The 144,179-nt window shown below is 40.3% G+C and overlaps 1 protein-coding gene across 1 annotated transcript; it reads left to right on the top strand.

Annotated features, from left to right (window-relative positions):
* Window positions 1-20,178: 20,178 nt before the first annotated feature.
* Window positions 20,179-89,255, top strand: LOC124554899 (molybdenum cofactor biosynthesis protein 1-like). The gene is made up of 7 exons (XM_047128588.1): window positions 20,179-20,307; window positions 21,489-21,709; window positions 25,889-26,144; window positions 41,359-41,583; window positions 50,817-50,962; window positions 63,631-63,716; window positions 89,200-89,255. Exons 1-7 carry the CDS (start codon window positions 20,179-20,181, stop codon window positions 89,253-89,255), a joined length of 1,119 nt encoding a protein of 372 aa, XP_046984544.1.
* Window positions 89,256-144,179: the final 54,924 nt, after the last annotated feature.

Raw genomic sequence — 144,179 nt, forward strand, 5'->3', positions numbered from 1 at the left:
CACCCGACTGACGCACAGTTATTTACTGTGTCGTGAGGATCCTCTTATTATGCATTCAGTTAACTAAGTAGAAATTAGTAATATCTTATCTCAGTGAGGAACTTGAAACTTTCAGGACAGGTCAGGAGCATGTAGAGGTGCTCTTCCTCTACTTGAAAAGAACAGTTGACCACACACTGAGTAGATAGGTTCCTAGTAGAACAGTTCATAATGGGATGGAACCTCCGTGGTATACAGTCACTGTAAAGAAAACGTCTAAAGGAACAGAGATTACTGCATAATAGGTGTAAAACAAAGTGTAGGATTATAGATTGAGAGACGCTGGATGAAACATGTTTGGCTGTCAAGAGAGCAATGCATGAAGCCTTCAATGGCTACTGTAGCAGAATATTGTCAAATGACATTTCACAAAATCCAAATAAATTCTGGTCGTATGTAAGGGCTGTTAGTGGCACAAAAGTTAGTGTCCAGTCCCTAGCAAGTGAGACAGGAACTGAAATTGAGGGTAGCAAAGTAAAAGCTGAAATTCTGAACTCGATTTTCAAATGTTCCTTTGCAAATAAAAACCCAGGAGAACTGCTCCAATTCAATCCTCGTACACTGAAAAAATGAACGAAATAGATATTAGTGTCAGTTGTGTTGAGAAACAGTTGAAATCATTAAACAAAGCTCCAGACCCCGATGGAATCGCAGTCAGATTCTATATTGAATTTGTGGCTGAGCTATCCTCTCTTCTCACTGTAATCTATCCAAAAAACCTTACCCAGTTTTTGGAAAAAGTTACAGATCACACCCGTCTACAAGAAGGGTTGTAGGAGTGACAAAACTACCATCCAGTAGCCTTGACATCGATTTGTTGTAGATTCTTAGAAAATATTTTGAGCTCAAACATAATGAGGTATCTCGAACGGAACTACCTTCTCAATATCAACCAGCATGGTTTTCAAAAACATAGATGATATGAAATCCAACTCTCACTTTTCTCACATAACTTGCTGAAAGCATTGGATCAAGGCAACAGGTAGATAGTGTTTTTTGATTTCCTAACAGTATTTGACTCTGTTCCACACCTACACTGACTGTGAAAAGTACGATCATATGGGGTATCAAGTGAAATTCATAACTGGATTGAGGACTTTTTGATAGGAAGGACACAGCATGTTACCTTGGATGGAGAGTCATCATCAGATGTAGAAGTAACTTCAGGTGTGCCCCAGGGAAGTGTGTTGGGGCCCTTGCAGTTCTTGTCCATTAATGACCTTGCTGTAAATCAGGATTTTTGCAGATGATGCAGTTATCTGTAATGAAGTGCTATTTCAGAGAAGCTGCATAAATATTCAGTCAGATCTTGATGAGATTTCAACATAGTGCAGTGATTGGCAACTTGCTCTGAATGTTTAGAAATGTATAAACTTAGTATCCTGTGACTATAATATTGGTGAGTCACTGTCGGAATCTGCCAACTCGTACAAATACCTGTGTGTAACACTTTGTAGGAATATGAAATGGCATGATCACATAGGTTCAGTTGTGGGTAAAGCAGGTTGTAGACCTTGGTGTATTGGTATAATAATGGGGAAGTGCAATCAGTCTACTAAAGAGATGCTTACAAGTCATTCGTGTGACCCCCCCCCCCCCTCCCACCCCCCCTAGACTATTGCTAAAGTGTGTGGGACTTGTACCAGATAAGACTAGCAGGAGACATTGAATGTATACAAAGAAAGGCAGCATGGTCACAGGTTTGCTTAATCCATGGGAGAGTGTCACAGAGATACTGAAGGAACTGAAATGGTAGACTGTTGAAGACAGGTGTAAACTATCCCAAGAAAGTGTATTAGCAAAGTTTCAAGAACTGTCTTTAAATGATTACTCTAGGGATATACCACAACCCCCCCCCCCCCTACCCCCCCCCCCCCTCCCCCCACATATTGCTCTCACAGGGGTCATGAAGATAAGATTAGGATGATTACTGCTCACACAGAGGCATTCAGACAAATTCAGACAATCATTCTTCCACGCTCCATACATGAATGAAACAGCAAGAAACCCTGATAACTGGTACAATGGGACTTACCCTGTACCATGCACCTCCTGGTGCATTGCAGATTACAAACGTAGATGTGAACTGACAGTCTCTTACATGTGCATGAGGGAAACATCTAATCACCTTTATTTTACCAAGACAAAAATTATGATTTACTAAAGTTTCAAACCTTGACAGGAAATAATGGATTAGGCTGTCCATAAATTATAAACTAACATTATTGTGATGATGGAAAGTCTCATATAAAGACGTGAAACAAATACTCACAAAGAGATAGAGGGGCTGGCCAGTACAGCCAATAGATACACAAAACATAACAGAAAATTTACGTATCGTAGCTTTTGGAACTTTGTTCCTTCATCAGGGAGGAGAGAGGGGAAAGAAGGGGAAGAAGAGAAAGTGGATTCAGTTACTCACAACCCAGGTTATGAAGCAACAGGGTAAAGGTAAACAGGGAGGGTAGCAAAGATGGAGGCATGGGTGTATACTCTACAGTATGTCAACATGTTGCCTTGACCTGTTTGATCACCAGGTCTGGCTCCAATTCAGTGCACACGGGACATCATCGAACAACTCCAGTGTCTCCCAAAAACAGCATTAACCATCCCTGTTTTGATGACAATGTGAAACAGGCATGGAACTTCATCCCACAAACTCATATCCAGCACAATGCATGCATGTTTGCATGCTTACATTTGGGCAGTTACACTGGATTTCAATGTATTAGTGTATCACATTTGCAATGGTGTATCTCGCACTTATATTATCCTGTGATCTTGCAACATTAATCACTTAAATAAGTTACTTAGACATATATGTTCCTGAAATTTCATTACTCTACGTTAATTACTTTTTGGTGTTGCAAATTTTTTTTTTTGCAGTGTACATGATGACTACAATAATACATTATAATGTTTCTCCAGTGGTTTCAACATTAACTTTTTAACAGAAAAGATTTTGCTTACAGTTCATTTTTTAGTTAACATTTCTAAACTTTTTAACAATCCATATTAAAGCTAGCAATAGTAACTATATTAATAATTGCTGCTGTAAACAGTTACACATATGGACATCAGTTTTGAATAATGGGTTTTGAGTGTAAATAATGTTTTATGTAAGTGTTTGTATTGATACTTAAAATTAAATGTCATGTAATGAATGTCCAGATACTCATATAAAAAGTTTTGTTGGATCAAGTTATTTACGAACGCGATGTACTGTGTTCTTCCATTAGAGAATGAGACTGTATTGTTTATCGGTTTCATTACAAAATGCTAATAAGCTTTTAGTTAGAAAACCTTCTATAACTAGAATTATTAATATGAGAAAAATAGGAACAGTGAAAGAACGGAAGATCAGTTGCAGAAACAAGAGTAGCTCTGAGTTGAAAGAGTGGTTGCTTTTCCCACACATGTAATTAACTGGCATTATCGCCACTATTAACTTACCATGGTTTCACATCTCATCTGTTCATTGTTCCCCATGTCCTGCCCTTCTGTTCCCCCTTCCTATTAGATCATATATGCCTCTGTTACTGTAATCGGTATGTAAACAATGATTATCACATGACCTTTTTTTGTTACAGGTTGTAATATTTGACATTGCAGCTTTTGAAAATGGAGCAGGATGTTGTGCCCTCTCTCCTATTGGAGTGTTTCTCTGTGATCAGAATTGGAGGCAGACAATTCACTTGAACGTCTTGACGCGCAGGTCACCGAAGTGGCGTCAAATCGAAAGACCTGCACCAGGCGAACGGTCTACCCGACGGGAGGCCCTAGCCACACGACATTTCCATTTTTACTTGAACGTCCATTGCTGTTGTTGATGTCTTTGAATCGTGTTGGTTCTTTGTGATTAATAAAAAAATTATACAATCCAATGGTTTCTTCGCCTTGTCTTTAAAAATTCCAGACCTATTGTGCAAACACATATTTTGAGAGTTATACATCTGAGCCTTCTTGTGGAAAGTGCGTTTCACACATACTTTCAAGATAAATTGAATAATGACCCCCATTTTGTGTGTTGGGGAAGATAATTTGATACAGCTAAATGCATATACGGGTACACACATTTGCTCGCGCCTGAGACAAAGTGAGAGTGATTCAAAGGAAGAATTCACTACTTTTTACCTACTTTCTGAATAACTCGTACTTTCGTCAGAAATGTCACACTGCAAAGTTGATTAGGTAAAGGGACAAAAATGAGAGTAAAATATAATTTGAATATCAGAAAAAATAACCACATAGTTTCCAGAATGAGATTTTCACTCACCACTTAGTGTTTGTGTAATACTTTACGGCAAGCGTAAAATTAATTTTTAAACATTGGGAACTCTGGGATGGAATAGCAATAATATGGAATAGGATAGCTTTCTGCTCCCCACCTAGAGGAGACACTGAGTGGCAGACTGGCACATTGAAGGAAGATTTTTAGATATTAGAAAGTATGGGACAGCCCTCATCAAGCAGGTGTGGTGGTGTGAGGCTGGGGTGGGAGCAGGTAAAGGCCTAGATATGTGAGACAGAGAGACTAGCAAAGGTTTAGGTAACGGGCTTTACAGGAGTGAAGAATATGCCGCAGCTAAAGTTTCTAGGTTTCGTTCCTGTGGCCCCACACCTCAATGCCCTCCCCTGCTCCCATTCCAATCTCACACACTGTTACTGTCCCCCTAGTACACTTCTCTCTGTCTGTCCACCTCCACACTCCCAACCAGCAGAGACTCCCTATGCTGAGGTGGGCTCTGTCCATTAGATTACACTCGTAAGATAAAAATAAACATTATGCAGCATGAAAGAATTATCTGTGTGGGATGGAAATATGTAGATGTGATGTACGTGCACAGACAAAAAAAAAAAAAAAAAAATTACAATGTCAGAAAAATTGATTGATTAATTCAAGATAAAGAGCTTCACAAATTGAGCAAGTTGGTTCACCTCTGACTCTTGAGCAAGCTTGGCATTGATAGATTTGTTGGATGTCCTACTGAGGGACATCAAGCCAAATTCTATCCAAGTGGCGCATTGTATTGTCTAAATCATGAGCTGGTTGGGTGGCCCTGCCCATAATGCCCCAGACATACTCAGTTGGGGAGAGATCCCGTGACCTTGCTGGCAAAGATAAGGTGTGGCAAGTATGAAGACGAATTGTGTGTGGGCAGGCATTATCTTGCTGAAATGTAAGCAAATGATGGCTTGTCATGAAGAGAAACAAAATGCGGTTTATAATATCGTCAACAGATGTCTGTGTTGTAATGGTGACACAGATGACAACCAAAGGGGTCCTGTTATGAAAAGAAATGGCACAGTAGACCATCAGTCCTCGTTTGGCTGTATGGCAGCCAGCAGCCAGGTTGGTATCGCACTGCTATCTGGTGTGCCCCCAGGCACGTCCCTGGTCTGGAATTGCATTGACTGGAATATAATTGGCTTCAGTGATGAATCCCACTATGAACTGAGCCCCAATGATCAGCACAGATGTGTCTGAGGACGCCCCAGACGGTGGGATGCCACCGTGAATGTCACATCCCATACGGTCCAACTACCAGGACTGATGATCTGGGGTGCGATTTCTTTTCCTAACAGATCCCTTTTGGTCAACAGACGACTATGCTGTAGGGGTGACATGGATGCCCCCCCTACAGCATAGTCGTCTGTTGACAATACTGTACATCCTATTTTGTTTCCCTTCTTGGCAAGCCATACATTGCTTACATTTCAGCAAGATAATGCCTGTCCGCACACAGCTTGTCCTCGTGCTTGCCAAACCCTAGCTTGGCCAGCAAAGTTGCTGGATCTCTCCCCAATTGAGAATGTAAGGAGCATTATGGGCAGGGCCATTAGACCACCTCGGGATTTTGACTATCTACCGTGACATTTGAATAGAATTTGGCATGATGTCCCTCTGTTGGACATCCAACAACTCTATCAGCCAGAGCCAAGCTTGTATAAGGGCCAGAGGTGGACCATCTCATCCAATTTGTGATGCTCTTTCTCTTGAATAAATCATCCAGTTTTTTATGAAACTGTAATTATTTTTCTGTCTTCACATGTATGTCACATTTACTGATTTCAGCCCTATTTGGTATTTGGATAATTCCTTCAGTACCTAAGTGTTTTTTTTTTGAGTATATAGTATCTGACAGGTTTTTTTTTTCAGTATGCTTGTCTGCTGCCCATTGCCTGCTCTAACTGGTGAGTAGCAATCTGTCCTATTTCATATTGTTGGAATTAACTTTTGACACTCAATATTTATGATGCAAGCAAACTGTTATTGCCACTTGACATGATGGTGAATGGTACTCTGTTAGCCATTGGCACAAATGGATTGACATGATAAAACAAGGGTCCACAGCTTTTACAAACTTTTTGGATGTGATAAATACAGCTTACTGCTGTCAATACTTTTGTTAATTACAATATTGATCGTTTGTTATTTTCAAGCATACATGTCAGGTGCCACGACACCTTTGAATTACTGCAAATGGACAAAGATGACCAGACTCATTTCTCTTCAGTAGAAACAACTATTGACAAGAGAAGAAACTTGATGTCATTCAAATCTACTTTTTCATTGGTAGAGATCTTTCACTCATGGGATTAGCAGCAGAGATTAAAAAGAAGCAGCAGCAAACAGATCCAAGGCATCCATTGTTTGGAACTCATGTTCTTCCATCACAACTCCTTATAATAGTATCAGCTCTGGAGAACTAAGTCCCGATTCATTTTCTTGTAACAAAATAGACTGCCATTACCTTGCAGTTAAAAATGGGAAGCTTTACATGAATGTCGTACATGCAGTTTTTTTATACTTGTGCTCTTTGAGTTCCTGTCCTAGAATACATTAAAATATTAAAAAATGTGTAAATTAATCTTTGAAACAATCCAAACCTTTCAATGGAAACCAGGAAAGACTTAGAAACATTATCATTTAAAAAAAAAAAAAAAATCAAGGAAAGGTAATGTAAGGAACAATCAGGGAAAGTCCGCTGTACCCTTCCTGTTGTGTACTGTGTTATTGTTATTCTTAATTTTTTAAAATTTGATAATGGCCGTTAAAGACCACGCAGAATAGCAATTGCACATTACTAGAAGCTGCCTTTGCATTCTTCCTCCAACAGCCCGTTGTATTTGCTCAGCGTAGAAGCCTTCAAAGTTGTAACTCTGGTCGGTCTGAGACGCCGCCTAGATTTAATCCAGCCTGTCAAAGATCCCTTTGTCATTCCCCTGAACTATGTCAGAAACTTTAGGGTTCTTTCCAAGAGTATTAAAAATCTGTTTTGTCAACCTGACCTTCAAACTTTCGTCTTCCTGACTCGACAGGTGCAGGCAGTATTTCTCGATTTCTGAACAGCTTTTGACTTAGTGCCAGATTGATGCTTATTATCAAAATTGCTACCGTGAGGGGTATCGAGTGAAATTTGTCACTGTAATTGAGGATATTTTGGTAGGAATGACTTACATGTTATCTTGGCTGGGGAGTCATCATCTGATGTAGAAGTAACCTCAGATGTGTCATAGAGAGGTATGTTGTGACCATTGCTGTTCATGTTCATGTACATTAATGGCTTTGCAGACAATATTAATAGTAAAGCACTCTTTTCACAGATAGTGCATTTATCTAGAATAAAGTGCAGTCTGAAAGAAATTGTACAAACATTCATCAGATCTTGATAATTTCAAACTTTCTTTTAAATGTTCAGACATGTAAAATCGTGCATTTTGCAAAGTGAAGAAAACGCAGTGTGGTATGACTACAGTATCAGGGTGTCTTGCTTGGATTAAGTCTATTCGTACAATTACCTGGGTGAAGCACTTTGTAGGGATATGAAATGAACAGTCATATGGGCCTACTCAGGAATAAGGCAGGCGAAAGAGTGAGATTTTTTTTTGTAGAATACCATAGAAATGCAGTCATTCTACAAATCGTTTGTATGATGGATCCTAGAATATTGCTCAAATGTGTGGGACCTGTATCAAAATGGATTAATGGGGAATTGAACGCATGCAGAGAAGGGCAGATCAAATGGTCACAGGTTTGTTTGACCCAAGGGAGAGTGTCACAGAGATGCTGAAATAACTGAATTGGCAGACGCTTCAGGATAAGATGTACACTATCCTAAGAAAGTATGCTTACCAAAAGACGACTCTAGGAATATGCTACAACCTTGTAACTATTGCTCCCATAGGAACCATGAGGACAATATTAGATTAATTACAGCATGCAGAGAAAGATTTAAATGGTCTTGAAACATGAACAAGCTTTAATATCTGGTACAGTGAGATGTACCCTCTGTCATACTCTTCATAGTGGTTTGCAGAGTGTGGATGAACATGTGGATAGCATCATCAAGAACGCAATCAATGTGTATCTGAAACTTGAGCTTCTCCTAGTGTGTAGTGTCACAAACGTTTTGACATTATTATACATACGTCTGCCACTGGGGCAATCACAGGTAATGACTAATTTGGCAGTAATATGCAGTGCTAGATTTGTTAAAAGAAAAAAAATAGACTTCTTAACATGTATTTATGGTAAGTAGCACTCTATCATTTCCTATATTTCTAAGTTCCTACCGAGAGTTTCCGTAGTTTGATTTAGACTTCTGAAAAAGTTATAACACTTTTCTGAGCTTTTTAAAAGTGTGAATACAACATTTGCATCTTACCGCTTCAACTAGAGCAAAAGTTCTATTGTACCACATCTCAAAATCTTTGGGTCCAATTTTTTTCGTCATCAGCGGTATACTGTCACAAATCAAGCCTTGGTTATGTGTATTGTTAGATTTTGTTTATTATTATTTATGTGGGGTGCATGAACAATGCAGCTGACTGGGATTCACCTGCTGCAAGTCATAGACTGACCACTGCTGTGTTCACTGCCTGGGTCAAAGGTGCTGAAAGGATGTGCTCATTGATGCTATGGAGACACTGTTCTGTGTTTTATTTTAACGACAATTATTGTCAGTTTTTTCTTGTTTTGTTTATAAGAAAGGAATGAGGACATCATTAGATCTTTTGAAGAGTACACAACATAAATCACAAAATGTTATTTCTGTATTAGCAAAAAATTGGACTACATTGTATGATAGAGATGAAAAAGAAACCGTGATTAAATTCTTTCTGTGTTAGATTCCTGAACCTGCCGATCTTTGAGAGAGAGAGAGAGAGAGAGAGAGAGAGAGAGAGAGAGAGAGGGGGGGGGGGGGATGGGATTTAATTGTATCTCCCCATGCAGCCGTAGCATTTTGGCATGTCGTACATTGGTCAGATCATCAGTAGCTTGGAGGACTCGTATGTAGGACAAAAATCAGCAGCTGTAAAAGGCAGATTTTTTTTCCAACTACAACCAATTCCTCCATTTTACAACAGCATAAATGAATGCAGCTCTTTTTCCCCAAATTTGCTGCTTCAGAGTATTAGTGTCATAATGAAGTCTTTTAAGAATTAGGGGCACAGACAGATTAATAAATACAAACAAAAGCAGGAATATTCAATTTGCTCGAGGCTACCAAATGAAAGAAGAAAGGGGGGTAGGGAGGAGAAAACAAGATCACGTAAGAAAGAAATAAACTGCTGATTGTTTGCATCATTCCTAGACTCAAAACCCTAAGCAAAAGAAACAGTGATGATAGCATTGATTTAAAATGATGTCAGAAAAGACGGCAGCTAATTCTAGGTGATGCTCCATAAAGCCATGGTCTCACGTTGTCAAACCCCTGCAGGATTGTTTGAGGGACAATGATTTGACATTGATTGTTAAGTCAAAAAGGCAATGCATCTTTGACTGAAGAAACAATCAAAAATATATTCTTTTAATGGAATATTTACATTGCAGTGTACTGATCTGAGAAACATACTGAAAAGAAACATGACTATGTTGAGAAATTTTCATTTTGTATTTTCTTATATTTGTAACCACAGTACATGAAAAAAGTGACACTCGACATTTGAGTTAACTGAAAGATGAAAGATTAGGGTTTCATGCCCTGCCGATCCTTGTCCCCAAACGGGGACAGCCCGCAAACAGAATTCTACCAACCAGCTTGGACTGAAAACATAACACACAAGAATCGTGCCCGTGAGTGTAGATGACACTCGGAATATCACGCAACACGGATACCCGAGGATGGTGTCTGTCAGAGCAGATTGCAGATGAAGCACGAAGGCAGAGGGAACAAATTACAGACCTGCTCCATCTGACGGTCAGTCTCAAGTAGCACTTTGTAAAAGCAACAACTAATGTCACCGAAATATGCGAGGAAGACAATGATGTCCGACTGTGCAAAGGACAACTCAGGAATTTCAGCAAACTTCTGGAAAAACCTGAAGAATTAAATTGACAGAAACCTGTTCTGGATTGGTAACTTACAAAATAAAACATTTTCAATCTCTGGACTAGTCACACACAAGAAAGATAATAGGCCTTTAAAAAAGAGGATACCATACAGTGTAAAGCTGAAACATGTAAATTAGTCTGGCCAATATGCTCTACACCTGAGCAAAAGTGTCAATGAAGTGGTGCACCTTTTAGGAACTGTTAAAAAAGTGTCATTTTACGTCAATGAACACAGCAATGACAACCTGATCCTAGGAGAAAAGAGCTGATACACACTATTTATTTAAGAATGAACACTTCACCTCAACTTTTCACAGCACGGGACCATCAAAAATTGAAACAATAGAGCAACACAGAGGACACTACCACACAGCTGGGGGAGGGCACAGAGAGAGAGAGAGAGTTTAATGACCTACTTACTCACTTTTTACTGGCAACAAGATAAGAGTGCAGGTGGTGTCATATCAAAATTGTAGAGAACATGCACGAGAAAAAGTTTTAACAATAGCAAATTAACGTACTTGCTAGTGCTTATTTTTTGTTTTAAATATCTCTCTCAAACTGATCAGGTATTGGAAAAAGAAAGATAAATATTTTGAATTAAGACTTAAAACAGGATGGAAACGGGTACCATACTGGCCTGAATATAAGATACACCATTTCTACAAAAAATCTCCCATAAAAACTGGGACTTTTATGAATCATAGAAACCTCAACTGTAGTGCTTTTTCTTAAGTTTGAAATGAAACAAAAATATCACTATAGTTTGTAAATCAATTGTTGTGTATGAGGTAGCAATGCAAACATTCTCTTTGTTGCTATCCCATTTAGGTAGTGACTACAGAGGGATCCAGAGAAGTGTAGACATTTTCTGATTGTTATTACCTTTGGAACAAAGTGTTATATGGCTTCAATTTTGAGTGGTAGCATAAACCACTGTTTTCCCAACAGATCTTGTCGTGTGGGTTTCCAGCAGATGACAATGCAGCACTGAATGAAATACAACTATTGTTTGAGCAATGCAAGGCTGTACTGAAACAACAATTTATTGTATTTGGTATAAATTTTAAGCAGACAATACTGTTTAAAATGTGCACAAGGAAAGGTCCTCCGAACAAGAACATCAACCTCCAGGTTCCAGCACTGCTGTATTGCAACATTTTTCTAGATCATCTCAAAAATCTATGAAGCAGGATGTATGGGGAAGTGGGGTAAGCTGATCAAGTGCATGATAAATTCTGAAGACTGCAAAGTGGAAAGTGTACATTCCAAGATTATTTCACACTATGAATGAGGACAACCCGAATCGAAGGATGGAGCACTACGAGTGGTCTGAAGGCATGCTTCACGAAGATGATGGTTTGCAGGGAAGGTTATCTGGCCTAATGAGGCACAATTCAACCTGAATGGTAATGTAAACTGTCATAGCTGCATGTATTGGGCTGCTGAAAATCCTCATGTTCACATGGACAAACATGTTACTTCACATGGTGTTAATGTGTGGTGCGGTCCGTCGTAGTATTGTTTCTCTGACCCATTCTTCTTTGAAGGTACATAACTGGTGAGGTGTATCATATGCTGCAAACATTGATTTTATTAGCCATCCAAGAGGTGTTTGGAAACAAAAGATTTTTACCTACAAGACCGTACTCCGCCTCACCACCACAGAGATATCAGATTCTACTTAGATGAAAATCTATGTGGGCGACGGATAAGTCGAAGAGGAGCTGTCAAGTGCCCACCAAGGTCACGGGACCTTACAATTCTCGACTTCTACCAATGGGGGACCTCGACAAACAAAGTTTACCAACAGAACCCAGCTACACTGAATGAGATATGAGAAACCATCAAGACATTCTGTGCAGCTACCACACTGGCAACACTGACAGCTGTACTTCAGTCAACAATTCAGCAACATTGATGTTGCTTGGCTGCTAACAGGTGTCACTTTGAACACACAAAATGATCTTCCTCCCATGCAAGAATTTTGACACTATGCCATTTTGTTCCATCAATATTGACTATCAAAGAGAGTCTACATTTTTCTGGACCCCTCTGTAGAGGAGGAGAGGAGATTAGTGTTTAACGTCCCGTCGACAACGAGGTCATTAGAGACGGAGCACAAGCTCGGATTAGGGAAGGATGGGGAAGGAAATCGGCCGTGCCCTTTCGAAGGAACCATCCCGGCATTTGCCTGAAGTGATCTAGGGAAATCACGGAAAACCTAAATCAGGATGGCCGGACGCGGGATTGAACCGTCGTCCTCCCGAATGCGAGTCCAGTGTGCTAACCACTGCGCCACCTCGCTCGGTGGACCCCCCTCTGTATTACCATTCTCACAGTTTCACTATTTTAGACAATGGGACAGGCACAGTTTTTCTCTAACTAAAGAATATAATTTATTCTTCACCAATGAAGCACAACATTGAGAGAAAATTTTGGAATTCCGTACAGTTACGTTGCAAATTTCAAACTCACAGTTATTCATCTAACAGATGTGCTTTTTAAAGGTACGGTTCAAGAAATGCTGCACATGCAATGCCCGGGATTGTAGCGACGGCACTGTACTTTGGGAGGAGAGTGACAAAAATACTGACAGTGACAAAACAATGAATGTTAGTGAAGTTAAGAGTGTCTTACATGAAAACTGCAACTGAAAGCTTTGTTTTGGTGTGTAATTTATCTACAGTGTACTACAAAAAAAAGTGGTTAAGGGTAAATCACATTTTGAAAAGCTTTTGTAAATGGGCAACTTGACAAATTATTTTTAATTAAGTTTCTCTCTTTTTCGAAATTAAAGGTGCAACTTATATTCAGGCCAATTCGATGTGTATATAATTTATGATAACTACGAACAGACTTTGAAATTTGCCTACGTCACACCAGGTATACTTAACTTATTTCACTGACCCACACAGATGCTCATGTCCGGTGGAAGTCTCCTCTAGTTCCCCCACTTTTGGTCAGAAGCATTATTTCAGATATCACAATGTCATGACTCACAGCTTTGCACATATCGTACACTGTTAAGGCAGACACCGATACAGCAGTGAGAGCTTCCATCTCCACGCCCGTCTGCCCTCTACACTTTGCTGTGCCAGTTATAATCACACAGTTGAGAGCAGAGTCCAGTTCAATGTCCACAGCCACAGAGGAGAAAGATATATTATGACACAGAGGGATAAAACTGGACGTCTGCTTGGACCCCACAATTCCCGCCAGGCGAGCAACGCTAAGTACGTCACCTTTCTTCAGGCCATTTTCTCGTACGAGTTTCATCAGTTCGGGTCCCACAAAAACCTTTGCTCATGCTGTTCTGTCACCAGCTTCGAACCCATGTCACCAGCTTCGAACCCATGTCGACCATTTTCGCCCTGCCGGTCCGGTCAACATGAGTCAGACTTCCAGACTGTGCTCCCAAACTGCAGAAACGGCAAGAGAAGACAGAGGGCTGTGCTCTGTGTGTTTGTCTTGTTAGGAGTCCTGCATTGCACATAATGCTTGGGGCACAGGGAAGCAAAAGAAACTGTTTTCTAGATTCAGTCACTACACTCAAATTATGTGACAACAACTGAGACTTCTGTGTATCCAACACAAACAGGGGCGAAATGTTGGTGTCTGAGAAGAAGTACTTTTGAAAATCTTGTTTCTGAAGGTTTAACAACTTCCAACTCTGTGCCTTCACGACATCACTACAGCCATCAAGTTCAGTGCCACCTGGAACAAAAATACAAGCTGTAACAAAGAACTCTTCATAATCTGAAAATAGGTTAACTACAAAAGAATTTTTAAGCATTTGTGTTGAAACACCCCCGATTAATTCCTTTACTGGATTTTGGGTAATTTACCGAAGCCACCAAACAGTTAATTATTATGATATATGACCGTGTGCTTAATGGATGAAAGGCTATTGGTTGTTCTGCGAATGCGGCTGTTCTGAGACAGAATAGCTAATGATTGAAAGTTTGTCTATTATTAAGTATCACAAAGGTTGCGATGTACAACTGATATATATTTCCTACTAACACACAAATTCTGAGGCAGTTGCTACCTTTGCCTTACACGTCTAATTGCGGTTATCTCTTTTTACTGATTGCTGATTTTCAGTACTTTGTCACACGCAATGCTGATGGTTAACATTCACAACAATCCTCACTGCAATCCATGGTTGTTGCTGGCCGACGCGGTTGACGTGAAACACGTAATTCGGCACTTGTCACTTTCTGTTTCTTATCACTCGCGAATCGGCATTAGTGAGAGTCAACCCCACAACGATCAGGGGGACGTGCTCACTCGTCATACTCCAGTGAATTTTACCGTTTACAACTTACTCGACCACCATTCTTGCCCGTCTTTCCCACTCTACTTCTCACTCGACACTCTACCATACTACTGCGCACTCAGCACTAGTCTCACTGCCTACTGCAGCGCTCGACAATCGACTCCTGTCCGCTATCGACCTGGGCGTCAGATACTAGCATCTTTGTTTGTGGGATCACGGATCCCTTACAGTGTTCAAGACAAGTTCTTTGAACCTTAATGATCTGTGATGATTCTTTTCTTTCCTAAGCTAAGGTCGAAAATCTGTTTTGTCTGCAGAAGTGTGCAATATGAATATTACATAAAGTTGATAGGAACATCTCACATAAATCTCCTCAGTGGCTGTAGATTTCACAATCTTGCAGGAGTGGATACAAGTGGAGGTCATAGCAATGATGATAACTACCAAACACTTCCCAAACAACATATTATACTGGGGTGCCCTTAAGAAGGCAGCAGTGTGGTGCATTCTGTGCAGAAAGAGATGGGGAATGTTTTATGGTGCTGTCTGTGTGTTCTCTCTCTCTCTCTCTCTCTCTCTCTCTCTCTCTCTCTCTCTCTCTCTCTTTCTCTCTGTCCCACAACTCACATTTCAGCCACTTCCAACCCTCGTATCTGGCACAGGCCACTGTGTCTGCTTCTGACTCTGCCTAGTAGAATTTATGCGGTCGGAAAGCTATCGCTGTTGCTTTCTAATGTAATACTTGTCATGTGTCCTTTATGCCAGCCATTGTGAACACTAATGGCTAAGTAACCTCACCGTACCTAAATGCCTTGTATCGTACACGCACTGCAAAATGCACACTACAGACAGATGTGGCAGAATGACACGATGTCTTTATATTTTTTACTTCACCAATTTCCAAATGCACACATAACTTTTGGAGAAGGAGGTAGCGTGGAAACAGAAGTGTGTCAAAAATGCCAAGTTCTTCCAGCAATGACAAGCTACATGTAATAAAGGACACTTTTCAGATGCTCGTGCTAGGGTCTGCCCACAAGGACATGCTTTTGGTCTGATTGACAACATTCCAGCTGGGTAAAGCTGCACACCACTGGGTTGAACATACCAGCTGTCAACAACAGATCCGATACAACAACAACAGAAAGAATGACTTCCCGAACACATTTGGAAATCACTGATAGAAACAGTATTCCCCTCATTCACATGTGTTTGCAGACCTCTGTTCAGTCATAATGTTTATTGAAATAATGATGGTGAGCACACACTTTGACAGAGTTCAACTTGGTTGTTACGTGATTGTTCAGCTTTTTCCTTCTTTCCTCCTCCCTTTTCTCTTCCCAAAATCTTTTCATTCTTTGACTGTGTTCTTGTTTCCTTTGATATGTACATATTTTCTCTGTTTTCTTCCTTTCCTTTACTTCAAGTTTTATGTTCATAATTTTGTTTCTGAATTTGTCTCTTTCATTCATCATTTCCATTCTGATTCCTGCTTGTTTGTAGCCTTCTTCTATTTCTTGAAACCAACTGGTTTTTTTGATTAAGGCATTTACTACATCCTAAATCCCTTTGTGAATCTGTCGCTATTCATTGTGTGTATGTGTCCACAGAATGTTAGTCGGTGTTTTCTGATTGTGACTGAGTCTGCCTCTGTGTTCATATAATTCTCTGGTTGATCTCTTCATTCATATACCATCTCTGTGCACTGCTCCTAAAAATTTTCTGAGGATTTTGCATTGTATTCTTTCTGCTTTGTGGTGCCTGGTCCTCAGATTGTGGTCATTTCTGATGCAAAGAGTGCTTCTGATACTATAACTGTATTGTAGTGCATGTGTTTGCCTTGTACTGAAATGTTTCTTTTATTATAGTGTGTCCATGTCAGTTTGTACACTTTCTGAAGTTCTTTTGTTTGTTCTATGTTTTCTTCCTTCTTTGATCCACCTATTTGTATTGTTACTATTATATTGAATAATTTAATATGTTTTTGTGTGTTTATTATTGTTATTAAAATTGTAGATGTCTGTCGTATGCTAACAGCGAGGTTGCTAGCGAGTTGCATTTTTGAGGGAAGCTGGGCGAGGGAGGGTGGAAACAGTAACAAATCGTCACTCCCCCCGTAGCAAGACTGCAGCACAAGAGGCAGGAGTGCCATCTGTTCCCTTCGACGTTTCTGTCTTGCTTTGCCACCTATCAGTAAGTGATGAACCAGCTAAATCTGGACTTTGCTGCCACAAATCAAGAAGCAATGGCTCGGAGACAGCATGAGCTCATTGCCCAACTGACGGGTGGAAGCAACACAACAGCAACAGCAACACCAACACCAGTCACACCACCAGTGAATATACTAGAGAGGCCCTCAATATCACCGCAGTAGTCCTCGAGCTGGAAGTGTGAGCTCCGTGGAACAAAGATGGACCTTGGAAGCTGGTGGGTCCAAAATGCAATCAGCAGCAACATACACGAACAACTGAGCCTACTGACTCACACGGCAAATGCAGCGTGCTTTTACCAACACCAGTTCCGAGCATCGGTAATATGAGGGACCATACAAACAATTCTGCAGCACCTCAACTACACAACACTACCCCAGCTGCTACGCAGAACACTACACCGACTGGCTTCCCACTGGTCAAAGTACACAATTACACTTGCCTTGGCAAGCTAAACAATACATTTGTAGAATCCCACGAACACTGACTGCAAATTTGTATGTCCGTCTGGTTGTTTGACCTGTTGTGCTGCCATTCGCAAACAGCATTCCTGGAGGTGTTTTCCTACAGGATAACACTTGCTCACATACTGCTGTTGTAAGCCAACATGCTATAGTGTGTCAACATATTGCCTTGGCTTGCTCGATAACCAGCTCTACCTCCAATCGAGCACATATTGGACATCATCTGATGACAGCTTCAACGCATCCACAAACATCATTAACTGTCCTTATATTGGCCAACAAAGTGCAACAGGCATGGAACTCCATTCCACAAACTGACACATGACACGTGTACTACAGCGTACCAGAATTTACATTTACATTTGCTGTGGCTTATCTCACACTTACATTGATCCCTGATCCTGCAACATTAATCACTTTACATATGTTGTCTCAACAAATATATTCCTGGTATTTCATTACTCTACATTAATTATTTTTTAGTGTTGCAAATTTTTCCGTCAGTGTACCTGGCCTTTCTTTAACCATCCCTGGTGCAATGCAGAATTTTCTTCCCAGTAGCGAGAAAATGCTGTTATTCCAATTTTGAAATCAGATAAATTGCCTCTTCAAACGGACAGCTGTCGTCCAGATTGTTTACTCAGTGTCCTGCAAGTTACTTGAACATATGGTTAGTCGAAGGCTGTATTGTGTCCTTGAATCCCCGGGTCTTTTGGCTTCGATCCAGTGTGCTTTTCGCCAAGGGCGCTCTACTGAAGATAATTTAGTCCACTTGAAGTGTGTTATCTGAACAGCTTTTGCTCAGCATCAGTTCCTTGTTGCAGTTTTCATTGATCTGCATATATATCTTATGATACCACATGGTGCCATAACGTCCTTGCCACCTTAAAGGAGTGGGGCCTCCATGGTCCACTCATGATTTTTATCCAGAACTTTCTTCCATGTCACACTTTTTGGGTACAGGTTGGTGACTCCTGTAGCATCCCCCCCTGCAGGAGACGGGGCTTGCACAAGGTTCTGTTTTGAGTGCCGCTCTCCTTTATGTGGCTATCAATGATCTGGCGGCAGCTGCATGACATATGGTGTCCCCATCTTTTTTGTTCATCCGCGACGGCTATTGCTGGAGGCAGAATGCAGGGAGCAATACACTAAGCACAATCCTGCGCTTTCACTCATAGCATCCATTTTTTGGCTGCCATGACCTACGTTATGCATTTCTGCCATTGTGTTTTTTAGGACCGGTCTTTTATGCCTAGTTGACATGGCTTCCCCGTCTTTGTCAACTAAAGCAGACATGTAGGTCGCACCTGAATGCTCTTCTATGCCTCAGCGACACCGACCGCGGTGTGGTCCACTCTAGTTTGGTATGGCTGAATGCAGCATTGGTGCAGTCACACCTAGATTACAGGAATCTCTCATATGACTTTTTATCAGCTACGACATTACGCCTGGATTCGATACACTATTGTGGGGTAAGACTGGTAACAGGTGCCTTTGGACTAGGCAGCAGTTCCACTATTGTGGGTTCTGCACCATCAAAAATTGATGGCAGCTGCTCGCCCATAGTACCCTAACTGTCATCTCCTCTTTCCAGATACGAGATTTACCTCCGAAAACGGCAACACAGGTCTGGGGTTACGATCACCAAGTTTGAGCCTTGGTCCAGCACACAGTTTTAATCTGCCAGGAAGTTTCATATCAGTGCACGCTATGCTGCAGAGTGAAAGTCTCATTCTAGAAAACTCTTTAACTGTAATTCTCTTTACATATTGGCTATTTTCTTCTTTTCTTCTTATATGGGGGACATGGTCTCATCTGAGAAGTGAAAGCAAGCCTGTAAAAGAAAGGGGGGGAGGGGCAGTTCTCAATTCTTGAGCAGTGACACTCTTTTTTTTTTTTTTTTTTTTTTTAAAAAAAAAAAAAAGAAAGATCCTTTGTAATTTGGGTGAGTTTATGTTCAATCCTTGCACCCAATTTACTCTTTCATCTACCTACTTTTTTTCTCGTCTAGCAGAACGATATTTATGACCGTTGCTTAATACCTGTTTGTATCACTTACACTGCTGGTATTTATGAATTCTTTAGCATTTGACTCCGGAAAGACCATTTTTCTTTGTAGTGAGGTCTTGCCAACAGCAAATTTTCTGGATGGAAAGTTGCCAATCTGCTCATATACTTTAAAATTTAAAAGTAAATCTAGCAATGCTAGAATGTATACAAAATACTGATATACCCATTATCAAGTTGTTGTTTAAAGATTCGCGACTTTTAAAACTTACGTAGATTATCTTTTTCATGATAGAACTTTACATAAGAAGTTATTAAGAACATTGTGAATATCACATGATGAACAATTGAATGACTAAAGCAGTGTTATCAACCCTCATTCATTGACACATGTAATAAATTCATCGAGGCAGTGAAGTCCAGAGCTGTTGTAAAAATTTCTGAAATTAAAAGTATATATTACCTAATGAAGGTAGTATTTTGGGGTGAAAGAGCACAATAATTATTATTTTTGGAATGTAATAATTCACTATGGCTTCATTTTAATTCTAATAAGTTTCACACTGTAATGAAACATTGTCTAAATGCCTCTCTCTCTCTCTCTCTCTCTCTCTCTCTCTCTCTCTCATTTGTTATAACTTACCACTGTTATTTTGTATTTGTATTGCAGTCATTACATTAAAATTGGCTATATTGATTCTGCAATTTATACTATTATGTTATTGCTAAGAATTGATTTAAAGAATAAACGTATATATTTATTTGTAAGATTTTGTAAATTTATACCACTGGAACTCTTTCAAAATATTTGATTGCATAATACTGCCAATAAATACAATGACTTTCTTTCTTCTGTTTATGATTGTAATAGATGTTGGACACGTTGATTCCAAGTATGTTATACAGAAACGCAGTGATTTTTTACAAAAGGCAAAACTATGTGTTCGAAGAATTGTGGAGAGGAGGGTACGTGATGTATTTTAAGTAGGTTATAAAGAGTGACTATAACAACAAAAACAATATATTATTGATAAAATTATTTAATTGAATAGATAAAAAATCTACTCACCAAGTGGCAGCAGAACATACACATAAAAGACTGTTATGATTGGCAAGCTTTCGGAGCCAGTGGCTCCTCCAGACAGAAGCATTGAAGGGGAAGCAAGAAGGGTAAAGGAAAAGGCCTGGAGAGTTCCAGGAAAAGGTGTAGATTTTGGGAAAGTCACCCAGAACTGCGGATCAGGCGAAAAATAGAAACGACACATGTCATATACCAGCTATTATGTAAACACTGTTCAGCTTTCTACATCTGCATGACTACCACCAAATTATTAGTTACGATAAATGGGCATAGGCATAGTGTATATACTGGAAACTCACAATATCCTGTTGCAGGGCATGCACTACAACATGGCATACGTGACCTCGACACTTGTTTCACCACACATGCCACCTGGATTCTTCCGCCAGACACCAGTTTCTCAGAACTCCGCAGGTGGGAACTAGCACTACAACGTGTCCTTGGTTCTCACCACCCACCTCGCTTTAATTTACGTTAATTTCTGCTGTCTCAGCCTTTCTTCACTGTAATTACTCTTTGCTTCACTCCGTTTTAGCTTTCTACATCTTTCATTGTCTTTCCCGTCTATTTTCACTACCCCCTCCCGCAGCTGTTGTATACAATACGCTTAGCTTCTCACTCTTATTAACTCATGTACAGTTTTAGTAGTAATCTCTGTCTTGCATATTACCCTGTCTTCCACCTTTAAGCTCTCAGGTTTCCGAATCTTGCCCGATGCAGTCCCCAACAATTAGTCTTTCCTTCTCATCCTGTACGGTAAGTCACCCATGACCCACGGTTCTGGGTAACTTTCCCAAAATCTACCCCTTTTCTTAGACCTCTCCAGTCCTTTTCCTTCACCCTTCTTGCTTCCCCTGCAACCCTTTAGCCTGAAGAAGGAGTCACTGGCTCCAAACGCTTGCCTATCACAACAGTCTTTTATGTGTGTGTTCTGCCACTGCTTGGCGAGTAGATTTTTTATCTATCCAATTAAATAATTTTATAAAGAGTATCTGTGTGTGATGTTTTTATTGGTATACAACTTGTTATAAACAAAACTTATTTTTACCATTTAATATGTTTCCAGATATTTACCAGTGGGAAAGATGAAATTGGGTTGATTGTACTTGGTTCTGACAAGACACAGACTCTACTTGATTACCCAAATGCGAGTGTGGAATTTCCTCTTGCACTGCCTACATGGCAGATGATATCCTTTGTGGAGAAATCTTTACATGAAAGAGAAATAAAAACAGATTGGATAGATGGTGTTGTTGTTGGCATGCAAGTCTTGAAAGATGAGCTAGAGTAAGTATTTAAAGCTGTCTGTTTCATGACATTCCTGGAACATGTTCCAGAATGTGTGTTACACAAATCACAGCGACATAGTTGTGACTTTATAAATTTGAATCAATATGTTTTTGTAATGAAAAGGAAACAGAAGGCACAATACCTGCAGAAATAGGAAATTTTTTTGTGTGATTTTACTGTATGAATGTTTTTTACAGTTTTTCAGCTCATTAATTAAGGAGGTATTGATACAAGGCTTTGCCAAAAATCAATCTGTCACCTACAATTCCAGCCCTGTCACTGGCATTCCCTATCCCCACAACATGACTGGGCCACCATGAAAGCAGCCACATCATTGTCAAATTCACTGAAACTACTGCATAGCAATTTACTTGAGTATGGCTGCTGTTGTGGTCTTCAGTTTGGTTTAAGCACTGCGTCAATACCTTCTCTTCATAGCACTCGGAGGTCGCGATCTGTGACTGTTTTTACAAATGGCAAGAGAACTTTTCCTCTAGTTGCTTGTTTTTCAGTGAAAGATGCAAATATTTTAGAATGTAGTGCCTTATGTATATCTGTTAGAATAGCCACAAGGTCTGAAAGTTATTTTCAAATGATTGAGCTCTTCTACAGAGTATTGAAATTCACAGATTCTTCCAACCTGGTCCACCAATGTCTTACATACTCCTCTTCCTCCATGGATTGTTTCCAGCATTTGGAGATGAAACATTAGGCAGCAAAACGTGCCTTATAACCAAAATCTAATGAACATATAATTAAATTAACCAAAGATGTAATGTTGCACTCTCAGGTAAGACTGATCTTGAATGCAAAGCCTAAGTGGAAATTAAATGTACGCTGCAACATTCATCACACTTTTTGTTATTGAAATTATTCACAGTGCCATAGGGAGAACTGAGTTTATGTGTTTTGTAGAGTCAGATACACGCTGTGGCGCAGGGTGCTGTCCGTTATTCTCCTGACTATGATGTGCAGGAATGGTAGTCTTCCTTCTTCTTTGGTCTCCATAGTGAATTTGATTTTGTGGCGTGTGGAGTTCAGATGTACAAAGAAGTCAAGAAGTTTGTCTCTTCCATGAGGCCAGATGACAAGTGTGTTATCCACATAACAGAAGAAGAAGAAGAAGAAGAAGAAGAAGAAGGATTTCCATTTGGATGACATCAGGGCCTCTTCCTCGAAGTGCACCGTAAATATATTCACAATCTCTGGTCAGAGTGGGCTGCCTATTGTGACTCCATCTGTTTGCGGGAGGGGGGTGTGCCACGAGTCAGTGAAGTGGGAAAGCTGACCAAGTAATATGTGTGACGTGTCATACCTCGACCGATATTGAGAACAGAATAAAAAATTCAGAGGCATTACTTTTCAGCACTCCCATGCATATTCTGTATGCAAGATAAGCTTATGGAGCAGGTTTCTCATTCAGAAATTCTATTTCGGTGTTGATTGTTTACACGAAGAACGTGTTAAGCATAATGGAAGAAGGAGAAATGTTTATCAGCATTCCAGATTTGGCAGTGGCAGGCTCATGGTCTGCTGAGACTCTGGTTTATTGTTTCACTATATTGCTGCTTGCATTGCTCAGAATCTCATTTTGTGCGAACATAGAATTGGTAGGTTCAGGAGGGCCATGCTAAATGCCTTGCAGGGCCTCAGTAGTGCCACCCAACTAGCACCTGAGAGGGCAGACAAGTGTTTGCTCATGCGTACGTGATCCTGCAGTGAAGTTGTGTACATTTAGTCAGGAAGTGGGCTTGTATACAGTGAGACAAGTATCCACACAGACAATGTGATGGCATCTGGAGCAGCACAGACTGTCAAGCCCTTAATGCAGCTCTAGAGAGAGGTGAACTGACAGCGGTGCAACTAACAACAATGCCAGACACAGGAATGGCACTGTGTCATCGTATCAGATGAGTCTCGGTTCTGTAACATCGTCACAATTGATGTACTTGTGTGTGGAGGCTCTGATGCCAACAGACCTGGCCAGATTGTACCTGTCATTCCCATGCGGGTCCAGCATGTGATGTGATGGTATGGGGTGCAACTGGATACATGTCACAACCTCTGGTTCACATAGCCAGTAATTTGGACAGCAGCCATTGCATTTGTGTTTTGTTAAGGCCTATCGCTGTGCCGTATTTTCAAGGGCTCCATGATGTTATCTTTTAACAAGATAATGCAAGACTACACATCACCTGAGCTGTACTGAGCTACCTCGATACAGAGAGTGTTCCACTGTTGCCATATCCAGCATTTTCTTCAAATCTGTCACCTGTGGAGAACATCTGTTCACAGGATGCCAAGAGATGGGTATGCCACCAGTCGCCAGCCACCAGTCGCCAACCACTACAGTTGATGAACTCTGACATATGACATACAGTTGAGTAGCATGAATTAATGTACCCATGGCTGTAATCCAACCTCGATTTGATATCCAGTGTGATGAGAGCTGTTCTGCTGTTCCAGTTTCAATACTGAAATTCATATATTATTTTTATGCTATCCTTACCAGATTGGACTGTGGTGTCATACAGCATAAAATACCTTACAACATGTTGAATCAGTGATGAGAAGTGTAGAACAGCCAGCAGGGGAAAGATGTTGGCAATGAGACAGCTTTTATGTAGAACAGCAGTACAGTGTTTTACAGTGCATAATGCTTCCTCAGATTGAGAACAAAATGTGCGGTTTGCTGTCATCCATTTTCACAAACATAGCCTTGAAAAATAATGTTGACATTACTGTGCATTTCACTCTGAGGCATATTGCACTCTGAGAATGTTCATCGAATTCAGTTACTTTGTATTATATTTCAGTAACAGTGACATAATAGCAAATTGGACTGTATGAGTTTTTATGGATTTTTTTTCCAGAGACACACTACCATTTCTTCAGATTTATTTAATTTGGGTATAAATCCTTTCCAGCATATATGCTGTACACAAAATGTTGAACATAAAATATAGCTATCTGCTGATTTAACATCTTGCTGAGTATACCAGTACAATGTTTTGTTGTAACAAATAGTTCAATGTATTTTACACACTTATAAACTTATTTATACAGTTATAGTAATTTATACCATTACATTAATGTTGTACCTTAATGTTCTGGAAGACGATATTATAAGGAACCTCATACTTTTCCTGGATGATAGAGTTGTCTATAATGAATTATTGCCTGAAAAAGATCTGTAGAAATTTGAGTCAGTTCATAACATTTCAAATTGGTCCAAAGATGGGCAACTGAGTTTAAGTTTTCAGAAATGTAAATTGGAGCACATCACAAAACAAATAAAAGACAGTATTGTATGACTACATTATCAAATAATCACAGTTTTAATTGGTCAACTCATACAAATATCTGGATGAAATGAAATGGTGACATAGACTCACTTGTAGGCAAAGCAGAATGCAGACTTCAATTCGTTGGTAAGATACTGGAAAATGCAATCAGTCAATAGAGGACATTGCTTACAGAATACTTGTGTGGCCCATTCTAGAATATTGCTTAAGTATGACCCATAACAAATAAGGCTAATGGCAGACATTGAATGTATACAAAATAGTGTAGCATGATTGATCATAGATTTATTTGCTGCATGGGAGAGCATCAAGAAGCTACTAAAAATTGGAAATGCCAGACAAGTGAAGATAGACGCCAAATATATGACAAAACCCAACTTATGAAATTTCAGGAACATGTATTAAGCGAGGTATTTAGGGATTATACAATAACCGCATATGTATCACTCCTATAGCGACCATGAAGGCAAGATTAATTACAGCATGCACAGAACCATTTAAAGAATCATTCTTCCCACACTCCACATGAGCACTGAATGGGGAAAAACCATAATGTGTGGTACAACAATGTACTTTGTCGGACAAACCCACAGTGGTTTATACAGTGTGCATGGAGACATGGAATCAGTTGACAGTAGTGGTAATGGTTCATATTGATTCCCATTTCTCTGTTTCAGTAGGTGATCTTATGCCTCTAATTAGTTTTTCATTGCTATCTTAACTTGCATTCTTCAATTCAGTTTATTAACCCTTCTTATCTCTTTGTATTAGGGCAAATGTACAGTTAACTTTTAAGGAATTTGTATTTTCAATTTATCAACTGGAGTTTTGTTTCATATGCAGCAGAAATGTTACAAATTATTTGTTTCAGTTTGTTTAGAATAATTTGCTGTTTCACAGGTGCCCTGAAAAAAATAAAAGATCGCGAAAGTGTCTTAATGACAACCGATGGCCTCATATTGACAAGACAGCTGGTTGCCTTGCAGAGGGCAGGGCTTGACGGTCTGAACATCTGCTTAGACACCCTGCAGTCCCAATGCTACAACCAGATCACGAGGAGGAAAGGCTGGGAGCGTGCCATGGCTGGCATAGATCTAGCCTTGCAACTTGAATACGACCCTGTGAAGGTATTACTAGTGCAGCTGTCATCGCATGCAGACTTTCATAAGCAAGAGATATAAATCTGTTGTTAAGAATATCAATACAAGAATCACCATTTTAAAGCAGTACGCCCTCACCCTCAACTCCATCCCCGCTCCCACCCTCACCCCTGTCTCCACACTGCAGCTGTAAGTGAAGGAAGGTATATTAAGACAGAAGAAGTAAATTTTAGCTGACGATGCTAACAGTTTCGTAGTTTATACAACATAAAAAAGTATGCCTTGCAAGTTTACCAATTAAATATCTTATATTTTCCTCCCAAGAGAGTCTTATGAGACTCAAGATCTTTACAGTTTCTCTTTTTTTCTTTTGTGCCTTTAGTTTAAAATAAGTTTCCTCTATTGTGGTGTTATTTTGAAAAAAATACTCAATTGTTTGGAAAAATTATTCTTAATTCTGTAGTCACACTTTTGTTGTGTCTAAGTACTACTGGTTTCAGTAGCGAGTACCAGCATCAGTTCATCTTATTATCAAAAATTTCTTTGCAAAATAAAAGCTGACCACTGTGGCAGAGTGGTTCTAGGCACTTCAGTCCGGAACCATGCTGCTGCTACGGTCGCAGGTTCGAATCCTGCCTCAGGCAGGGATGTCCTTAGGTTAGTTAGGTTTAAGTACTTCTAAGTCTGGGGGACTGATGACCTCAGATGTTAAGTCCCATAGTGCTTAGAGCCATTTGAACCATTTTGCAAAATAAAAAGCTTCTGTACAACTGCAAACTAGACATACCATTTTCAGGGTGCAGTTCACATCTATTGAAAGCACAACAGTGACCTTTACTTTTAGTAGATAAGACACCTACTGGGGTAAGTGACTTGATGAATGCACACAAGAAGTTGTCATTTATTCCATATGTAGCTGCCATGCAGAATCATATTTTGTATTAGTTTGTCCTTACTCTTCCAAAAGGTTAAACCTTGTCTCTGCAGCCACAGCTTCCTCTCTTCAGCAGTTGTTTTCATCTCCATGTGTGAAGAAAATCCCATTCATTGATCATATTGTTTAAGTAGGATGTTCTCAGCCATCCCCTTGTTTTCTTACCTATGATCTTGCCTTCAGAAATGTTTTTTAAAAGATTATCATCTCCAGTTAAGTGTCCAGTGTATTTTGCTTTGCTCTGGCCTATAACTTTCAGTGGTTCCTTCTTCTCTCCTATTTCCTTTAATTTTTCTGTCAATGCAGCTAGTTCTTATACTTCTCCTCCAGAACCACATTTCAGCAGGTTTGAGGTGAGCTTCCTTTGGCTTTTCTAATGTACAGATTTTGCATCTGTGTGTCAGAACACTCCACACAAAGGTCTTTACAAATATTTTCTTAATGTGGAAGCTGATATGTTTATTCAGTTGCAGCTTCTTCTTATTTTGGAAGGAACTCTTCACCTGTGCTATTCTTTTCTTGAATGCCTTGAAATATTGATTGTTTTCTTGCAAAATGCTACTGAGATAGTGAATTTCAGTTCCTTTCTTGAGTTGCTCATTGCCTGTTCTTGCGTCAGTCCTGCCTCCACCTCCTTTCTTGTCTGTAGCCATAACTTTTGTCTTCTTTGTATTCATTTTTAGCTTTAGTTTTACCATTTCTTGATTTAAGGCCTGAAACATTTTATTTAGTTCCTACTCTGATTTACTATTGTGATGTCGTCAGTCTGCAGTGTATATGCATGCAATTAAGTCTCCATATCGACATCATGCTCCAAAAACCACCTAACTGTGTGTGACAGGGGGTACGTCTCATGCCACCAACTGACCCCCTCTGCCTTGTTCCACTTGTGAACAGTGTTTGGGAAGAATGACTGTCAGTACGCTTCTGTATTATCTCTAACTTCTCAAATTTTCTTCTCGTGATCATTTCGTGAATTGTATATGAGAGAAACTATTATGTTGTCAGACTCTTCTCGGAAACTACTCTCTCGAAACATGGGTAGTAAATCTTTCCGTGATGCACAACTGCTCTCTTATGGCATCTACCACTGGAGTTGCTGAGCATCTCTGTAATGATCTCACAGTGACTAAATGATTCTGTGACAAAACACTCCGCACTTCATTGGATCTTCTTTCTCTCTTCTGTCAGTCGTACAGGGTAAGGACACAGGGGTAATTTACATTCACTTAAGATTCTTCCTGTGGATGTTAGTCTGGCATCTGCTTTTCTATTGCTGTTTTGTGTGATCACTCCACTTTAAGGTTGCTCTGAATAGTTACTTCTAGATATTTTATGGTAGATTCTGTTTCCAGCAATTTGTCATTAATAGTGTAGTTGTACAGTATTGGATTTCTTTTCCTGTGTGTGTGTGTGTGTGTGTGTGTGTGTGTGTGTATGTGTGTGATATGTTACATTTATTTATGTGCAGGGTCAACTGCCAGAGCCTGCATCATTCACCAATCCTTTGCAGGTCATTGTGCAAATTGATACTGTCTTCTGTTGTTGACACTTTCTTATGGACAAGTGTAATACCTGTGAACAATATTAAGGAGCCTCTGACACTTTCTACTGAATCATTTATATACATTGTTAATGTAATGCCCCTATCACATTTCCTTGGAGTATTCCAGAAATTACCTTTTGATTCTTGTCATCTTTTCTTTGTTGTTGTTATTACTTCCTTGATGAACATATTAAGGAAGTAAGGTGATAGAAGGCACCCGTCTCTCACTGCCCTTCTGGTTTTCCTTCTTTCATATCCGGTTCAGTACTCTGACTTTTGTATATACTCAAAATTAATCATCTGTCCTTCCAGTTTGGACATTACTTTAAGGAATGATGATATAATGGTAATCTGTTTATTAAACAATATTTTAATGATACACTATGCTTTCTGATCATATAGTGGCTTGATGATGGAATTTGATACTGAAATTAGTAATCATTAGACAAAATAAAAGTGAAGCTATAATAAAAGAAAGTAATATTTTGGATCATGTCAGTCGTTGTTCCAAACAACTGCACGTCAGGAATAGGTTCAAATGGATCTGAGCACTATGCAACTTAACTTCTGAGGTCATCAGTCGCCTAGAACTTAGAACTAATTAAACCTAACTAACCTAAGGACATCACACACATCCATGCCCGAGGCAGGATTCGAACCTGCGAACGTAGCGGTCACTCGGTTCCAGACTGTAGCGCCTAGAACCGCATGGCCACTCCGGCTGCCTAGGAATAGGTACTAAATTATTTGTCCGCTGATGACCTCACAGCTTAGAACACTAAAAAACAAATGTTAATTGTTTGTTATGTGCCCTGGTAGAGTGTACAACTGTTTACAGTTCACGATTGGTTGTTGGAGCTTGGGCGTTACTCACATAGTGTATTTGGTGCACAGTGCAGAAAAAGGCAGTGTCCAGAAAAGTAAACAAATGTAAAGGCAAAAGTTTCATGACAGGATGTTGTGTCACCATACCTGGAAGACAATTATAGCCAAAGACAGAAATTTAAAAGAAACTGGCTCATTTGAGCTGTGGAGACCTAGTCGAGGATTCTCAGTAGATAATTGTTAGCACAGTAGAATTTATAAAGAGACAATGTCAGTTCGTGTGAGGGAAGGTTGATTGGTAAGTACCTATCAGCTTTCTCATAAAACTCACAATTTGAAGAATACACATCAAGGAAAAGGTAGAAGTCCAACAGTGTCAAATCTAGACAATAATATCGATCATCCAACAGTTTTGCAAAATCCCCAGTTGTACTTACTTTACTTACTTACTTACTAACTTACTCAGATTTGCTGTGTACCATACAAGGAACTGGTTTCCACTAGTTCACTCGATCAGCTGCCAAGTTCTCACCTTCCTCCAAGTTTGTGTCCATGCATTGAAGATTCATTGCAAAAGTTCCAGGTGTTAAAAGGTCTTCCTGTACATCTGTATCTGTCCATTGATTTCCACAACAGTGTTGATTTTGGGATTCTTCCACCTTACATGTGTAGAACATAACCTGCAATCTTCAGTCTTCTTTCAACAATAATTTTGTGCAGGCTGTGTAGACCTCGTATTCTCAGCACTACATCGTTTGTAACTTGGTCGGGTTAACATCTTCAGAATTCATCTCTAGCATTGTTGGTGAAAAATATGGAGACTGTGTGCTGATTTTACTGACATTTTCCAAGTCTCACAAATATAAACAATAAAGGAGTACAGGCAAAGCTTTGTTGACATATTACAGACCTAATTGCCATATTGACTGATTTTCCAGTTCTGCTGGTGATTTCTGCATCTGTGACCTCATTATTACATATAAAGCTACCGAGATATGGCAATCTGTCAACATCTTGTAGTATCTTCTATTGCACTGTAATCGGGGAAGAGACGAGTAATTTCCACTTACTTTGCACATTCTGTTTGCCTTATCTCTATTAATTTTCAGCCGTACACAATAGGGCATTTAATGAGAAAGCAGATAAAAATTAACTTGATGCCTTCCAAGGTGACGGTCTCTACTAAGTCTCTACTCCTTCAAGTCTGACTATGTAAGTGTAGACCAGAGATGGTTTAAATTCAGAGAAATAGTATCGACATCAATTAAGAGATATATACCAAATAAATTGAATGGATACCAAATAAATTAAAAGGGTGGTGCACAAAATATGTCAAAACTCAGCTGCAGAACCAATGAAAAAAAGCATGTCAAAATTTAAAAGAATGCAAAATCTCCAAGATTAGCGATGTTTTACTGAAGCTCGAAACTTAGGGTGGGTTTCAGTGGAAGATGTGTTTAATAATTCCCATAGTGAAACTTCGTTTTGAAATCTGGAAGAAAATCCAAAGAGGTTCTGGTTGAATGTATAGTACACCAATGGCAAGACACAACCAATACCATCACTGCGCAATAGCTGTGGTAATGTTACTGATGACAGTGCTGCTAAAGCAGAGTTACTAAACACGGATTTCTGAAATTTCTTCACCAAAGACAACAAAGTAAATATTGCAGTATTTAAATCAAGAACAACTGCAACTGTGAGTAACTTAGTAGTAGCTCTCCTCAGTGTCATAAACCATTTATGTTTATTTCAGAGAATGTTGATACAATAGCTCCATTAGAAATCATATATAGCCGCTCATTTGATAAAGATCCATACCTAGAGACTGAAAAGTTGCTCAGGTCACACCAATGCTCAGGAAAGAAAAGAGGAGTAATCTACTAAATAACAGACTCATATCACTAATGTTGATTTGCATTAGGATTTTGGAACATATATTGTGTTTGAATATTTTGAATTATCTCAAAGGTAATGATTCATTGATAAATAGCTAAGATAGATTCAGAAATATCGACCTTTTAAAACACAGCTAGCTCTTTAGTCACACAAAGTAATAAGTGCTGTCGACTGGGGATCTCAAATTGATTCCATATTTGTAGATTTCCAGAAGACTTTTTGAAACAGTTCCTCACAAGCATTTTATAATCATATTGTGTGCCTATGGAGTATTGTCTGAGTTGTACAACTGGATGTGTGGTTTCCTGTCAGAAAGGTCACAGTTCATAGCAATTGATGGAAAATCGTCAAGTAAAACAGAAGTGATATCTGACATTCCTCAAGGAAGTGTTATAGACCACCTGCTGTTGCCGATCTACATTAACAATTTAAGAGAGAATCTGAGCAGTCCTCTTAGATGATGCTATCATTTACAGTCTCGCAAATCATTTACTGTCTTGTAAAGTGATCAGATGATCAAAATGAACTGCAAAATGATTTAGGCTACCTATCCATATGATGCAAAAAGTGGTAACTGACCTTAAATAATAAAAATTTTTATGTCATCTGCACGAGTAGTAAAAGGCATCTACTAAATTTTGTTTACATGATAATTCACACAGATCTAAAGGCTGTGAAGTCTACTGAATACTTAGGAATTACATTTACAAATAACTTAAATTGGAATGCTCACATAGATAATGCGGTGGCAAAGCAAACAAAAGACTGTGATTTAATAGTAAAACATTTAGAAGATTAGGATTACTAAAGAGACTATCTACAACTATACTTGTCTGTCCTCTTTTGGAGTATTCTGCATGGTGTGGGATCCTTACCAGATAGGACTGACAGAGGACATCATTTAAAAGTTCAAAGAAAGGCAGCTCATTTTGTATTATTGGGAAACAGGAAAGTGCATGCCACAGATATCACATGTGAATTGGGGTGGCAGTCATTAAAGCAAAAGCATTTTGCTGGAGCAGGTTCTTAAAATTTCAATCATCAACTTTCTCCTCCGAATGTGAAAATACACTCCTGGAAATTGAAATAAGAACACCGTGAATTCATTGTCCCAGGAAGGGGAAACTTTATTGGCACATTCCTGGGGTCAGATACATCACATGATCACACTGACAGAACCACAGGCACATAGACACAGGCAACAGAGCATGCACAATGTCGGCACTAGTACAGTGTATATCCACCTTTCGCAGCAATGCAGGCTGCTATTCGCCCATGGAGACGATCGTAGAGATGCTTGATGTAGTCCTGTGGAACGGCTTGCCATGCCATTTCCACCTGGCGCCTCAGTTGGACCAGCGTTCGTGCTGGACGTGCAGACCGCGTGAGACGACGCTTCATCCAGTCCCAAACATGCTCAATGGGGGACAGATCCGGAGATCTTGCTGGCCAGGGTAGTTGACTTACACCTTCTAGAGCACGTTGGGTGGCACGGGATACATGCGGACGTGCATTGTCCTGTTGGAACAGCAAGTTCCCTTGCCGGTCTAGGAATGGTAGAACGATGGGTTCGATGACGGTTTGGATGTACCGTGCACTATTCAGTGTCCCCTCGACGATCACCAGTGGTGTACGGCCAGTGTAGGAGATCGCTCCCCACACCATGATGCCGGGTGTTGGCCCCGTGTGCCTCGGTCGTATGCAGTCCTGATTCTGGCGCTCACCTGCACGGCGCCAAACACGCATACGACCATCATTGGCACCAAGGCAGAAGCGACTCTCATCGCTGAAGACGACACGTCTCCATTCGTCCCTCCATTCACGCCTGTCGCGACACCACTGGAGGCGGGCTGCACGATGTTGGGGCATGAGCGGAAGACGGCCTAACGGTGTGCGGGACCGTAGCCCAGCTTCATGGAGACGGTTGCGAATGGTCCTCGCCGATACCCCAGGAGCAACAGTGTCCCTAATTTGCTGGGAAGTGGCGGTGCGGTCCCCTACGGCACTGCGTAGGATCCTACGGTCTTGGAGTGCATCCGTGCGTCGCTGCGGTCCGGTCCCAGGTCGACGGGCACGTGCACCTTCCGCCGACCACTGGCGACAACATCGATGTACTGTGGAGACCTCACGCCCCATGTGTTGAGCAATTCGGCGGTACGTCCACCCGGCCTCCCGCATGCCCACTATACGCCCTCGCTCAAAGTCCGTCAACTGCACATACGGTTCACGTCCACGCTGTCGCGGCATGCTACCAGTGTTAAAGACTGCGATGGAGCTCCGTATGCCACGGCAAACTGGCTGACACTGAAGGCGGCAGTGCACAAATGCTGCGCAGCTAGCGCCATTCGACGGCCAACACCGCGGTTCCTGGTGTGTCCGCTGTGCCGTGCGTGTGATCATTGCTTGTACAGCCCTCTCGCAGTGTCCGGAGCAAGTATGGTGGGTCTGACACACCGGTGTCAATGTGTTCTTTTTTCCATTTCCAGGAGTGTATTTTGTTAGAGCCCTCTTACATAGGGAGAAATCATCATTGTAATGAAATAAGAGAAATCAGAGCTTGTACGGAAATATTGAAGTGTTTGTTTTTCCTCAAATTCTGTAGGGGAGTGGAATGGTAGATAAATAGGTTGAGGGTGGTTCTCTGAACCCTCTGCCAGCATTCAATTGTGAATTACAGACTAGTCATGCAGATATAGATAATGTAGATAGGCTTTCAATATTGTGCACCGATTCTCTAATTTTATACATTGCTCAAATACTTTCGTGGCGCTTTGGAGTGACCCCTTTAAAATAAAAATTTACCAGTCTTCTTAATATGTATTTTGGTAATGAGGTTGATAAGAAGTTACAACAATACTTTCTTATTACTCCCCACTTTTGGGTTTTATTAATGAACAAAATCGCCGCAGTGTTCCATAACAATTACGGGTTGAAGTTTCCTGCTGATGGAACCAATATGATTTTCTGTGTTTCTGAGCATACAGGTTGTGTACGCTGTTTGGAGTCTGGTGTATGCTGAATCAAATGTTTTTATTGTTGTGATCTTCCATCTGAAGATTGGTTTCACGGAGTTGCCCATGCTAGCCTATCCTGTGTGACCCTCTTCACCTCTGCGTAACTACTACAGCGTACAATAACTTGAACTTGCTTACTGCAGTCAGTTTTTGGTCTCCTACAGTTGTTACCCCCATTATATTCACAGATGACCACATATTGTGAAAATTGCATATTGTAATGTAGGATGCAATAATAACGTACGGAAAGTTTCTGTTGAAAATTACGAATTATTTAGGGAATAAAGCAGATGGCTCACCAAAAGGCAGAAGCACTGTCTCATTGATAGGCACACGAACAAAAGGTTTGTAGAATGAGATTTTCACTGTGCAGTGGAGTGTGCACTGATATGAAACTTCGTGGCAGATTAAAAGTGTGTGCCGGACTAAGAGTCAAACTTGGGACCTTTGCCTTTTGTGGGCAAGTGCTCTACCATCTGAGCTATCCATGCATGACTCACGACCCGTACTCACAGCTTTACTTCCACCAGTACCTCGTCTTCTACCTTCCAAGCTAAAAGGTACGTTGCTTGGCGAGCTTCCAGAATGCACTTTCTTTTTCTAGCTGTAGGGAAAACATGCGCGCGCATGCACACACACACACACACACACACACACACACACACTCACTCACTCACTCACATGCACATGCATGTCTCCTTATGTTGTGGTCGCTCAACTGCCAGCTCTTTACTGGCCCATGGTGAGTGTTCTGGAGTGAGGTAGGGCTTTAGAGTGGGGTAGGATGGGGTGGGTTGAGGCAATGTGAGGGATGGAGAGAGATGGGAGGGGTTTGGAGGGCAGCATTTAGTGGCTCGTTAGAGAGTGGGGAGCCATCTGTGGGCTAGCTAGGGGTGCAGGTAGAGGGGTCAGGCGACAGACAGCTGGGCACTCATAGACTAGGGTGTGACGTGAGATAACAGCACACAACTAGCTGATTGGGAAGGGGGGGGAGGGGGGGGAGGGGGGGGCAGGGGCGTGTGTGTGTGGGGGGGGGGGGGCAGGGGGGCTGGTAGTTAACTTGGATTTAGGCCAGGAAGCAAAGGATGTGCTGTAAGTATGGCTACGAAAGTTGAGTATTCTTAAATAAGATCAGCTGGTGGCAATGTATTGGAAAGTAACTGGCACACAAAGTGCAATTTTGGCTCCTTTTTCTTTGTGAATTTTAAATAGTCTGCAGAGCAAATTGAATTAGGAGGATCAGGCATTTGTGTGGGTTTAGGAAAGTAAATTGTAGAGCCAGATAAAAGGCGCGCAAGACAGGAGGGGTACTACTGCTCATCACTGCTGTATCGTGCTACTAGTACATGTCAGTGTGAGTGCACCGAGAGTGGTGTTGCCGTACATGCGTCTTTAAATTGGTCACCCACTGATCATTGCAGGCTGGCTGCTGGATTCTGTCTCTGGGAGCCAAGCGTGTGGCGCGGTCGCTGCCATGCCATCTGCTGGTGACTCGCACATATATTAGTGTGGAACAGTGCTGACTGATTCTCTGTGTGATTCTAGTTTGTAATGTGCACATCAGTGTTCTGTGTCTTGTTGAGTCCTTAGAGGCATATTGTTCGGAGGTTATTATTAAAGCCATATTTGTGCGACTTGGATCACACTTCAGTATTACTTGGTTATTACATCACCACAAACATATGGACCGGGAATGTACATGCTTTGACAGTTTCCTACGTCTCTCTCTTCTAGGACTGACATGGTAGCTGCCTTGCATTTCTTAATGACTCTGACCTTGTCAACCACAAACCGAATCTTAGTACAGTCATGATTTCCCTGAAGAGATTACATGACAGCAGAGACTTGTAAAATTGTGTTACCCATTTCTCTAGCCAGTGAAGATTCATTCTGTACCTTCAGATACAGTGTCATGTAGGAGTAGAACAGCAAGAAATACGTAGCTCCTCTAACCGTAATGACAGTTTATCACCTCCCAACACTACATGTGCCAATGTTTCAGTGCATTTTTGAATATGTTTGTTAACAGATTCATCAACACAACAAAAATTTACGATCTCAGTAGCATCTTATTTCTTAACTCATACTTTACTATTCATCAGAATCTTCATCGCTGCTCTTTGATTCGTCAGAGCTCCCTGCCGTACTTTGTTTTATTTCATAGTCAGAATTAGGTGAAATACCACCTACCGTATTTACTCAAATCTAAGCTGCACTCAAACCTGAAAAATGAGACTCGAAATAAAGGAAGGAAAAAAAAAATTCCCGAATCTAAGCCGCACCTGAAATTTGAGACTCAAAGTTCAAGGGGAGAGAAAAGTTTTAGGCTGCACCTCCAAATCGAAACAAAGTCGGTCCATTGTAATATGAGACACAATTTAGGTCGAATGAATGACGATACAGCTACAGTAGTTTGGTTCGAGTCGTAAGCGTAGCACTTAAGCTTTACCAGGTAGCCTTTGCTATGCGTCAGGCCCTCCGTCCGTATTTATACTGGTACCCTTCCTTTTTCACGTGCTTCGTCTGGTTTGAATCAATTGCTTATTTTGCTTTGATCTGATAAGTGCCGGTTTCCTTGTTATAGGCGTTTATGTCACTCTAAGCTGAAAATACATTACTGTACTGTGTCATGCATTGTTTGTCGCATTCTGATAGTGCGTGTTTGTGGCCTGTCGTCGCTCGCGGCATGGCTTGCTTTTATGCACGCTACCACCGCCTACAATTAAAAAAAAAAAAAAAAAAAAAAAAAAAGAGAGAGAAATCATCTCATTAGCGAAACAATGGCAAGAGACTATTTGTTGTTACTTACACTGCTGCTTTCTTTGATAATGATCAACAAGAACCAAATAATAGACTGCGTATGATAGAACATGTTCTGAACGAGAGTTAGGCGAAAATTTATCTCCGTTTGAAAATCTTTGCGGCCGCTTCTTTAGTACATCAAATTCTGCACAGAAATTAGAGTCATCTTAGATTTAAAAATCTAGTCAGTTGCCGTGCTTCAGTTCTGACTGTATCACTATTAGGCATAAGAATAATACGAATATAAACATGACACGATACGTATATTCTTCCACATTTGCTGTTGTCTCACTCTAGTTTCGTAGTTTATTAGGCAGACAGGATTTAAATAAGATAGCAGCAAACACGAAAGAATACGTGGCAACATGTTTATATTCGTATTACTCTTATGATGAAGAGAATACTGCATGTGATTCACATTTCATCAGGTTCCTATAAGCAACCATCTCTTCTCACAGGTAGGAAAAAATTCAGAACGTAGAGTTGGCCATATTGACAAACATCCGAAACAGTCTTGCCAGTCGGATTTTCGTAATACATTGAAGTTCTGCTACATTCGAAGATGAACAATACGGAATTTATATTTACTTCGTTGGATAATGTATGAAAATCGTCTTCCACCTTTTTTTTTAAATTTATTTACTGACGCAGAGGTTTTGGCGCAAGTATTTATCTTTGTGCCTACGAAGCATGCCTGTGTAGCGCTACATATATTCGACGGCAAAAGTTAGTTGTGGCAGCACCTACCGACATTTTTCAGAACTTCCACTTGCTTTGCACTCGATTCTAAGCCGCAGGCAGTTTTTTGGATTACAAAAACCAGAAAAAATGCGGCTTACATTTGAGTAAATACGGTACATCCTCTCCTTTGGATTCAACTTCTTAAGTATTATCTTTCAAGTCAACACCTGCTAATCTGTGAGACGAAATGATGAGCCATACTACTCTATTTCACTGTGCCTGTTTGTTTCATTTGTATAACATTTTATTCCATCATAGATGCTGCACTTACAGTTTCATATATGCATTGCAGCAGCAGACACAATAAAAGTAGCAATCAGCAGTGCTTAGTTTGTGAATGGGTAAAAAATATGCCGTTGTCCCAGTTCCACATATCCCCAAAATTTGATTCTGTCAAATTCTGTACTCTCTGAAATCAAATGTTTAATCCAAAGATGAAAGTGAACAAGTTTGATGCAGTATTGCTAATATTGTTTATTACTCATCTTGCTGGATGAAGTGCATACTGTGTCCTTTCTGAAAGGTTTGCAGAAGTAATGCACATACCAGTTTTCTAAAAACTTACATTGAGATTGTGCTCTCCTTCCTCTTGTACAAATTAGTAGAGCCCTTCGGATTACTCCACAATATGCCTCTTGGCAAGGTGGTAACGACAGTATTATGAAAAGGATAGATTGGCACTCACTGTATAGTGTAGATGTTGTGTTGCAGGCAGGGGGGAAAAAAAAAAAAATACACCACCCATTAAACACGTAAGCTTTTGGTGCAAACCTCCCCCCCCCCCCCCCCCTTCCCACACACACACGCACACACACACACACACACACACACACACACACACACACACACACACACACACACGCGCAAATGCAGATCACACATACATGACCACGGTCTCTGGCTGCTAGGGCCAGACTGGGAGCAACTGCGCATCATGGGAGAAACAACAGTCATATGTGTGTGTGTGTGTGTGTGTGTGTGTGTGTGTGTGTGTGTGTGTGTGTGTGTGTGTGTGTGTGTCTTGTCCACTTACGAAGAAGACTTTCTGATCGAAAGCTTATGTGTTTAGTAGTCTTTTTGTTGTGCTTGTCTGTGACCTAACATTTCCTGTGTACAGTGAATAGCAATGTATTTTTTTTATAATATGGTCATTATTCCAGCCTAGATTTTCTATTGTTTGTTTCCTTTTAAGACCTTATAGAGACAGTTACTGACAATTTCTTTTTTCTTATTGGAGAAAAGTAAAACCATATGGGGGCAGACGTAGATTGTGAATGAATATGGAATAGAGTATTTTTATTCTCCCTGTATGCAGTGTCAATAACTTCACCTCACACACTTCATTTCTGGCAGCACCTCCTCCTCAACACATGACTGTCCCCCACCACCTCACCATAGTCTTCAAGTTACATCCTATAGCACTTCTGGGTGGACAAATAGATGAAGGATGTAGTTTAAAACAGTATAACTAAACTTAAAAGCCGAACTGCCCTTTTATAGAGACTGCCATCATTATTTAAACATACTAAACAACATCAAAACAGTCAAAAGAAATTGTTTTTCAAAAGAGCAGAAAATTGTAGTGAAATTCATGAAAGGATTGTTTTAAATTGTTATATCTTAAATCTGTCAGCATTTCCCAAGATTTTCTGGCTTAATTAAGACTAGGTCATGCCACCACAGTGGTCAAACAGTGGACTTGCCTTTGAGAGGACAACGGACCCGAGTCCCATCGGGCCACCAAAATTTGGGTTTTCCTTGATTTCCCTAAATGATTTAAGACAAATTCTGGGATGGTTCCTTTGAAAAAGATGACATTCAGCTGAGGAAGCAACACAGTGCTGGTGGAAACACGAGTATTTCAGAGCACACCATCCATTGCACATTGTTAAACATAGGGCTCTGCTGCAGACAACCCCTGTATGTTCCCATGTTGACAACACAGTTGAATTACAATTTCTGTGGCTCAGGAGCATTGAGATTGGGCAGTGAATCAATAGAAATGTGTCATCTGGTTTGAATCATTCGAGTTTCGCATTACACCTGCTTGACGGTTTTGTGCACATACACTGTCAACAGAGTGAATTGGTGCTTGAAATGTGCACTTTGCTACAGACTTAGGCCAGTGGGAGCAATATTATGCTATGGAGGACATTCACCTGGTCTTCTATGGGTCCTGTGGTAGTAACTGAAGGCTCCATAACAGCTTTGTTCTGTGTGAACATTATTGTGCACTGTCCGCACCCTGTCCCTAATGAAGGTGACATGTTTCAACAATATGACTTTCAGTGTCACGAGGCCAGAATCAAATTCACCCCTTCTGAATCTGATGGAATACATCTGCGATGCTATCAGATACCAGTTCTGCACCCAGAAACCACTGATCTGCAATTTATGGGAATTACATGACCTGTGCTTAGACATGCGGTGCTGCATAATGCTGGGAACATACCTCACATAATGCTGGGAACATACCTGAAATTTGTTGAACTTGTCCCACACAAAATCACTGCTGTATTGTGTTCCAACAGTGGACAAACACATTATCAAACAGGAGGTCATAGTGTTTTGTCTCATCAGTTTATATATTCAATGCTTGAATGAAAGGTGTGCTCTTTTCCTTTTTTCTGCCATTGCGTGTATGTGTAAAGCAGGATGTTCTACCATTTGGGCTTGTTTATATGATGGCTGTCAGTATTACCACCTGCACAGATACTAAATGCTCCTTTTGTGAAGACCTTTTATCTTGAGAACACTTTTAACTTTGTTTCACAAATGGCAGCACAGTTTCAAGAAAGCTTCTTAATTTCATGTAATAGTTAAAATAATACCTTCAGCGAAAGATGTGTGCGTTGGAGTGGGGAAAAAGATTGGAGATGTATGTAGTTTAATTTTCATAAATTGTTAAGAAGGTTAACAGCTTGGCATGCTAAGATAAATTCAGACATTCTCTAAAAAGAGAGAAAAAGATTAATTTAACAGAATCAGTGAGGTATACAAATATAACAACAGACTTGTAGAACCATTATTTTGTAGGTTAGATTAGATTAGATTCAGCTTTTGTTCCAAGACCCAAAACATGAGACGATTCTCATGGGTGAGTAACATGCCAGAAAGTATAACATAAAAAATATAAAACATTTGAATACCCTGATCATTTGTCAGGAGATTGTCAAACTAGGTGAATACAATACAAACTGGAACAGCTAATATTTTCAGAATTGATACGCTGTCAGACTGAAACACTGTTATGCACTATTAATAAATTTATCAAACAAAAAGTACATAATCTTGACTGTTATGGCAAAGTGCTCTCAGAACTGAAATCTAACAGACATTCTTATTTAAGCTGGCCTAACAGCCACTGTTAAGATATTCATCTATTGAGTAGGATGAGTTATCTATCAAAAAGTCTTTCAAACTCTGTTTAAACCATGCTTTATCTGATACCAAGTTTTTAATGGTGACTTTCTTCCACAGATAAATTGTGTTGTAATGCGAGGTTTTAATGAAGATGAAGTGTGCAGTTTTGTGGAGTTAACAAAAGAGAAAAATGTTGATGTAAGATTTATCGAGTACATGCCTTTCAGCGGCAACAAATGGAATGATGGGAAGATGGTCTCATTTTGTGAAATGCTCCAAATAATTAGAAAGCAGTGGCCTAATTTTGATCCTCTTCCCAATGGGCCCAATGATACCTCAAAGGTACATGCAGTATTACGTATGAACATACATTGAAAATAATTTAATGTTTATGACTTACTACCAATCACAAGAATACTTCACATCTGCTGGTGGTATGAGAGATAGACTGGTTTAGTTACATATTTCTCATCCCATTCAGTAAGTCTGTCCTGGCCTGGGTTTCTCTGCAGCTTTTCTGCAACTCTCCCCATTTCCTAAACCTTGACAATCCTTTTCTTTCTTCCCTTTTCCTTCCCCTTATTGTTTCTGCCAGAAGAAGAAGCCACTGGCTCCGAAAGCTTACACATTTCCATAACTTTAAGGGGAGTTAGAAGGGGAAAACATTCTTTTTCACTTTTTCGGGTTTTTATCTGATTATAAAATTTGCCATTTTCCAAATAAAATGATATGTATATTACTTATAAACTTGTGTGAGAAGTATTTCATTTTATTTTCTAAAATATAATCTACACCAGTTGAAAATGTTAAAATTTTTATATGCATTACCTCAAGACCTAATAAAATCGGTAATTTTTTATATACAGGGTAGTCCATTGATCGTGACCGGGCCAAATATCTCACGAAATAAGTGTCAAACGAAAAAACTACAAAGAACGAAATTTGTCTAGCTCGAAGGGGGAAACCAGCTGGCGCAATGGTTGGCCTGCTATAAGGCGCTGCCATAGCTCAAACTGATATCAACTGTGTTTTTTAAAATAGGAACCCCATTTTTTATTACATATTCGTGTAATACATAAAGAAATATGAATGTTTTAGTTGGACCACTTTTTTCAGTTTGTGATAGATGGCACTGTAATAGTCACAAACATATGTCTCATAATTTTAGACGAACAGTTGGTAACAGGTAGGTTTTTTAAATTAAAATACAGAACCTAGGTACATTTGAACATTTTATTTCGGTTGTTCCAATGTGATACATGTACCTTTGTGAACTTATCATTTCTGAGAACGCATGCTGTTACGGCGTGATTACCTGTGAATACCACATTAATGCAATAAATGCTCAAAATGATGTCTGTCAACCTCAATGCCTTTGGCAATACGTGTAATGACATTCCTCTCAACAGTGAGTAGTTTGCCTTCCGTAATGTTCGCACATGCATTGATAATGTACTGACGCATGTTGTCAGGCGTTGTCGGTGGATCACGATAGCAAATATCCTTCAACTTTCCCCACAGAAAGAAATCCAGGGACGTCAGATCCGGTGAACGTGCGGGCCATGGTATGGTGCTTTGACGACCAATCCACCTGTCATGAAATGTGCTATTCAATACTGCTTCAACCGCACGCAAACTATGTGCCGGACATCCATCATGTTGGAAGTACATCGCCATTCTGTCATGCAGTGAAACATCTTGTAGTAACATTGGTAGAACATTACGCAGGAAATCAGCATACATTGCACCATTTAGATTGCCATGGATAAAATGGGGGCCAATTAACCTTCCTCCCTTAATGCCACACCATACATTAACCTGCCAAGGTCGCTGCTGTTCCACTTGTCGCTGCCATCGTAGATTTTCCGTTGTCCAATAGTGCATATTATGGCGGTTTAGGTTACCGCTGTTGGTGAATGATGCTTCATCGCTAAATAGAACACATGCAAAAAATCTTTCATCGTCTCGTAATTTCTCTTGTGCCCAGTGGCAGAACTGTACATGACATTCAAAGTCATTGGCATGCAATTCCTGGTGCATTGAAATATGGTACGGGTGCAATCAATGTTGATGTAGCATTCTCAACACCGACGTTTTTGAGATTCCCAATTCTCGTGCAATTTGTCTGCTACTGATGTGTGGATTAGCTGCCCCAGCAGCTGAAACACCTACTAGGGCATCATCATTTGTTGCAGGTCATGGTTGATGTTTCACATGTGACTGGACACTTCCTGTTTCCTTAAATAATGTAACTATCCGGCGAATGGTCCCGACACTTCAATGATGTTGTCCAGGATACCGAGCAGCATACATAGCACACGCCCCTTGGGCATTTTGATCACAATAGCCATACATCAACACGATACCGACCTTTTCCGCAATTGGTAAACGGTCCATTTTAACACGGATAATGTATCACGAAGCAAATACCGTCCGCACTGGCGGAAAAATATGTGATACTACATACTTATATGTTTGTGACTATTACAGCAGCTGGCCGAAGTGGCCGAGTGGTGTTAGGCGCTACAGTCTGGAAACGCACGACCGCTACGGTCGCAGGTTCGAATCCTGCCTTGGCCATGGATGTGTGTAATGTCCTTAGGTTAGTTAGGTTTAAGTAGTTCTAAGTTCTAGGGGACTGATGACCTCAGAAGTTAAGTCCCATAGTGCTCAGAGCCATTTGAACCATTTTTGACTATTACAGCCTCAACTATCCCAAAGTGAAAAAGTGTTCCAGCTAAAACATTCACATTTCTTTACGTACTACATGAATATGTAATAAAAAATGGGGGCTCCTATTTTTAAAAAATGCAGTTGATATGAGTTTGACCTATGGCAGTGCCATTTAGCAGGCCAACCGTAGCGCCATCTGGTTTCTCCCTTCAAGCTAGACGAATTTCGTTCTTTGTAGTTTTTTCATTTCATGCTTATTTCGTGAGATATTTGGCCCGGTCACTATCAATGGACTACCCTGTAGAAAGCTGTGGATTGCTGTGTTATAAAGGTTAAATTATGTGTTTGCATTGGTAGCACTGTCAAAAATAGTATCGTATCTTTTCATAGTATAAACATGCTTTGTATATCGAAGTGCTAACGTTTTTCCGAGGAGAAGTGAGGAATAGACTGGTAAATCTCTCAAAAAGTATGACTCGAAAATGAAGTGTTTTTAAGAAATGTGGGTTTCATGGTAATAAATTTTTGAATAAAGAGAAACATTGTGTTCAGCATGTGGTGTGTGAAGTTGCAGACAATGAAATACTGGCAAACTCATGAGTATCTAGCGAAACACCCATTAGTGCTTCGAAGATTAAAATAAAACATAGTGATAACACAGTTATCTCAAAACAAAACTCATGTAAACGGTAGGTTAGGTTATATTCTGATACATTTACACATCCTAACAGGGGTGTTATGTGAATGTGTGTGCTGTATCTATGTGGAGGGCCAGTTAGTTTACATGAAGACATTGAGGTATCAAATGGACTAGCCAGGAAACTTACCATTAATTCTGCCATTTGTAAATACACTCATTCATTTTGGAATTCTGATAAGTGTAAAGATAATTATTTTGACATAAATGTTAGGTGGTTTTATGGATTGAGAGCTATTGGCAAAGGACACACTGCAGCAGAAACAATGTGTGTCGTGATGTATATGCCACGCCCACTTTGTAAAATGGACAAGTATGCAGGATTTATTGGAGCTGCTGTGAAATCCACTGCATGTGAGTCAATTAAGGGTGCTGCAAATGAAGCTGCTGAAATAAACGATGGTATGATTGTCATATCAGTAGCTTTTGGGGCACTTGGTAGAAGCGTAGCTGCAGTTCTAAGAATTCTGTTGCTACAGTGACTAGTGTTGATACTGGAAAGCTAATAGATTTCCAGATTTTAACCAAACATTCTTATAAGTATAAATCAGGGAATGAAGAAGGGCATATCTGTGACAGAAGTTATGAAGGACAACTAGTCGTACGGAGGCCTGTGCAGCTGTTGAAATTTATAATCGATCTGTAAACTAAAGGGGAGTGTGTTACACTAAGTTCTTAGGTTATGCAGACTCAAATGCATATAACAGTGTAGTAGCCACTCAGCCTTATGGTGAGAAGCTTATCACAGAACTGGAATGTGTTGCTCATGTCCAGAAGAGGATGGATACCAGATTGAGGAAGTTGAAACAAAGTTTGAGAGACAAGAAACTTTCAGGTGGTAAGACCATAAGAAGCAGGCTGACAGACAACATGATTGATGAACTACAACAGTATTATGAGATTGCCATTAGAAATAATACTGAGGATTTGTTGAAAATGAAGCAGGCAGTATGGGCTACCTTCTTCCAGAGACTGTCAGCTGATGATAAACCAGTACACCATCTTTGCCCTCCTAGATCTGGTTCATGGTGCAATTACCGCAATGCCCAGTACTCATCCAGGTCATACAGCCATAAACATTCTATCCCAGCAGCAGTTGTGGATATCATAAAACCTGTTTACAGAGACCTGGCAATCCTGAATTATTGAAGAAGTGTCTGCATTGTCAGACTCAAAATCCCAATGAGTCGTTCAATAATCTTATTGTGTCAGTGTCGTTGTAACTGCCATCTGCGTCATGTCTGCTGTGCAGCGAGCTATGCTAATTGAAGTATTAACTCTATTTTGCTTACTTGTCACTTCCTTTTCTGTGTGTTTTTGCTTTTAGGAAGCTTTAATTGTCGGGTGCTAGTAATAGTGTTCCATAGATTTCGTGTTTGTTTTGAATACAGTCAGAGAGAGTCCGTTTAGTCAGCCATAGTGCCAGTAGTGCTAGTGTTTGTTTTCAATACAGTCCAGAGACAGGTAGTGCTATTTTCATTGTTTTCTACAGGAAGTGTCTAGTAACCACAGTTTAGTCAACTATCAGCCGCCTTTAGTGAATTAGCAGTCTAGTTATAAGTTGATTAACTCTCTACAGTAAATTGATTTCTTATGATGGATAGGATGTGTGACTGCTGTGTACGGACACAGGAGGAGCTGGCCACTGTTCGCAAACAGCTGAATGTGTTGAAGCCGCGGTTAGCCATCTTCAGGCTGCTGCCTCAGAGTGTAGCGGCAGTGGGGAGTCTGGTGCGTTGCATGGTACACCCCAGGTGTTACATTACATGCTTCACCCACTGACCCTGCTGTCAAGACATCTTTGCAGCTACCGGGCACGGTTGGGCCACCCTCTTCCCAAGGGGAGTGGCGGGTTCAGCGGCATTCACGGCGCATGAGGCGGAGGGTCAGTGTGGAGGCTGGCCGTGTGGCATCGCCCGTTCTGCCTGTGAGTGGACATGTGGCCACTCCTTCAGCCAGGTCCGAGCAGGCACATGGGGGGAGGGGTATATTAGTTATTGGGAGCTCCAACGTTAGGCGGGTGATGGAGCCCCTTAGGGAAATAGCGGAAAGGTCGGGGAAGAAGGTCAGTGTTCACTCTGTCTGCTTGCCGGGGGTCTCATCTGAGATGTGGAGGAGGCCGTGCTGGCAGTGATAGAGAGCACTGGGTGCACCCGACTGCAAATTGTTGCTCATGTCGGCACCAATGACTCCTGCCGTCTGGGTTCAGAGGTCATCCTCAGTTCGTACAGGCAGCTAGCGGAGTTGGTGTAGGCGGAAAGCCTCGCGGGGTGGAATCTGAGCTAGCTACTTGTTGTATCGTTCCCAGAACCGATAGTGGTCCTCTGGTTTGGAGCCGAGTGGAAGGCTTAAACCAGGGGCTCAGACGATTCTGCGGAGATCTGGGGTGCAAATTTCTCGACCTCCGCTATCGGGTGCAGAAATGTAGGGTCCCCCTGAATAGGTCACGTGTGCACTACATGCAGGAAGCGGCTACAAGGGTAGCGGAGTATGTGTGGAGTGCACATGTGGGTTTTTTAAGTTAGAGAACTCCCTCCCTAGGCCCGACAAGACACCTCCTGAGATGCGGCAAGGTAGGAGTAGACAAAATGCAGCAGGGAATAACAATATTAATGTGCTAATAGTAAACTGCAGGAGCGTCTATAGAAAGGTCCCAGAACTGCTCTCATTAATAAACGGTCACAATGCCCACATAGTACTAGGGACAGAAAGTAGGCTGAAACCAGATGTAAACAGTAATGAAATTCTAAACTCAGATTGGAATGTATACCGCAGAGACAGGCTGGACAGTGAAGGGGGAGGCATGTTTAATGCGATAAGAAGTGCAACAGTATCGAAGGAAATTGATGGAGATCCGAAATGTGAAATAATTTGGGTGAAGGTCACGGTTAAAGCAGGCTCAGACATGGTAATTGGATGTCTCTATAGGCCCCCTGGCTCAGCAGCTGTTGTGGCTGAGCACTTGAAGGATAATTTGGAAAATATTTCGAGTAGATTTGCCCACCATGTTATAGTTCTGGGTGGAGATTTTAATTTGCCGGATATAGACTGGGAGACTCAAACTTTCATAAAGGGTGGCAGGGACAAAGAATCCAGTGAAATTTTTTAAGAGCTTTATCTGAAAACTACCTTGAGCAGTTAAACAGAGAACTGACTCGTGGCGATAACATATTAGACCTTCTAGTGACAAACAGACCCGAACTATTTGAAACAATTAACGCAGAACAGGGAATCAGCGATCATAAAGCGGTTACTGCATCGATGATTTCAGCCGTAAATAGAAATATTAAAAAAAGGTACGAAGATTTTTCTGGTTAGCAAAAGTGACAAAAATCAGATATCAGAGTACCTAACGCCTCAACACAAAAGTTTTGTTTTAAGTACAGATAGTGTTGAGGATCAGTGGACAAAGTTCAAAACCATCGTACAATATGCGTTAGATGAGTATGTGCCAAGCAAGATCGTAAGAGATGGAAAAGAGCCAGCGTGGTACAACAACCGAGTTAGAAAACTGCTGCAGAAGCAAAGGGAACTTCACAGCAAACATAAACGTAGCCAACACCTTGCAGACAAACAAAAATTACGTGAAGTGAAATGTAATGTGAGGAGGGCCATGCGAGAGGCGTTAAATGAATTCGAAAGTAAAGTTCTATGTACTGACTTGGCAGAAAATCCTAAGAAATTTTGCTCTTATGTCAAAGCGGTAGGTGGATCAAAACAAAATGTCCAGACACTCTTTGACCAAAAAGGTACTGAAACAGAGGATGATGGACTGAAGGCCGAAATACTAAATGTCTTTTTCCAAAGCTGTTTCACAGAGGAAGATTGCACTGTAGTTCCTTCTCTAGATTGTCACACAGATGACAAAATGGTAGATACTGAAATAGATGACAGAGGGATAGAGAAACAATTAAAATCACTCAAAAGAGGGAAGGCCGCTGACCTGATGGGATACCAGTTCAATTTTACACAGAGTATGCGAAGGAACTTACCCCCCTTCTTGCAGCAGTGTACCGTAGGCCTCTACAAGAGCGTAGCGTTCCAAAGAATTGGAAAAGGGCACAGGTCATCCCCGTTTTCAAGAAGGGACGTCGAACAGATGTGCAGAACTATAGACCTATATCTCTAATGTCGATCAGTTGTAGAATTTTAGAACATGTATTATGTTCGAGTATTATGATTTTTCTGTAAACTAGAAATCTACTCTGTAGGAATCAGCATGGGTTTTGAAAAAGACGATCGTGTGAAACCCAGCTCGCGCTATTCGTCCACGAGACTCAGAGGGCCATAGACACGGGTTCCCAGGTAGATGCTGTGTTTCTTGACTTCTGCAAGGTGTTCGATACAGTTCCCCGTAATCATTTAATGAACAAAGTAAGAGCATATGGGCTATCAGGCCAATTATGTGATTGGATTGAAGAGTTGCTAGATAACAGGATGCAGCCTGTCATTCTCAATGGAGAGAAGTCTTCCGAAGTAAGAGTGATTTCAGGTGTGCTGCAGGGGAGTGTCGTAGGACCGTTGCTATTCACAATACACATAAATGACCTTGTGAATGACATCAGAAGTTCACTGAGGCTTTTTGCGGATGATGCTGTGGTATATTGAGAGGTTGCCACAATGGAAAATTGCACTGAAATGCAGGATGATCTGCAGCGAATTGATGCATGGTGCAGGGAATGGCAATTGAATCTCAATGTAGACAAGTGTAATGTGCTGCGAATACATAGAAAGAAAGATCCCATATCATTTAGCTACAATATAGCAGGTCAGCAATTGGAAGCAGTTAATTCCATAAATTATCTGGGAGTATGCATTAGGAGTGATTTAAAATGGAATGATCATATAAAGTTGATCATCGGTAAATCAGATGCCAGACTGAGATTCATTGGAAGAATCCTAAGGAAATGCAATCCAAAAACAAAGGAATTAGGTTACAGTACACTTGTTCCCCCACTGTTTGAATACTGCTCAGCAGTGTGGGATCTGTACCAGATAGGGTTGATAGAAGAGATAGAGAAGGTCCAACAGAGAGCAGCATGCTTCGTTATAGGATCATTTAGTAATCATGAAAGCATTACGGAGATGTTAGATAAACTCCAGTGGAAGACTCTGTGGTAGAGACACTCAGTAGCTTGGTATGGGCTTTTGTTGAAGTTTCGAGAACATACCTTCACTGAGGAGTCAAGCAATATATTTCTCCCTCCTACGTATATCTCACGAAGAGACCATGAGGATAAAATGAGAGAGATTAGAGCCCGCACAGAGGCATACCGACAATCCTTCTTTCCACGAACAATACGAGACTGGAATAGAAGGGAGAACCAATAGAGGTACTCAAGGTAGCCTACACCATCAGGTGGCTTGAGGAGTATGGATGTAGATGTAGATGTAGACCAAAAAATGTTTTTCTTGTAATGAAGACACTAAAGTGGGGGTCAGTCATGCTGTTATTGCTTTTAATGATGGCAACATTGGTAGCGTGAAAGTGCTACAACATATGGGAATTAATTCTGGAGCAAACTTCATCAGAGAATTTGAAGGGATGGACAAGGTTTGCACTGGTAAAGCAGAGTATGCTGCACAGTTGGCCACTACGGAGTCCAGAAAGAAGAAAACAAAAAAAACTTAAAAAAGATCAAGAGGATGATATACAGTATGGTGCAGGGTGCTTCTGAGTGACTAAAAATAAAATGTTAAGCATATATTGAGTTACAGTCTATTGAAACTTTAAAAACTCTTCCTGAAAATTTACATTTTCTCTTGCATTTTTCCCTAAATCTCCGAAACTACGGCAAGTAGCGAATTCAAATTTTCAGGGAGTAATGACATATGTATCCTGAGTCTTCTGAACTAAAAGAAAAACATAATGTTATGTATAAGTAAAATTATTTAGAATAGCACACAAAAAGGTACACAAAATTTTAACTGTGTAATTAAAAAATTGTATTTCCAAAAGCAGTGGCTGAAATGCAATTATTGTAAGACTCAGAACATATAGTTTAATGTCCTGTAAAAGTTTCTTGTCAATGGCTACTGTTGTTCCTGAAGTACGGGGAAGTTAAGTCACTAAATGTAACATTGTCAGGATAGGGCGTTCAAACTCCCCTTAATGCACATTTTCTCCTTCCTCCACTTGGTGAGCAACACATTTATAGTATTTTCACAACAGCAGTACCTATTTTCTTACAATTTCTTTTTGCAGGCATACCATGTCCCGGGCTTCAAGGGACGTGTGGGATTTATTACCTCAATGAGTGAACACTTCTGTGGCACGTGCAACCGTTTACCGATAACAGCTGATGGCAATTTGAAGGTGTGTCTCTTTGGGAATTCAGAGATATCTTTCAGGTGAGTGATGAAACATAGAATAATCATGTCCAAGTGAAAATTCATGCAAGGAAACCATAAAATTACTAGAAGACTGACAGACTGATCAGTATTTTACCTTCAGGAGGTGAAATTCCAAAACTTCTTATAGACACATTTGTTCCTCTTGTCCTCACATTAGTTGTGGAGTCCGAGTGACCTTTCAGACCTTCAGAAACTTATCCCTCTTTCCTCTCTCATGAAGGAACTGATAGTTCCAAATGCTGAGTATAGAATAATACTTTCAAACTGTTTGCCATGCACATTAGGTATGTGGTTGGTATATGGAAGAGATAAACTGCAGTTAAATCCAGCAGGTATGAAATGAGTAATCTTTTCTTGAAGTTTTCAGCTTGCACCCTCCTCCCTCCCAGACATACAAACCAGATACCTCTAGCTAAATAATTTGTGAGTATATATAATTTGCCTCTGTCAACATCATGTTACACTAACCTATTTGTTAGATTAAATTAAAGGAAAGTAATCAGAACTGGAAATTATGTAAAGACATTTTTAGCTACGTCCCTATGTTGTATTAAAGTTAACACAGTATTTCTGTCCATGTGATGGTAACTATGATTCGCCAGCCACCGTTGCCGAGCGGTTCTAGGCGCTTCAGTCCAGAACTGCGCGACTGCTACGGTCGCAGGTTTGAATCCTGCCTTGGCTCAAATGTTAAGTCCCATAGTGCCCAGAGCCATTTGAACTGTGATTCATGATTATCAGAGTCTATATGTTCCAAATAAAAATTGGAACTTCATGTGTATAAATGTACAAATTATTAGACAATGGGACCAACAACTGACACTTTTAAATTGATGACTAGACTAAGAGATTAATAATAGGAAAAAAACTGCAAGATACTTGGCGATAAGTTTGTTTCAGGACAAGGTAAGGGGGGTGAGGGGTGGGAAGAATCAGCTCTCTCTTTGTGAGCATACCAGAAATCCTTTATCAACCGAAGGTAAAATAAGATATAAAAATACAGGGTCAAACAATTAATTTAAGTATCTTAAAAACCAAATGACTAATAAAATTGGAAGCTAAGAAAAGTAAGTTCGTAGTAAGTAGGGTGAAACACAGGGCGCTGCAACATATTGCCATTGTTGTTTGACTTGTCTATCAAAGAAAAAAGAAATGGATCAAAAGAAAATAAAAGTGAGAATGGAAATGTATCAGAAGCAAATAGGAATGAGCAAGGAACATATTCTTTAATAATAAAAAAAAAAAAGTGACATGTGAGGCAGATGTTCCTACAATTTTATGTTCAAAGCACAGCAGTCTGTGAAAGCAAAATATTTATGACATTGAAAAAAGAAAATCAATGAGTGAAAAGTGTGTATAGGTGAATTGTGGTGAAAGACTGGATATTGGAACTTCTGTTAGGCTGCCCAGTATTAGTTAACTTGGTAGTAAAGGAGCAAGTTTGCAAGGGCAGATAACTGTTTGGCTACGTAAAATAGAGTGGGAGTATGGAAAAGCTAGTCCAAGATAGGATGAAAAAGATAACAGCAACTTAAAAAATGAATTGATAAGTTACCATGAACCCCATTCCAATCTAGTGAATCCAGTGGTTGACAATATCTTGTGACATTCGCCTATAAGGCTCAAACAATAATTGCTAAATAAAATTACAAAATGTTGACAAGACTGTATCTAAGCTGTCACTCTCTTTTGAAACAAGGGTGTTTAAACCAAGAAACACGCAGGAAAGCAGGGACAACTCGCACACTAGAGGAGGATGGGAAGTATCATTGAAGGAGTGAGCATAAACCGTGTGGAATATGTGTGGTACAAGTAATGATAGTAAAAAAAAAAAAAAAAAAAAAAAAAAAAAAAAAAAAAAAACGAAGAAGAGGAAGAGGAAAAGTCTTGATCTGGAAACAAGGGAATAAAAATTTGCCACGTGAAGAGACAATATGATACTGTGCTGATGAGTGTGTACAAGTGGTGATATACAATATACATAGATAAAGGAACTCTGCATTGGGCCCAGAAGACCACGCAATGCTCTTCGAGAGATGTCCTCTACTATAAATCTATGGAGAGTTAGGGGGTCAGTATACAACTCTCCAGGCTGTTATCAACTTCCAGAAGTTGAAGACACTACTTCTCACTTGAGTATCTCCTCAGCTAGAACTACAAGCAGAGTGTACCCTATTCCAGTCTGTCCACCGAACAGAATTTCCCGGCTCTACAAGGAATTGAACCTGATCGCTTTCTATGGCACGCCTGTGGCATACTGACTGCGTGGCTGTGGCAAGAGTCATAATATACACTTGTGAACAATTGAGTTATAACTATTCTGTTTATTGGGGAGAGAGTATGTATATAGCCACTGTGAATGAAACAGTTTTGTGTATCATAACTGGAATGTATTCAGACCTCGTACTTGTTGTGTGAGAGCGCAGTGTCTTAGACACTTGTAGTGTTTGTCTTAGCATGTACTAACCGGTGTGCCTTACTTTCTAGTATTTTTAATTGTATATCATTACTGGTGCCTCTGGCACTTTTGTGTTGCAATAGCAATAGCTTGCAATAGCAAACATTGAGTCAACCATGGTTTTTGGATTAGAAGTAGAGGTCAGCTGGGTTGACATTGGGAATAGAGTGATGGGAAGTGGACAATAAGCAGTTATATCGAAGGGTGCATTATTTGATTTGTTAAGGTTAATTACAAAATGTGAATTGGAGAATTTTTCACGTTGAGCAGAAGTAACTTTACAGGACCAGGTGTCAAATTACACATGATCAGTGTGAATCCCTATAGTCAGCATGAACACTGGCACACAGAATAATTTATAGGTAGCCTTGCTGTATATAAAAAATCAGATTTGTGCTGAACTGTCATGAACAAACTGTCACTTCTCTGGAATAAATAGACTCTGATTTGTTAATTACATCTGTGTAAATGAAAAATATAGGAAAACATAGATTGCTGCTTACTGTAAAGGAGACATGTTACATTGTAGACAGGCACAATTAAGAAGGCACTTACACAAAGCTTTCGGCCACAGCCTTCATCAGCAAAAGAGATACAGAGAAACACACACATTCATACACACAGGCAAGCACATGTCACACACATATGACTGCCAACTCCAGCAGCTTGCCCCTAGCTGCTGGACTTGGCAGTTTTTTTTCTCTCTGTGTGTGCAGGGAAAGATAGATCACTATTTACCATAAAGAAAACAAAGTTGCACCAGGCACAACACACAAGCAATCATTACGTATCCTGTTTCAGACCTCACGCCCTCCTTTTTTAACTTAGCGCGTGCCTTTCGGCTTCCTCTCATTGTGTCTAGGCTGTCTTGTCTAGACACAACAATTTTTGGCGACAAGTCAACGGAAAGGGTCTTGTTCTTTCAAATTGCTTACACTTACTTGTGTCATGGCTTCGCCAGATGTACTGTCCGAATTTTATCACTTGCAGAATCAGCAGACGCAGGCGTTATTGGATGCCCTTGGACGGCTCGTCCAGGGTCAACGTGAACTGCACAACGATGCGGCAGCCGCCGCTCTACTACTACCGCAGCCACAACTCGCAGTTGCACCGCCTTTTAGGCCGTTTGACCCAGCTAAGGAAACATGGACGGAGTGGTCACGCCAGTTTGGATTTCATCTCGCCGCCTACAGAATTCAAGGTAACGAGCGGCAGCCTCATTTATTGGCATGTGTAGGGGTGCAAACGTACCGTGTGATAGTGAAATTATTTCCCCAATGCGACGTAGCAACTCTGTCCTACGAAGAACTTTTGTCTGCTTTAGATGCCTATTTCAAGGAAACAGTTAATGTAGTTGCAAAAAGGTATACGTTCTTTCGTACAAAACGTACGGCCGGTCAAACTAATAGGGAGTGGGTTGCAACATTGCAAGGCCTTACAAGGGATTGTGCTTTTGAGTGTGAATGTGGACTCCCTTATTCAGATACAATGGTCCGTGATGCAATTGCACAGAACGTTTCTGATGTTCGTATATGGGAACAGATTTTGAAACTAGTTAATCCCTCCCTTCAGCAAGTGATAGACATATTAGATAGACAAGACACACTTGACTTTGCTCAGGAATCATTTGCAACTTCGCCAGCCATGTGTAACATTAACCAGCCCGCCAGGCGCGCTGCACGGCCCGGTAAACTGCCCTCGCGCACGTCCACGCAGCTGCCGTTACGCTCTAAACCAGGTGTGCCGCGACAGCATACAACTGCAGTAAAATCATGCCCGTGGTGTGCTACTAGACATTCGCGTGAAAATTGCCCGTCACGCCAAGCTATTTGCTTTTTCTGTAATAAGAAAGGACATGTTCAAAGTGTTTGCCAGAAAAAGCTCAGATCAGACAATCACAACCATTCCAGGCCTTTTGCTTCGCGCCGGAATCGAACCAAGGACACTCAGCCTCGTGGACCTTCGCCCATGGACATTCATGTAGTGAATTCCACCCCGTCCAGTGCCACTTTCTCAAACAGTGACAGTGTTCGTCCCACACAAAGTGTGCGTCGACGTCGCCAGAAATCACGTCAATTAGCAAGTGATGCTGTACCTGTATCAGTTCAAATTGCACGAGACAGTTGCTCTTGTCGTCAGCAGGACAGTAAACTTTTTGTAGATTTGGATTTTAATGGAATGGTCATACCATTCCAGCTCGATACCGGAGCTGCAGTTTCGTTGCTCAATCACGACACGTACAAACAACTGGGCAAACCTCCGTTGCGTGCCGCAAATGTTATGTTAAATAGTTATTCAAGTCAGAATATCCCCTGTGTTAGGACAGTGCAGCCTTCTTGCAACATACAAGGGACAAACAAAACTTGTCTCATTTTATGTTCTTCGTTCTTCTACTGCAGTGAACTTGTTTGGTTTCGATTTATTTCAGTTGTTTAACATGTCTATAGTAAATCAGGTCCTATCAGTGAATCAGACTGTGCCTTCAGACTGTGTTTCTCGTCTGTGTGAAGAATTTGCAGACATTTTTGCGCCGGGCTTAGGTTGCGCTAAAAACTATGAAGCACATTTGGAACTGAAAGTCAACGGGCAACCGAAATTTTTCAGAGCGTGCAATGTTCCTCATGCATTGCGTGATGAGGTTGCAAGAACATTACACGATTTAGAATCACAAGGTGTAATTGAACGTGTGCAGGCTTCTCTCTGGGCCTCACCATTAGTAATTTTGCCCAAACCTTCCGGAAAACTGAGACTTTGTGTGGACTTCAAGGCCACTGTGAATCCACAACTAGTGTTTGCAACTTTTCCATTACCCTGCCTGGAAGATCTTTTTGACAAACTGTGCCCGGGTAAATATTTTTCAAAGTTGGACGTCACAGATGCATACTTCCAAATACCAGTGGACGAAGAATCCCAGTGCGTCTTGGTGGTTAACACGCATCTTGGTTTGTACCGATTCAAAAGACTGCCATTCGGGTGTGCATCCGCCCCTGCATTGTTTCAGCAATATTTACAAACTGTTTGTGCATCATTCCCTACTGCTGCGAACTATCTGGACGATATTGTGATCTCCGGAAAGACAGCAGACGACCATTTAGCACACCTACGAACATTATTTCAGGTATTGCGACAAAATGGTCTTCGCTTGCGGAAGGACAAATGTGTGTTTTTTGCTCGTGACTTACCATACCTGGGACATGTCATCAATGCCCAAGGCATACATCCGAGTCCAGAGCACCTCCGTGCCATACAAGACTTGCCTTCGCCGCAGAATTTGAAGCAGCTACAGAGTGTGTTGGGTAAAATTAACTATTATCATCGCTTTCTGCGCAATGCCTCTTCCATTTCAGCTACGATTCATAGCTTACGCCGTAAGGGTGTTCCGTTCGTCTGGACGACGGAATGCGAACGCGCCTTTCGCCAGTTGAAATCGGCGTTGCTTTCTAATACTTGCCTTACGCCATTCAATCCCCAGAAACCCCTTTTGTTGATGGTAGATGCATCGGATTTCGGGATCGGTGCTGTGCTTGCGCACAAAGATGGGTCGCATGATCGCCCTATTGCCTTTGCATCCAAATTGCTCTCGTCTGCGCAAAGAAATTATTCACAGATAGAGAAAGAAGCTTTGGCTCTCGTGTTTGGTGTTACTAAGTTCCATGATTTCTTGTATGGTCGTCACTTTACCATCATCACAGACCACAAACCTTTGATGTCGCTTTTTCATCCGAACAAGCCTGTACCTCCGCGTACAGCACAGAAATTCATTCGCTGGTCTATTTTCCTCTCGCAGTACCGCTACGATATCTTGTATCGGTCCACTGCTAAGCACGGAAACGCCGATGCGTTGTCCCGTTTGCCTGTTGCTGAGGATAGAGCATTTGATTCTTCTGAACTTGCTTGCATGTTCATTGATTCGGAAACCGATGACGTGGTCGACTCGTTTCCGATTGATTTTCGTCGTGTAGCTACAGCCACAGCTGCTGACCCGGTCCTTGCTACCGTTTTGCATTTTGTTGCTACGCAATGGCCCTTGTCAAAGTCTCGGATCGAGGATCCGTTGGTTTGCTGATTTTTTGCTCACAAGGAGAGACTTTTTGTTCGACGCGGTGTTTTGTTGTTGCGTTCTGATAATGATCAGTCCAGAATCGTGGTCCCACGTTCGTTACAGTCCTCTGTTTTACGGCTTCTTCACCAAGGACATTGGGGTATAGTGCAAACGAAACAACTTCCTCGTCAGCACTGTACTTGGTTCGGAATCGATGCTGCGATTACGAATATGTGTTCTTCTTGCATGGCGTGTGCCGAAGAACAATCCGCACTGCCGCGGAAAGTCTTTGCATGGCCAAAAGCCACTTCCCCTTGGCAACGCTTGCACATCGATTTTGCTGGTCCATTCTGGTATGCTCGGTGGTTTGTTCTGGTAGATGCCTTCAGTAATTTTCCTTTTGTTGTCCGGATGTCTTCCACGACATCAACTGCCACCATCCAAGCGTTGTCTGCATCTTTTGCATTGAAGGTCTTCCGCAGACTATTGTTTCCGACAATGGCCCACAATTCATGTCCGCAGAATTTCAGTCATTCTGCCAGGCCAATGGTATTCAACATCTGACATCCGCGCCGTTTTCGCCTCAGTCAAACGGTGCCGCTGAACGATTGGTCCGGACTTTCAAGTCACAGATGTTGAAGTTGAAAGAGTCGTATTCTCGGGAGGACGCGTTGTTGCTCTTTTTGTCTTTGTATCGCTCTCAGCCCCGAGATAGTCGCTCGCCAGCTGAGTTGCTCCACAGTCGTCCTCATCGAAACTTGATGTCTTTGCTGCACCCGCCGCATCAGGTTCCTGTGCAGCGGCAGACTTCTGCTTTTGCTCCAGGCGACGTTGTATTTTATCGCAACTATCGAGGTTCACGGCGTTGGCTCGCAGTGCACATTCTTCGCTGCCTCGGCCGCGTGATGTATTTGGTTTTGGGGGCCTCTGGTGAGGTGCGTCGGCATCTCAATCAGCTGGGCCTCTGTCGTCGCACGGGTTCTGCCGCTCCCCGTCTGCTTTCAGCGACGGTGCCATCCGGTCAGCGCCCTGGGGACCCATCTACTGGCTCGCCTCATCCCCAGGTGTTACCAACGATGCCTTCCATTTTGCCCCATGGCGACGCGCCGCTGCCGCCTCCGCCGCCGCCGCCTGTCCAGCTGGTGCCGCCCGCAGTGGACGCTTCGCTGCAGCCACCAAGCGCCTCCCTGGGTCACACGCCGCCGATCGCTTCCCGTGACCAGCTGTCCTCCACCATGGAACTCTTGCCCGCTCCGGACCACATGGCGTCTTCGCGCGTCGGGTACCCCGACGCAATGGAGGTCGACCCTTCGGCCCCTCCTGTCTCTTTACGGGCACATACACCGCATGTTGATGTGCACCCTGGACTAGGTTTTCAGGTGTTTCCTAGCTCCCCTTGGACCGAATGGCCGTGTGCGGGTGGCACAGCCTCGCCTGTTGTTAGGCTCCCCACCTCATCGCATACGTCAACATGGGGTTCTCCCCACGGCGGGCGGAAGCCTTATAACACGACCATTCGCCGATTTGCAGGGGAGGAATGTGGTGTCACCGCCAGACACCACACTTGCTAGGTGGTAGCTTTAAATTGGCCAGGGTCCATTAGTACATGTCGGACCCGCGTGTCGCCACTGTGTGATTGCAGACCAAGCGCCACCACAAGGCAGGTCTCGAGATACGGACTAGCACTCACCCCAGTTGTACGGACGACTTTGCTAGCGACTACATGGACGAAGCATTGCTCATTAGCCGAGCCGATAGTTAGAATAGCCTTCAGCTAAGTCAATGGCTACGACCTAGCAAGGCGCCATTAGTAACATTGCATGTATATAAAGAGTCTCACTTGTATCACCACAATCTCCAGATGTACCAAAAGGATGGATTAAAGTTAAGTATTCCAGAAGCTACGTACTTTTCTTTATAGCATTCATTACGTATCCTGTTTCAGACCTCACGCCCTCCTTTTTTAACTTAGAGCATGCCTTTCGGCTTCCTCTCATTGTGTCTAGGCTGTCTTGTCTAGACACAACATGAAGCATGCAGGAAGGTCGTCTGTCTGATGATTTGCGGTACATATTGCCAATGTGGCAGGGAGCAAAATAAGGAGTGATCAAAAAACTTCCATTTTAAGGCTGCATAGTTCAGATCAGATCAGTATGCCACACACACACACACACACACACACACACACACACACACACATATCCATCCACACATATACCCTGCTTGTGTCTGTATATGTGCGGATGGATATATGTGTGTGTGTGCGTGCGAGTGTATACCTGTCCTTTTTCCCCCCTAAGGTAAGTCTTTCCACTCCCAGGATTGGAATGACTCCTTACCCTCTCCCTTAAAACCCACATCCTTTCGTCTTTCCCTCTCCTTCCCTCTTTGCTGATGAAGCAACTGTGGGTTGCGAAAGCTTGAATTTTGTGTGTGTGTTTGTTTGTGTGTCTATCAACATACCAATGCTTTCGTTTGGTAAGTTACATCATCTTTGTTTTTAGATATATTTATCCCATTTGGAATGTTTCCCTGTATTATATTATATATCAGTGCTTTCCTCTCCCACAACTATCCTGCAGACCTTGTCCACAAACAGATCTCCCAAGCAATACATTCCTCCCCACCCAACAACAATGGTACTACCCCCAGACCACACAGAAGCATCCCCCTTGTCACCCAATATTATCCTGGCCTCGAATACATCAACTAATTACTCCGCCAGGGATATGACTTTCTCAAGTCAAGCCCTGAAATGAGATCATCCCTTGACAATATTCTCCCCACACCACCCAGAGTTGCCTTTTGCCAACCCCCTAACCTCCGTATCATCCTTGTCAAACCCTACAATATTCCCAGACCACCTTCTCTTCCCAGCGGTTCCTACCCCTGTAACCGACCCCGATGCAAAACCTGAATCCACTTTCCCTTCTTCCCCTTTTTTCCCCTCTCTCCTCCCTGATGAAGGAACGAAGTTCCGAAAGCTAGGATACGTCAATTTTCTGTTCTGTTTTGTGTATGTATCGGCTGTACTGAGCTGAGGTAAGTACTGGCCAGGCCCTCTATCTCTTTGTTAGTATTTGTTTCATATATATAAACACACACACACACACACACACACACACACACACACAAACACACACACACAGACAGACAGGGTGATGCGTATTAACATTTAAAAACCTCCAAAGCACTGTAGATGACCCTGAGACAAGTAATTTAATACAAGACACATGGGATCACAAATGTTGGATACGATACAAATGTTGGGAAATGTGTCAAAAGTGAATGATAAATGTCACCAGATGATGTACCTTGTCATGCTTGCAGTGGTAGAGCCTCTCGGTCTGTCACACTTGATCATCCCAACCCAAGTCAAGTATTCATATCATTGTGGCTACGGACACACATGTGCGACTTTAGTGATGGCGTTCAGGATTTGAGTCTTGCATATGGCAGGCAGTATTTTTTCATTGTGTTTAACAATTATGTATTTATATTGAAGTTTATTATTTTATTTACCGATCTTGCAGTTTCCTTGATTTCTTGCAAAGTACAGTACAAATCAAAACCTACCGTATTGCATAAAAAGTAGATGAGTATAAACTTCAGAATAGCATCATTGCCATTAAATGACCTATGTTTTCTTTACTAACTAATGTCTGTAAACAAAAAGAGGACAGAAGCAAAAAACACAAAATCAGAACTGCTTTTGCTTGATTACAGCAGGGACAATAATTTTGTAACATCTACATTTACAACAGATCATATTTACAAAATGTTTTCGAAATTTGCTCTGTTTGCTCAAATGAAAGTATTGCACTGCTCAATCATTCCTTTACACTCAACCCCGACTGCTGCACATGCTGTGGGGTATGTCATCTGGTTATGTCATATATTCAGTGTTTCTCGCCAATTTTTGGGGTATTTTGAAATGTACAAAAAGGCAAATGCAGAAAATTATCACATTTGGCTGCACATTACCTGCGTCACAGAAAAATAATGTATACGAATCTTCTCAGATTTTCCACTGAATAACTTTGTGCAAGCCTCACAATATTTCACCAACACAACTGTTCGTCATCTTCAGGTAGTGGTGGGTCCTGTCATCACTGCTGCAAGATGTGACTGGTGATATCTGCACAGCAGAATTGAAATTTGTCAGGCTAGAAGCAGGAGTACGAAGGCACTCCCAGTTGGATGGAAATGCCATTCATAGTAGCCTTCTGCTTATGTGTTGTGGGCAATGACTGCACTTCTGGACACTCGTGTGGTTAAACGCTGAATTAACTCTCTGCAAGGTGCTGCATCAGGTCATACATCGGAGGATCTGGTTTCTACTGTTTTAATTTCATGGCAGTCAGTGCTGGATTCTGGGCAGTGCTTAGTCAAAATTCCATATTCCTGTTGGTAAGATTGCCCACCGTATGGATACATGCCTCATTCTTAAAAACACAATCCTAGAGTGATGATCCTGAGAATAAAATTTAAGTCCTCTTGGGAAACATGTGGTGCCCTGTATTCAGGCAGTGCTCTGCTACCACTAATTTACTGGGTGGCATTTTTGTCAGCGCTGTTGAACACAGTGTTCTTGCACAATGTGAGGTGTCTGCCCTATATAAGATTTCCCATAATGGCATCAGATCTTATATATGATCTGTGTTTTCTAAGGTCAAGATTGTCTTTAACTGAACACAAACAATTCCTTAGTTTTGCTGGTAGACAAAAAACGCACTTGATTCTGTTTCTCTTAGTGATTCTTTCTATTTTTGAAAACATGCCGCTGAAATATGGTAGGAAAGCCATTTGCAGTGCTTGTCTAAGTAACTTCATTTACATCCCTACACTGAACTTGCTTTGCTCAGAACACATTGCAAATCTGTTTACAAGAATAAACATTCTGCTGGAACACTGTTCTTAGGTGTTACAGTTCACCAGGCAGACTGTCGGTATCTGAGATCACGTGTGCTCTATGTGCCAGGGAGTGTAAGACACTACCACATTGTGGAGGGTGATGGCAACTTTTGGACCGCAAATATAACTCTGCGTGTATCAGTTTGCAGTAGAGACTAAGCCGCAGTGTTCTGTCAGCTTTTCTTCTAACCGTGACATCCAGGAATGGTAAGCTGCTATCTTTTTGTACTTCCACAGTGAACTGAATATTTAGATGGACCGAGTGCAAATGCTGCAGGAACATAGGTAGTGTCTGTATTATGTGGGCCACACCACAAATGTCTCTTCAGCATTCTGCCAGAAGGAGGAATGTTGGATATTTACTAAGGGAAATAGAGGATCTCCCATGGGAACACTGTCCACTTGATTAAAGTAGTTGGTGTTACATAAGAAATAGGATGAGGTATGCACATTTTTAAACAGCACCACAATTTCTTTCTCAAACTTGCTGCTAATAACCTCTAATGAGGGCTGCAGGGCACTTTTGTAAGTAATGATATAACATTTGAGCTAACTAAAAGATCTGAAAGTTCTAGTTTAAGCATCTTCAGGTATTCTATGAAATCCTCTGAATTCTAAATATGATGGTCATAGTCATCCACATGATAAATTTCAAAGCTGTCATGTGGAAATTGCCAGTTCCATCTTGCAGCAGTGATGGTGGAAATCACCATCACCTGAAGATGCCAAAACGTTGTGTCACTGAAATATTGAGGGAGGGACTTGCATAATGTTATCTGGTGGGGAACCCAAAGTGTTTTTGCAACAGATCTATCAGGCAAGCCTGAAAAGTCACATATACTCCAAGCAGTAAGTACCTGTTGTAAAATGGTCACATTAGTGAGCTTGGCAATTAATTAACAGTTTATCAATAAATTTGGCTTCATTTTGCAAGAAATTGTGCTGTGTTCCACTACTCCCTCTTCAACAAAACTAATGTCAGTTTCTGCTCCACCTCTTCAGCCCGAGATCCTATGTATACTCTTGAGCATTTGTGTAAGATACCTGTTTATTTATAAAAATAAAAGTAACTTCTATCATGACTTTCCCATTTTTGTCCAGTGGGTTTGTTATCCTGCTGTTGCCTACTGCAGACTACAAGATTACTGTTGAAGATTTCTGCAAAGTTTTTCTTCCTTTTTAGTGTACCAACATTTCACTATGTGGTGTTGGCCTGGTACTGTTTAACGGGTGTTTTAACTGTTGTTTCAGAGATGCAATACAAAGCAAATGCAGTGAGGATGACTTGCTTGCCATGATTGGGGCAGCAGTGAGAAGAAAGAAGAAACAACATGCAGGTAAGATACATTACAGCAAATGTAACTCTATAGATAGAAAGAAAATTTCTGCTTAACAGGTCATAGCAAACATAAGAGCAAAATAGAACGAAAAACAACAGTGATAGAACCTGAGTTTTTTGTGTAAAATTGGATTTAATTTTTTATTTAGTATTCATTCTGATTAATGCCCATTGGTCAACAGTACATTTCAGCCCTAGAATTTGGTTCTGCAAGGTCCACCAGATAATCATATATGGCTGTTGTAACTCCTTTATTGGACTTCAGAAGTTTTCCAGCAACAAATCTTTTTTTTTTTCTTTCTTTCTTTTTTTTCTTTTTTAAAAAATAGCTAAAATGCAGAAAACATCATAAAGGAAACACTCACAGAAAAGCATCAGTGTCCTTGAAACAATGGAAACTCCAGTAGGAATATCAACAATGTTGGAAAAGACAGATTACTACTTACTGATGAAGGCTGTGGCTGAAAGCTTTGTGTAAGTGTCTTTTAATTCTGCCCATCTGCAGCCTAAGGTATCTTCTTTATGGTAAGTAACAGTCTGTCTTTTCCTTCATTATTCATTAGTGTTCTTTGTTTTTATTGCTGTTTAGCAAGCATCGTGTGGTATATAAGGGATGTGAATAGCGTCAGATGTTGAATCATCACTCTGGAGGATATGAAGGTGCTGCATATTGGTGTGAGACAGCATTATCTGATGAGAGTTTGAAAGAAACCTCATTGTGGATGTCCATTTGGTCGCCTGGTTAAACCTTGCAACATCTGTATTTTTGGAGTATTTGGATCTGACAGTGGCCTGATGTTGGAAAGTAAGGGCATACTCATCATCAATCTTCCAGTTGACTACATCAGACCGCTACAAGGGAGCATCACTGTGTAGTGTACTGAGTACATTGTAATCTGTTCATGTCTGTGACTGCCATCTGAGAACAAGTACAATAAACTCTCGTGCAGCTACACTTTTGGCTAGCTAGATTGACGCTTGACAAGTTTCAATTTGCATGCACCTGGAGCCAAGCATTTGCTAGTGTTTTTTGGCAATCTACTGCTAATCAGTGCACTGGTGCGTGTCAAAAGTCCAAGTATCATCAATTCGTGCATGTGTTGGTTGAAGCTCTAGTGTGTTTCTTATTCGTATGCCACAGCCATCTATTGGAACTCCTTGGAAGTACAGTACATACAGTATTGTTCTATGCAGCGCAACGTAGCCCTGTCGAAACCGACAATTAGAGTGCGCCGCCTAACACTTTCCACTTGTTGTCGGTACATCAAAGCTGAGTGTTTAACAGTGAACGTACAACACCCTGTTGTGTTGCCACGTGGGCTTGGGTAGAACAGAGGAAATGGCATAGATGTATCGAATGCTTTCATTTGATGGCTGCCACAGCCTGGTTTCAAAAATCAAAAGTTTGTCTAGTGCATCTCGAGTGTTGTCAAGTTTTGCATCTGTGTGTTTCTGATTTGAGGTTTTGTGCTCCCACTATGTGCCTTAAAGTGTCCAGAGATAAAAGGGGCCAAAAACCATAAAGGACTCAGTCGAGTGTCTGTAAAAAGAACACTGAACGTGACTACGGGCACAAAACATAAAACGAATGTGATCTTGTTGGAAAAAGAGCTTCACACTTTGCAGAGAATTGATGCTGGTGAGCCACCCACAAAAGTTGCTGCAGAGTAGGAGTACAATTACTGATCGGAAGACAAATTGATCAGGAATTGAAAAATTTTGTTCCATCCAAGCATTGGGCAGCGCAGTGAAATCTTGAAAAACAATGAGAAAAGGTGCACATCCTCAGTTAGAAGAGGCATTATTTTTGTGGCACGAATAAATAAGAGCCAAAGATGTGTCAGTTTCACGTCCTCTACTTTGTCAAAATGAGCTGATGAGCTGATTGAAGGAAAGAAGCAAGAATTCCTCGGAAGTAATGGCCGGCAGGATTGTTTCAAGAAGCGGCATGGCATTCATGAAATTGCCATCAGTGCCAAATCATTATCTGGGGATGAAGCTGCTACGCTGATTTTAAGAAGAAACTGCACACAATCATTGACAAAGGAGGTTATACTGGCAATCAACTTTACAAATGTGATGAGACTGAGTTGAATTACAAAATGCTGCCAACAAAAACCCTTGCCTCTAAAGAAGAAGAAATGGCTTCCGGATACAAAAAAATCAAAGAAAGATTTACTGTCCTCACTTGCAGTAATGCCACTGGCAATCATAAACTGTGTCTTACTTTAATTAGCAAATCCAAAACACCAAGAGCATTTAGACACCAACCAACCAGCTTTGCCACTGAGGTACACGAATCAGTCTTAAGGCATGTATGAACAGTGCCATCTTCAGAGAGTGGTTCCAGGCAGAGTTTGTTCCAGCTGTAGTAAATTACATGGAAGGAAATGGACTTCCTTGAAAAGCGCTACTTCTTGTGGACAGTGCTCCTTATCACCCAGGTGATCTGCAAGATGGGGATATCAAAGTTGTATTTCTCCCACAAAATGTCACATCTCTATGTCAACCGATGGACCAAGGTATTCTTGAGGCGATAGAAAAACATTACAGACGCAAGATGCTGGAATACTGAATAGGTGTGATTGATGCTGCAGATGATTTTGTGGAAGCTCTTAAAAAAATTGATGTTTTAAGTGTTATTCATTGATTGCTGAAGCTTGGAATCTAATTCCTCCAGTTCCTCTTGTTAGGTCTTGGAAAAAACTCTTAGATCGTAAGGCAACCTAAGTGGTGGGAAGGAGGAGGCAATACCGAAACTCAAGCTGACATAATTTTGGTGAATTTACTGGAGAATCTGGTTGTAAAGACACACACTTCGAAGACATTGAAGAGTGGATGGAAAATGGCATTTTTTCATGTGACTGAGGATGAAATCGTCCAAATTGTGACCGATCATAAAGCGTTAGAACACTATGTTTCTGATGATGAATCAGAGAAAAATATTCCTCACACATTCTGTTACGAAGTGATCCAAACTGCCCTGGAGTACATCAGCCAACAGGAGGAGACGATTTATCCTGAAATAGTTTGATTTCAATGGTGGAGATGTATTGTTGCAGCAATAGTTTCTCAAGCAAAAAAACAAAAACAAAAAAAAAGACATTCGTGACTTCGTTACCAAAAAATAAACTCTAATGAAGCATCCTAGAACTTCTATGTCCATAACTTAAAAGGTTTTTTTTTTTTTTAATTTTCTTGAAAGTTCCTCTAGACAGACTTTTCGTTCCCTTGAGTAATCTCTAGATTTGTTTCACAATTTTGTTCAGTAGTTTATTTTTTATTCAAAAGAGCAGGTAATAAAATTAAAACTCCTGTTTTTTCCTGCTGCCAAATAAGGGAGATTTTTTTCTGTAAGAATGCAAAATAAACGAGCTTAGTTATACAGCATTTAAAAACTTTGAGTTTTCAATCATAGTTTGGTGCCTTTTCAACATGTCAACACAATTTTTTCAGTAAAAAAGTACAGGGTTGTTTGCAACTGTATCAGAAACATTTTACATACCCTACGCACGTTTTACGATCGTATTTCGCAATATTGACACAATTTGGAGTGTTCACATGTGAAAACAGGGGGACTTTGATTTATCTGAAATTTTCGTTATCGGAACCGGCCACCGTCCTGATCATTTCGGATAAACAGGAGTTCACTGTAATAGACTCCTTGCAACATGCTGTGTCATACAGCTAGGAGCAGCCAGACTATGGCATTGCCATCCTGCGCATAGGCTGCCATTAACACTCAAGCAAATGACTGCATGCGAAGTGGTGCCATGATCGAGAAGTATGGACTGCTAATGAATGGTGTCACATTATGTTCACTAATGAGTCCCAGTCCTGCACTGCTCCAAATGACTATCGTGGAGAAGTTTGACAGTGACCCGGGGAGATTGGGAGAGGTCCCATTCTTCCACATTTTTGGGGGGGGGGGGGGTCACAAAGGAGTCCCATGGTGTGGGGAGCCATTGGGTATGACTTCAAGTCACGGCTTGTAATGGCCGAGGGAACTCTGATGGTACAGCAGTGTGTAATAGTATTGTGGTGCTATTTTTCAACAGGCCAGTGCTTGTCCACATGTAGTATGTGTCTCTTTAAATTGTCTGTGTGATGTTGATATACTCCGGTGGCCAGCAAAATCCCCATATCTGTCCCCGATAGAACATTATGGGACCAACATGGACGTCAACTCCGTCCCACTGCCTGTATCCATGATTGCAATGTCCAGTTACAACAGTTGTGGATCACCTTTCTCAGGAGGGTATGCAGCAGCTTTACGACATCCTCCCGCACTGTCCAGGCCAGACAGGGTGCATTGCTGTATTGATAAGTGGGCTCAAACTGATAAGTTCTGTGTAAATTTGACTCTGTTTTGTTATCACTGAAATAACATCACATATCCTCTAAATTCGCTATGTTTCAATTTGTTTTCTCCCCACCTTCTGAGTGTCTCACTTTTTTTCAAGCAGTGTAATTTAAGACAGACATAAGAATATGAAAATGGGATGGCATATCACATTGCTATTCAACTATGCCCCTAAGAAAATTGTAAGGTAATGGAGAAGAGCAGGTGCACTATTACACTGACTAGAACGTAAACTTAAAGATAGAATTATATTGTGTAACCTATACCGATGACATAATACTAATTGACAAAAACATTACTGATGTCCTAAAGCAATTTGAAATATTAAGGGAGCAAGCTAGGAAAATTGGACTACTAATTTCACCTGGAGAAAAAATTCTTGGCTGATACCAAAATGGCACTAGTTGAACTTATATAGGCAACAACGTAGTATTTGGTGTTAAAGAGTTTAAATAATTAGGTGAAAAAGACCACTGAACATCATAATGAAAAGAAGGCCATAGAATCCAGACTTCAGAAAATACAAACTGTCTCTCAGTTAACTAAAAGTATTTTTCCTGGAACTTTAAAATCTAACATTGTACAACAGTGATCAAATTAGAATTTCTTTATGCATGAGAGAGACTCTTTGTCCAACACAAGACATGAAAACAGCAAACTGAATTAGAAGAATGTAAAATTGTAGTAAAAATCTTAGGCCCAAGAATAAAAGATGGAACACATCACACAGAACCCAGCGTGAAATCTACAGGCAAATTCCTAAAAACTCTTGTTACAATGTGTCTCCAAAGAATCCAACTTGTGGGACATACAGAAAGAATGTGTCCAAACAGGCAGCTCATTGGATTCCCACATACTTGAAAAATAAGATCCAACTGATGAAAACAAACAGGAAGAGACCTTAAGAAATTGGAATCACTACATTTACAGTATTCTGATGTAGTGATGAGTCACACAGAGTGCAGTTTCACAGTAGCTTGATCGATGCTTGTACTTGTGTATGTAGTATATGCAAGTGTGTACAGCGTCTATTCTGGTGTACTCACAATATGCTAATTTAGTGGCCGAGCAGTAAACCGGATCCCTACTCGGTTCCAGTGTGCTGTGCTAATTATTCTTCTTCACTTGACATTTATGCTTGGAGCTGCAAGAGAGGTCATTTTCCAGATAGTGCCACAAAAACAACAAATTCTCAGATATCAGTTTAACTTACACGCTTCAACATCATAGACAACATTTCACATTAATATGTTGCAGAACACTAGATTAGTGTTAAAATTGCCAGAGTAAACATTGTTCTCCATGTGACAGATTGTCACCCGACGTCCAAAATCGATAAATTTTATATCTCTGCACAGAGAAGCAGCTGGTTGGTCATTGTCATGTGTGGTGCTAATCAATTGGTGGAGCTCGTTGCTGGCACAGTGTCACCACAGAGTAAGTGGCCCCTCATCCCAGCAGGTGGCGATGTTTTAACACCCGTATAGCTCCCCAGACTTACCACGTCTGTGGATAACTCCGTCTCTGCACAGAACTTCCCACATTTCCCACACAGTGGGCCATAGTGTCTTTTACACACAATAAATCTTCAAACTTATTTCATTGGCTAAGTTAAATTTCGAGTGTGACATGCTATTTCGTAAAAAATAGCAAACGGTAGACATGGATGTTATTGTGACTCTTTCCTAAGGCAACATTTGTGTATTACACTTGTAGAAGTGCACTGCAAAATAAAACAGTAGACCATAAGTTCAAACAATGGAAACTCCAGGTTGGAATATCAGCAGTGTAGGAAAAGATAGAGTGCTAATTACCATAAAGATGGCACGTTAAAATGCAGACAGGCACAGTTAAGACACTTACACATAAGCTTTTGGCCACAACCTTCATCAGAAAAAGAAATAGAAATACACACCATTCATTCGCACAAGCAAGCACACCTCACACACACATGACCGCCAACTCCGACAGCTCAGAGCAGAATGCTAGTCTGTAAGTTTGCTACACAATAAAATAATTATTCTGAGCTACAAGAAAAATGGATTCAAAGAACTAAACTGCTTGAAGAAAAAAAAGGGAAGCTCCCTGAAGCAACGTAGTTTCACGAGTGTGCATACCAGTGGTAAATTATGAGAGTCGCAACTCTCTGAAATGGATACAAAGGCCACCAGATTGCATTAGCTTTGTTTGTGTCTCGGATTGTTACCATGAATGGTAGGAGCTATAAGAGATGTGAAGAGTGTAAGATGTTGAGTGATCCCTGTGAAGGACACAGATGCCCTGTACTTCTGTGAGTCAGCATTATCAGCACGTAACAAAATTTGAAGGGGCCTAATTGTGTGTCTCCATTTGCCAGGCTGATTGAATTATGCAATATGCAGATTTGTGAGACATTCAGATGTGGTAGTGGCCCCATGTTGGACTGCTTGGGAACGTAAGGGCGGCGTGCTTGTCAGCAAGCTTCCAGTTGACCGTGTCTGACGAGCCCATGGGAGAATCGCTGTAATGTACACCGAGCACATTGTAACCCTTTCACACCTGCACCTGTCATGTGATCAGCAGTGAGTCACATTCTGCAAGACCCGCGATTGCAGTTGTCAGTCAGTATGACAACGACATAGGGAGAGGGCGTGTGGGGCAGCATCGGATATGACTTCAGGTCACTCTGACAGCACAGCAGTATGTCATGGACATCCTATATCCTCATTTGCTACCTCCATGTCCAACGGAGTTACAAGAGACAGAGCAGTGAAAACATATCCAGTTGTTGACTCACAAAATGATTTTGAGCTGTGACGCATATAGTCTTAAGTGAATCATTCATACAAAAAGAAAAGAAGAAGAAGCTAAAGTCAGAATGTGAAAAAATTGGAGAATGGAATAGATATTTGAAGACTTCACACTTGAAACTCCCAGTTTTCCTATTGTGAAAGTGCCTTTGTGACCATATGCATTTCACTGACGATAAACTTTTTTTTTTCCCCCTGGGTCTTGGCTCCATATTTTTTCATCCAGTTGAGTCAGAATACTTGCATAGTATTTGTGAGGTATTGTTTCAGTCTTGCAAGCTAATCTAAAATACAAATCCCTTTTGCATCCTAGAAAACAATGACCACTCTTTCTCTCCGATGAAGTCACCTTGGCTATTTTTGTGCAACTGCTGTTTCATTTCGGTCATCTCTCATCCACGGGAACAGATTGGTGCATAGAATCAGTTGTGTGTCAGATTGTCCCAAATTGTTTTTCACATTAGGTTGTAGTGAGGCTTCAACAGATATGCCACTCACTTTCTGGTACAGCCACGGCATCAACTGTTTTGCACATCTTTTTAATTACTGATCTTGCAATATCACACTGTGTTCTTTCTCAGCATTTTCATATTTGATTGTAATTCTAGGAAATTGTTCATGAGTCATCTTACAGACATATGCCACATATGAATTCAGCCACCCATTCCTTAACTGTTGACTATGAAGGAACTCCCCTCATGAACCATGGACCTTACCGTTGGTGGGGAGGCTTGCGTGCCTCAGCGATACAGATGGCCGTACCGTAGGTGCAACCACAATGGAGGGGTATCCGTTGAGAGGCCAGACAAACATGTGGTTCCTGAAGAGGGGCAGCAGCCTTTTCAGTAGTTGCAGGGGCAACAGTCTGGATGATTGACTGATCTGGCTTTGTAACATTAACCAAAACGGCCTTGCTGTGCTGGTACTGCGAATGGCTGAAAGCAAGGGGAAACTACAGCCATAATTTTTCCCGAGGACATGCAGCTCTACAACTAGACTAGAGGAAGAGATCGGTTGGTAGGACATGTTTTGAGGCATCAAGGCATCACAAATTTAGCATTGGAAGGCAGCGTGGAGGGTAAAAATCGTAGAGGGAGACCAAGAGATGAATACACTAAGCAGATTCAGAAGGATGTAGGTTGCAGGAGGTACTGGGAGATGAAGAAGCTCGCACAGGATAGAGTAGCATGGAGAGCTGCATCAAACCAGTCTCAGGACTGAAGACCACAACAACAACAACATGAATGAACTGACTCCTAATAAGTAAGATGATGCCTGTAGAAAAGTACAGCAAAACAGTAATCTCAAAAAAGGACAGGATAGACAGCACATTCTGTAGGACATATTAAAAATGATTGGTAAAAGAGACTTGGCGTGTTAAATGCAGCTTTTGATTACATGATAATTGAATTGGATAGATAAACAATCTACTCGCTAAGTGGCGGCAGAACACACACATAAAAGAAGATTATAATTAGGCGAGCTTTCAGAGCCAGTAGCTCATTCTTCAGGCAGAAGGGTTGAAGTGGAAGGAAGAGGGGTGAAGGATAGGTCTAGGAAAAAGGTTAGATTTTGAGAAAGTTACCCAGAACTGCAGATCAGGGGAGACTTTCCAGATGGGATGAGAAGGAAAGACTGATTCCACATCTACATACATACTCCACTAGCCAGCATATGGTGCATGGCTGAAGGTACCCTGTCTCACTACAATAGTCTGAATAAAATTACTTGATAGTTGACATCAATCACTTGCTGCAACAATGTTGCCACATTGGCTACCAGCTACCGTTTGGTTACAGGTGACAACAAACAAGCGGCTCACTTCACAAATTATGTTAAATGTTTAACACAGAGCAATTTTTCTAGTGGCTGGTGCAAGGTATGTCAGAAATGTTGGATACTCTGTTGACTATTGATTTAAAGTGACCAGTGACTGAACTGGGGCAGACAACGCGTTTTGTATCCCTGACTGTAAACTTGTGTCCTAACCCAGCTGAGAAAATTGTGGTCAACAGTCTGCAGCAGTACTAATATCATTATCGCTTTGTTCATGGCGATTAAAGCTAACCCTTAAGGGTAAACTCAAGACAACAAAAACTCAATTTCAGGGCTGAAAGCAAATTGAAATTTCTCCGTGTCATTTGTTACCTATCCTTAAACTAGCTGCACATGCTGCCATGTTTGAAACCAGTGAACAGTCCATGTGGGCCCTTAGTCGTGGATTATAGATGACTGAGACAGATTCCAAATGAAGAAATAATGACAAGATGAAAAATAAGACCAAATAGAACAGGCAAAACAATGATGAAAAATGATGCAGCGAAGTATTAAAAATAAAAAAATACATTTAAACCAATTAATTGAATGAAAATAATAATCACACTCATTTGGTTAGATTTAGAATTAAAAATTTTGCTACATTGATGAGATTCAAACCTACGACATGCTACACATTAGATTAATCTGCCAACCATTGTGCTATGCCACAGCAGTGCATGAAGTATTTATATATGTGAATGTAGTGACCCAGTTCCAACTATGAATTGCAACCTTAAAAATTTCAGTTTCACGCAGTGTAGTGAAAAGCTTATCTAATGAAAGATGATCTCTGTGAATATGATAACTATAAGTATGATACTGAATTACACCTTGTGCTGATTTATTCAGTAGTGTTTGGTTAGTGCTATGAATGAAATATGTGTCTTTCATTAGCATTGTTAATGTGTGTTGTTTTTGGTGTAGTTATCATGTGTCATGAAATACATAATAAAAGTGTCGGGCTCATAATTCGGGATACAAATACATCAAGAAAGAATGCTGTACCAGGAATTGGAAGTGACTGGCCAATTTTGGTGGATTTTGGCAACACCAGACAGTTCAAGTGTGACGCTGACAACTCTTATTGGCGTTTGAAGTGCCATCTATCAAGTAATTTTAATTCGACTGTAGTCAGTTCCTTTCCCGTTCCATCTGCCAATCGAGTGGGGAAAAAGTGAATGTCTATATGCCTCTCTATGAGTCCTAATTTGTCGTCTCTTATCTTCGTGGTCCCTATGCGTAATGTATGTTGGTGCAAGCAGAATTGTTCTGCAGTCAGCACAGTGTTCCTCAAAATCCCTCCAGGGATTCCCATTTGAGTTCCAGAAACATCTCCATAATACTTGTATGTTGTTGTTTCAACCTACTGTTAACAAATCTAGTATCCTGCCTCTGAAATACCTCAATGTCTGCTTTAATTTGACCCCTTGCGCATCCCAGACACTCAAACTGTACTCAAGAAGAGATCACACTAGCACCCTATATGTGATGTCCATCACAGCTGAGCCACACTAGTAAAATCCACCCAACAAACGAAAGATGATTATTCACCTTCCCTACCATGACCCTCACAAGTTTGTTCCATTTCATATCACATTGCAAAGTTATGTCCAGATATTGAAACAATATGACTTCTTCATTCATGACACTACTAATGCAGGATTCTGGCATTATGGATTTGTTTTTCCAACTCATTTGCAGTAACTTATATTTTTCTACATTTAGGGTTAGCTGTCATTTATTGCACCAACTGGGAACTTTGTCCAAGTCATCTTTTATCCTCCTAAATCACTCAACAATGACACCTTCCACACACCACATCATCATCAGCAAACAACCATAGATTACTGTCCACTTTGTCCATCAGATCAGTTATGCACATAGAAAATATGAGTAATAGCGCTCCTAGCACACATCCCTGGAACGATCCTAATGATACCCTAGTCACTGGTGGACACTCACCGTCGGGATAATGTAGTGGGTTCTATTACTTCAGAAGTCTTTGAGCCACTCACATGTCTGGGAACCTATTCCATGTGCTTGTACCTTTGTTAAAAGTCTGCAGTGAGGCACTATGTCAAATGCTTCTCGGAAATCAAGAAATATGGAATCTGGGTTTGTGAATTTTTGATGGCAAAGTTAGAGGAGCAATGCATCTGCATTAAATTTTGCGTGAAACTCAAGAAAACCTTTACAGAGACACACCAAATGATGCAGGGAGCCTATAGCAATGAGTGCTTAAGCCATACTCGGTGTTACGTATTATTCACACGTTTTAAAAATGGCTTTACAAAAGTCAAAAATGATTCTTGTTCAGGACGCTCTTAGATGTCCCCTGATGACGCTTGTGTCAGGAACGTCAACGAAATTGTGTGTGCCAGTCGAAGATTCACTGTCCGAGAGATTGTAGAAGAATGTAACATTTCAATTGGATCATGTTATGAAATGACACAGCATCTTGGAATGCATTGTGTTGCCGCCAAGTTCATTCCACGGCTCATGAGTCAAAACCAAAAAAACTTTTTGGATCTCACAAAAGAGAATGAGATGTTCCATGTGAGAATAGTATGACCCCTGCAGACTTCTTTTTATTTCCAAAGTTGAAAAGGATGAAGTTTTGCAATGGTAGATGAGATAAAAGAAAATTCGCAGACGGCACTTTATGCGACCCAGCAAGAGGTGTGTCAAGACTGCTCCTGGAAGTGGAAATGATATTGGGAGCAGTGTATCAATTGTGGAGGAGAGTATTTCGAAGGAGACAATCCATAGTAACTAAAAGATAAGCATAGAAAATTTTGTGGACAAAGTTCTGGAATTTTTTGAACAGACGTCGTATGACAAAAGAGCATGCTGAGTTGCCCATGAGTGATGCTTTGTACTAATTTGTGGACATAAACTTATTGGTCACCATGAAACTGATTAGATTCAAACCCAGAATATGTACAAGAATTCTGCAGCAAACTGATGTTACGGATTGGTCTGTAATTTCGTAGGTCTGTTCTTTCGCCCTTCGTATTTACAGGAGACGCCTCTGTATTTTTTTCCCCAGTTGCTTAGGTCTTTCTGCTGGGTGAGAGATTCACAATAAATACAAGCTAAGTAAGGGTCCAGTGCCATATAGCACTCTTTGTAAAACCAAATTGAGATTCCATCTGCAACTGGCGACTTATTTGTTTTTAATTATTTCAGGTGTCAGGGATGCTTACGAGGGTGGTTTGAAAAGTTCTTGAAACAGAATAGAAAAAAAGTACTTATGTCACTGAAACTTTTTTGTTTTTCAATGTACCCTGCTTGTAGATTAATTCACTTGGTCCAACAGTGTTCCAATACCTTGATCCCATCTCGATAATGATTTTCCTCCAGGCCTACAAAATAGTTATCAATTCAGGCTACCAATTCTTAATTTAAGTGAATCTTCATCCACAAAGAAAAATTTTCAGTTTAGGGAAGAGGCACGTGTGGCAACAATTCATACCTTAGTTTGTGTAATTTTACCATGGCGATGGCACACGCGTGTGAGCGTGCATTGGCTTGATGCTAGATGACTTTCTTCCGTATTAAACCTGGCCTTTTTCGCATACCTTTTGTTATAATTTGTCCAGAAGGTTAGCATAGTATTCTCCAGTAATTGTTTGCCCAGTGGGGAGACAATGTACAAACAGAATCCCCTTCTCATCCCAGAACACTGATGCCATGATCTTCCCCGCTGAAGGAATTTGGTGGCGCATCCCAGAACACTGACGCCAAGTCCTTCCCCGCTGAAGGAGTTTGGCGGCAGAGATTCAGCATGTTTCCACTGCTTTGATTGTTGCTTTGTCTCTGGGGTATAGTAGTAAAACAAAGTTTCTTCGTGGTCACAAACCAGCACAAAAGATCTTGTTTGTTTCTCCTAAAACAGGCCAAACATTGTTGTGATATGTCCATTCTCATGCGTTTTTGACCCAGCGTCAAGAGTCGCGGCACCCATCTTGTGAATACGTTTCAGATACATCTGGCAAGCGTGAGCAATTTCATGCCCTCTAAATTGGTGATCCTCCTTGATCATTATGCGCACTTTTGCAATGATTTCTAGAGTAGTGACACATCTTGGCTGACCTATTCATGGATGATCATCATCTAAGCTCTCCTGACCAAATTTAAATTCATTTATCCACTTGGCAACAGTTGAAGACAAAGGAGCAGAGTCCCCTGGTGTATTCTGGAAATCGGCATGAATGTCCTTCGCTTTCATACCTTTCTTTATTGAAGTTCTTAATTACTGCTTGAATCTCGACCCCCCCCCCCCCCCCCATCCTGTACCATCCCGTCATTGCAGATCACTACACAGGAACAACAACAGAGCCGTGTCACTGCCACAGCTCTCTTCCAAGAGCACTGACATGGCATGTGTTTACAGGCAACAGTCCAACGAATATCATGTGAACAACTTGTGCTAGCGCTGACCTCTTGTGGTGATTGTTGTTAGGTGTCTTTGTGCTATTGTCAAATGACGGTATGTTTATATGATTCTCTTGCATGAATGATTTCTGGAATGCAAAATTTAAAACATTTATCTCCTACTGCCACACCAGACTGGTCAAGTGACTTGATGGAAAACTTTGACTCACTTAGCGATTTTACATAGGACAATAATTTCCCCTGCTTCTCAGCCAGATCTTTTGCTGAGGTATGACAGTGGTAGTAACCTTTCCTTGTTGGCATTTGGCATTCTCTTTTGAACTAAGAGTGCAGTAGCTTTTCCTTCCTCAGTATTTTCTGAATTTCATTGTTAAACCACAGTGGCTCTTTTGCATCCATAATTCGTTTACTAGGTACAGACTTGTTGAGAGTGCAATTCACGATCTATTTAAACTTTGACCATAATCTCTCTACGTCCATCTTAATGGAACTAAGTGATGTCAGTTCTGTCTAAGTGAGATGCTAACATCTGCTTATCTGCTCTTTCTGGCATGAACATTTTCCTAGCCTTCTTGACTGATTTATTAATTTTTGTAGTCTTAGTTGTTATGATGTTATCATGATTATTAATCCCCATCTCTATGCTGAAGTCATTGATGATATCTGGGCTGTTTGTAACTACAAGGTCTAAGATATTTCCATTGCATGTGGCGTGCCAAACTAGGTGCTCAAGACAATTTTCGAAAACCACATTCAAAAGTGCTTCACAAGATTGACTGCACCCCCTGAAATAAAGCCATAGGTTACTATCTATACTCAGTAGGCTAAATTAACCTCCAACTAGCATTGCATGATCTAGGTATTTACGTGCTACTGTCTGTAGACTTTCTTTGAATGGCTCCAAAACTGTCATAGCAGAACCGGGTGGATGATTAAAACATCCATTAATTAACGTGATTTCACATAGACTTGTTATAGGCAACCAGGTAACTTCACTGTCACAATCAGCTTTGACCTCAGTAGAGACAATGGACACTCCCTCTCCTACAGTGTCTAACCTGCCTTTCCGATATATATTCCATTAATCACTAAATATGTGAGAGCTTTCTACTCTGGGTTTTAGCCAGCTCTCAGTCTCGGAGAATAATTTGAGTGGGAGACTTTCCTGGATGGCAGTAAATTCGGAAACTGTGTTACAAGTACTTTGACAACTGATAAAATTTTTGACAATCTACACTGGAGTGAATTCAAAAGATAAACCTCAACCAACATTGAATGTATCTTGGTGATAAAGAGCCAAAATAAATAAATTGATGATTTTATTCCATTTCATCTGATTGAATGAAACACACACAGCATAACTACTCAGAAAACAACTATAGTGCGGATTACATTTACTATCATACATGTAGCACTCTGAGAACATTTCACCTTGTCATAGTAGTCCTGTGTTTTGGAACTAGGCAGTGCTTCATTTCACAAAGCGAAAGGAATAGCTTGTGTAAAAAAAAAAATAAGAGGAAATAGTGGTTGCTGGTGTTTTTAACACTATCATTCAATTTAGTTCCTACTGTGAACTTTGCAGCTAGGATATGTAAATGCTCTGAGACTGCTATTGATAATATCTTTATGAACAAATCTAGGGGAAAAAAGTCATATCACAAAACCAATAGTAAATGGACTATCTGATCACGACGTGCAGCATCTTGTGTTAAATGTTGAAACTTGTCAGGATAAAAAAATATTAAATCTGAGTACAGGAGGATAATAAATAAGCCAGAAATTGAGGAATTCAGGAAATTGCTCAAAGACATGAACTGGAGAGATGTTTACCTGACTCAAATGGAAAATACAAAGCATTTATTAATAAAGTTACCTCCTCTTTTGAAAATTGTTTTCCCCTAAAGGTAACTCAGATCACACAGAAGTCAAAAGATAAACCATGGATTACACAAGGAATAAAGATATCATGTGGGGCAAAAAGGAGACTGTATCTACTACCTAGGAACATTTCTGATATTAGAATTGTAATGCATTGCAAAGAATACTGCAAAATATTGAATCAAGTAATCCAGAAATCGAAGTAGCTTTATTAAGAGAAAAAGATAATTGTATCGGGCAACAAAATAAGAACTGTATGGGATATAGTGGAGACAGAGAGAAGTGGGGCCAAAAAGGAAGTGGAACAGATAGCTCTAAAAGTAAATGAGACTTTGGTAACAAGTGCATGTAGTGCTGTAAATCTCTTAAGCAAGACTTAATTTTTGTTACTGACGGCTCGGGGTTATCAGGTTCGGTGAATGGTGCAATGGAGTATCTGGGACCAGTCTTTGAAGAACATCGTGTAGAACCTATTCGAGGAACTTTGAATTCCAACCATTGCTTCTCAGTATACTTACTCCTTAATGAAATTTGATGCAAGTTATATATCTATATTTCCAACAAATAGCTCAATACATATTATCAATACTAGGAATAAGAACAATCTACATAAAGACCTAAAATCACTTATGTTGGTCCAAAAGGGGGCCCAATATTCAGGAACACACATTTTCAATAAATTACCAGCAACCATTAAAAACTTGGTTTCAGATAAAGCACAGTTTAAACAGAGTTTGAATGACTTTTTGATAGGCAATGCCTTCTACTCTACAGATGAATATCCTAACAGAGACTGTTAGGCCAGCGTAAGTAAAAATATGTTAGATTTAAGTTTTGACAGTACTTGGTTGCAACAGTCAATATTAGGTATTTTGTGTATGCTAAATTTATTAATAGTGCATAACATAAATTTATTAATAGTGCATAACAATGTTTCCCCCCCCCCCCCCCCCCCCCCCCCCCCCCCATGAACCATGGACCTTGCCATTGGTGGAGAGGGTTGCGTGCCTCAGCGATACAGATAGCCGTACCGTAGGTGCAACCACAATGGAGGGGTATCTGTTGAGAGGCCAGACAAACGTGTGGTTCCTGAAGAGGGGCAGCAGCCTTTTCAGTAGTTGCAAGGGCAACAGTCTGGATGTTTGACTGATCTGGCCTTGTAACAATAACCAAAACAGCCTTGCTGTGCTGGTACTGCGAATGGCTGAAAGCAAGGGGAAACTACAGCCGTAATTTTTCCCGAGGGCATGCAGCTTTACTGTATGATTACATGATGATGGCGTCCTCTTGGGTAAAATATTCCGGAGGTAAAATAGTCCCCCATTCGGATCTCCGGGCGGGGACTACGCAAGAGGATGTCGTTATCAGGAGAAAGAAAACTGGCGTTCTACGGATCGGAGCGTGGAATGTCAGATCCCTTAATCGGGCAGGTAGGTTAGAAAATTTAAAAAGGGAAATGGATAGGTTGAAGTTAGATATAGTGGGAATTAGTGAAGTTCGGTGGCAGGAGGAACAAGACTTCTGGTCAGGTGACTACAGGGTTATAAACACAAAATCAAATAGGGGTAATGCAGGAGTAGGTTTAATAATGAATAGGATAATAGGAATGCGGGTAAGCTACTACAAACAGCATAGTGAACGCATTATTGTGGCCAAGATAGATACGAAGCCCACGCCTACTACAGTAGTACAAGTTTATATGCCAACTAGCTCTGCAGATGACGAAGAAACTGAAGAAATGTATGATGAAATAAAAGAAATTATTCAGATTGTGAAGGGAGACGAAAATTTAATAGTCATGGGTGACTGGAATTCGAGTGTAGGAAAAGGGAGAGAAGGAAACATAGTAGGTGAATATGGATTGGGGGACAGAAATGAAAGAGGAAGCCGCCTGGTCGAATTTTGCACAGAGCACAACATAATCATAACTAACACTTGGTTTAAGAATCATGAAAGAAGGTTGTATACATGGAAGAACCCTGGCGATACCAAAAGGTATCAGATAGATTATATAATGGTAAGACAGAGATTTAGGAACCAGGTTTTAAATTGTAAGACATTTCCAGGGGCAGATGTGGACTCTGACCACAATCTATTGGTTATGGCCTGTAGATTAAAACTGAAGAAACTGCAAAAGGGTGGGAATTTAAGGAGATGGGACCTGGATAAACTAAAAGAACCAGAGGTTGTACAGAGATTCAGGGAGAGCATAAGGGAGCAATTGACAGAAATGGGGGAAATAAATACAGTAGAAGAAGAATGGGTAGCTTTGAGGGATGAAGTAGTGAAGGCAGCAGAGGATCAAGTAGGTAAAAAGACGAGAGCTAGTAGAAATCCTTGGGTAACAGAAGAAATATTGAATTTAATTGATTAAAGGAGAAAATATAAAAATGCAGTAAGTGAAACAGGCAAAAAGGAATACAAACATCTCAAAAATGAGATCGACAGGAAGTGCAAAATGGCTAAGCAGGGATGGCTAGAGGACAAATGTAAGGATGTAGAGGCCTATCTCACTAGGGGTAAGATAGATACCACCTACAGGAAAATTAAAGAGGCCTTTGGAGATAAGAGAACGACTTGTATGAATATCAAGACCTCAGATGGAAACCCAGTTCTAAGCAAAGAAGGGAAAGCAGAAAGGTGGAAGGAGTATATAGAGGGTCTATACAAGGGCGATGTACTTGAGGACAATATTATGGAAATGGAAGAGGATGTAGATGAAGATGAAATGGGAGATATGATACTGCGTGAAGAGTTTGACAGAGCACTGAAAGACCTGAGTCGAAACAAGGCCCCCGGAGTAGACAATATTCCATTGGAACTACTGACGGCCGTGGGAGAGCCAGTCCTGACAAAACTCTACCATCTGGTGAGCAAGATGTATGAAACAGGCGAAATACCCTCAGACTTCAAGAAGAATATAATAATTCCAATCCCAAAGAAAGCAGGTGTTGACAGATGTGAAAATTACCGAACTATCAGCTTAATAAGTCACAGCTGCAAAATACTAACATGAATTCTTTACAGACGAATGGAAAAACTAGTAGAAGCCAACCTCGGGGAAGATCAGTTTGGATTCCGTAGAAACACTGGAACACGTGAGGCAATACTGACCTTACGACTTATCTTAGAAGAAAGATTAAGGAAAGGCAAACCTATGTTTCTAGCATTTGTAGACTTAGAGAAAGCTTTTGACAATGTTGACTGGAATACTCTCTTTCAAATTCTAAAGGTGTCAGGGGTAAAATACAGGGAGCGAAAGGCTATTTACAATTTGTACAGAAACCAGATGGCAGTTATAAGAGTCAAGGGACATGAAAGGGAAGCAGTGGTTGGGAAGGGAGTAAGACAGGGTTGTAGCCTCTCCCCGATGTTGTTCAATCTGTATATTGAGCAAGTAGTAAAGGAAACAAGAGAAAAATTCGGGGTAGGTATTAAAATTCATGGAGAAGAAATAAAAACTTTGAGGTTCGCCGATGACATTGTAATTCTGTCAGAGACAGCAAAGGACTTGGAAGAGCAGTTGAATGGAATGGACAGTGTCTTGAAAGGAGGATATAAGATGAACATCAACAAAAGCAAAACAAGGATAATGGAATGTAGTCTAATTAAGTCGGGTGATGCTGAGGGAATTAGATTAGGAAATGAGGCACTTAAAGTAGTAAAGGAGTTTTGCTATTTGGGGAGCAAAATAACTGATGATGGTCGAAGTAGAGAGGATATAAAATGTAGGCTGGCAATGGCAAGGAAAGCGTTTCTGAAGAAGAGAAATTTGTTAACATCCAGTATAGATTTAAGTGTCAGGAAGTCATTTCTGAAAGTATTCGTATGGAGTGTAGCCATGTATGGAAGTGAAACATGGACGATAAATAGTTTGGACAAGAAGAGAATAGAAGCTTTCGAAATGTGGTGCTACAGAAGAATGCTGAAGATTAGATGGGTAGATCACATAACTAATGAGGAAGTATTGAATAGGATTGGGGAGAAGAGAAGTTTGTGGCACAACTTGACCAGAAGAAGGGATCGGTTGGTAGGACATGTTCTGAGGCATCAAGGGATCACCAATTTAGTATTGGAGGGCAGCGTGGAGGGTAAAAATCGTAGAGGGAGACCAAGAGATGAATACACTAAGCAGATTCAGAAGGATGTAGGTTGCAGTAGGTACTGGGAGATGAAGAAGCTTGCACAGGATAGAGTAGCATGGAGAGCTGCATCAAACCAGTCTCAGGACTGAAGACCACAACAACAACAACAACAACAATATTTCATTCTGAGAGCGTATTAATTCTGTAAATATTAGTTTCTCCAGTTTACTGTATTGTATTCACCTATTTTGGCAATCTCATGACAAATGATCAGGGTAGTATTCATTATATTAAAATGTTTTGTGTTATACATTCTGACATGTTCCACACCCTTGAGAATCATCTCATTTTTTCGGTGTATGTAACGAAAACTGAATCAAATCAAATTCAATCACCATCTCTCATCATGTAATAACTTCACTTCTTCTTCTTCCCTTGTCGTCTCCTGTTTTTCCAGTACTCGTCCATCTCCTCCTCATGTTTTTCCCCCTTTATTCTATTCGTGTTGTTCTCAATCCCCTATTTCTTCTGCATCGAAAGCCTTTTATTTTTATTTTTTTTTTTTTTTTATCGAGGTGAGTCTTTATGGACTGCGTGGTAACAACCGACTTCACTGTAGTGTCCAGGTCTTGTTCTTGCTCCAGCTTTGACTTCCTGCCAGTATCTTCTGAGCCCCTCTAAGAAGTACCTTTTTATGCCCTTCAGATAAGGGTCCTCACTGTCTTTCGGATGTTGATGCCATGTTAAAACCTTGGTAGTTGGTCACCAATCTTCTAAATTTGTTCCTTTCAGGAATTTCTCTCTGAGATACCAATCTGCTTAAGATCTTTTTCACATTCTTTGAACCATCTCGGCGTCGTTTTCTTAGATAGGATGAAACTCTGTATTCTTTTTGATAGTCGATCACCGTCCATTTTCATGAGATGACCATAAAATAACAATCATTTCTTTGTAATGGATGCTGTGATAGGTTCTGTCTTGCTGCACGATTCCTCATTTGCTCTCATTCGCCATTGTCCATCGACCCATCTATTACCTTAGGATTTTCCTTAATATCCTACACTCACGCTTTTCCAGCCGCTCAGCTTGACCTTGTCTATTCGTGGTCAAAGTTTTGGATGCTTATAAGCCCTCAGGTTTTACAACTGTATTATAATGTTGGAACTTGGCCCACATACTCATAGACTTTTTGTTATAAGTATTCTTTGTCAGTTGGTATGCTTGGTCTAACTTCCTCATCCTGGCAATTGCTTCTTCTTTTAATCCATTCTCCTGGTGGATGACTTCACCGAGATACCTGAAATTCTTAACTCATCTGATTTTTTCCCAGGTTGGTTATCATCCATTCAGGTCCGTTACAGATGTTCGTTATATATTTTGTCTTTTGAATAGAGATCTGGAGTCTAACTTTTTTCAGCAATTTCTGACAGCCTATTTATCTTGTTGACTGCTGACTCTTTGTTGTTAGCAAAAATGGCCAGGTCAGCCACAAAATCTAAGCAGTCAATGCACACCCCTTTGTTCTTAGGACCAAGTCTGAACCACTCTTCATTTGTTTCTTCTTGGGCTAATAACTTTCTCCACTCTCGAGTGACCTTTTCCAAGACACAATTGAAAAGGAGAGGGATAGTCCATCTCCTCGTCTTATGTCCGTTCTGATTGTAAAGGGTTCAGATACCTCACCCATAAATTTAATTTTTGACACTGTGTTAGTAAGAGTTTGTTTGATCAGCTTTCTTGAGGTATTATCCATCCCAAACTTTTCCAAAATATTCATTAATGCCTGTCAGTCGATGGAGTCATATACTTTTTGAAAATCAACAAACATGACCACATAGTTATTTCTTCCAGTTTTTAGGACCTGATGATGTTCTTCAGGTTAAAGATCTGTTCTGCGCAAGAATCGCCCTTTCGGAAACCAGCTTGATAGTCCCCAATCAGTTGGTTACAATGACCTTCTATTCTATTCTGTATCACTTTGGAGAGAATCTTATATGGAACAGATACTAATGAGGTACCCCTATAGTTACTGACATTCTATTTATCACCTTTTTTGTGTAGATGATGGATTAAAGCTGACTGCCATTCAGTTGGTATCATCCCAGCTCTCCAGATCTCCTCAAAAAGTTGGACTAGTATATCTAGAGTTTCATTATTTGCCAGCTTCAGTAGTTCCACCACTATTGAATCCTCTCCAGCTGCCTTATTATTCTTAAAGTTGTTGATGATCTCTTTGGTCTCCTCTTTACTAGATGGAGATTAGGGGTAGTTTGTTGATTGGGGCACATGCAGGGAATCTTTCTTTCGGTTCATCACAATTAAGTAGGTTTTCAAAGTAACGAGACATGATCTTGCAGTTTTCTTTGTTGGTCAGGCCGAGTGTGGTGTGCATACTGTAAGACCTTCAGTACACACACCATCAGATTATTTGACTTGTTGCTCTAACGAAGTAAGCGAGTGTCAGCAATATGTCTCGTGGTCTTATCATGGTGTGTTTATCTTCTGCCATTCGGTCAGATGATAGAAATGCCACTTGCACGCTTAGAGTAGCAGATTGACGGTGACCAACTTTAAACAGAATTTGATTAATTTTCACACACATTTACTAAAATAATAACAAATATAAAAATTACTTAACTTGGTTCTGGATGCTATTTACAATTGACAATCTGAAGTTCTTTGGGATTGGTACGTTAATCTTATTCTCACATATATTTCAGATACTTGACAAAAGTGTCTATACATTTATCTTCATGGCTATGTACAGGAATATGGTAATCTTATCAGGCGCAGACTGAATCTTGACTATGGACTGGTACAGACAATTGTAGAACTCGACGGACTGGTACAGACTAATGCAGACTGGTACAGACTAATGCAGACTCATACAGACTGGTGCAGACAAATGCAGACTGACTGATCGAAGGTCTTTACACTCGTTATAATACCTCGCACGTTCATGTATCACTGCGCGAGTGTGATGCGCGAGGAGAAAATGTTCTATGTTAGCAGCAATCTCATTGGCTGCGTTACATATTAATACGCGGATCGGCGGAAGCAGAATTTGGTCCGTCTCTATGGCAGCGCCATCTCATAGTGCGGAGATGGACGAGCGCTGCGCTTGCGCTGTTTTGCTTAGCGGGGCGCACTCTAGTGGGAAATTTGTGTACGCGCTGAATATGCGGAACTATGTGCACAACACTGAGCTTTCCATTTTCGTCTCTAAAACAAAAACTAGGGGCTTGGTATCCTTTCAAATTCGATTTGAACGCCTGATAGAAGTCTCTGACATTGTTTATCTGGAAACACTGATCGATCTATTCTAACTGCTGTTTCTCATGCAATTGCTTAGACCTTCATAGAGTTCTGGCTGCATATTTTCGAACTTCATGGAATACATCAAAATCATCAGGACTCCTGGTAGAATTCCACTTTTTCCATGCACTTGCTGTTTGGGCCACCACCTCACCACAAACCTCATTCCACCATGTATGATTCCTCTTTTTAGCTGTCAGGATTGTAGTATTAGCTGCTTGTTGGATCATGGAGGCAATGTCTGCCCATTTATGGGATTCAACTGTCAGTTACTGGTGGCATTGTTCCAATATGTTTTGATTGATTTTGAGCTTCGCAATATCATATTTATGAATTTTATTTCCGGTTTTCACGGTCTTATTGAGAGGGATGAAATTAATTTTGATCTTGGAGAGGTGATGATCCTTTTAAATTCAGTATTTTATCTGTAAAAAGGTTTCTTTCTATTATTTCTGATTGTTTGATGTTGTTTCTTTCTTATTTCTGTAATCCATGCTATCATTGAGTCCTTCTTCCAGAACTACTCATTCAGTAGAGGTCTCTAAAAAAAAATTAATCTTCTTTTAGCCATTACTTCTGATATTTTCTCAAAATTTTTGTAGATCTCCTCATTACTTCTCATTTTCCAGCCATCTGTAGCTTGTATTGCAACCATTATTTTCTAATAATGCTCCTTTGAGGAACCTCTGTTCTGTCCAGCTTATAGTTCATCATTAGGCATCCTCATCCATATAAACATCCTGGTCATACCACTGTGGGATAGTGTTTTAGTTTTGTTTTTTTAGTTGTACATTTCTTGTTGTAAATATCCTTTATAAAACGATTTGCTCTCTCCAGTTTGCTGACTCTTGCATCTACTGTTAATTCTTCTAGTCCATTTTGTTGTACAGTTTGTCCAATATATTTAAATTTACTTCCTAATGCTATTTTACATTTTTGTTTTTCTAAGAATGTTGATGCATTGTTTGAAATTGTCATCAATGTTGTTTTTTCGGCTGAAATTTTGGGACCAGCTCTCTTTGCTATTTCTTCCAAAAGATTTCTTTCAATAACTGTCTGTCAGATTTTTTGAAAGTATATCAGAATCATCTGCAGAAGCCAGGCAGTTTACCTTAATTCCATTTGTTATTCGTCCTAAAATTATTGGTTCAATTTTGTAATTTTTTTTTCTCCAAATTCCAGATACTTTCTATTTTTTCTAGAATGCAGTGTTACAGTAAAGGTGATAAACTGTCCCCTTGTCTAACACCAGTTTTTATTTCAAATGGTTGAGATACTTCTCCCATAAATTTAGCTTCAGTCATCCTATTTGCTAGTGTTTTGAGGATTATGTTTGCTTTAATACAAAATTCTTTGATGATTTTACCTATAATTTCTCTGCCTACCAAATCAAAAGTTTTCTTGAAACAAATACATGATACTATTATAGGTTTGGTGATTAGCAGTCTGTGGAGGATTATCGATTTTCTAATAAACATCTGCTCTGTGCAGGGTCTTCCCTTTCTAGAGCTCCTCGAGACTCTCCCAGTTATTTGTCTAAAGTTTCTACAACTCTGTCCAGAGAATTTTTGATAATATTTTGTATACCACTGGCAGAAGTGAGGCATCTCTGCCATTGTTGACATTTTGAGTGTCCCCTTTTTTTCATAGCTGTGGATTAATGCTTTCCATAATCTCTTCAGCTTTCCAAATGTTCTCAAACAGCAGTTGTAGATCATTTGTGTGTTCTGACTATTTCAATAATTTTGCTGTAGTGGAGTCATCATTTGTTGCTTTGAAGTTTTGGAAGATTTGATGGCTTCATGAATTTATTGCTCTGTTAGTGGAAAATCTTCCTCCAGATGTTGTGGGACTGCTATTATATATTGCTACAATGTGCTGTTATTATTGTTGTTGTTGTTGTTGTTGTTGTTTGGTTGCCTGTTCTTCAGCACTTCCTTTCTGTTTCCTTTATCTATTTGCCGCCATTTTAGCCCATTTACCGGTATTTTCAGCTTGTTCTTCACTTATTTGACCTTTTGGTGGCTCCTCTTGAAGAGATCTTATTTCTCAGCATTTAAAATTACATCATCTGCTGCTCTTTCGCAACTGAATTTCATCATGTCCATCTTCCTTGACTCAAGATCCTGAATTTTCATCCTTAATTCTTGAACAGTCTCATTTCTCTTTTTGTGTTTTCCAGATGAAGAAACTTTTGGTCCTCAAAGCTAAGATTAGTATCAGTTTTTTTATTTGTTTCTGCCTATGGCTGCTATATCTCTTTAGTTAGAATATTTTCTCTCTCTGTATTTGATTATAGTCTAAGTCTGAATATTTTTATAAGTACATTTATTGCTGTAGCAATGAGTAAAATAAATTGTATTGCACTGCCTGTAGCATGTAGCACCATTTTGACTTTTAGTCCTCTTGCTGTACAAAAAGTAGCTTTGATGATTACTTAATGCAAGTATTTTGTAAGAGCTGTGGAACGGTTAGTATCTGTTTATATTTTTCTGATTAATTCAAGCTCGTCAATGCACATCCTGTGTTAAGGAAATATTTGCACTGAATTTACTGTGTGTTAAATATAAGCAGTGGATCCATTGGGGTAGTCTGTTTGGTAGAAATATGTCAAGGTGAACAAAACAGATGGTGAAGGAAGAGAGGGAAAAGGTCAACATTTGCTTCTCATCAGCATTATAACTGGGTTGCAACATTCAGTGAAAATTATCTGTGACAGGAAGTTGTCATAAATACGTTTTTTGAAGAAACTTTATGTTTGTATAAGCATTTATTAAATTTAAAAAGTTGGATTTCATCTGTTAATACAAAAGATAATGTTTTGCATTGCAGGCATGATGAACCTGTCAAAGATGAAGAATCGGCCAATGATTCTTATTGGAGGATAACAGTATGTATAACTTAAACTTGAGATTCTTGAAAATAAAGCTAGTCAGTATTTCTTAACAGTACTGATTTAAATACATCTAAAAGATCGCTGTTACCTAAATGAAAGTTGACAAGCAAAGTCTTAGTGGACATTTGTATAAAATTGTCATAGGTGTTATTTACAAGAAGAGTAAATAGTTTCAATAGGAATGTGGTGAGACATTTAACAAATGTCATGACCACACATTAATAGGACCTTATAACACTACCATTATGATATTAGTATGCTTTTACGTAAATAACAGAAACCCTGTCTCTATGTTGCCACGTATAACCCTCTTACTAAAATTTAGTTTAGTTTTAAAATAAAATACACTATCGAAGGATAGTCCTGTTTACAGGAAAAGATAATCAATAGAGTTATCCTTCTTACAGGATTTACCGTGTGTTGCGTCTAATGGATAAGTAAATTGGACTATTCACTTCTTTTCCTAAGATCTTACCCAGTGGCTAGATAGGAACACAGTATGAATAATAATATACTGAAGCTAGGAAAACTCATTTCCAAGTTCATTTAGTGGTTTAAAACATGTACTTAATGGTCACCAACCTATCCTGGCAATGAAATAGTGAAGTATTGGAGAAGCAGAAATGTGAATTTTGCCTACTTTCTTGCTACTGTTTAGTTTGGCTCTTCAAATAAATTACCCCACTTAAACAATTTTGGGCTACATCTTTATACATTATGTTTTTAAAAAAGAAAAAGCCCAGTAGATAACTTCAAGGAAGGTAAAAAAAATTAGCCGGGGTGGGGGGGACTACCTTTAGAAAAGCACTTTCCATAATCAAGAAACTTAAATACTTAGACACTAAAGCACACACTTTTTAACTGAACATTTCACTTAAAGAAAACCTCTTTCTTGGTGGAATTTACTTTCAAAACCTGTTATTCTTTGAACTAATTCTGTGTAGCCATCTAACAGGTTCTAGTAACTTGGCTTCACTCTGATTGAATTTTATGTAAGCAAACCATAACACTTTGCAATAGTTAAGAAAACATTTTTATTATTTACACTAAAGCAATTTAAATGGTGCCTCTTTATATTAACTTGGCACTTCATAAGTCTGTAAAACAGGACACTCGGATTAATCAAACACCAGGAAGGAACCCTATACAGATGTATGATTAGGATGAAATAACAGGGTGAGCCAGTTTCCGTAAAGTTCAAGAATGATTATTAAAACACAGTTTAAATTAATGGTTCATGCTGTACAAAGGTAAAAATAGAAAAAAATCTTATCTGGTGGCTGTAGGCTTGGGTGTGGTGAACAGTTATGATGGCTACACTACCCACACTACGGCCTGCAAGTTTCTTGCTGTATGGGCTCAATTTCTCTTCTTGGCTTCATTCAGTTTTACATACAGTAGGTCAACAACTCGCAGCTATACTGTAAGCTGTTTGCAGTCTTCAACCGAGGCATTTTTATGAAAATTTGCAGGCAAAGCTTCTGCTCCACAAAGGAGTTACCTCAATCACTGCTGCCTTCAGACTGTGTGACTTACTTCCCGAACTTGCTCAAGGTAGCACGCCAATTCGCCTTTCGCACCTCTTCCGTGCGCCACAGCCATTTTCGTTTCAAACAAAAGCACACTGGTTTTTACATAACACCTATTTCTTACATTGTTCGTAAGCATGACCATTTCTTAAATTGTCAAATTTACATCAACATGAACAATTTATACACACACATATTTTTAAATACAAAATGTTATCAAAACATTATTTAGACACTTGGTATCCTTTGTAGAGGACTTGGGCAGGTTTGTCCCAACCTAGTACACATTATTTTGTTACTTCCCTTCAGATATTCCATTTAGCTTCATCTACAATAATTCCCAATGTTCTGACTTTTGAGGTGTCCAGTGTGGGTTGCTCTCCACTTCCTGGGTGTATTGTATCGAGTTAGCTTTTTCAAATTTCCATGAGGGTTTATCAATGTATTTTGTAACTGATATTTCAGCACCAATGATAACTTTTGTGAGCCAATGTACACTCCTTGAAAAATGTTTAGGTACTACTATTGAGTGATTCAGTGGTAATTTGTTCTCATCAGTGGAAAAGATGGATGGGTCAGGTTTTGTATCAGTTTCCATCTGCCTGCCCAAAACTTTTTAAATTCCTTGGCATCAAACTTAGATAATTTCTTGTGTGTTGATCCATTCGAACAATGGTTCTCTATTTTTGTCTCTATTTATGTATCTCCAGGTTGTGTTTTGGAATTAAAATCTTAAACATATACGTGCTGTCTAGTTGCTGTGTGTAAGACTAGTGTCAGACACTTTCCGTTAGGTGATTTGTGGACTGATGTAATAACCAGGCCTTTGAGTTTTATCCTAATTACTTCTACATCACTAATTTTCTGACTGCTTAAGCCAACATAATCCAAGAGCTGTTTCTTTTTTCATTTATTGTGGATGCACCTAACAATTGAGAGGAGTATTGATATTGCTTTATATTGCGTAATCTTGCATGTAGCTGCTGAATTATCACCTAAATGCATTTCCTTTAGAGCTATAATACTGATGGTATGCTCATCATTTAATTTGCTTTGGTAACTGCATTTGTCACTTGTTAATCCTACGTTAATTTGCATAATATGGACACCTTGCCTGATAATTTTTGACTGTAAGCTCTGAGACGTGCTGGACCATCTTTTGTGTAGAGTTTTTGCTGTCTGCTCCTGCAGTCACACAGCCTTGGTGAACCATCTCAGGGGTTGTCTACATGCCCCACAACAGTCTTTTTGGTGTCCAGTGTGAATGATTCACTGGTAAATATCCTGTCCCATACACTTTTGTTTGTAGACAATACTACTGTGTTAGCTGAAAATAGAAACCCTGAACCAGGAAGCAGTAGTCTCAGTACCTCAGAGAATTAGTTTCAGGTAAAGTATATGGATATAACATATCTAAAATGAACATGGTTTAGTTTGGAAACCACACAAACACCAAATGTACACACCCGCAGTAGCTGCTGGGGGTGGGGGGGCAGAGTGATTGGAGAAGACAGTACATGGTCTGAATGGGAAAAGATTGGTGGGTACAGAAGAGAGAAGGGAAAAGGTAAAGTGATACAGTGGGAAACAAATTAGCAGAGGTTTAGGTCAAGTGGATGGCACTAGATGTGCTGGAGAGACAATTTCCACCTGTGTAGTTCAGAGAAACTTGCACTGGAAGGGAATATCCAAATGGTATGTATAGTAAAGCAGTTGTTGAAGTGGTGTACAGCCTCTTGGCAACTGCAATGTCAAGTCTGTGGTTTGCCACAGTTTGGTGCTAGACATTACTGCGAGTGAACAGTTGGTTACTTGTCATCCCTACATGGAAAATTGTATGGTAATTGCAGCATAGCTGATTTTTAACAGGTTGCTTTTGCACATGATCGTGCCTTTTATATGGTGGGAGATGCCTGCGACTGGACTGCTGTAGGAGGTGGTGGGTGGATTTGTGGGACAGGTCTCTAGATTGTGCAGGCCGTGGAACACTACTTTGCAGGACATTGACCGTGAAAAACAGAGATTGCATCGGGATTGAATACAAAACACACAATGCCAAGTTAAGTACAAGAAGAGTGAATCTTCTAAGAGTTTGTGCTTCCAGCGGCTCCTGGGAGACCAGTATTAGATTCCGATGCACCAGTGCAGGTTTACTGTATCCTTTATACCTTCACATTGACCATGAAACACAGAAATTCGATCGGGATTGAATACAAAATGCACAATGCCGTCTTAAGTACATTAGGAGTGAATCTTCTAAGAGTTTGTGCTTTGAGTTTCTCCTGGGAGACCAGTATTAGACTCCGATGCACCAATGAAGGTTTACTGTATCCCTTGGTCTTTCACATTGACCACGAAACACAGAAATTGCATCGGGATTGAATACAAATGGCACAATGCAGACTTAAGTACAAGAAGAGTGAATCATCTAAGAGTTTGTGATGTGGGCGTCAACTGGTAGACCAGTATTAGATTCCGATGCACCAGTGCAGGTTTACTGTACCCCTTGGACTTTCATATTGACCGTGAAACACAGAAATTGCATCGTGACTGAATAAAAATGGCACAATGCCGACTTAAGTACAAGAAGAGTGAATCTTCTAAGACTTTGTGATTTGAGCGGCTCCTGGGAGACCAGTGATAGATTCCGATGCACCAGTGCAGATTTACTGTATCCCTTGGACCGTAACATTGACCATGAAACACACAAACTGCGTGGGGATTGAATACAAATAACACAATGCCAACTTAAGTACAAGAAGAGTGAATCTTCTAAGAGTTTGTGCTTTGAGCGGCTCCTGGGAGACCAGGATTAGAATCCGATGCACCAGTGTAGGTTTACTGAATCCGTTGGACCTTCACATTGACCATGATACATAGAAATTGCATCGGGATTGAATACAAAAGGCACAATGCCAACTTAGGTACAGGACGAGTGAATCTTCTAAGAATTTGTGCTTTGAGCGGCTTCTGGGAGACCAGTATTAGATTCCGACGAACCAGTGCAGGTTTACTGTATCCCTTGTACCTTCACATTGACCATGAAAGACAGAAATTGGATCGGGATTGAATAGAATAGCCACTATGACGACTTAAGGACAAGAAGAGTGAAACTTCTAAGAGTTTGTGTTTTGAGCTACTCGTGGCAGACCAGTATTATATTCCAATGCACCAGTGCAGGATCACTGTATCCCTTGGACTTTCACAGTGACCGTGTAACACAGAAATTGCATTGGGATTGAATACTAATGGCACATTTACGACTTAAGTACAGAAACAGTGAAACGTCTATGAGTTTGTAGTTTGAGCGTCTCCTGGGAGACCAGTAATAGACTCCGATTCACCAGTGCAGGTTTACTGAATCCTTTGGACCCTCACATTGATCATGAAACACAGAAATTGCATCGGGATTGAATACAAAAGGCACAATGCCGATTTAAGTACAAGAAGAGTGAATCTTCTGAGAGTTTGTTCTTTGAGCGGCCCCTGGGAGACCAGTATTAGATTCCGATGCACCAGTGCAGGTTTCCTGTATCCCTTGGACCTTCTCATTGACCGTGACACACAGAAATTTGATCGGGATTGAATACAAAAGGCACAATGCCGACTTAGGTACAAGAAGACTGAATCTTCTAACATTTTGAACTTTGAACGGCTCCTGGGAGACCAGTATTAGATTCCGATGCACCAGTGCAGGTTTACTGAATGTCTTGGACCTTCACAATGTGCATGAAACACAGATATTGCATCAGGAATGAATACAAAAGGCACAATGCCGACTTAAGTACAAGAGGAGTGAATCTTCCAAGTGTTTGTGCTTTGAGTGGCTCCTGTAATACGTGTATTAGATTCCCATGCACCAGTGCAGGTTTACTGAATCCTTTGGACCTTCACATGGCCAGGATGCACAGAAATTGCATCGGGATTGAATACAAAACACCCAATGCCGACTTCAGTACAAGAGGAGTGAATCTCCTAAGTGGTTGTGCCTAGAGCGTCTCCTGGGAGACCAGTATTAGATTCCGCTGCACCAATGCAGGTTTACTCTATCCCTTGGACTGTCATATTGACCATGTAACACAGAAATTGGATCGGGATTGAATACAAACGGCTTAATGCCGACCTAAGTACAAGAAGAGTGAATCATCTAAGAATTTGAGTTTTGAGCGGCTCCTGGGAGACCAGTATTAGATTCCAATGCATCAATGCAGGTTTACTGTATCCCTTCGACTTTCACATTGACCATGAAACACAGAAAATGCATCAGGATTGAATTGAAATGGAACAATGCCGACTTAAGTACAAGAAGAGTGTATCTTCCATGAGTTTCTGCTTTGAGCGTATCCTGGGAGACCAGTATTACATTCCGATGCACCAGTTCAGGTTTACTGTATCCCTTTGACCTTCATATTGACCATGAAACCCAGAAATTGCACCGCAATTGAATACAAAGGACACAATGCCGAATTAAGTACAAGAAGAATGAATCTTCTAAGAGTTTGTGATTTTAGCGGATCCTGGGGGACCAGTATTAGATTCCGATGCACCAGCGCAGGTTTACTGTATCCTTTCGACTTTCACATTAACCATGAAACACAGAAATTTCATCTGCATTGAATACGATAGGCTCTACGCCGCCTTATGTACAAGATGAGTGAATCTTCTAAGAGTTTGTGCTTTGAGCGACTCCTAATGGGTAAAGTATTAGATTTCGATGCTCCAGTGCAGGTATACTGTATACCTTGGACCTTCACATTGACCATGAAACACAGAAATTGCATCGGGATTGAATACAAAAGGCCTAATGCCGACATAAGTACAAGAAGAGTGAATCATCTAAGAATTTGAGTTTTGAGCGACTACTGGGAGACCAGTATTGAATCCCGATGCACCAGTGCAGTTTTACTGTGTCCCTTGGACCTTAACATTGACGATGAAACACAGAAATTGCATCAGAATTGAATACAAAACACCGAATGCCGACTTAAGTATAAGAGGAGTGAATCTCCTAAGAGGTTGTGCTTAGAGCGGCTCCTGGGAGACTAGTATTAGATTCCGATGCAGCAGTGCAGGTTTACTGTATCCCTCGGACGTTCATATTGACCATGAGACACAGAAATTGCATCGGGATTGAATACAAAGGGCACAATGCCGACTTAAGTACAATTAGAGTTAATGTTCTAAGAGTTTGTGCTTTGAGCGGCCCCTGGGGGTCAAGTGTTAGATTCCGATCCACCAGTGCAGGTTACAGTATACCTTGGACCTTCACATTGACCATGAAACGCTGAAAATGAATCGGGATTGAATACAAAATACACAATGCCGACTTAAGTACAACAACAGTGAATCTTCAAAGAGTTTGTGTTTTGAGCTGTTCCTGGGAGACCAGAATTAAATTCCGATGCACAAGTGCAGATTTGCAGCATTCCTTGGACCTTCACATTGACCATGAAACACAGAAATTGAATTGGGATTGAATACAATAGGGACAATGCCGACTTAAGTAAAAGAAGAGTGAATCTTCAAAGTGTTTGTGCTTTGATTGGCCCCTGGGAAACCAGTATTAGATTCCGATGCACCAGTGCAGGTTTACTGTATCCCTTGGACCTTCACATTGACCATGAAACACAGAAATTGGATCAGGATTGAATACAAAAGGCACAATGCCGACTTAAATACAAGGATAGTGAATCTTCTAAGAGTTTGTGCTTTGAGCGCCTCCTGGGAGACCAGTATTAGATTCCAATGCACCAGTCCAGATTTACTGTAGCGCTTGGACTTTCACATTGACCATGAAACAGAGAAACTGCATCGAGATTGAATACAAAAGGCACAATGCCGACTTAAGTACAAGACGAGTGAACCTTGTAAAAGTTTCTGCATTGAGCGGCTCCTGGGAGACCAGTATTACATTCCGATGTACCAGTGCTGGTTTACTGTATCCCTTCGACTTTCGCATTGACCATCAAACTCAGAAATTGCATCGTGATTGAATACATAAGGCACAATGCCGACTTAAGTACAAGAAGTGAAAATCTTCCAAGTGTTTGTTCTTTGAGCGGCTCCTGGGAGACCAGTATTAGATTCCGATGCGCCAATGCAGGTTTATTGTATCAGTTGGACATTCACATTGACCATGAAACACAGAAATTGCATCGGGATTGAATTCAAATGGAACAATGACGACATAAGTCCTAGAAGAGTGAATCTTCTAATAGTTTGTGATTTGAGCGGCTCCTGGGGGACCAGTATTAGATTCCGAAGCACCAGTGCAGGTTTACCGATTCCCTTGGACTTTCACATTGATCATGAGACATAGAAATTACATCGGGATTGAATACAAAACACATAATACCGACTTAAGTACAAGAAGAGTGATTCTTCTAAGATTTTGTGCATGAGCGGCTCCTTGGAGACCAGTATTAGATTCCGATGCACCAATGCAGTTTTACTGTATCCCTTGGACCTTCACATTGACCATGAGACACAGAAATTGCATCGGGATTGAATACAAAAGGCACAATGCCGACTTAAGTAATAGAAGAGTGAATCATCGAAGAGTTTGAGCTTTGAGCGTCAACTTGTAGACCAGTATTAGATTCCGATGCACCAGTTCAGGCTAACTGTATCCATTGAACACTCACATTGATCATGAATTTTAGCAAATGGCATCGCGATTGAATACAAAAGGCACAATACCGGCTAAAGTGCAAGAAGAGTGAATCTTCTAAGAGTTTGTGCATGAGCGGCTCCTGGGAGACCAGTATTAGATTCCGATGCACCAATGCAGGTTTACTGTATCCCTTGGACCTTCGCATTGACCATGAGGCACAGGAATTGCATCGGGGTTGAATACAAAATGCAAAATGCCGACTTTAGTACAAGAAGAGTGAAGCTCCTAAGAGTTTCTGCTTCGAGCGGCTCGTGGGAAACCAGTATTAGATTCTGATGCACCAGTGCGGGTTAACTAAATCCATTCGACTTTCAAATTGAGCATGAAACACAGATAGTGCATCGGTATTGAATACAAAAGGCAGAATGCCGACTTAAATACAAGAAGAGTGAATCTTCTACGAGCTTGTGCTTTGAGCGGCTGCTGGGAGAACAGTATTAGATTCCGATGCACCAGTGCAGGTTTATTGAATTCCTTGGACCTTCAAATCGAACATGAAACACAGAAATTGCGTCGGGATTGAAAACAAGAGGCACAATCCCGAATTAAGTACAAGGAGAGTGAATCTTCTAAGAGTTTGTGCTTTGAGAATCTCCTGGAGTCCAGTATTAGATTCCGATGTATCAGTGCAGGTTTAGTGAATCCCTTGGACCCTAACATTGACCATGAAACATAGAAATTGCATCGGGATTGAATACATAAGGCACAATGCCGACTTAAGTACAAGAAGAGTGAATCTTCTAAGAGTTTTTGGTTTGAGCGCTCCCTGGGAGACCAGTATTATATTCCAATGCACCACAGCAGGTTTACTGTATCCCTTCGACTCTCACATTGACCATGAAGCACAGAAATTGCATTGGGATTGAATACTAAAGGCACAATGCCGACTTAAGTAATAGAGGAGTGAATCTTCTAAGAGTTTGTGGTTTGAGTCTCTCCTGGGGGACCAGTATTAGATTCCAATGCACCACTGCAAGTTTACTGTATCCCTTGGACTTTAACATTGACCATGAAATACAGAAATTGCATCGGGATAGAATACTAAAGGCACAATGCCGACTTAAGTAATAGAGGAGTGAATCTTCTAAGAGTTTGTGGTTTGAGTCTCTCCTGGGGGACCAGTATTAGATTCCAATGCACCACTGCAAGTTTACTGTATCCCTTGGACTTTAACATTGACCATGAAATACAGAAATTGCATCGGGATAGAATGCAAAAGGCAGAATGCAGCCTTAAGTACAAGTAGAGTGAATCTTCTACTTCTTTGTGCTTTGCGCGGCTCCCTGGAGACCATTATTAGAATCCGATGCGCTATTCTAGCTTAACTGTATCCCTTGGACCTCCATATTGACCATGAAACACAGAAATTGCACCGTGATTTGATACCAAAGACACAATGCCGTATTAAGTACAAGAAGAGTGAATCTTCTAAGGGTTTGTGATTTGATCGGCTCCTGGGAGACCAGTATTAGATTCCGATGCACCAGTGCAGGTTTAATGAATCCCTTGGACCTTCACATTGACCATGAGAGACAGAAACTACATCGGGATTGAATACAAAAATCACAATGCCTACTTAAGTACAAGAAGAGTGAATCTTCTAAGAGTTTGTGCTTTGAGCATCTCCTTTGGTCCAGTATTAGATTCCGATGCACCAGTGCAGGTTTAGTGAATCCCTTGGACCCTAACAGAAACTGGATCAGGATTGAATACAATAGGCACAATGCCGACTTAACTACAAGAATACTGAAACTTCTAAGAGTTTCTGCTTTGAGCGGCTCGTGGGAGACCAGTATTAGATTCTGATGCACCAGTGTGGGTTAACTAAATCCCTTGGACTTTCACATTGAGCATGAAACACAGATAGTGCATCGGGATTGAATACAAAAGGCAGAATGCCGACTTAAATACAAGAAGATAGAATCTTCTACGAGTTTGTGCTTTGAGCAGCTGCTGGGAGACCAGTATTAGATTCCGATGCACCAGTGCAGGTTTATTGAATTCCTTGGACCTTCAAATTGAACATGAAACACAGAAATTGCGTCGGGATTGAAAACAAAAGGCACAATGCCGACTTAAGTACAAGGAGAGTGAATCTTCCAAGAGTTTGTGCTTTGAGCATCTCCTTTGGTCCAGTATTAGATTCCGATGCACCAGTGCAGGTTTAGTGAATCCCTTGGACCCTAACATTGACCATGAAACACTGAAAATGCATCGGGATTGAATACAAAAGTCACAATGACGACTTAAATACAAGTATAGTGAATCTTCTAAGAGTTTGTGCTTTGAGCGGCTCCTTGGTGACCAGTATTAGATTCCTATGCACCAGTGCTGGTTTACTGTATCCCTCCGACTTTCGCGTTTACCATGAAACACAGAAATTGCATCGGGATTGAATACATAAGGCACATTGCCGACTTAAGTACAAGAAGTGTGAATCTTCCAAGTGTATGTGCTTTGAGTGGCTCCTGGGAGACCAGTTTTGGATTCCCATGTACCAGTGCAGGGCTACTGAATCCCTTGGACCTTCACATTGACCATGATGCACAGAAAATGCATCGGGATTGAATACAAAACCCTCAATGATTTAAGTAGCAGAAGAGTGAATCTTCTAAGAGTTTCTGCCATGTACGGCTGCTGGGAGACCAGTATTAGATTCCGATGCACCAATGCAGGCTTACTGTCTCCCCTGGACCTTCACATTGACCATGAAACACAGAAATTGCACCGCGATTGAATACAAAAGACACAATGCCGCATTAATTACAATAACAGTTAATCTTCTAAGAGAATGTGATTTGAGTGGCTCCTGGGAGACCAGTATTAGATTCCGATGCACCAGTGCAGGTTTACTGAATCCGTTGGACCCTCACATTGACGTTGAGACACATAAATTACATCGGGATTGAATACAAAACGCACAATGCCGACTTAAGTACAAGAAGAGTGAATCTTCTAAGAGTTTGTGCTTTGAGCGGCTCCTGGGAAACCAGTATTAGATTCCAATGCACCAATCGAGGTTTACTGTATCCCTTGGAACTTCACATTGATCATGAAACACAGAAATTGCATCGAGATTGAATTCCAAAGGCAAAATGCCGACTTAAGTGCACGAAGAGTGAATGTTTCAAGAGTTTGTGCTTTGTGCGGCTCCTGGGAGACCAGTATTAGATTTGGATGCAACAGTTCAGGTTTACTGAATACTTTGGACCTTCCTATTGACCATGAAACACAGAAATTGCATCTCGATTAAATACAAAAGGCACAATGCCGACTTAAGTAATAGAGGAGTGAATCTTCTAAGAGTTTGTGGTTTGAGTCTCTCCTGGGGGACCAGTATTAGATTCCAATGCACCACTGCAAGTTTACTGTATCCCTTGGACTTTAACATTGACCATGAAATACAGAAATTGCATCGGGATAGAATGCAAAAGACAGAATGCAGCCTTAAGTACAAGTAGAGTGAATCTTCTACTTCTTTGTGCTTTGCGCGGCTCCCTGGAGACCATTATTAGAATCCGATGCGCTATTCTAGCTTAACTGTATCCCTTGGACCTCCATATTGACCATGAAACACAGAAATTGCACCGTGATTTGATACAAAAGACACAATGCCGTATTAAGTACAAGAAGAGTGAATCTTCTAAGGGTTTGTGATTTGATCGGCTCCTGGGAGACCAGTATTAGATTCCGATGCACCAGTGCAGGTTTAATGAATCCCTTGGACCTTCACATTGACCATGAGAGACAGAAACTACATCGGGATTGAATACAAAAATCACAATGCCTACTTAAGTACAAGAAGAGTGAATCTTCTAAGAGTTTGTGCTTTGAGCATCTCCTTTGGTCCAGTATTAGATTCCGATGCACCAGTGCAGGTTTAGTGAATCCCTTGGACCCTAACAGAAACTGGATCAGGATTGAATACAATAGGCACAATGCCGACTTAACTACAAGAATACTGAAACTTCTAAGAGTTTCTGCTTTGAGCGGCTCGTGGGAGACCAGTATTAGATTCTGATGCACCAGTGTGGGTTAACTAAATCCCTTGGACTTTTACATTGAGCATGAAACACAGATAGTGCATCGGGATTGAATACAAAAGGCAGAATGCCGACTTAAATACAAGAAGATAGAATCTTCTACGAGTTTGTGCTTTGAGCAGCTGCTGGGAGACCAATATTAGAATCCGATGCACCAGTGCAGGTTTATTGAATTCCTTGGACCTTCAAATTGAACATGAAACACAGAAATTGCGTCGGGATTGAAAACAAAAGGCACAATGCCGACTTAAGTACAAGGAGAGTGAATCTTCTAAGAGTTTGTGCTTTGAGCATCTCCTTTGGTCCAGTATTAGATTCCGATGCACCAGTGCAGGTTTAGTGAATCCCTTGGACCCTAACATTGACCATGAAACACTGAAAATGCATCGGGATTGAATACAAAAGTCACAATGACGACTCAAATACAAGTATAGTGAATCTTCTAAGAGTTTGTGCGTTGAGCGGCTCCTTGGTGACCAGTATTAGATTCCTATGCACCAGTGCTGGTTTTTGTATCCCTCCGACTTTCGCGTTTACCATGAAACACAGAAATTGCATCGGGGTTGAATACATAAGGCACAATGCCGACTTAAGTACAAGAAGTGTGAATCTTCCAAGTGTATGTGCTTTGAGTGGCTCCTGGGAGACCAGTTTTGGATTCCCATGTACCAGTGCAGGGCTACTGAATCCCTTGGACCTTCACATTGACCATGATGCACAGAAAATGCATCGGGATTGAATACAAAACCCTCAATGATTTAAGTAGCAGAAGAGTGAATCTTCTAAGAGTTTCTGCCATGTACGGCTGCTGGGAGACCAGTATTAGATTCCGATGCACCAATGCAGGCTTACTGTCTCCCCTGGACCTTCACATTGACCATGAAACACAGAAGTTGCACCGCGATTGAATACAAAAGACACAATGCCGCATTAATTACAATAACAGTTAATCTTCTAAGAGAATGTGATTTGAGTGGCTCCTGGGAGACCAGTATTAGATTCCGATGCACCAGTGCAGGTTTACTGAATCCGTTGGACCCTCACATTGACGTTGAGACACATAAATTACATCGGGATTGAATACAAAACGCACAATGCCGACTTAAGTACAAGAAGAGTGAATGTTTCAAGAGTTTGTGCTTTGTGCGGCTCCTGGGAGACCAGTATTAGTTTCCGATGCATCAGTGCTGGTTTACTTTATCCCTTGGACTTTCACATTGACCATGAAACATAGATTTGCTTCGGGATTGAATGCAAATGGCACAATGCCGACTTAGGTACAAGAAGAGTGAATCTTCTAAGAGTTTGTGCTTTGAGCCGCTCCTTGGTGACCAGTGTTAGATGCCGATGCACCAGTGCTGATTTACTGTATCCCTTCGACTTTCGCGTTTACCATGAAACACAGAAATTGCATCGGGATTGAATACATAAGGCACAATGCCGACTGAAGTAAAAGAAGTGTGAATCTTCCAAGTGTATGTGCTTTGAGTAGCTCCTGGGAGACCAGTATTAGATTCCGATGCACCAATTCAGGTTTACTGTATACTTTGGACCTTCCCATTGACCATGAAACACAGAGATTGCATAGCAATTAAATTCAAATGGCACAATGCCGACGTAAGTACAAGAAGATTGAATCTTCTAAGAGTTTGTGGTTTGAGCATCTCCTGGGAGACCAGTTTTTGATTCCGATGCACCAATGCAGGTTTACTGTATCCCTCGAACCTTCACATTGTGCATGAAACACAGAAATTGCATCGCGATTGAATACCAAAGGCACAATGCCGACTTTTGTACAATTAGAGATAATCTTCTAAGAGTTTGTGCTTTGAGCGGACCCTGGGGATCAGGTATAAGATTCCGCTGCACCAGGTCAGGTTACTGTATCTCTTTGACCTTCACATTGACCATGAGACACAGAAACTACATCGGGATTGAATACAAAATCCACAATGCCGGCTTATGTACAAGAAGAGTGAATCTTGAAAGAGTTTCTGCTTTAAGCGACTCCTGTGAGACCAGTATTAAGTTCCGATGCACCAGTGCAGGTTTACTGTATCCCTTTGACTTTCACATTGACCATGAAACACAGAAATTTCATCGGGATTGAATACAATAGGCTCTATGCCGCCGTATGTACAAGATGAGTGAATCTTCTAAGAATTTAAGCTTTGAGTGATTCCTGATGGGTAAAGTATTAGATTCCGATGCACCTGTGCAGCTATACAGTACACCTTGGACCTTCACATTGACCATGAAACACAGAAAATGCATCAGGATTGAATACAAAAGGCACAATGCTGACTTAAGTACATAAAGAGTGAATTGTCTAAGAGTTTGTGCTTTGAGTTTGTCCTGGTACACCAGTATTAGATTCCGATGCACCAGTGCAGGTTTACTGAATGTCTTGGACCTTCACATTGGGCATGAAACACAGAAATTGCATCGCGATTGAATATCAACGGCACAATGCCGACTTATCTACAATTGTAGTTAATCTTCTAAGTGTTTGTGCTTTGAGCGGCCCCTGGGGGGCAAGTATTAGATTCCAATTCACCAGTGCATGTTACTGTATACCTTGGACCTTCACATTAACCAAGAAGCACTGAAAATGCATCGGGATTGAATACAAAAGGCACAATGCCGACTTAAGTACAAGAAGAGTGAATCTTCTCAGAGTTTGTGGTTTGAGCTGCTACTGGGAGACCAGTATTAGATTCCAATGCACCAGTGCAGATTTACTGTATCCCTTTGGACCTTCACACTGCCCATGAAACACAGAAAATGCATTGGGATTGAAAACAAAAGGCACAAAGCCGATTTAAGTACAAGAAGAGTGAAACTTCTAAAAGTTTCTGCTTTGAGCGGCTCCTGACAGACCAGTATTAGATTTCGATGCACCAGTGCTGGTTTACTGTATCCATTCGACTTTCGCGTTGACCATGAAACACAGAAATTGCATCGGGATTGAATACATAAGGCACAATGCCGACTTAAGTACAAGAAGTGTGAATCTTCCAAGTGTTTGTGCTTTGAGTGGCTCCTGGGACACCTGTATTAGATTCCCATGCACCAGTGCAGGTTTACTGTATTCCTTGGAGTTTCACATTGACCATGAAACATAGAAATTGCATCGGGATTGAATTCAAATGGAACAATACCGACTTATATACAAGAAGAGTGAATGTGCTAAGAGTTTCTGCTTTGAGCCTCTCCTGGGAGACCAGTATTAGATTTCGATGCACCAGTTCGGGTTTACTGTATCTCTCTGACCTTCACATTGACCATGAGACACAGAAACTACATCGGGACTGAATACAAAATGCACAATGCCGACTTATGTACAAGAAAAGTGAATCTTGTAACAGTTTCTGCTTTAAGCGACTCCTGGGAGACCAGTATTAAATTCCGATGCACCAGTGTAGGTTTACTGTATCCCTTCGACTTTCACATTGACCATGAACCACAGAAATTTCATCGGGATTGAATACAATTGGCTGTATGCCGCCTTATGTACAAGAAGAGTGAATCTTCTATGAGCTTGTGTTTTGAGCTGCTCCTGGCAGACCAGTATTAGTTTCCGATGCACCAGTGCAGGTTTACTGTATCCCTCGGACGTTCACATTGTGCACGAAACACAGATATTGCATCGCGATTGAATACCAGAGGCATAATTCCCACTTAAGTACAATTAGAGTTAATCTTCTACGAGTTTGTGCTTTGAGCGGCCCCTGCGGGTCGAGTATTAGATTCCGATGCCCCAGTGCATGTTACTGTATACCTTGGACCGTCACATTGACCATGAGCCACTGAAAATGCATCGGAATTGAATACAAAATGCACAATGCCGACTTAACTACAAGAATAGTGAATCTTCTAAGAGTTTATGCTTTGAGCGGCTCCTGGGAGACCAGTATTAGATTACAATGCACCAGTGCTGATTTACTGCAGCGCTTAAACGTTCACATTGACCATGAAACTCAGAAAATGCATCGGGATTGAATACAAAAAAGCACAATGCCGACTTAAGTACAAGAAGAGTAAAACTTCTAAAAGTCTCTGCTTTGAGCCGCTCCTGGGTGACCAGTATTACATTCCGATGCACAGGTGCTGGTTTACAGTATCCCTTCGACTTTCGCATTGACCATGAAACACAGAAATTGCATCGGGATTGAATACATAAGGCACAATGCCGACTTAAGTACGAGTAGTGTGAATCTTCCAAGAGTTTCTTCTTTGAGACACTTCTGGGAGACCTGTATTTGATTCCCATGCACCAGTGCAGGTTTACTGAATCCCTTGGACCTTCACATTGCCCATGATGCACCGAAATTGCATCAGGATTGAATACAAAAGGCTCAATGCCGACTTAAGTACAAGAAGAGTGAATCTTCTAAGAGTTTGCGCTTTGAGCGGCTCCTGGGAGACCTGTATTACATTCCGATGCACCAGTGCAGGTTAACGGAATCCCTTGGACCTTCGTATTGACCATGAGACACAGAAATTGCATTGGGGTTGAATACAAAATGCACAATGCCGACTTAAGTACAAGAAGAGTGAATCTTCTAAGAGTTTCTCTTTGAGCGGCTCGTGGGAGACCAGTATTAGATTCTGATGCACCAGTGTGGTTAACTGTATCCCTTGGACTTTCACATTGACCATGAAACTCAGATAGTGCATCGGGATTGAATACAAAAGGCTGAATGCCGACCTAAATACAAGAAGAGTGAATCTTCTACGAGTTTGTGCTTTGAGCGACTGCTGGGAGACCAGTATTAGATTCCGATGCACCAGTGCAGGTTTAGTGAATCCCTTGGACCCTAACATTGACCATGAAACACTGAAAATGCATCGGGATCGAATACAAAAGTCACAAAGCCGACTTAAATACAAGAATAGTGAATCTTCTAAGAGTTTGTGCTTTGAGCGCCTGCTTGGTGACCAGTATTAGATTCCGATGCACCAGTGCTGGTTTACTGTATCCCTTCGACTTTCGCGTTTACCATGAAACACAGAAATTGCATTGGGATTGAATAGATAAGGCACAATGCCGACTTAAGTACAAGAAGTGTGAATCTTCCAAGTGTATGTGCTTTGAGTGGCTCCTGGGAGACCAGTTTTAGATTCCCATACACCAGTGCAGGGTTACTGAATCCCTTGGACCCTCACATTGACCATGATGCACAGAAAATGCATCGGGATTGAATACAAGAGGCTCAATGATTTAAGTACAAGACGAGTGAATCTTCAAAGACTTTCTGACATGTACGGCTGCTGGGAGACCAGTATTAGATTCCAATGCACCAATGCAGGCTTACTGTATCCCTTGGACTTTCACATTGACCATGAAATACAGAAATGGCACCGTGATTGAATACAAAAGACGCAATGCCGACTTAAGTACAAGAAGAGCGAATCTTCTAAGATTTTGTGATTTGAGCGTCTCCAAGGGGAAGAGTATTTGATTCCGATTCACTATTCCAGCTTTACTGTATCCGTTGGCCCTTACATAGACCATGGAACACAGAAATTGCATCGGGAATCAAAACAAAACGCACAACGCCGACTTATGTACAAGAAGAGTGAGGCTTCTAAGATTTTGTGCTTTTAGTGACTCCTGATGGGTAAAGTATTAGAGTCCGATGCACCAGTACAGGTATACTGTATACCTTGGACCTTCACATTGTCCATGAAGTGCAGATAATGCATCGGGATTGAATACAAATGGCACAATGCCGACTTAAGTACAAGAAAAGCGAATCTTCTAAGAGTTTGTGCTTTGAGCGTCTCGTAGGGGAAGAGTATTTGATTCCGATTCACTATTCCAGCTTTACTGTATCCCTTGGACCTTCACATTGAGCATGAGACACAGAAATTACATCGGGATTGAATACAATTTGCACAATGCCGACCTAAGTACAAGAAGAGTGAATCTTCTAAGAGTTTCTGCTTTGAGCGACTCCTGGGAGACCATTATTAGATTCCGATGCTTCAGTGCAGGTTTACTGTATACCTTCGACTTTCACATTGACCATGAACTACAGAAATTGTATCGGGATTGAATACAAAAGGCACAATGCCTACTTATGTACAAGAAGAGTGAATCTTCTAAGAGTGCCCGCTTTGTGAAGCTCCTGGGAGACCAGTATTAGATTCTGATGCACTATTCCAGCTTTAATGTATCCCTTGGACCTTCACATTGACCATGAAACACACAAATTGCTTCGCGATTGAAAACAAATTGCACTATGCCGACTTAAGTACAAGAATAGTGAATCATCTAAGAATTTGAGCTTTGAGCGGCTCCTGGGTGACCAGTATTGGATTCCGATGCACCAGTGCAGTTTTACTGTATCCCTTGGACCTTAACATTGACCATGAAACACAGAAATTTCATCGGGATAGAATACAAAAGACAGAATGCCGACTGAAGTACAAGAGGAGTGAATCTCCTAAGAGGTTGTGCTTAGAGCGGCTCCAGGGAGACCAGTATTAGATTCCGATGCACCAGTGCAGGGTTACTGTATCCCTCAGACCTTCACATTGTGCATGAAACACAGAAATTGCATCGCGATTGAATACCAAAGGCACAATGCCTACATAACTGCAATTAGAGTTAATCTTCTAAGAGTTTGTGCTTTGAGCGGCCCCTGTGGGTCACGTATTAGATCCCGATGCACCAGTGCAGGTTACTGTATACCTTGGACCTTCACATTGACCATGAAGCACTGAAAATGCATCGGGATTGAATACAAAATGCACAATGCCGACTTAAGTACAACTAGAGTGAATCTTCTAAGAATTTGTGTTTTGAGCGGCTCCTGGGTGACCAGGATTAGATTCCAATGCACCAGTGCAGATTTACTGTATCGCTTGGACTTTCATATTGACCATGAAACACAGAAAATGCATCGGGATTGAATGTAAATGGCACAATGCCGACTTAAGTACAAGAAGAGTGAAACTTCTAAAAGTTTCTGCTTTGAGCGGCTCCTGGGAGACCAGTATTAGATTCCAATGCACCAGTTCAGGTTTACTGTATCCCTTTGACCTTCATAGTGACCATGAAACACAGAAATTGCACCGCGGTTGAATACAAAAGGCACAATGCCGACTTAAGTACAAGAAGAGTGAATTTTATGAGTATGTAATTTGAGCGGCTCCTGGGACGCCAGTATTAGAGTCCGATGCAGCAGTGCTAGTTTACTGTATCCCATGGACCTTCACATTGACCATGAAACACAGAAATTGCATCGGGATTGGATACAAAAGGCACCAACCAATTAGCATACTGCCTGCTGTTTCCAAAGCACTCGAATATATTGTTCATGACCAAATCACTGAACACTTGCATGAATTCAGCCTATATCACAAATTTCAATCCGGTTTCCGTAAACATCACAGCACAAACACTGCTCTAATTAAAGTATTAGACGACCTGAAATGTGCCATTGACAATCTAAAGGCAGCAATATTGACGCTACTGGACTTCAGCAAAGCTTTTGACACTGGTAACTTTGACATATTGCTCAAAAAAATGCAACAGCTTAATTTCTCTGTTAGTGCAGTGAGATGGTTTGAAAGCTACTTAAAAGACAGACAGCAATGTGTTGTCTGCGTAAATGAAAAATCTTCCTGGAAACATCTTTCCTCGGGACTGCCACAAGGATCAGTCTTAGGACCACTTTTGTTTTCTTTATATGTCAACTATATTTCATCGGTTCTGTCCTGTAAATATCATTTCTATGCCGACGACCTCCAGCTCTACCTAAGCGTCAGACCTGAAGACGTAAACACTGCAAACGCTCAGATGAATGATGATCTGTCTTCGGTAGTGACATGGGCGAAAAGCCTGGGGCTTAAACTAAATGCAAAAAAGACGCAAGTAATCTTAATAGCCCATCAGAAATTAATAAGTTCAGATCTCCGCGAATGGCTACCTTCTATTCTGCTCGATGGTACTCCAATACCATATCAGAAAACAGTGAAAAATTGGGTGTAACTTTGGATGAGCATCTCAACTGGGCAGAGAATACAGTCGCAGTGTGCCGAAAGACGTCTGCTTGTCTCTATGCTCTCAAAAAGTTTCAGAACATATTTCCAATGGACTTGAAACGCCAGCTCGTGCAAGCACTCTTTCTACCGAACCTCCACTATTGTGATGTGATTCAACAAGGCACGGGTAGTGAAAAGAAAATACGGCTAGAGATAACCATGAATGCCTGTGTGCATTACACCTGCAACATTCGCCGATGTGATCATGTTAGTGCTTCATACTCCGAGCTAAAGTGGCTGCGGCCGGACAAATTGCGTGACTACCACACTCTATGTCTACTTCACAAACTCTTCGTCGCGCAAGCACCCCAGTACCTTGCTTCAGAGATTAAAAACCTGTCGTGCCATCATAATCGAAACACGAGGTCACTCTTATTTGGTATCCTAACTGTGCCCACTCACAAAACAAAAACTTTTGCAAACTCCTTCTCAGTTGCCGGTCAGCATCCGGAACAAACTGCCCCTTACCTTGCGCAAAATTCAATCTCCTGCTGCTTTTAAGAAGAAGTTGAAGCATTTCCTACTATCATCCTCATAAAGTTCTCCACAAAATTAATGTACCAGGCCAATCCTCTCATCTGTCAAATAGCAAAGCTAGCGTCTCCCATCTTGCTCCTGAGATGCCTTCCCATTCATCTATCTCTATTAGCCAGGCAATCTTCTTTTCCTTTATATTTCCTTAATTATGTTTCATCATGTGTATTCTTCTCCTCCGTTCACAATGAGTGTCCCTCATACTCCCTGCTGCCAGCACTCCTATCTAAAATTTGTCTCTTCAATAATGTCTAATTATAACAATACTTATGATCTACGAATATAAACTCTATATGTATATATTTTTCCAGGTGTACCTTTCTAATTGTTTATTTCACTTTTTGTAGAAATGTAGTTTAACATGCCTACTTAAACATATGAATGTAATATAAGTAGGATGCCTGGTTAGATGGAAGAGAGGGCCTGATGGCCCTAATCTTGCAAGGTTAAATAAATCAATAAATAAATTAAGTACAAGAAGAGTGAATCTTCTAAGAGTTTCTGATTTCAGCGGCTCCTGGGAGACCAGTATTAGATATCGATGCACCAGTGCAGGTTTACTGTATCCCATGGACTTTCACATTGACCATGAAACACAGAAAATGCATCGGGATTGAATACAACAGGCACAATGCTGACTTAAGTACAAGAAGAGTCAATCATCTCAGAGTTTGTGCTTTGAGCGGCTCCTGGGAGACCAGTATTTATTTCCGATGCACCAGTGATGGTTTACTGTATACCTTGGACCTTCACATTAACCATGAAACACAGAAATTGTATGGCGATTGAATACAAAAGGCACAATGCCGACTTAAGTACAAGAAGAGTGAATCTTCTAAAACTTTGTGATTTGAGCGGCTCCTGAGAGACCAGCATTCGATTCCGATGCACCAGTGCAGGTTCAGTGAATCCCTTGGACCTTCACATTGACCATGAAACACAGAAATTGCATTGTGATTGAATACAAAAGGCACAATGCCGACTTAAGTACAAGAAGAAAGAATCATCTAGGAGTTTCTGCTTTGGGCGGCTCCTGTGAAACCAGTATTAGATTCCGATGCACCAGTACAGGTTTACTGTATCCCTTGGACCTTCACATTGACCATGAAACACAGAAATTCCATCGGGATTGAATACAAAAGGGACAATGCCAACTTAAGTACAATAAGAGTGAATCTTCTAAGAGCTTGTGCTTTGACCGGCTCCTGGGAGACCAGTATTAGATTCCGATGCACCAGTACAGGTTTAGTAAATCCCTTGGACACTCACATTGACCATGAGACACAGAAATTGCATCGGGATTGAATACAAAAGGCACAATTCCGCCTTAAGTACAAGAATTGTGAATCTGCGAAGAATTTGTGCTTACAGCGGCTACTGGGAGTCCAGTATTAGATTCCAATACACCAGTGCAGGTTTCCTGTATCTCTTGGACCTTCACAATTACCATTAAATTCAAAAACTGCATCGGGATTGAATACCAAAGGCACAATGCTGATTTTAGTACTAGAAGAAAGAATCTTCTAAGAATTTGTGCTTTGTGCGGCTCCTGGGAGACCAATATTAGATTCCTATGCACCAGACAGGTTTAATGTATCCCTTGGATCTTCGCATTGACCATGAAACGCAGAAATCGCATTGGGATTGAATGCAAAATGCACAATGCCGACTTAAGGACAAGAAGAGTTAAACTTCTAAGAGTTTGTGCATTGAGCTGCTCCTAGGAGACCAGTATTAGATTCCGATGCACCAGTGAGGGTTTACTGTATTCCTTCGACCTTCACATTGACCATGAAACACAGAAATTGCATGGGGATTGAATACAAAAATCACAATGCCGACTTAATTACAAGAGGACTGACTCTTCTTACATTCCATGAATTAAACCATTCCTGTGAGATCAGTTTTAGATTCCGATGCTTCAATTCAGGCTCACTGTATCCCTTGGACATGCTTATTGACGATGATACACAGAAATTGCATCGGAATTAAATACAAGACGCACAATGCCGACATAGGTACAAGAAGACTGACTCTTCTTACTGTCTATATTTTGAACCTTTCCTGTGAGACCAATTTTAGATTCCTATGCTTCATTTCAGGTTTACTGTATCCCTTGGAACTTCTTATTGACGATGAAACACAGAAATTTTATTGGAAATTAATATAAAAGTCACAATGCCGACCTAAGTACAAGACGACTGACTCGTCTTACTCTCTATGTTTTGAACCTTTCCTGTGAGACCAGTTTTGATTACGATGCTTCACAACAAGTTTACTGTATCTCCTGGACCTTCTTATTGACGATGAGCCACCGAAATTACATCGGAATTAAATGCAAAACGCAAAATGCCGACTTAAAATCAAGAAGACTGACTCTTCTCACTGCCTATGATTTGAACGTTTCCTGTGAGACCAGTTTTACATTCCGATGCTTTACTTCAGGTTTAATGTATCCCTTGGATCTTCTTATTGACGAAGAAACACAGAAATTGCATCGGAATTAAATACAAAAGGCACAATGCCGACTTAAGAACCAGAGGACTGACTCTTCTTACATTCTATGATTTGGACCTTTAATGTGAGACCAGTTTTAGATTCCGATGCATCACATCAGGTTTACTGTATCCCTTGGACCTTCTTATTGACGAAGAAACGCAGAAATTGAATCGGAATTAAATACAAAAGGCACAATGCCGATTTAAGTCAAGAAGACTGACTCTTCTTACTGTCTATGATTTGAACCTTTCCTGTGAGACCTGTTTTAGATTACGGTGCTTCACTTCAGGTTTACTGTATCCCTTGGACCTTCTTATTGACGATGAAACATAGAAATTGCATCGGAACTAAATACAAAAGGCACAATGCCGACTTAAGTACAAGAGGACTGACTCGTCTTACATTCTATGAATTGAACCTTTTCTGTGAGACCAGTTTTAGTTTCCGATGCATCACTTCAGGGTTAATGTATCCCTCTGTACTTCTTATTGACGATGAAACAGAGAAATTGCATTGGAATTAAATATAAAAGTCAAAATGCCGACTTACGTACAAGAAGACTGTCTCTTCTTACTGTCTATGTTTTGAAGATTTCCTGTGAGACCAGTTTTAGATTCCGATGCTTCACTTTGGTATTGCTGTATCCCTTGGACCTTCATATTGACGATGAACACAGTAATTGCATCGGAAATCAATACAAAAGGCACATTGCCGACCTAAGTACGAGAAAACTGTGTCTTCTTACTGTCTATGATTTAAACCTTTCCTGTGAGACCAGTTTTAGATTCCTATGCTTAATTTCAAGTTTACTGTATACCTTGAACCTTCTTATTGACGATGAAACACAGAAATTGCATCGGAATTAAATGCAAAAGGCACAATGCCGACTTAAGTATAAGAAGACTGAGTCTCCCTACTGTTTATGATTTGAACTTTCCTGTGAGACCAGTTTTAGATTCCTATGCTCCACTTCAGGTTTACTGTTTCCCTTGGACCTTCTGACTGACGAGGAACCACAGAAGTTGCATTGGAATTAAAAACAAAAGGCACAATGCCGCCTTAAGTACAAGAAGACCGACTCTTCTTACTGTCTATGTTTTGAATCTTTACTGTGAGACCAGTTTTAGATTCCGATGCTTCACTTCAGGTTTACTGTATCCCTTGGACCTTCTTATTGACGATGAAACACAGATATCGCATCGGAATTAAATACAAAAGGCGCAATGCAGACTTAAGTACAAGAAGACTGACTCCTCTTACTGTCTATGTTTTGCACCTTTCCTGTGAGACCAGTTTTGATTCCGATGCTTCACTTCAGGTTTACTGTATCCCTTGGACCTTGGCCAGCCGAAGTGGCCGTGCAGTTATAGGCGCTGCAGTCTGGAACCGCTAGACCGCTACGGTCTCAGGTTCGAATCCAGCCTTAGGCATGGTTGTTTGTGATATCCTCAGGTTAGTTAGGTTTAACTTGTTCTATGTTCTAGGGGACTAATGACCTCAGCAGTTGAGACCCATAGTGCTCAGAGCAATTTGAACCATTTGAACCATGGACCTTCTTAATGACCATCAAACACAGAAATTGCATCGGAATTAATTACAAAAGGCACAATGCCGAATTAAGTACAAGAAGACTGACTCTTCTTACTGTCTATGTTTTGAACTTTTCCTGCGAGACCTGTTTTAGATTACGATGCTTTACTTCAGGTTTACTGTATCCATTGGACCTTCTGACTGACGATGAACCACAGAAGTTGCATTGGAATTAAATACAAAAGGAACAATGCCGACTTAAGTACAAGAAAACTAACTCCTCTTACTGTCTATGTTTTGAACCATTTCTGTGAGACCAGTTTTGATTCCGATGCTTCACTTCAGGTTTACTGTTTCCCTTGGACTTACTTATTGACGATGAAACACAGAAATTGCGTCGGAATTAAATACAAAAGCCACAATGCCCACTTAAAAACAAGAAGACTGACTCTTCTTACTGTCTATGTTTTGTACCTATCCTGTGAGACCAGTTATAGATGCCGATGCTTTACTTCACGTTTACTGTATCCCTTGGACCATCTTATTGACGATGGAACATAGAAATTGCATCGGAACTAAATTCAAAGGGCACAATGCCGACTTAAGTACAAGAGGACTGACACTTCTTATATTCTATGAATTGAACCTTTCCTGTGAGACCAGTTTAGATTCCGATGCTTCACTTCAGGTTTACTGTATCCCTTGGACCTTCTTATTGACGATGAAACACAGAAATTGCGTCGGTATTAAATGCAAAAGGCACAATGCCGACTTAAAAACCTGAAGACTGACTCTTCTTACTGTCTATGTTTTGTACCTATCCTGTGAGACCAGTTATAGATGCCGATGCTTTACTTCACGTTTACTGTATCCCTTGGACCATCTTATTGCCGATGGAACATAGAAATTGCATCGGAACTAAATACAAAGGGCACAATGCCGACTTAAGTACAAGAGGACTGACTCTTCTTACATTCTATGAATTGAACCTTTCCTGTGAGACTAGTTTAGATTCCGATGCTTCACTTCAGGTTTACTGTATCCCTTGGACCTTCTTATTGACGATGAAACACAGAAATTGCGTCGGTATTAAATGCAAAAGGCACAAGACCGACTTAAAAACCTGAAGACTGACTCTTCTTACGTTCTATGAATTGAACCTTTCCTGTAAGACCAGTTTTAGTTTCCGATGCCTCACTTCAGGTTTAGTGTATCCCTCGGACCTTCTTATTGACGATGAATCACAGAAATTGCATCGGAATTAAATACAAAAGACACAATGCCGACTTAAGTACAAGAAGACAGACTCTTCTTACTGTCTATGTTTTGAACATTTCCTGCGAGACCTGTTTTAGATTACGATGCTTCACTTCAGGTTTACAGTATCCCTTGGACCTTCTGACTGTTGATGAACCACAGAAGTTGCATTGGAATTAAATACAAAAGGAACAATGCCGACTTAAGAACAAGAAAAGTAACTCCTCTTACTGACTATGTTTTGAACCATTCCTGTGAGACCAGTTTTGATTCCGATGCTTCACTTCAGGTTTACTGTTTCCCTTGGACTTTCTTATTGCCGATGAAACACAGATATTGCGTCGGAATTAAATACAAAAGCCACAATGCCCACTTAAAAACAAGAAGACTGACTCTTCTTACTGTCTATGTTTTGAACCTATCCTGTGAGACCAGTTTTTGATGCCGATGCTTTACTTCAGGTTTACTGTATCCCTTGGACCTTCTTATTGACGATGGAACATAGAAATTGCATCGGAACTAAATACAAAACCAACAATGCTGACTTAAGTACAAGAGGACTGACTCTTCTTACATTCTATGAATTGAACCTACTCTGTGAGACCAGTTTTAGTTTCCGATGCTTCACTGCAGGGTTAATGTATCCCTTGGACCTCCTTATTGACGATGAAACACAGAAATTGCATCGGAATTAAATACAAAAGGCACAATGCCGACTTAAGTACAAGAAGACTGACTCTTCTTGCTGTCTATGTTTTGACCTTTACTGTGAGACCAGTTTTAGATTCCGATGCTTCACTTCATGGTTAATGTATCCCTCTGACCTTCTTATTGACGATGAAACAGAGAAATCGCATCGGAATTAAATACAAAAGTCAAAATGCCGACTTACGTACAAGAAGACTGACTCTTGTTACATTCTATGAATTGTACCTTTCCTGTGAGACCAGTTTTAGTTTCCGATGCTTCACCTCAGGGTTAATGTATCCCTTGGACCTTCTTATTGACGATGAAACACAGAAATTGCATCGGAATTAAATACAAAAGTCAAAATGCCGACTTACGTACAAGAACACTGACTCTTCTTACTGTCTATGTTTTGAAAATTTCCTGTGAGACCTGTTTTAGATTCCAATGCTTCACTTTGGTATTACTGTATCCCTTGGACCTTCATATTGACGATGAAACACAGAAATTGCATCGGAAAGAAATACAAAAATCACATTGCCGACCTAAGTACGAGAAGACTGAGTCTTCTTACTGTCTGTGATTTAAACCTTTCCTGTGAGACCAGTTTTAGATTCCTATGCTTAATTTCAGGTTTACTGTATCCCTTGGACCTTCATATTGACGATGAAACACAGAAATTACATCGGAAATAAATATAAAAGGCACAATGCCGACTTAAGTACAAGAGACTCTTCTTACGTTTTACGATTTGAACCTTTCCTGTGAGACCAGTTTTGATTCCGATGTTTCACTTCAGGTTTACTGTATCCCTTGGATCTTCATATTGACGTTGAATCACAGAAATTGCATCGGAATTAAATACAAAAGGCACAATGCCGACTCAAGTACAAGAAGACTGACTCTTCTTGCTGTCTATGTTTTGAACCTTTCCTGCGAGACCTGATTTAGATTACGATGCTTCACTTCAGGTTTACTGTATCCCATGGACCTCCTGACTGACGACAAACCACAGAAGTTGCATTAGAATTAAATACAAAATGTACAATTCCGACTTAAAAACAAGAAGACTGACTCATCTTACTCTCTATGCTTTGAAACTCTCCAGTGTGACCAGTTTCAGATTCCAATGCTTCACTTCAGGTTTACAGTATCCCTCAGACTTTCTTATTGACGGTGAAACACAGAAACTGCATCGGAATTAAATACAAAAGGCACAATGCCGACTTAAGTACAAGTGGACTGACTCTTCATACTTTCTACGATTTGAACCTTTCCTGTGAGACCTGTTTTGATTCCGATGCTTCACTTCAGGATTACTGTATCCCTTGGACCTTTTTATTGACGATGAAGCACAGAAATTGCGTCGGAATTAAATACAAAAGCCACAATGCCCACTTAAAAACAAGAAGACTGACTCTTCTTACTTTCTATGTTTTGAACCTATCCTGTGAGACCAGTTTTTGATGCCGATGCTTTAGTTCAGGTTTACTGTATCCCTTTGACCTTCTTATTGACGATGAAACAAGAAATTGCATCGGATTTAAATACATAAGGCACAATGCCGACTTACGTACAAGAGGACTGCCTCTTCTTACATTCTATGACTTTAACCTTCCTGTGAGACCAGTTTTAGTTTCCGATGTTTCACTTCAGGTTTACTGTATCCCTTGGACCTTCTGACTGACGATGAACCACAGAAGTTGCATTGGAATTAAATACAAAAGGAACAATGCCGACTTGAGTACAAGAAGACTGACTCTTCTTAATGTCTATATTTGAATCTTTACTGTGAGACCAGATTTAGATTCCGATGCTTCACTTCAGGTTTACTGTATTCCTTGGACCTTCTTATTGACGATGAAACACGGAAATTGCAACGGAATTACATACAAAAATCAAAATGCCGACGTAAGTACAAGAAGAGTGACTTATCTTAGTGTCTATATTTTGAACCTTTCCTGTGAGAATAGTTTTAGATTCTGATGCTTCACTTCAGGTTTACTGTATCCCTTGGACCTTCTTATTGTCGATGAAACACAGAAATCGCATCGGAATTAAATACAAAAGGCACAATGCCGACCTAAGTACAAGAAGACTGACTCTTCTTACTGTCTATGTTTTGAACTTTTCCTGCGAGACCTGTTTTATATTACGATGCTTTACTTCAGGTTTACTGTATCCCTTGGCCCTTCTGACTGACGAAGAACCACAGAAGATGCATTGGAATTAAATACAAAACGAACAATGCCGACTTAAGTACAAGAAAACTACCTCCTCTTACTGTCTATGTTTTGAACCATTTATGTGAGACCAGTTTTGACTCCGATGCTTCACTTCAGGTTTATGTTTCCCTTGGACTTACTTATTGACGATGTAACACAGAAATTGCGTCGGAATTAAATACAAAAGCCACAATGCTCACTTAAAAACAAGAAGACTGACTCTTCTTACTGTCTATGTTTTGTACCTATCCTGTGAGAGCAGTTATAGATGCCGATGCTTTACTTCACGTTTACTGTATCCCTTGGACCATCTTATTGACGATGGAACATAGAAGATGCATCGGAACTAAATACAAAGGGCACAATGCCGACTTAAGTACAAGAGGACTGACTCTTCTTCCATTCTATGAATTGAACCTTTCCTGTGAGACCAGTTTAGATTCCGATTCTTCGCGTCAGGTTTACTGTATCCATTGGACCTTCTTATTGACGATGAAACACAGAAATTGCGTCGGTATTAAATGCAAAAGGCACAATGCCGCCTTAAAAACCTGAAGACTGACTCTTCTCACTGTCTATGTTTTGTACCTATCCTGTGAGAGCAGTTATAGATGCCGATGCTTTACTTCACGTTTACTGTATTCCTTGGACCTTCTTATTGACGATGAAACACAGAAATTGCGTCGGTATTAAATGCAAAAGGCACAATGCCGACTTAAAAACCTGAAGACTGACTCTTCTTACATTCTATGAATTGAACCTTTCCTGTGAGACCAGTTTTAGTTTCCGATGCCTCACTTCAGGTTTAGTGTATCCCTCGGACCTTCTTATTGACGATGAAACACAGAAATTGCATCGGAATTAAATACAAAAGGCACAATGCCGACTTAAGTACAAGAAGACTGACTCTTCCTACTGTCTATGTTTTGAACCTTTCCTGCGAGACCTGTTTTAGATTACGATGCTTCACCTCAGGTTTACAGTATCCCTTGGACCTTCTGACTGACGATGAACCACAGAAGTTGCATTGGAATTATATACAAAAGGAACAATGCCGACTTAAGAACAAGAAAACTAACTCCTCTTACTGTCTATGTTTTGAACCATTCCTGTGAGACCAGTTTTGATTCCGATGCTTCACTTCAGGTTTACTGTTTCCCTTGGACTTTCTTATTGCCGATGAAACACAGATATTGCGTCGGAATTAAATACAAAAGCCACAATGATCACTTAAAAGCAAGAAGACTGACTCTTCTTACTGTCTATGTTTTGAACCTATCCTGTGAGACCAGTTTTAGATTCCGATGCTTCACGTCAGGTTTACTGTATCCCTTGGACCTTCTGACCGACGAAGAACCACAGAAGTTGCATTGGAATTAAAAACAAAAGGCACAATGCCGCCTTAAGTACAAGAAGACTGACTCTTCTTACTGTCTATGATGTGAACCTTTCCTGCGAGACCTGTTTTAGATTACGATGCTTCACTTCATGTTTACTGTATCCCTTGGACATTCTGACTGACGATGAACCACAGAAGCTGCATTGGAATTAAATACAAAAGGACCAATGCCGACTTAAGTACAAGAAAGCTAACTCCTCTTACTGTCAATGTTTTGAACCATTCCTGTGAGACCAGTCTTGATTCCGATGCTTCACTTCAGGTTTACTGTTTCCCTTGGACTTTCTTATTGACGATGAAACACAGAAAATGCGTCGGAATTAAATACAAAAGCCATAATGCCCACTTAAAGACAAGAAGACTGAGTCTTCTTACTGTCTATGTTTTGAACCTATCCTGTGAGACCAGTTTTAGATGGCGATGCTTTACTTCACGTTTACTGTATCCCTTGGACCTTCTTATTGACGATGGAACATAGAAATTGCATCGGAACTAAATACAAAAGGCACAATGCCGACTTAAGTACAAGAGGACTGACTCTCCTTACATTCTATGAATTGAACCTTTACTGTGAGACCAGTTTGAGATTCCGATGCTTCACTTCAGCGTTAATGTATCCCTTGGACCTTCTTATTGACGATGAAACAGAGAAATTGCATCGGAATTAAATACAAAAGTCAAAATTCCGACCTACGTACAAGAAGACTGACTCTTCTTACTGACTATGTTTTGAAAATTTCCTGTGAGACCAGTTATACATTCCGATGCTTCACTTTGGTATTACTGTATCCCTTGGACCTTCATATTGACGATGGAACACAGAAATTGTATCGAAATTAATTACAAAAGGCACAATGCCGACTTAAGCACAAGAAGACTGACTCTTCTTACTGTCTACGTTTTGAACCTCTCCTGTGAGACCAGTTTTGATTCCGATGCTTTACTTCAGGGTTACTGTATCCCTTGGACCTTCTTATTGCCGATGAAACACAGTAATTGCATCGGAATGAAATACAAAAGCCACAATGCCGACTTAAGTACAAGAGGACTGACTCTTCTTACATTCTATGAATTGAACCTTTCCTGTGAGTCCAGTTTTAGTTTCCGATGCTTCACTTCAGGTTTAGTGTATCCCTCGGACCTTCTTATTGACGATGAAACACAGAAATTGCATCGGAATTAAATACAAAAGGCACAATGCCGACTTAAGTACAAGAAGACTGACTCTTCATACTGTCTATGTTTTGAACCTTTCCTGCGAGACCTGTTTTAGATTCCGATGCTTCACTTCAGGTTTTCTGTATCCCTTGGACCTTCTGACTGACGATGAACCACCGAAATTGCATCGGAATTAAATACAAAAGTCAAAATGGCGACTTAAGTACAAGAAGACTAACTCATCTTACTGTCTATATTTGGACCTTTCCTGTGAGACCAGTTTTTGATTCCGATGCTTCACTTTGGTTTACTGTATCCCTTGGACCTTCGTATTGTCGATGAAACACAGATATTGCAACGTAATTAAATACAAAAGGCACAACGCCGACTTAAGAACAAGAAGACTGAGTCTTCTTACTGTCTATGTTTTGAACCTTTCCTGTGAGACCAGTATTGATTCCGATCCTTCACTCCAGGTTTACTGTATCCCTTGGACCTTCTTGTTGACGATGAAACACAGAAATTGCGTCGGAATTAAATACAAATTTCATAATGCCCACTTAAAAACAATAAGACTGACTCTTCTCACTGTCTATGATTTGAACCTTTCCTGTGAGACCAGTTTTAGATGCCGATGTTTTACTTCAGGTTTACTGTGTCCCTTGGACCGTCTTGTTGACGTATGAAACACAGAAATTGCGTCGGAATTAAATACAAAAGGCACAATGTCGACATAAAAACAAGAAGACTGACTCTTCTTACAATCTATCATTTGAAGCTCTCCTGTGAGATCAGTTTTAGATTCCGATGCTTCACTTCAGGTTTACTGTATCCCTTGGACTTTTTTATTGACAATGAAACAAAGAAATTGCATCGGCATTAAATACAAAAATCACAATGCCGACTTAAGTACAAGAATACTGAGTCTTCTTACTGTCTATGATTTGAACCTTTCCTGTGAGACCAGTTTTAGATTCCTATGCTTCATTTCAGGTTTACTGTATCCCTTGTACCTTCTTATTGACGATGAAACACAGAAATTGCATCGGAATTAAATACAAGAGGCACAATGCCGAGTTTAGTACAAGAAGACTGACTCCTCTTACTGTCTATGTTTTGACCTTTCCTGTGAGACTAGTTTAGATTCCGATGCATCACTTCAGGTTTACTGTATCCCTTGGACCTTCTTATTGACGATGAAACACATATATTGCATCGGAATTAAATACAATAGGCACAATGCCAACTTAATTACATAAAAATTGACTCCTCTTACTGTCTATGTTTTGAACCCTTCCAGTGAGACCAGTTTTGATTCCGATGCTTCACTTCAGGTTTACTGTATCCCTCAGAACTTCTTATTGACGATGAAACACAGAAATTGCATCGGAATTATATACAAAAGGCACAGTGCCAACTTAAAAACATGAAGACTGACTCCTCATATTGTCTATGTTTTGAACCTTTCCTGTGTGATCAGTTTTAGATTCCGATGCTTAGTTCAGGTTTACTGTATCCCTTGGACCTTCTTATTGACGATGAAACACAGAAATTGCATCGGAATTAAATAGAAAAGGCACAATGCCGACTTAAATAAAAGAAGACTGACTCTTCTTGCTGTCTATGTTTTGAACCTTTCCTGCGAGACCTGATTTAGATTACGATGCTTCACTTCAGGTTTACTGTATCCCATGGACCTCCTGACTGACGATGAACCACAGAAGTTGCATTGGAATTAAATACAAAAGGTGCAATTCCGACTTAAGTACATGAAGACTGACTCTTCTTACTGTCTATGTTTTGAATCTTTACTGTGAAACCAGTTTTAGATTCAGATGCTTCACTTCAGGTTTACTGTATCCCTTGGACCTTCTTATTAACGAGGAAACACAGAAATTGCAACGGAATTAAATACAAAAATCAAAATGCTGACTTAAGTACAAGAAGACTGACTCATCTTACTGTCTATACTTTGAACCTCTCGCGTGAGACCAGTTTTTGATTCCGATGCTTCACTTTGGTTTACTGTATCCCTTGGACCCTCATATTGACGATGAAACACAGAAATGGCATCGGAATTACATACAAAGGGCACAATGCCGACTTAAGTACAAGAAGACTGACTCGTGTTACTATGAATGTTATGAACCATTCCTGTGAGACCAGTTTTGATTCCGATGCTTCACTTAGGTTTACTGTATCAATTGGACTTTCTTGTTGAGGATGAAACACAGAAATTGCGTCGGAATAAAATACAAAAGGCACAATGCCCACTTAAAAACAAGAAGACTGACTCTTCTTGCTGTCTATGTTTTGAACCTTTCCTGTTAGACCAGTTTTAGATTCCGATGCTTCTTTTCAGGTTTACTTTATCCCTTGGACCTGCTTATTGACGATGAAACACATAAACTGCATCGGATTTAAATACAAAAGGCACAAAGCCACTTAAGTACAAGAGGACTGACTCTTCTTACTGTCTATGCTTGGAACCTTTCCTGTTAGACCAGTTTTAGATTCCGATGCTTCAATTCAGGTTTACTGTATGCCTAGGACCTTCTTATTGACGATGAAACACAGAAATTGCATCGGAATTAAATACAAAAGGCACAATGCCGACTTAAAAACAAGAAGACTGACTCTTCTTACTGTCTATGCTTTGAACCATTCCTGTGAGACCAGTTTTGATTCCGATGCTTCACTTCAGGTTCACTGTATCCCTTGGACTTTCTTATTGACGATCAAACACAGAAATTGCGTCGGAAGTAAATACAAATTGCACAATGCCCACTTAAAAACATGATGACTGACTCTTCTTACTCTCTATGTTTTGAACCTTTCCTGTGATAGCAGTTTTAGATTCCGATGCTTCACTTCAGGTTTACTGTATCCCTTGGACCTCCTTATTGACGATGAAACACATATATTGCATCGGAATTAAATACAAAAGGCACATTGCCGACCTAAGTACAAGAAGACTGAGTCTTCCTCCTGTCTATGATGTAAACCTTTCCTGTGAGACCAGTTTCAGAAACCTATGCTTCATTTTAGGTTTACTGTATCCCTTGTAACTTCTTATTGACGATGAAACACAGAAATTGCATCGGAATTAAATACAAAAGGCACAATGCCGACTTAACTACAGGAGGACTGATTCTTCTTACATTCCATGATTTGAACCTTTCCTGTGAGACCAGTTTTAGATTCCGATGCATCACTTCAGGTTTACTGTATCCCTTAGACCTACTTATTGACGATGATACACAGAAATTGCATCGGACATAAATACAAAACGCACAATGCCGACTTAAGTACAAGAAGACTGACTCTTCTTACTGTCTATGTTTTGAACCTTTCCTGTGCGACCAGTTTAGATTCCGATGCTTCACTTCATGTTTGCTGTGTCCCTTGGACCTTCATATTGACGATGAAATACAGAAATTGCATCGTAGTTATATAAAAAAGGCACAATGCCGACATAAGTACAAGAAGACTGACTCTTCTTACGGTATATGTTTGAACCTTTCCTGTGAGACCAGTTTTAGATTCCGATGTTTCATTTGAGGTTTAATGTATGCCTTAGACCTTCTTATTGACGGTGAAACACAGAAATTGCATCGGAATTAAATACAATACAAACAATGCCGACTTAAGTACAAGAAGACTGACTCTCCTTACTGTCTATGTTTTTTACCCTTCCTGTGAGCCAAGTTTTGATTCCGATGCTTCACTTCAGGTTTACTGTATCCTTCAGACTTTCTTATTGACGATGAAACAGAAATTGCATCGGAATTAAATACAAATGGCACAATGCCCATTTAAAAACAAGAAGACTGACTCTTCTTGCTGTCTATGTTTTGAACCTTTCCTGTTAGACCAGTTTTAGATTCCGATGCTTCTTTTCAGGTTTACTTTATCCCTTGGACCTGCTTATTGACGATGAAACACATAAACTGCATCGGATTTAAATACAAAAGGCACAAAGCCACTTAAGTACAAGAGGACTGACTCTTCTTACTGTCTATGCTTGGAACCTTTCCTGTTAGACCAGTTTTAGACTCCGATGCTTCAATTCAGGTTTACTGTATGCCTAGGACCTTCTTATTGACGATGAAACACAGAAATTGCATCGGAATGAAATACAAAAGGCACAATGCCGACTTAAAAACAAGAAGACTGACTCTTCTTACTGTCTATGCTTTGAACCTTTCGTGTGAGACCAGTTTTAGATTCCGATGCTTCACTTCAGGTTTACTGTATGCCTTGGACCTTCTTATTGACGATGAAACACAGAAATTGCATTGTAGTCATATACAAAAGGCACAATGCCGACTTAAGTACAAGGGGACTGACTCTTCTTACATTCCATGATTTGTACCTTTCCTGTGAGACCAGTTTTAGATTAGGATGCTACACTTCACGTTTACCGCATCCCTTAGACCTGCATATTGACGATGATACACAGAGATTGCATCGGAATTAAATACAAGAGGCCCAAGCCGACTTAAGTACAAGAAGACTGACTCCTCTTACTGTCTATGTTTTAAACCTTTCCTGTGAGACCAGTTTCGATTCCGATGCTTCACCTCAGATTTACTGTATCCCTTGGACCTTCTTATTGACAATGAAACACAGAAATTGCATAGGAATTAAATACAATACGCACAATGCCGACTTAAGTACAAGAAGACTGACTCTTCTTACTGTCTATGTTTTGAACCCTTCGTGTGAGACCAGGTTTGATTCCGATGCTTCACTTCAGGTTTACTGTATCCGTCAGACTCTCTTATTGACGATGAGACACAGCAATTGCTTCGGAATTAAATACTAAACGCACAGTGCCTACATAAAAACAAGAAGACCGCCTCCTCTTACTGTCTATATTTTGCACCTCACCCGTGAGACCAGTTTTAGATTCCAATGCTTTACTTCAGGTTTACTGTATCCCTTGGACTTTCTTATTGACGATGAAACACAGAAATTGCATCGGAATTAAATACGAAAGGCACAATGCCGACATAAGTACAAGGGGACCGACTCCTCTTACTGTCTATGTTTTGAACCATTCCTGTGAGACCAGTTTTGTTTCCGATGCTTCACTTCAGGTTCACTGTATCCCTTGGACTTTCTTATTGACGATCAAACACAGAAATTGCGTCGGAAGTAAATACAAATTGCACAATGCCCACTTAAAAACATGAAGACTGACTCTTCTTACTCTCTATGTTTTGAACCTTTCCTGTGATAGCAGTTTTAGATTCCGATGCTTCACTTCAGGTTTACTGTATCCCTTGGACCTCCTTATTGACGATGAAACACATATATTGCATCGGAATTAAATACAAAAGGCACATTGCGACCTAAGTACAAGAAGACTGAGTCTTCCTCCTGTCTATGATGTAAACCTTTCCTGTGAGACCAGTTTCAGAAACCTATGCTTCATTTTAGGTTTACTGTATCCCTTGTAACTTCTTATTGACGATGAAACACAGAAATTGCATCGGAATTAAATACAAAAGGCACAATGCCGACTTAACTACAGGAGGACTGATTCTTCTTACATTCCATGATTTGAACCTTTCCTGTGAGACCAGTTTTAGATTCCGATGCATCACTTCAGGTTTACTGTATCCCTTAGACCTACTTATTGACGATGATACACAGAAATTGCATCGGACATAAATACAAAACGCACAATGCCGACTTAAGTACAAGAAGACTGACTCTTCTTACTGTCTATGTTTTGAACCTTTCCTGTGCGACCAGTTTAGATTCCGATGCTTCACTTCATGTTTGCTGTGTCCCTTGGACCTTCATATTGACGATGAAATACAGAAATTGCATCGTAGTTATATAAAAAAGGCACAATGCCGACATAAGTACAAGAAGACTGACTCTTCTTACGGTCTATGTTTGAACCTTTCCTGTGAGACCAGTTTTAGATTCCGATGTTTCATTTGAGGTTTAATGTATGCCTTCGACCTTCTTATTGACGGTGAAACACAGAAATTGCATCGGAATTAAATACAATACAAACAATGCCGACTTAAGTACAAGAAGACTGACTCTCCTTACTGTCTATGTTTTTTACCCTTCCTGTGAGACCAGTTTTGATTCCGATGCTTCACTTCAGGTTTACTGTATCCTTCAGACTTTCTTATTGACGATGAAACAGAAATTGCATCGGAATTAAATACAAAAGGCACAATGCCGACTTAAGTACAAGAAGACTGACTCTTCTTACTGTCTATATTTTGAACCTTTCTTGTGAGACCAGTTTAGATTCTGATGCCTCACTTCAGGTTTACTGTATCCCTTGGACCTTCTTATTGACGATGGAACACAGAAATTGCGTCGGTATTAAATACAAAATGCGCAATGCTGACTCAAAAACAAGAAGACTGACTCCACTTACTGTCTATGTTTTGAACCTTTCCTGTGAGATCAGTTTTAGATTCCGATGCTTTAATTCAGGTTTACTGTATCCCTTGGACCTTCTTATTGACGATGAGACACAGAAATTGCATCGGAAATATATACAAAGGGCACAATGCCGACTTAAGTACAAAAAGACTGACTCTTTTTACGGTCTATACTTTGAACCGTTCCTCTGAGACCAGTTTTAGATTCCGATGCTTCACTTCAGGTATACTGTATCCCTTGGAGCTTCATATTGACGATGAAACACAGAATTTCAATCGGAATTAAATACAAAAGGCACAATGCCGACTTAAGTACATGAAACACAGAAATTGCATCGGAATAAAATACAAAAGGCACAATGCCGACATAAGTACAAGAAGACTGACTCTTCTTACCGTCTATGTTTTGAACCTTTACTGTGAGACCAGTTTTAGATTCCGATGCTTCACTTCAGGTTTACTGTATCCGTTGGACCTTAGTATTGACGATGAAACACAGAAATTGCATCGGAATTAAATACAAAAGTCAAAATGCCGACTTAAAGACATTAATACCGACTCTTCTTACTTTCTATGTTTTAATCCTTTCATGTGAGACCGGTTTTAGATTCCTATGGTTCACTTCAGGTTTACTGTATTCCTTGCACCTTCTAATTGACGATGAAAACAGAAATTGCATCGGAAATAAATACAAAAGGCACAATGCCGACTTAAAGACAAGAACACAGACTCTTCTCACTGTCATTGTTTTGAACCTTTCCTGTGTGACCAGTTTTAGATTCCGACGCTTTACTTCAGGTTTACTGTATGCCTTGGACCTTCTTATTGACGATGAAACACAGAAAGTGCATCGGAATTAAATACAAAAGGCACAATGCCGACTTAAGTACAAGAGGACTGACTCTTCTTACTGTCTTTGTTTTGAACCTTTCCTATGACACCAGTTTTATTTTCCGATGCTTCACTTCAGGTTTAATGTATCCCTTGGACCTTCTTATTGACGATGAAACACAGAAATTGTATCGGAATTGAATACAAAAGGCACAATGCCGACTTAAGTACAAGAAGACTGATTCTTCTTACGGTCTATGTTTGAACGTTTCCTGTGAGACCGGTTTTAGATTCCGATGTTTCATTTCAGGTTTATTGTATGCCTTAGACCTTCTTATTGACGGTGAAACACAGAAATTGCATCGGAATTAAATACAAAAGGCACAATGCCGACTTAAGTACAAGAAGACTGACTCTTCTTACTGTCTATATTTTGAACCTTTCTTGTGAGACCAGTTTAGATTCTGATGCTTCACTTCAGGTTTACTGTAACCCTTGGACCTTCTTATTGACGATGAAACACAGAAATTGCGTCGGTATTAAATACAAAATGCACAATGCTGACTCAAAAACAAGAAGACTGACTCCACTTACTGTCTATGTTTTGAACCTTTCCTGTGAGATCAGTTTTAGATTCCGATGCTTTACTTCAGGTTTACTGTATCCCTTGGACCTTCTTATTGACGATGAAACACAGAAATTGCATCGGAAATATATGCAAAGGGCACAATGCCGTTATAAGTACAAGAAGACTGGCTCTTCTTAATGTCTATGTTTTAAAGCTGTCCTGTGAGACCAATTTTGATTCCGATGCTTCACTTCAGGTTTAAGGTATCCCTTGGACCTTCTTATTGAAGATGAAACACAGAAATTACATCGGAATTAAATACAAAAATCACAAATACGCCTTAAGTACAAGAAGACTGACTCTTCTTACTGTCTATGATTTGAACCTTTCCTGTGAGACCAGTTTCAGATTCCTATGCTTCATTTCAAGTTTACTGTATCCTTTGGACCTTCTTATTGACGATGAAACACAGACATTGCATCGGAATTAATTACAAAAGGCACAATGCCGACTTAAGTACAAGAAGACTAACTCTTCTTACGGTCTATACTTTGAACCGTTCGTCTGAGACCAGTTTTAGATTCCGATGCTTCACTTCAGGGATACTGTATCCCTTGGAGCTTCATATTGACGGTGAAACACAGAATTTCGATCGGAATTAAATACAAAGGGCACAATGCCGACTTAAGTACATGATGTCTGACTCATCTTACTGTCTATGTTTTGAACCTTCCGTATGAGACCTGTTTTAGATTCCTATGCTTCATTTAAGGTTTACTATATCCCTTGGACTTTCGTAATGTCGATGAAACACACAAATTGCATCGGAATTAAATACAAAAGGCACAATGCCGACTTAAGTACAAGAAAACTGACTCTTCTTACCGTCTATGTTTTGAACCTTTACTGTGAGACCAGTTTTAGATTCCGATGCTTCACTTCTGGTTTACTGTATCCGTTGGACCTTCTTATTGACCATGAAACACAGAAATTGCATCGGAATTAAATACAAAAGTCAAAATGCCGACTTAAAGACATTAATACCGACTCTTCTTACTGTCTATGTTTTGATCCTTTCCTGTGGGACCGGTTTTAGATTGCTATGGTTCACTTCAGGCTTACTGTATCCCTTGCACCTTCTAATTGACGATGAAACACAGAAATTGCATCGGAAACAAATACAAAAGGCACAATGCCGACTTAAAGACAAGAACACTGACTCTTCTCACTGTCTATGTTTTGAACGTTTCCTGTATGACCAGTTTTAGATTTCGACGTTTTACTACAGGTTTACTGTATGCTTTGGACCTTCTTATTGACGATGAAACACAGAAAGTGCAGCGGAATTAAATACAAAAGGCACAATGCCGACTTAAGTACAAGAAGACTGACTCCTCTTACTGTCTATGTTTTGAATCTTTAAGTGAGACCAGTTTTAGATTCCAATGCTTCACTTCAGGTTTACTGTACCCCTTGGACCTTCTTAGTGACGATGAAACACAGAAATTGCGTCGGAATGAAATACAAAAGGCACAATGAAAACATAAAAACAAGAATACTAACTGTTCTTACTGTCTGTGATTTGAACTTTCCTGTGAAACCATTTTTGATTCCGTTGCTTCAGTTCAGGTTTACTGAATCCCACAGACTTACTTATTGACGATGAAACACAGAAATTGCATCGAAATTAAGTACAAAAGGCACAATGCCGACTTAAAGACAAGAAGACCGACTCTCCTTACTGTCTATGTTATGAACCTTTCCTGTGTGAACAGTTTTAAATTCCGATGCTTTACTTCAGGTTTGCTGTATGCCTTGGACCATCTTATTGACGATGAAACACAGAGAGTGCACCGGAATTAAATACAAATGGCACAATGCCGACTTAAGTACAAGAGGACGGACTCTTCTTACATTCCATGATTTGAAACTATCCTGTGACACCAGTTTTAGATTCCGATGCTTCAGTTCAGGTTTACTGTATCCCTTGGACCTTCTCACCTTCTCATTGACGATGAAACACAGAAATTGTGTCGGAATTAATTACAAAAGGCACAATGCCGACTTTAGTACAAGAAGACTGTCTCTTCTTACTGTCTATGTTTTGAACCTTTCCTATGAGACCAGATATAGTTTTCGATGCTTCACTTCAGGTTTACTGTATCCCTTGGACCTTCTTATTGACGATGAAACACAGAAATTGCATCGGAATTAAATTCAAAAGTCAAAAAGCCGACTTAAGTACAAGAAGACTGACTCCTCTTACTGTCAATGTTTTGAACCATCCCTGTGAGACCAGTTTTGATTCCGATGCTTCACTTCTGGTTTTCTGTATCCCTTGGACTTTCTTACTGACGATGAAACACAGAAATTGCTTCGGAATTAAATACAAAAGGCACAATGCCCACTTAAAAACAAGAAGACTGACTCTTCTTTCTGTCTATGATTTGAACCTTTCCTGTGAGACCAGTTTTAGATTCGGATGCTTTACTTTAGGTATACTGTATCCCTTGGACCTTCTTATTGACGATGAAACACAGAAATTGCATCGGAATTAAATACAAAAGGCACAATGCTGACTTAAGTACAAAAGGACTGACTCTTCTTACATTCCGTGATTTGAACTTTTCCTGTGAGACCACTTTTAGAATCCGATGCTTTACTTCAGGTTTACTGTATCCCTTGGACCTGCTTATTGACGATGGAACACAGAAATTGCGTCGGAGTTTAATACAAGATGCACAATTCCGACTTAAGTACAAGAAGACTGACTCTTCTTACTGTCTATGTTTTGAAGCTTTCCTTTGAGACCAGTTTTGATTCCGGTGCTTCACGTCAAGTTTACTGTATCCCTAGGACCTTCTTATTGACGTGAAACACAAACATTACATCGGAATTAAATACAAAAGCCACAATGCCGACTTAAGTACAAGGAGACTGACTCTTCTTACTGTCAATGATTTTAACCTTTCCTGTGATACCAGCCTCAGATTCCTAGGTTTCCTTTCAGGTTTACTGAATCCCACGGACTTACTTATTGACGATGAAACACAGAAATTGCATCGAAATTAAATACAAAAGGCAGAATGCCGACTTAAAGACAAGAAGACAGACTCTCCATATTGTCTATGTTATGAACCTTTCCTGTGTGAACAGTTTTAAATTCGGATGCTTTACTTCAGGTTTACTGTATGCCTTTTACCATCTTATTGACGATGAAACACAGAAAGTGCATCGGAATTTAATACAAAAGGCACAATGCAGACTGAAAAACAAGAAGACTGACTCCTCTTACTGTCTATGATTTGAATCTTTCCTGTGAGACCAGTTATAGATTCCTATGCTTTATTTCAGGTTCACTGTATCCCTTGGACCTTGTTATTGACGTTGAAACACAGAAATTGCATCGGAATTAAATACAAAAGGCACAATGCCGACTTAAGTACAAGAAGACTGACTCTTCTTACTGTCTATGTTTTGAACCTCTCCTGTGAGACCACTTTAGATTCCGATGCTTCACTTCTGGTTTGCTGTGTCCCTTCGACCTTCATATTGGCGATGAAACACAGAAATTGCATCGCAGTTATATAAAAAAGGCACAATGCCGACATAAGTATAAGAGGACTGACTCTTCTTACGGTCTATGTTTGAACCTTTCCTGTGAGACCAGTTTTAGATTCGGATGTTTCATTTCAGGTTTAATGTATGCCTTAAACCTTCTTCTTGACGGTGAAACACAGAAATTGCATCGGAATTAAATACAAAAGGCACAATGCCGACTTAAGTACAAGAAGACTGCTCTTCTTACTGTCTATATTTTGAACCTTTCTTGTGAGACCAGTTTAGATTCTGATGCTTCACTTCAGGTTTACTGTACCCCTTGGACCTTCTTATTGAGGATGAAGCACAGAAATTGGGTCGGTATTAAATACAAAATGCACAATGCTGACTCAAAAACAAGAAGACTGACTCCACTTACTGTCTATGTTTTGAACCTTTCCTGTGAGATCAGTTTTAGATTCCGATGCTTTACTTCAGGTTTACTGTATCCCTTGGACCTTCTTATTGACGATGAAACACAGAAATTGCATCGGAAATATATGCAAAGGGAACAATGCCGACATAAGTACAAGAAGACTGGCTCTTCTTAATGTCTATGTTTTAAAGCTCTCCTGTGAGACCAGTTTTGATTCCGATGCTTCACTTCAGGTTTACTGTATCCGTTGGACCTTCTTATTGACGATGAAACACAGAAATTACATCGGAATTAAATACAAAAATCACAAATACGACTTAAGTACAAGAAGACTGACTCCTCTTACTGTCTATGATTTGAACCTTTCCTGTGAGACCAGTTTCAGATTCCTATGCTTCATTTCAAGTTTACTGTATCCTTTGGACCTTCGCATTGACGATGAAACACAGAAATTGCATCGGAATTAATTACAAAAGGCACAATGCCGACTTAAGTACAAGAAGACTAACCCTTCTTACGGTCTATACTTTGAACCGTTCCTCTGAGACCAGCTTTAGATTCCGATGCTTCACTTCAGGGATACTGTATCCCTTGGAGCTTCATATTGCCGATGAAACACAGAATTTCGATCGGAATTAAATACAAAAGGCACAATGCCGACTTAAGTCCATGATGTCTGACTCATCTTACTGTCTATGTTTTGAACCTTCCCTATGAGACCTGTTTTAGATGCCTATGCTTCATTTAAGGTTTACTGTATCCCTTGGACTTTCGAATTGACGATGAAACACAGAAATTGCATCGGAATTAAATACAAAAGGCACAATGCCGACTTAAAGACAAGAACACTGACTCTTCTCACTGTCTATGTTTTGAACGTTTCCTGTATGACCAGTTTTAGATTCTGACGCTTTACTTCAGGTTTACTGTATGCATTGGACCTTCTTATTGACGATGAAACACAGAAAGTGCATCGGAATTAAATACAAAAGGCACAATGCCGACTTAAGTACAAGAGGACTGACTCTTCTTACTGTCTATGTTTTGAACCTTTCCTATGACACCAGTTTTAGTTTCCGATTTTTCACTTCAGGTTTAATTTATCCCTTGGACCTCCTTATTGACGATGAAACACAGAAATTGCATCGGAATTAAATACAAAAGGCACAATGCCGACTTAAGTACAAGAAGACTGACTTTTCTTACTGTCTATGTTTTGAATCTTTACTGTGAGACCCGTTTTAGTTTCCGATGCTTCACGTCAGGTTTACTGTATCCCTCCGACCCTCTTACTGACGATGAAACTCAGAAATAGCATCGGAATTAAGTACAAAAGTCAAAATGCCGACTTAAGTTCATGAAGACTGACTCTTCTTACTGTGTATATTTTGAACCTTTCCTGTGAGACCAGTTATACATTCCGATCCTTCAATTCAGGTTTGCTGTATCCCTTGGACCTTCTTATTGACGATGAAACACAGAAATATCAGCGGAATAAAATACAAAAGGCACAATGCCGACATAAGTACAAGAAGACTGACTCCTCTTACTGTCTATGTTTTGAACCATTCCTGTAAGACCAGTTTTGATTTCGATGCTTCACTTCAGGTTTACTGTATCCCTTGGACTTACTTATTGGGGATGAAACAAGAAATTACGTCGGAATTAAATACAAATGGCACAATGCCCACTTAAAAACCAGAAGACTGACTCTTCTTACTGTCTATGTTATGAACCTTTCCTGTGTGAACAGTTTTAAATTCCGATGCCTTACTTCAGGTTTGCTGTATGCCTTGGACCATCTTATTGACGATGAAACACAGAGAGTGCATCGGAATTAAATACAAATGGCACAATGCCGACTTAAGTACAAGAGGACTGACTCTTCTTACATTCCATGATTTGAACCTTTCCTGTGACACCAGTTTTAGATTCCAATGCTTCAGTTCAGGTTTACTGTATCCCTTGGACCTTCTCACCTTCTCATTGACGATGAAACACAGAAATTGTGTCGGAATTAATTACAAAAGGCACAATGCCGACTTTAGTACAAGAAGACTGGCTCTTCTTACTGTCTATATTTTGAACCTTTCCTGTGAGACCAGTTTTAGTTTTCGATGCTTCACTTCAGGTTTACTGTATCCCTTGGACCTTTTTATTGACGTTGAAACACAGAAATAGCATCGGAATTAAATACAAAAGCCACAATGCCGACTTAAGTACAAGAAGACTGACTCCTCTTACTGTCAATGTTTTGAACCATCCCTGTGCGACCAGTTTTGATTCCGATGCTTCACTTCAGGTTTTCTGTATCCCTTGGACCTGCTTATTGACGATGGAACACAGAAATTGCATCGGAGTTTAATACAAAATGCACAATTCCGACTTAAGTACAAGAAGACTGACTCTTCTTACTGTCTATGTTTTGAAGCTTTCCTGTGAGACCAGTTTTGATTCCGGTGCTTCACGTCAAATTTACTGTATCCCTTGGACCTTCTTACTGACGTGAAACACAAACATTACATCGGAATTAAATACAAATGCCACAATGCCGACTTAAGTACAAGGAGACTGACTCTTCTTACTGTCAATGATTTTAACCTTTCTTGTGAGACCAGCCTCAGATTCCTAGGTTTCCTTTCAGGTTTACTGTATCCCTTGGACCTTCTTATTGACGATGAAACACAGATATTGCATCGGAATTAAATACAAAAGGTAGAATGCTGACTTCAGTACATGAAGACTGACTCTTCTTACTGTCTATGTTTTGAACCTTTCCTGTGAGACCAGTTTTAGATTCCGATGCTTCATTTCAGGTTTACTGTATCCCTTGGACCTTCTGATTGACGATGAAACACATGAATTGCATCGGAATTAAATACAAAAGGCACAATGCCGACTTAAGTACAAGAAGACTGACTCTTCTTACTGTCTATGCTTTGAACCTTTCCTGTGAGACCAGTTTTACATTCCGATGCTTTACTTCATTTTTACTGTATCCCTTGGACATTCTTATTCACGACAAAACACAGAAATGTCATCGGAATTAAATACAAAAGGCACAATGCCGACTTAAGTACAAGAGGACTGACTCTTCTTACATTCTATGATTTGAACCTTTCCTGTGAGACCAGTTCTAGTTTCCGAAGCTTCACTTCAGGTTTACTGTATCCCTTGGACCTTCTTTTTGACGATGAAACACAGTAATTGCATCCGAATTAAATAAAAAAGGCACAATGCCGACTTATGTACAACGAGATTGTTTCTTCTTACTGACTATGATTTGAACCTTTCCTGTGAGACCATTTTTAGATTACGATGCTTCACTTCAGATTTACTGTATCCCTTGGACCTTCTTATTGACGATGAAACACAGAAATTGAATTGGAATTAAATACAAAAGGCACTTTGCCGACTTTAGAACAAGAAGACTGACTCTTCTTGCTGCCTATATTTTGAACCTTTCCTGTGAGACCAGTTATAGATTCCGATGCTTCACTTGAGGTTTGCTGTATCCCTTGGACCTTCATATTGACGATGAAACACAGAAATTGCATCGGAATTAAATACAAAGCAAAATGCCGACTTAAGTACAAGAAGACAAACTCTTCTTACTGTCAATAAGTTGAACCTTTCCTGTGAGACCAGTTTTAGCTTCCGATGCTTCACTTCAGGCTTACTGTATCCCTTGGACCTTCATGTTGACGATGAAACACACAAATTGATGTGTCGACAGAAGTGCCGACACAGTGTTATTTTGAGGGGGCCGATAGGCACGCTATCTATCGCAGACGGGCGTGAAGTCTGGAACAGGATAACTATTGAATGGTAGCAAGAAAAGTACGTAGCTGGAATATACTTAACTTTATTCACTCCTGGTGAACATCTCTCTCGACTATACAAATGCGACTCGTAAGATACATGCACTGTTACAATTGGCGCCTTGCTAGGTCGTAGCCATGGACTTAGCAGAAGGCTATTCTAACTGTCTCTCGGCAAATGAGAGGAAGGCTTCGTCCGTATTGTTGCTAGCAATGTCGTCGTACAACTGGGGCGAGTGCTTTATCGTATATCGAGACCTGCCTTGTGGTGGCGCTAGGTCTGCGATTACACAGTGGCGACACACGGGTCCGACATGTACTAAAAGGACCGCGGCCTATTAAAGCTACCACATAGCAAGTGTGGTGTCTGGCGGTGACACCACACAAATTGCATCGGAACTAAATACAAAAGGCACAATGCCGACTTAAGTACAAGATGACTAAATCTTCTTACTGTCTATGATTTGAACCTTTCCTGTGAGACCAGTTTGAGATTCTTATGCTTCATTTCAGGTATACTGTATCCCTTGCACCATCTTATTGACGATGAAACACAGATATAGCGTCGGAGTTAAATACAAAAGGCACAATGCCGACTTAAGTGCAAGATGACTGACTCTTCTTACTGTCTATGTTTTGAACCTTTCCTGTGAGACCAGTTTTACATTCCGATGCTTTACTTCAGGTTTACTGTATCCCTTGGACCTTCTTATTCACGATGAAACACAGAAATGGCATCGGAATCAAATACAAAAGTCACAATGCCGACTTAAGTACTATAGGACTGACTCTTTTTACATTCTATGATTTGAACCTTTCCTGTGAGACCAGTTGTAGATTCCGAAGTTTCACTTCAGGTTTACTATATCCCAAGGACCTTCTTAATGACGATGAAACACAGATATTGCATCGGAATTAAATACAAAAGGCACAATGCCAACTTCAGTACATGAAGACTGACACTTCTTAATGTCTATGTTTTGAACCTTTCCTGTGAGACCAGTTTTAGATTCCGATGCTTTACTTGAGGTTTACTGTATCTATTGGACCTTCTTATTTGCGATGAGACAGAGAAATTGCATCGGAATTAAATGCAAAAGGCACAATGCCTACTTTCGTACAAGACGACTAACTCTTCTTACATTCTATGATTTGAACCTTTCATGTGAGACCAGTTTTATATTCCGATGCTTCAATTCAGGTTTACTGTATCCCTTGGACCTTCTTATCGACGATGAAACACAGATATTGCATCGGAATTAAATACAAATTCACTATGCCGGCTTCAGAACAAGAAGACTGACTCTTCTTGGTGTACATTTTTAAAAACCTTTCCTGTGAGACCAGTTATAGATTCTGATGCTTCACTTCAGGTTTGCTGTATCCCTTGGACCTTCTTATTGACGATGAAACAAAAAAATTGCATCGGAATTAAATACTAAATGAACAATACCGACTTAAGTACAAGAAGACTGACTCTTCTTCCTGTCTATGTTTTGAAGCTTTCGTGTGAGACCAGTTTTGATTCCGGTGCTTCACTTCAGGTTTACTGTATCCCTTGGACCTTCTTATTGACGATGAAACACAGGAATTACATCGGAATTAAATACAAAAGGCACATTGACGACTTAAGTACAAGAAGACTGACTCTTCTTACTGTCGACGATTTCAACGATTCCTGTGAGACGAGTTTCAGATTCCTATGTTTAGTTTCAGATTTACTGTATCCCTTGGACCTTCTTATTGACGATGAAACACAGATATTGCATCGGAATTAAATACAAAAGGCACAATGCCGACTTCAGTACATGTAGACTGACACCTCTTAATGTCTATGTTTTGAACCTTTCCTGTGAGACCAGTTTTAGATTCCGATGCTTCACTTCAGGTTTACTGTATCCCTTGGACCTTCTTATTGACGATGAAACAAAAAAATTGCATCGGAATTAAATACTAAATGAACAATACCGACTTAAGTACAAGAAGACTGACTCTTCTTCCTGTCTATGTTTTGAAGCTTTCGTGTGAGACCAGTTTTGATTCCGGTGCTTCACTTCAGGTTTACTGTATCCCTTGGACCTTCTTATTGACGATGAAACAAAAAAATTGCATCGGAATTAAATACTAAATGAACAATACCGACTTAAGGACAAAAAGACTGACTCTTCTTACTGTCTATGTTTTGAAGCTTTCGTGTGAGACCAGTTTTGATTCTGTGCTTCACTTCAGGTTTACTGTATCCCTTTGGACCTTCTTATTGACGATGAAACACAGGAATTGCATCGGAATTAAATACAAAAGGCACTATGACGACTTAAGTACAAGAAGACTGACTCTTCTTACTGTCGCCGATTTCAACGATTCCTGTGAGACGAGTTTCAGATTCCTATGTTTAGTATCAGATTTACTGTATCCCTTGGACCTTCTTATTGACGATGAAACACAGATTTTGCATCGGAATTAAATACAAAAGGCACAATGCCGACTTCAGTACGTGAAGACTGACTCTTCTTACTGTCTATGATTTGAACCTTCCCTGTGAGACCTGTTTTAGATTCCGATGCTTCTCTTCAGGTTTACTGTATCCCTTGGACCTTCTTATTGACGATGAAACAAAAAAATTGCATCGGAATTAAATACTAAATGAACAATACCGACTTAAGTACAAAAAGACTGACTCTTCTTACTGTCTATGTTTTGAAGCTTTCGTGTGAGACCAGTTTTGATTCTGTGCTTCACTTCAGGTTTACTGTATCCCTTTGGAACTTCTTATTGACGATGAAACACAGGAATTACATCGGAATTAAATACAAAAGGCACTATGACGACTTAAGTACAAGAAGACTGACTCTTCTTACTGTCGACGATTTCAACGATTCCTGTGAGACGAGTTTCAGATTCCTATGTTTAGTATCAGATTTACTGTATCCCTTGGACCTTCTTATTGACGATGAAACACAGATATTGCATCGGAATTAAATACAAAAGGCACAATGCCGACTTCAGTACGTGAACACTGACTCTTCTTACTCTCTATGATTTGAACCTTCCCTGTGAGACCTGTTTTAGATTCCGATGTTTTACTTCAGGTTTACTGTATCCCATGGACCTTCTTATTTACGATGAAACACAGAGATTGCATCGGAATTAAATGCAAAAGGCACAATGCCGGCTTTCGTTCAAGACGACTGACTCTTCTTACATTCTATGATTTGAACCTTTCATGTGAGAATAGTTTTAGATTCAGATGCTTCATTTCCGGTTTACTGTATCCCTTGGACCTTATTATTGACGATGAAACACAGAAATTGCATCGGAATTAAGTACAAAAGGCACAATGCCGACTCAAGTACAAGAATACTGACTCTTCTTAATGTCTATGTTTTGAACCTTTCCTGTGAGACCAGTTTTAGATTCCGAAGCTTCACTTCAGGTTTACTGTATCCCTTGGACCTTCTTACTGATGATGAAACACAGTAATTGCATCAGAATTAAATAGAAAAGGCACAACGCCGTTTTAAGTACAAGAAGATTGACTCTTCTTACTGACTATGTTTTGAACCTTTCCTGTGAGACCATTTTTAGATTACGATGCTTCACTTTAGGTTTACTGTATCCCTTGGACCTTCTTATTGTCGATGAAGCACAGAAATTGAATTGGAATTAAATACAAATGGCACTATGACGACTTCAGAACAAGAAGACTGACTCTTCTTGCTGTCTATATTTTGAACCTTACCTGTTCGACCAGTTATAGATTCCGATGCTTCACTTCAGAATTGCTGTATCCCTGGGACCTTCATATTGACGATGAAACACAGAAATTGCATCGGAATTAAATACAAAAGTCAAAATGCCGACTTAAGTGTAAGAAGACTGACTCTTCTCACTGTCTATAATTTGAACTTTTCCTGTGAGACAAGTTGTAGATTCCGATGCTTCACTTCAGGTTTACTGTATGCCTTGGACCCTCATGTTGACGATGAAACACACAAATTGCATCGGAACTAAATACAAAAGGCACAATGCCGACTTAAGTACGAGATGACTGAGTCTTCTTACTGTCTATGATTTGAACCTTTCCTGTGAGACCAGTTTTAGATTCTTATGCTTCATTTCAGGTATACTGTATCCCTTGGACCTTCTTATTGACGATGAAACACAGAAATAGCATAGGAATTTAATACAAAAGGCACAATGCTGACTTAAGTACAAGAAGACTGACTCCTCTTACTGTCTATGTTTTGAACCAATCCTGTGAGACCAGTTTTGATTCCGGTGTTTCACTTCAGGTTTACTGTATCCCTTGGACCTTCTTATTGAAGATGAAACACAGAAATTGCATCGGAATTAAATACAAAAGTCAAAATGCCGACTTAAGTACGAGTAGACTGACTCTTCTTACTGTCTATAATTTGAACCTTTCCTGTGAGACCAGTATTAGATTCGGATGCCTCACTTCAGGTTTACTGTATCCATTGGACTTTCTTATTGACGATGAAACACAGAAATTTGTCGGAATTAAATACAATAGGCACAATGCCCTCTTAAAAACAAGAAGACTGACTCTTCTTACTGTCTATGTTTTGATCCTTTCCTGTGAGACCAGATTTAGATTCGGTTGCTTTACTTCAGGTTTACTGTATCCCTTTGACCTTCTTATTGACGATGAAACACAGAAATTGCATCGAATTTAAATACAAAAGGCACAATGCGGACTTAAGTACAAGAGGACTGACTCTTCTTACATTCCATGATTTGAACCTTTCCTGTGAGACCAGTTTTAAGATTCGGATGCTTCATTTCAGGTTTACTGTATCCGTTGGACCTTCTTATTGACGATGAAACACAGGAATCGAATCGGAATTAAGTACAAAACGCACAATTCCGACTTAAGTACAAGAAGACTGAATCTTCTTACTGTCTATGTTTTGAAGGTTTCCTGTGAGACCAGTTTTGATTCCAGTGTTTCACTTCAGGTTTACTGTATCCCTTGTACCTTCTTATTGAAGATGAAACACAGAAATTGCATCCAAATTATATACAAAAGGCACAATGCCGACTTAAGTACAAGAAGACTGACTCTTCTTTGTGTCTATATTTTGAACCTTTCCTGTGAGACCAGTTATAGATTCCGATGCTTCACTTCAGGTTTACTGTATCCCTTGGACTTTCATAATGACGATGAAACACAGAAATTGCATCGGAATTAAATACAAAAGTCAAAATGCCGATTTAAGTACAAGAAGACTGACTCTTCCTTTTGTCTATAATTTAAACCTTTCCTGTGAGACCAGTTTTAGATTCCGATGGTTCTCATCAGGTTTACTGTATCCCTTGGACCTTCTAATTGACGATTAAACACAGAAATTGCATCGGAATTAAATGCACAAGGCACAATGCCGACTTAAGTACAAGATGACTGAGTCTTCTTACTGTCTATGATTTGAACCTTTCCTGTGAGACCATTTTTAGATTCCTATGCTTCATTTTAGGTTTACTGTATCCCTTGGACCTTCTTATTGACGATGAAACAAAGAAATTGCATCGGAATTAAATACTAAAGGCACAATGCCGACTTAAGTACAAGAAGACTGACTCTTCTTACTGTCCATGCTTTGAACCTTTCCTGTGAGACCAGTTTTACATTCCGATGCTGTACTTCATTTTTACTCTATCCCTTGGACCTTCTTATTCACGATGAAACACAGAAATGGCATCGGAATTAAATACAAAAGGCACAATGCCGACTTAAGTACAAGAGGACTGACTCTTCTTACATTCTATGAATTGAACCTTTCCTGTGAGACCTGTTTTAGATTCCGATGCTTCACTTCAAGTTTACTGTATCCTTTGGACCTTCTTATTGACGATGAAACACAGTAATTGCATCCGAATTAAATACAAAAGGCACAATGCCGACTTAAGTACAAGAAGACTGACTTTTCTTACTGGCAATGTTTTGCACCATTCCTGTGAGACCAGTTTTTGATTCCGATGCTTTACATCAGGTTTACTGTATCCCTTGGACCTTCTTATTGATGATGAAACACAGAAATTGCATCGGAATTAAATACATAATGCAAAATGCCGACTTAAGTACAAGAAGGCTGACTCTTCTTACTATCAATTTTTTGAAGGTTTCCTGTGAGACCAGTTTTGATTCCGGTGCTTCACGTCAGGTTTACTGTATCCCTTGGACCTTCTTATTGACGTGAAACACAAAAATTACATCGGAATGAAATACAAACGCCACAATGCCGACATAAGTACAATGAGACTGACACTTCTTACTGTCTATGATTTGAACCATTCTTGTTAGATCAGCCTCAGATTTGTAGGTTTTCTTTCAGGTTTACTGTATCCCTTGGACCTTCTTATTGACTATGAAACACAGATATTGCATCGGAATGAAACACAAAAGGCACAATTCCGACTTAAGTACATGAAGACTGACTCTTCTTACTGTCTACCTTTTGAACGTTTCCTGTGAGACCAGTTTTTGATTCCGATGCTTTACTTCAGGTTTACTATATCCCTTGGACCTTCTTATTTACGATGAGACACAGAAATTGCATCGGAATTAAATGCAAAAGGCACAATGCCGACTTTCGTACAAGACGACTGACTCTTCTTACATTCTATGATTTGAACCTTTCATGTGAGACCAGTTTTAGATTGCGATGCTTCATTTCAGGTTTACTGTATCCCTTGGACCTTCTTATTGACGATGAAACACAGAAATTGCATCGGAATTAAATACAAAATGCACAATGCCGGCTTAAGTACAAGAAGACTGACTCTTCTTACTGTCTATGTTTTGAAGCTTTCCTGTGAGACCAGTTTTGATTCCGGTGCTTCACTTCAGGTTTACTGTATCCCTTGGACCTTCTTACTGACGATGAAACACAGAAATTACATCGGATTTAAATACAAAAGGCACAATGACGACTTAAGTACAAGAAGACTAACTCCTCTTACTGTCTATGATTTGAACCATTCCTGTGAGACCAGTTTCAGATTCCTATGTTTCCTTTCAGGTTTACTGTATCCCTTGGACCTTCTTATAGGCGATGAAACACAGATATTGCAATGGGAATTAAATACAAAAGGCACAATGCCGACTTAAGTACAAGAAGAGTGACTCTTCTTACTGTCTATGCTTTGAACCTTTCCTGTGAGACCAGTTTTACATTCCGATGCTGTACTTCAGGTTTACTGTATCCCTTGGACCTTTTTATTCACGATGAAACACAGAAATGGCAACGGAATTAACTTCAAAAGGCAAAATGCCGACTTAAGTACAAGAAGACTGACTCTTCTTACTGTCAATATTTTGAACAATTCCTGTGAGACCAGTTTTAGATTCCGATGCTTTACTTTAGGTTTACTGTATCCCTTGGACCTTATTATTGACGATGAAACACAGAAATCGCATCGGAATTAAATAGAAAATGCACAATGCCGACTTAAGTACAAGAAGACTGACTCTTCTTACTTACTATGTTTTGAAGCAATCCTGTGAGACCAGTTTTGATTCCGATCCTTCACGTCAGGTTTTCTGTATCCCTTGGACCATCTTATTGACGTGAAACACAAAAATTACATCGGAATTAAATACAAACGCCACATTGCTGACTTAAGTACAAGGAGACTGGCTCTTCTTACTGAATATGATTTGAACTTTTCCTGTGAGATCAGATTCAGATTCC

The sequence above is a fragment of the Schistocerca americana genome, chromosome X (assembly GCF_021461395.2).
Source record: "Schistocerca americana isolate TAMUIC-IGC-003095 chromosome X, iqSchAmer2.1, whole genome shotgun sequence".
Classification (NCBI taxonomy): Eukaryota; Metazoa; Arthropoda; class Insecta; order Orthoptera; family Acrididae; genus Schistocerca; species Schistocerca americana.

What these genes read in the sequence shown, in the direction of transcription:
- LOC124554899 (XM_047128588.1), top strand. Translation starts at nt 20,179, where the DNA reads ATGACTTTCTTTCTTCTGTTTATGATTGTAATAGATGTTGGACACGTT. An exon ending in TTGAATACGACCCTGTGAAG is followed by an intron (nt 26,145 to 41,358) that starts GTATTACTAGTG and finishes TTTCTTCCACAG; the next exon opens with ATAAATTGTGTTGTAATGCG. An exon ending in AAAGAAGAAACAACATGCAG is followed by an intron (nt 63,717 to 89,199) that starts GTAAGATACATT and finishes TTTGCATTGCAG; the next exon opens with GCATGATGAACCTGTCAAAG.